The 117,517-nt window shown below is 41.5% G+C and overlaps 10 protein-coding genes and 3 pseudogenes across 15 annotated transcripts; 9 read left to right on the plus strand and 4 right to left on the minus strand.

The window, feature by feature from the left end:
* The first annotated feature begins 1,169 nt into the window (after nucleotides 1-1,169).
* Nucleotides 1,170-7,173, plus strand: LOC104598189 (putative LRR receptor-like serine/threonine-protein kinase At1g74360). The gene is made up of 2 exons (XM_088886560.1): nucleotides 1,170-2,315; nucleotides 3,825-7,173. Exons 1-2 carry the CDS (start codon nucleotides 2,255-2,257, stop codon nucleotides 7,010-7,012), a joined length of 3,249 nt encoding a protein of 1,082 aa, XP_088742686.1. The 5' UTR covers nucleotides 1,170-2,254; the 3' UTR covers nucleotides 7,013-7,173.
* A 132-nt stretch (nucleotides 7,174-7,305) lies between these two features.
* Nucleotides 7,306-14,573, plus strand: LOC148792060 (uncharacterized). 2 transcript variants are annotated; one of them, XM_088886565.1, is made up of 4 exons: nucleotides 7,306-7,850; nucleotides 8,309-8,634; nucleotides 13,338-14,011; nucleotides 14,423-14,573. In XM_088886565.1, exons 1-3 carry the CDS (start codon nucleotides 7,760-7,762, stop codon nucleotides 13,380-13,382), a joined length of 462 nt encoding a protein of 153 aa, XP_088742691.1. In that variant the 5' UTR covers nucleotides 7,306-7,759; the 3' UTR covers nucleotides 13,383-14,011; nucleotides 14,423-14,573. The 2 variants fall into 2 exon arrangements, with proteins under 2 accessions (XP_088742691.1, XP_088742690.1); XM_088886564.1 differs by having other exon boundaries at nucleotides 13,383-14,011; nucleotides 14,423-14,568.
* Nucleotides 14,574-17,132: 2,559 nt separating this feature from the next.
* LOC104598029 (xylan glycosyltransferase MUCI21-like) lies at nucleotides 17,133-20,717 on the minus strand. Of its 4 annotated transcripts, none has more exons than XM_088886563.1 (3): nucleotides 20,499-20,717; nucleotides 19,893-20,231; nucleotides 17,133-18,681 (listed from the first exon to the last, which is right to left on the minus strand). In XM_088886563.1, exons 2-3 carry the CDS (start codon nucleotides 20,020-20,022, stop codon nucleotides 17,423-17,425), a joined length of 1,389 nt encoding a protein of 462 aa, XP_088742689.1. In that variant the 5' UTR covers nucleotides 20,023-20,231; nucleotides 20,499-20,717; the 3' UTR covers nucleotides 17,133-17,422. The 4 variants fall into 4 exon arrangements, with proteins under 4 accessions (XP_088742689.1, XP_088742688.1, XP_010258201.1 ...); XM_088886562.1 differs by having other exon boundaries at nucleotides 20,339-20,717; XM_010259899.2 differs by having other exon boundaries at nucleotides 20,551-20,715.
* A 5,793-nt stretch (nucleotides 20,718-26,510) lies between these two features.
* On the plus strand, nucleotides 26,511-27,657 carry LOC104598028 (uncharacterized). Its single transcript, XM_010259898.3, has 2 exons — nucleotides 26,511-26,805; nucleotides 26,965-27,657. The coding sequence occupies exons 1-2, from the start codon at nucleotides 26,662-26,664 to the stop codon at nucleotides 27,208-27,210; spliced, it is 390 nt and encodes a 129-aa protein (XP_010258200.1). The 5' UTR covers nucleotides 26,511-26,661; the 3' UTR covers nucleotides 27,211-27,657.
* Nucleotides 27,658-50,590: 22,933 nt separating this feature from the next.
* On the plus strand, nucleotides 50,591-58,888 carry LOC104598027 (T-box transcription factor, putative (DUF863)). Its single transcript, XM_010259897.3, has 4 exons — nucleotides 50,591-51,035; nucleotides 54,192-54,427; nucleotides 54,700-55,528; nucleotides 56,503-58,888. The coding sequence occupies exons 2-4, from the start codon at nucleotides 54,194-54,196 to the stop codon at nucleotides 58,671-58,673; spliced, it is 3,234 nt and encodes a 1,077-aa protein (XP_010258199.1). The 5' UTR covers nucleotides 50,591-51,035; nucleotides 54,192-54,193; the 3' UTR covers nucleotides 58,674-58,888.
* Nucleotides 58,889-60,738: 1,850 nt separating this feature from the next.
* LOC104598026 (Pentatricopeptide repeat (PPR) superfamily protein) lies at nucleotides 60,739-63,143 on the plus strand. Its single transcript, XM_010259896.3, has one exon. It carries the CDS (start codon nucleotides 60,871-60,873, stop codon nucleotides 63,004-63,006), a length of 2,136 nt encoding a protein of 711 aa, XP_010258198.2. The 5' UTR covers nucleotides 60,739-60,870; the 3' UTR covers nucleotides 63,007-63,143.
* Nucleotides 63,144-67,380: 4,237 nt separating this feature from the next.
* On the plus strand, nucleotides 67,381-84,183 carry LOC104598187 (syntaxin-related protein KNOLLE pseudogene; annotated as a pseudogene).
* Nucleotides 84,184-85,648: 1,465 nt separating this feature from the next.
* LOC104598025 (pentatricopeptide repeat-containing protein At4g21300-like) lies at nucleotides 85,649-88,371 on the plus strand. Of its 2 annotated transcripts, XM_088902793.1 has the most exons (2): nucleotides 85,649-87,950; nucleotides 88,132-88,371. In XM_088902793.1, exons 1-2 carry the CDS (start codon nucleotides 85,949-85,951, stop codon nucleotides 88,215-88,217), a joined length of 2,088 nt encoding a protein of 695 aa, XP_088758919.1. In that variant the 5' UTR covers nucleotides 85,649-85,948; the 3' UTR covers nucleotides 88,218-88,371. The 2 variants fall into 2 exon arrangements, with proteins under 2 accessions (XP_088758919.1, XP_010258197.1); XM_010259895.3 differs by having other exon boundaries at nucleotides 85,652-88,371.
* An 85-nt stretch (nucleotides 88,372-88,456) lies between these two features.
* On the minus strand, nucleotides 88,457-91,781 carry LOC104598024 (Tetratricopeptide repeat (TPR)-like superfamily protein). The gene has a single exon (XM_010259893.3). The coding sequence runs from the start codon at nucleotides 91,098-91,100 to the stop codon at nucleotides 88,473-88,475; it is 2,628 nt and encodes an 875-aa protein (XP_010258195.1). The 5' UTR covers nucleotides 91,101-91,781; the 3' UTR covers nucleotides 88,457-88,472.
* A 3,066-nt stretch (nucleotides 91,782-94,847) lies between these two features.
* LOC104598023 (putative mitochondrial saccharopine dehydrogenase-like oxidoreductase At5g39410) lies at nucleotides 94,848-98,558 on the plus strand. The gene is made up of 2 exons (XM_088903502.1): nucleotides 94,848-95,646; nucleotides 97,711-98,558. The coding sequence occupies exons 1-2, from the start codon at nucleotides 94,975-94,977 to the stop codon at nucleotides 98,401-98,403; spliced, it is 1,365 nt and encodes a 454-aa protein (XP_088759628.1). The 5' UTR covers nucleotides 94,848-94,974; the 3' UTR covers nucleotides 98,404-98,558.
* Nucleotides 98,559-100,217: 1,659 nt separating this feature from the next.
* LOC104598186 (putative mitochondrial saccharopine dehydrogenase-like oxidoreductase At5g39410 pseudogene) lies at nucleotides 100,218-100,781 on the minus strand (annotated as a pseudogene).
* A 6,119-nt stretch (nucleotides 100,782-106,900) lies between these two features.
* Nucleotides 106,901-107,968, plus strand: LOC148792061 (pentatricopeptide repeat-containing protein At2g03380, mitochondrial pseudogene; annotated as a pseudogene).
* LOC104598185 (putative mitochondrial saccharopine dehydrogenase-like oxidoreductase At5g39410) lies at nucleotides 107,705-111,622 on the minus strand. The gene is given in 3 exon segments (XM_010260114.2): nucleotides 107,705-108,665; nucleotides 110,821-110,889; nucleotides 110,892-111,622. Coding segments are annotated over 3 exon segments (1,368 nt in total). The 5' UTR covers nucleotides 111,495-111,622; the 3' UTR covers nucleotides 107,705-107,969.
* Nucleotides 111,623-117,517: the final 5,895 nt, after the last annotated feature.

A 117,517-nucleotide genomic window follows, 5' to 3' on the forward strand; every position in this document is an offset into this window, starting at 1 on the left:
ATATTTGTGGGTGGGTGGGTAGGTGAGGGTGTGCGGTGGGGTGGGGGGGGGGGGGGGTTTCTAAATTTATATTGACAATTGACAAACAGATAAAATGCACGTGTCATGTGAACACAGCAATCCAAAAGTAGTATCATTCTAGAACTGGGTTTGATTGGAGCAGCTTCCACTTGTTATCCTGTTGCTCATTGCTTGCTTACGTGAATCTGGTAAAAGAACTCAGAAGCTACTCCATTGAACGCAAAATATTGCGGAGATGAAGTTCAAAACAAAAGATTTTTCAATGAGGATATTTCCTCAGAGAAATGATTCAAAAATGTCATGCTTATGTGGAGACAACGTGTCAATAGTTGAATTTTCTGCACCAGTTCTCTTTCTTTTCAAAGAAAGGGGAAAAAAAAATGTTGCAGAGGAGCTTGACCTCAGTCCAGAGTGTGTAGTAGAGAGGAATGCAGAATGCTGCACCAATTTTCGCTTCCCTGCTCTGGTCTTGACTCTTGAGTCTTGATCTCACCCTCACATAAGCAGATTCTGTGCTTATGTGAGGGTGATGTCATAAGATAACCATAAACAAATTCATGCACACGTGTATATAATATAGGAAACCCATCTGAGGTTAGAGAAGATAGAGGAATACTCTGGCTCATTGGACTTCTATTTACATGTTAAATTAATTAAATTGATAAACAAAATCATTAGCAAATGGATGGGCCCAGGCCAACAAATGTAGAAATCATCGTCTTTATTTGACCATTTTAAATTCATATTAAATAAACGCACGCGCACACGTATAAACTGGGAGACTTCATGCTTAAACTAAGGGACCATGAAAACATCTTGGCTTTCTTTTTCTTCCTTTTGTTTTTGCCTTTGAATATCGTTTTTCTTAGGGTTTTATTCCACAATTAGAGATCCTTCTGATTAGTCAATGAATTGAAATGAAGCCCTTTCTATATCTTTATAATATACACAATTTGGTCGGTTGATTGGTTGATGCACAATTAATACAGGGTGAGAGACCCAGGTTACTATGCTGTGCACCCTGGATCCATCCTTTTCAATGTGCGCCCTTGGATCTATTTACAGCCTATCCACCACAAAATTTTTTAGATGGGAAGTTGGGAAAGCCTCTTTTATTGGGACCCACCACTTCAAGCCGACCACCACCGTAGGTGTTTGATAAAATATGCGCACATACATTGTGCAACTGTGCTTCAATCATTAGTTCATTACCCTGCTGGGTCAGATCTTGAGTCTTGACTTGAACAGCCGCGGCGCAGGCGCTAATCACTGTTCGATTAGGTGAATCGGCGCAGCATCAGAAGCGATGAGCCCTCCCCCATTTGTTGGTTCACGCGCTCATCACTGTTCAATCACAAGTCAACACTCTTTGCGCTGGTGTTAAGCATACGCTTGACTAGAGACAGAGAGAAGACCAGAAGAGAGGACCCAGGAGTGGGCCTGGACCGTCTGGTGCCCCAATCCATACGGCCCAAACTACAGAAACCCCGTCTTGCTCATTCACACTCAAAACAGAGGTGGGCCCAAGCTCAATCACATGCTTGCGGGGGCCTCACGTTTCAACTTTCAAAGCGTTTCTATTCCTCCTCTTCTCAACCAAAATGTTTCTCTCATTCTTCTACCCGTCATCTACTGTAAACAAATCTTGCGTCCACACTATCCTTTTATTAGACCAAGACCGCTCGTTTAGCAATTTTGAGGCTCAGACCGGACGTAAAACCGGAATTCCCACCGGTTCACGGTTTTATCAGTTCATCAGTCCGATCCGTCCCGAGTCTTGTTCAGGAAGCTGTCAGCTGATTTGAATGCAAAAACCAGTCCGAGCCGAAAAAGGGTCAACATGGGCGGTTCGTCCGCAACTTCTTCTGAAACTGCGACCAAAGTATCCGGTGTTGACAATATTTTAGCACCATCAAGACATCAACAATAGAAAAACTTATTAGTAATTAAAGGCTGGAGATTAAAATTTAAAAAATTCAAAAAAAAAAAATTCAAGAAAATAAAGTTAAACGACGAACGTCGAGCGTTTCCTCCAAGCTTGGTTAGCAGCGAGCAGGCTATTCAGCCTATTCTGCTTCAACGACATTCCAAAACGTTGGAATCTCTGAAATTCGTGTAAGAATTTTGGAAGCTGATTCGATGAAAAATCTTGAGGGGTTGGAGCTGACCCGACGTTGAAGAAGGGAAGGCAGAATAAGAGAAGAAGAAAAGGAAGAAGGGGACAGGACGGATCATGAGAGAAGGAGAAACAGAGTGGCGTTTCTTATTACTATTTTCCTTAATACTGTTTACAGGCATGTATCGAAGTTTCTCTTTCTCTCTCTTTTCAATTTTTAAGTTCTTCTAGCTTGATCGGCGAAAGATTCATCCTTTGATAATAGTAATACCAGAGTTATACTACGAAGTTTGTAATATAATTTAAGAATAAATAAGCTCCATCATCATGAAGCATGCACTAACTTAACATGCTGCTTCTGGTTTAATGCCTTTTCTTCATACGTTTTCCGTTTCTTCTTATTCTGGGTATGTCCTGTATTAATTAGTAAGTTCTGATGCGAATTGCTTCCGTTTGGTCGGTGGCGGCCGGCTTTGTCATCCATCTGAGCTGGAAACCATCCACTGAAACCCCTTGCACCCGTCTGCGTTACAACAAATCACGGTTTGCGGTGGTGCAGGGGAAACTTATATACGACTTGTCAGGGAGGCGGAGAAGTTGGCGGTTCCCAACCGATATGCGAGTTCGTCTGTGTTACGATCCTCATCAGATTTAATAGCAAAAGAATCAGTCCGCACGAAAGCCGAGACCATCCGAGTCTCTGGTAATATTCGCTTCGCTTGTCGGGGGATAGAGTCAAGAGTGTCGTCTCGTGGCCATATCAATCGCTTACTATTTGATCTAATCCAAGTTATCCAACCTCTTGCCTAGATTCCCTTTGTTTATCTGGGCAGATTTCTTTTCTTTTTTCCGTTCCAGACGGTGGAATCCGAATGAAAATCTGCGTATCAAGTTTGACGCAGGGAAACAGAGTACTGCGGTGCTCAAATTTTCAGATCCGAGCTGAAACAAGATCAGACGAATGCTATTCCCTCTCTTTCCACCCGTTTCTCTCGTTGTTTTCTCCGTCCAAGTATCCCATTTCTTTTTTGTGAAGGAACCACCATAGAATTGGTATCAGATCAATCCCATCTATCTCTCCCTCAGTCCCTTGATCTGAGGCCCGTTTTGGATAATTTTCTTACTGTTGCTATACAAAAATGAAAACAATGACACGTGTCAGAATTGGATGGCAACAGGGTCGATTTGGAATTTTTTTTCTAATTCATCTCAACCTCCCAATCCATCCCTCTGTATTACAGTTTCAAAATCCAAACCCTACTCAAACATAAAAATGTAAAATCCTTCTTAATTCCATCATCCCGCATTTGAGGGTGAAACCAGTTGGGTCCAAAATCCATATATGATTCTTTTTTTGTTATTTTCTGTTATACCTATTTAATGAATAATATAAATAAATATCAAAATTTCCAATTATTCAATTAAAACTATCAATTATCTTACATATAAGATTTAAAACACTATAAAATTCAACACATAATAGTATGATACATACACCAATATGCCTTACAACAACAAATTCTATTATTAAGATATTATAAACACTAGGGGTATTTTAATAAATCCAATATTCATATCAAAGAGGGTCGGGTTATACCCAATAGACTGAAGCTTTCTAGATAGAACTTAGATTGAAAATTTTCTATTGGTTAGTGATTTGCTTATTGAGTTTAATTCCTCCAAACAGGTCGGATAGTGGCTTCTGTTTCTCTACAGACTGACAAGGAAGTTTTGCTACGGCTGAAGAAGTTTCTCATAGAAAACAATCCGGTAAATCAAGGTCCATACACTGAATGGAACAGAAGTTCATCTCCTTGTTCTTGGCCGGGAATTTCTTGCAATGGGGCACGAGTTACCGGAGTCAATCTCTCTTACTACAACATTTCTGGGGGCATCTTTCAACACTTCTCTGCTTTAACCCAACTCTCAGAGCTTGATCTCTCCAAGAACACCATTGACGGTCCAATTCCAGCTGATTTGAGTCGATGCAAAAAGCTTAGATATCTAAACCTCTCTCATAACATCCTTGAAGGAGACTTGAACTTGACTGGACTCACCAGCCTAGAGACACTGGATCTATCCGTTAATAGACTCCATGGTGAAATTCAATCAAGTTTTCCTGCAATATGCGACAGATTAGTCGTTCTCAACATCTCTGCAAATAACCTCACTGGCAGCATTAATAATTGCTTTGACAATTGTTGGAGCTTGCAGCATGTTGATCTCAGCTCGAATGGTTTCAGTGGAAATTTCTCGTTTGAGTTTTCAAGGCTGAGAAAGTTCGTGGTGTCCGAGAATAAACTAGGTGGAGAAGTTCCACCATCCATCTTCAACGAGAATTGTAGTCTAGAATATATAGACATATCAGAAAATTACTTCTCTGGCGAAGTTCCGAAAGAAATCTCCAAGTGCAAAGATTTGGTATATTTGAATTTGTGGGGAAATAATTTCACAGGAAAGCTTCCCCCAGAGATTGGACTGCTGTCAAACCTTGAAGCTCTAGTGTTAGGAAGGAACAATTTCTCAAGAGAAATTCCAGAATCATTGATAAATTGCAGCAGGTTAACATTTCTGGACCTTAGCAAAAATGGGTTTAGAGGAGATATACAGAATATATTTGGAAAACTTGAGCAGGTGCAATTTCTTTTGTTGCATGGAAATTCATATACAGGAGGAATACACTCTTCAGGAATCCTCAAATTGCCGAATCTAAGTCGATTAGACCTCAGCTACAACAATTTCTCTGGGCCGTTATTGGTTGAATTCTTTGCAATGCCGAAACTAAAGTTCTTGATCCTTGCCTTCAATCAATTCTCTGGCTGTATACCACCAGAATTGGGAAACTTACCACTTCTCCAAGCGCTTGACCTTTCATTCAATAGACTAACTGGACAGATTCCTTCTACGATTGGAAAGTTGAGTTCTCTCTTATGGTTGATGCTTGCAAACAATTCACTAACAGGAGCAATTCCTCGGGAGATCGGAAATTGCAGTAGCTTGTTATGGCTAAACCTTGCCAACAACCGATTATCTGGGTGCATCCCACCGGAATTGGCACATATTGGCCGAAATGCCACTCCAACATTCAAGTCCAACAGAGAGTCCAATGGAGTCATAGTTGGTTCCGGTGAATGTCTGGCGATGAAGAGATGGATTCCAGCAGACTATCCGCCTTTCAGCTTTGTATATACAATCCTCACTGGGAAGAGTTGTGGAAGCATTTGGAATCGATTACTCAAAGGGCATGGCCTTTTCCCAATCTGTGCTGGTAATTCAGTAGTTTGGACATTTCAGATATCAGGCTATCTCCAGTTAAGTGGAAATCAGTTTTCAGGCGGAGTTCCTCCACAAATTGGTGAGATGAAGAATTTCAGTCTCCTCCATCTCGGAATGAATGCATTTTCTGGAGAACTCCCACGGGAGATTGCAGAGTTGCCTCTTGTAGTTCTTAACATCTCCCACAACAAAATTTCTGGTGAAATTCCAATGCAAATCGGGCAAATCAAGTGCTTACAGAATCTCGATTTGTCTTACAATAATTTCTCGGGGGAGTTTCCGGCAAGCTTGAATGGTTTGAACGAGCTGAACAAATTCAATGTCTCATACAATCCATTCATCTCTGGTGAAATCCCGTCCACGGGACAATTGGCAACATTTGAAGAGGAGTCGTTCCTTGGTGACCCACTTCTACGTCTCCCAGCTTTCATAAACAAAACCATACCAGGCAAACAGGGGGATGGAAAGACCATGGAGAGGCCGAAGAAACCGATCATGAGTAAAGCAATATTTTTCGCTTTTCTAGTCTTGACCATGGCGTTCTTGATATGCGGAATCTTTTCCGTCATCGTTTACACAATGGTTAGAGATCCGATTGAGTCGTCGGGGTATTTGCTGGAGGATACAGAGCACAGGCATGACAAGGTGTCGTGTTCCTCTTGTGCACTATCATCAGGGACATCGGATTCCGTCAAGGTTATCCGATTAGATAAAACGGCATTTACATACGCCGATATACTCACGGCCACCGGCAACTTTTCTGCGGAGAGGATATTAGGTAAGGGTGGGTTTGGAACGGTGTACCGCGGCGTCTTGCCTGATGGGAGAGATGTAGCAGTGAAGAAGCTACAGAGAGAAGGTGTCGAAGGAGAGAGAGAATTCCGGGCAGAAATGGAGGTATTGAGCGGCAATGGATTTGGGTGGCCGCACCCTAATCTTGTAACGCTTTATGGGTGGTGCCTTTATGGGTCAGAGAAGCTACTGGTCTATGAGTACATGGAAGGTGGGAGCTTGGAGGATCTTGTGTCCGACAGGACAAGACTGACATGGCAGAGGCGGATTGAAGTGGCCATTGGTGTGGCTCGGGCTCTGGTATTTCTGCACCATGAGTGCTTCCCGCCGATTGTACACCGGGACGTGAAGGCCAGCAATGTGTTGCTTGATAAACATGGCAAGGCACATGTGACGGACTTCGGGCTAGCCAGGGTGGTCAGTGCTGGGGAGAGCCATGTGAGCACAATGGTGGCCGGAACAGTGGGGTATGTTGCACCGGAGTATGGGCAGACGTGGAAGGCGACGACCAAGGGCGATGTGTACAGCTTTGGAGTACTGGCCATGGAGTTGGCGACTGCAAGGCGGGCTGTTGATGGAGGGGAAGAGTGCCTGGTTGAGTGGGCCAGAAGGGTTATTGGGGACGGACGGCCAGAGGTGGACGGAACCATGGTTCCGGTGGTGGTTCTAGGATCTGGGCTTGCCGAAGGGGCACTGGAGATGTGTGAGTTGCTGAGGATTGGTTTGCGCTGCACGTCGGAGGCGCCCCACAAGAGACCGAATATGAAGCAGGTTTTAGCCACGTTGATCAAGATTTCCAGCTGCTAGCATGTAGCAAAGGCCTGGTCTGGTGCCTGAAATTATTCATTAATTCACAATATTTGAAATTTTGTACACAATTTTTTTTTTTTTTTTCCTTTCATGTAACACAGATATGATACACATGCATTCTTCATTCATTTTTGTGAAGAAGTTACAAATTTTGATCATACAGAAGACCTTTTGTTTGTGTTTTTCCATTAGTTGAGACGAAAGTTTAATTCTTTGATTCAACTGTAACTCTGTAAATAATAAATGTCAGACAGCCAAATGTAAAGGATGTAGTCTTCGATATTTCGCCACTGAGGCTTGATTGAATCCAGGATCCGGCCAAATTCAAAAAATGAATTCATTGAGTTTGCCTTCGAGTTTTTAATTCCAGAACCAGAATTTCTAGACTGGGACTCCCCACAAGACTGCCCCCACAACGTCCCACAGCACACTTCCGCCGTGTATTAGAAACATCATGTTCCCAATATACGGCGGGAATGTATGCTGTGGCACGCTGTGTCTGGCAGTTGAGTAATGGGACATTTGTCGTGGAGTATATACAAGTGCAGCGCAGTCAGATGCAGCAAATCTCGGTACAAGAGGGACTACAGTTACAGCCCGCGAAAATCTGCCTTCTCCCAAAACTTAACTATATAACAACCAACTTCGAAAATTCGAATGGTTTTTGTTTCCTCAATTCCCAACTCACGCTCGCACATTAGAGACTAGGGTTTCAGCTTCTTAAGTTTCTATCCGTGGCTCTCAATGGAGTTCAGAGCCTGTGATAAGGATAAAGGCCGTAAGTTTTCGAGCTTATTGAAGCAACAGGGTAAAACGACAGTTGAACCATCGCAAGGTAATGCCGACTCTAATTTCGAGCTTATTGAACCTTGCTCTTATTCATCGTTTCTTGGTTGTTCTTCACACCAATTTTGTAGCCCCTCGTTTCGATTATTGCTTAACCGCTGTTGTTTGTAGAAGAATCATCTCCATTTTTCTGATTATTGGTTTCAATCCCTGGCGATGGCTTCATCATTTTATTTGTGACAGTTTTGTCTTTCGTAGTTTGAACCTCTACGAGTATCACCTTTGCACTCGAATCGCGTCGCCAGACTTACATTTTCACTGCAGAAATTTGGAATTAAGCCTATGGTTTACACGGAAATACTCATGCATGCACCAATTGCTTTCTGATCTTTACATTTGGACTATATATTGTTACCTCCCATTTGAGGCATCTGTGTTTTTAGTAGGACATGAAAATTGGGGGATAACATTGCCTAGCTTCTAATCAACTTTGTTGGTTCTCTGCAGCTTCTGCTATTTCCCATATTCTACAGCTAGATTGGCACTTCTCTAGAGATGAGCCGATACTACCAAAGAATATTGCGCCCCAGCCATTGTCATGTGATTCTGGATCGTCAAGTAGAATGATGAACCTGCAATTAGTTGAGAGTCATCTTTCGCATGGGAGTTTGCGAGAAGAAACGACTATAAAGGAAGAGACTAAAGAAAGCATCAGGGAGAACATTATGCCATTGGAACTTGCAATCAAAAGAGAGCTGGCTTATCGAAGGAAGATACAGAGTTTGCGATTACATCCTTCTAATATCTCTAAAGAAGCCCCTGCAACATCCAAAGTAAGATTCCATTTCATTTTTCATCACACTTCTTAAAGAAATGAATAAAATAAATTAAATTTTTTGCATTTTGCAACTCAAGTATTTCGCTCTGCTATTTTTATTTGTGCTAATTGTTCATGAGACTGTTTTCTGTTGTATATCTGAATATCTCAAATAGTATGCGGTCAAATGTTTTTTAAATGATTTTGCAAGTTCTATTATTCACATCAAGTTCAACAGTTTTTGAAATTCAGTTTTCAATTAGCAAACAATTAGTATGTTATGAATGTGAAAAGCTGGAAGCAAGAATCTGGTAAGGCATTATTGTACATGATGACTAGAAATAACAACTAATGGTTCTTTTGTTGTTATGTTGTAAGAGAACTGTTGGGTTTAGTAAATTCAGTTGTACTTGCATTTTTTTTTTGTAAATATTTATGCTATTATGATTGTACTTTTGCAATGGTGGTAAATAGAATAATCTAATGTTTTAGTTTCTTCATTACGTATTAGCATTTATTTATCCTTTCATAGATCATACTAGGGCTGCAAGTTCTATCTGTTTCTTCGAATTTAAATATACGTGCTTATATCTATGTAAGCTTGTTTTCTATGACATAGTATTTGTTGAAACTAGAGATTATATGCAAAATTAAGTTCTTGGGTGAATGTCTTGGAAACAAGAGGTTTTAAAATAATTAGGATTAAAACAAAATGCAATGTAAATTTAATAATAATAAGAGTGGAGATCAAGGTTCGCTACTTCACTTAGCAATGGAGACCAAGAGATAGCTCAATGTAACCTTTTTCGTTACTTTGGTTCAATAATCTATAAGAAGGATAGATTTAGGAGGAGGGGAAAATTTTACCCATAAAACTAGGACAGAGTGGAGTCCTATGTGATAGGAGAATACCAATTATGCTGAAAGAAAATTTTAATGTAATGGTTACAAGGCCACCGTAGTTTTGTATGGAAGACTCCTGGAAAGTAACAAAATGTCTGAAAAATGAGTTTGAGTAATGCAAATGCTGAATTGGATGAGGGGAAAATTAGAAATGATAGGATCATAATGAACTTATTTGGAGGAACTTAATATTAGCTCCAACAGATGACAAAATGATGGAAAGCAGATTCAAATGGTTTGGTTATGTTCAGAGATCATCTTCAATATCAGTGAGAAGTGACTTGTTGCAAGTTGAAAGGTCTAGAAGGTCTTTTGGCAGAACAAACAGGGTATGATTTGAAGTAGTGAGAATGGTCAAATGGCTTCATGTAACCAACCCCATTGTGAGCTTCGGGAAACTCATGGCCGGCTCAAAGAAATGGAGTCACCACCCATTTTTTAGAGGAAATGAGCCCTCATTTTTAGATTCAAAAGTCGATTTACTTGTTTTGATAGTGATTCCGTTCTTCACTAGGAAAGGCACCTAATTGAGAGATTTTGGATCTTAAGGATTGGGAGATGGAAGGTGTTAGGCACCCCTCTCTCCAAGTTGCTGTAGCAGCCCAATACGGGAGTTGTTTAGGGTTTATTTCATGTGAAAAACAACAGAAATAGTTGTTAGAAATTTAAAATCTGGAGAAACGTGCTCTCAACTTCTCCTAAGACTGATTTTGAGGTGATGTTATCGGGTCTTAAGTACTGACTTCCCTAAAACCCTCGCCTCTTTGTCTCTATTCTCAGTCTAGAAGAAGTCGAGAACAATGGTTCTCCAATTTCTCAGAACTTCAAGCAACACAAAAAGCACAGACTCGAGCTACAGATAGGGTGAAAGGCTTACCTCTCGTATGTAACCTTGACTGTGATATTTCAACAATCAAATTGATCAAAAGAGTAGTTGAATGGACTCAATAGAGGTTTGATATGGACGAATGCTTGGGGATTTTGGGAAAATTTCAGATCTAAAACACAGATGGTGGTTTTGAAGTTTAAGGTTCAGATATCTGGGGGTTTCTCATGGATGGGAGTTTTATAGAGGTTGGGAGTGCTTCTAAGATCTCTAATCTTCAGATCCACACCCAAAGTTCTCTTAAAAGCCCCCCTCAGGATTCCTCCCTTTTTTTCAATGCTTGAGTTGGGTCTGTATTTATAGAGGAAGGGAGAAGAAGAGGTCTAAAACTTGTTTAACCACAGTGCTTGGGATTCAACGGAGATTTTTTACATAAATAGGCAAAGATTTTTCAAAGAAAATGGTGCTTGGTCAAACCTTCTTCTTTGGTGAATGGTTTTCTTCGATTTGGGGGTGGTTTTTGTGGGTTTTGTGCATCCAATGGCAGCTTGGGGTGTGCCTATCATGACAGTTTCGTATTTGGGGCTGTTAGTGGCAGAAAATGCAAGTTTCATGAACTCTTAAAAGTGGCTTTGTCTTTTCTTAGTTTTAAGCAAGGTTCAAAGTGTCGGCATTGGTTGATACGCCGGTAGGGCGTATCGGCCTGTGTCGGTGCTTTTTTTTAGTTTTACTTATTATTTTTTTTTGAAATCGGTTAAAAGGGGTCAGTTTAAGGCCTGACTACCCTCTAAACTAGTGGCTGACCCGATACAACCCCTGTAGGGGCGTATTGGGAAGCCACCGGCATGATACGTATTGGTTGATACGGGCCGATACGTATCAATACTTTGAACCTTAGTTTTAAGTGGGGGCATCTTTGGGTTTTGGGGATTTTTGGGTTTAGTTGGCTCAATTTCACTGGTCCAAGTGTTTGAACACGTCAAGAATGGGTTTGACATCAGCCATCACACTTTTGAGGTTTCAGATTGGGAAAGATGAGGTGGTGATTCAATCTGGCGTGTCAAAATGGTATTTTCCTAGTTTAATGGTCAAACGGGCGAATTAGGTCATAAAATTTGACGTGTTGGGTTTTTTTTGGGTCTCTGAACATAGTGGTGTGGTCTGATTGACCAAATAGGGTCGGGATGATGGAGATCTATGGTTGACAAATTCAGATCAATGAGATATGTTGAAATAGAATCTTTGCTTAATGAAGGGTCAAATGTGGGAATTTTGGGTGAAATTTGGTGGGTAGGCAATTTTGAGCTTCTTGAATTTGATGGAAGTGATGGATCTTTGATCAAAGGTATAGATTGATAGATTTGGTTTGGGTCAATGGCTTATCAGTTAATGAGACAGTCCGAAATGGAATCTCACTTTTTTAATGGTCAAATGGAGGAGTTTGGTCGTGAAATTTGACGCGCTAGGGTTTTTTGGGTTTCCAAACATAGTGAGGAGGTCTGATTGGTCAAATGAAGTTGGGAAGATGGATGATAAGCTCTAATCAATAAGATTTGTTGAAATAGGATTTAGGCTTGATGGCGGGTCAAATGAGGGAATTTTGAGCTAAAATTTGGTGGGTATGGACAAATTATGGTGAGGCGTCAAGTGGATGGTTCTGATATGAGAAAGAAATGGTTAATTTAGGTTTTTTAAATCTAGTTGTGCAGGGTCATCGGAATGGAATTTGGGCGCTTTTGAAGTTGATCATTGTAGACTTGTAGTGCGATTCACTAGTTGATTGTATCCTAATGATCTTGAGGCGATTGATGCGTTGGATTAGGGCTGTTAGAAAGGAAGTTGGCATGATGAACAATGAATGTATAACTAATTTATAGTTTTCTAAGTTTGTAGGCCATATTTGATTGGATGTTGATGTTGATCTCGAGGTTTTCATTTGTCCTATGGATTATGTCAAAAGAGGAATTTTTGGCTTTGTAAAGTCTCAATTTGATCTGGTTGTGATTCTAAGTTTTGTGGTCTAAAAGGAGGGTACAAAGAGGTAGGGTGAAGGGACTAAGCAAAAATTAGGTGTTGACACCCATATATATATATATTTTTTTGATAAATAACTTGACACCCATATTTACTAGCCATAATTTCAAGCCTTATTGCAAGCTATTTGTTTTATTGTTCAGTTATATTAGATGTGTTTTGGTAAGTCACCTCAAGAGGCTGATATGGTGATTGGGGGGGGGGGGCGCGAACAAGAATGCAGCAAGAGCTAAATTAAATCAATTAGAGATGGTTTTGGTGGAAATTGAGGATTTAGAGGTATTGATGGAAAACAGAGGATTCAACTGTGACAACTCTGTCAGGAAACTCTGTTGGATGTTGAAAGCTGCTGGCAATCAGCAGCAAACCCATGTCTGAAAAGTATCCTCTTTCTCTGAAAAAGTTGCAAAAATCAATCCGCTTTGATGTGAAAAGGAACTATTTATAGGGTTTTCTTGATGTATCAGTGTAAACCTTTCCCTTTTATCTTTGTTGAAACTGATTAACAAAAAGTTTGTGCAGCATAGTCCAAGGATATATTAGAGACCATGGTTCTGTACGATGAACAGGAGGGTTGAGAAGGGACAACTCAACTTTGCGCTTGGTGGTCCTATACATTAAAATGTTTTCCAAAGTGGGAACCGTGATACCTGTAATAATGATATAAAATAATACTGAAATCATTGCATAAACAGATGAAGTCAGTAAGTTAACGTTGATATTACTGAGGCTGTGCCATATAAGATTCGCTTTTGAAAACTATATCTGTGTTGGATGTTTGTTGGTTATGAATCTGTATTAGATAAAATAGACAAGTGTATGTGGATAAAATAAAATAGTATGGCTAATACCATTACAGATGTTATCTAAGATGCTGGGTCATTGAAAGGACCTCCTGTTTTCCTTTATGTTTTCTTTTCTTGTTCAATACTTAATATCATTATATTGCTGAACAGGTGTCCCTATTTCTCCTTTTCCTTATTTATTATTTCTTATTCTAGGGGCCATTTCTAAGTTCAAATCTAGTAGGAACAAAGAGGAAAGCAGCACCCGGCAACCTCCAAAACTTGTCACCTCAACAACCTCTACAATCACATAGTTGCCGAGCCCATCAAAACCAACAAGTGAATCCATCCAGCAAGCTCAAATGCTTGCCACTAAGACAACCACAGCCATCGTGTAGTCGCCATCCCATTCAAAACCAACCTGTTAACTCTTCCAGAAGCCTCAATGTTCTCCGCCACAACAATCTCAACCATCATATAGCTACCAACTCCGCAACCTATTCTGCAAGGTCTGCCAGGTGCAATTCTCAAGTGCGTTAAGTCTCAAGCAGCACCGTCAAGGCAGTGAACACAAGGCCAAACAAAAAGAGCTGGAGGAAAAACGGAAAGATGGTGGAGGGAAAGGCAGCCAGCAATTATGGTGCAAGTTGTGCAGTGTCCCATGCTCGAACGAAATATGCTTCAAGCAACACCTTAGAGGCAAGAAGCATGCTGCTCAGCTCGAAGCACTTCAGAAAGAAAAGAAAACAAGAGAAGAAGAGACAGAAGCTGCAATGGTGAAATGGAGTGCAGAACTGGAATGGGAGACATTTGGATGAAGATATAGGGGAGTGGTTTTTTGCCAGGTATGAAGGAATGGTTAAACAGTTGATAAAATTTCCACTATGGGTCCAAATAAGTAAAACTTCATCAAATGCATTATTTATTGACATTGAAATTTGATGTTTTACCTGATGAGCAATGCCCTGGGTATGGGTTGGTCAACCCCATGCTGAATACAGTGGCTGCTACTGGCTTGTGTACCATGGATCGATCCCTTGCATCCTGTGGCAATTTAATATGTACACGACTAAGGGCACTTCAACACGTGTCATGTCATGGACTTCTAACTCTTGTGCTTGAAATTTATTACTGCTTGTTGCATACAGTAAAAGCATTATGGTCTTTAATGCTTTTCACTGTTGCAACCACTGTAACTTGGCTAATAAGAGGATAAATGTTGAGGGAGGATACTGATTCTAGTTTTCTCCAATCAGGTAGTGTTTCTGCAGTTTCTCATGGATTGCCTGTAAAGTGTCAACCTTGAGCTCTGGATCTTGTGCTGTTATATGCTTTGATTCATGAGATGACTGGTTGCAGGAGGTCCGCACGCTTGGAAGGACATGAGGAGAGGCCCTAGTTGTATCTATCTGCACAGAGAGAGCCATCAATAAAGGGCCACAGCTTGTTAACCACCTATATGGTTCAAAACCAAAAGGCTGAGCAGATTGGATCTTCTTACCGTCTGATCCATGTATATTTTTAGTTAGATAAAATTCATTCTATGAAGAAAAATCTACGGAGAGAGAGACGCTTGACTTATAGCTTCATCTATTTTTCGCTTCTCATTTTGGTGCTGTATTTTGGTTGCCCCTAGAGGCTGCTCTGCTTAATGGTGCCAGCAGGTTCTCTTTTAAAAGGAGATGGAATTTGTCTCATCTATTGCATCTATCTATTCATAAAACATGATATAGTCATTCATTTGAATACGTGTCGGTGAAATACTACAGATACTAGAAAGTTATCTTTACTGGAGAGATCAGAAAATTAGAACTTAGAAATAAAAACAACAACCGAAACTATGGGGTCTGAAGGGCCAACCTATGGGCCTGTGTCTCCTTAAATTGCATGTGGAGAGGAGATTGGACTGACCTTTGAATGGGTGAGTCGTCACTTAAAAAGAGGTAGTTCAGGAATGTGTATTTACTTGGATAATGAAGAAAGAAATTCTATTAGGGTGTGTTTCATTGGTCCTACCTTTTCTTTCAATCCAAACATAACATGGAGTTAACACTCAAAGTATAATTTGCGGGACAGATGTTAAAAAGTAAATCGATCAAGCTGATGGTTTGTATAGCTTCATTGGAAATGTCTTAGGTGGTGTTTGGTAATGTGTTCATCTCGTGGATGGATCATTTAGGTTTACGTCATAAGATGAATTTTCCGTTCGGTTGGTTGTGGATGGGACCAATCCACATTATATTGTGGATCGTCTCCGATTATAGTCCAAGATCTTGGCCATTCATATATCTCGTGGATGTAGCTGATTTATAGTATTTTTACACTATTTTGATACAATACATATCTTTTACATATTTTTCTTTCTTTTTAATTTTTAAAAATTAAAATAATAATTTAAAAAAATTATTTTTTTTAATATTTTATCAGTAAAATGATGGTGTTCATTGTCCATTTTTTTATTTATTTAAATATTAATTTTTAATGTTTTTATCAATCAAATAATATTTTTTAATATTTTTAATTGTTACTATCGTTTTTATTAAAATTAATATTTATTGGTTAATATTAATTTATTGATGCCTTTTTTCAATATATTTATCATATAAAATGTAAAAATTAGACATTTATGATCGACTACGTAGGTCATGCATAAAATGTATATGAAATACATTGAATCAAAAAGTGTGGACTAGTCTAATCCACATAGTCTGAGGATTGGTCCTTGCCATAAGGTGTGGTGTGGATTAGTTGGCACCTACCAATTTCTCATCCACACCCCCTTAGTAACATGTCTTTAATTCTTTGTAGTGTCTTCACAAGGCATGTAATGAATAGCAATTAGTAAACTGTATTGCGAATTATTGGTACAAGAAGCAAGTCTTTTATCGTGCATATTGATTAGGTTGAAAATCCACTAGATCATCTCTGGATGAGACAATTATGGATGTTTTATGATATTTCTGATGAATATATTTGGCTTTATAAAAATAGGAAATTTCCCAATTAGTACCTTGTACTTTGGGCCTAGTGCCACTTTGGTTCCTGATTGGTACCTTGTACTTTGGGCTTAGTGATATTTCAATCCACAAACTTTAAAATGCGACAATTTAGTATCCAAACTTTCAAAACGTGCCAATTTAATACCTATTGTTAACCAACCATTTAATGAATCATTAAGTGGTATTTGAAAAGACATAAGTGCCCTTTGAGTGTTATCTAATTTTCTTTATAAACCATCTAAACATTGACAGAAAATGAATAGTCCCAAATCTTGCCTCTTCTATTCAAAAAAGTTGGGGTCACTAAAATATTTATTGAGACATGACCCCAACTTTCTTGAATAAAAGAGAAAATGATTTGGGACTATTCATTTTTTGTCAATGTTTGGATGATTAATAAAGAAAATTAGATGACACTCAAAGAAAATTTGTCTTTTCAAATGCCACTTAATGGTTGGTTAGCAGTTGATTAACGATAGCTATTGGATTGTCACGTTTTGAAAATTTAAGGCCCCATTTGGTTCGCAGGAATAGGGGTCTGGAATCAAAATCAGAATGAGCTATTCCAATTCCAACTGTTTGGTTGGGTGGAATCGGAATCTCATTCCCATTCCTGTTGGAATGGCATTCCCCCATTTGAGGGAATGACCATTCCCTACCCCTCCCTTGGGCATGAAATCTCATTCCTGCAGATTTTAATTCTCATTTTCATTCTTGTCTGAACCAAACAGATTATGGGAATGGATCATTTTAAAGTTATGCCCAAATTACAAGGTCCTAATCGGAAATTTTGCATATTAGTACCTACTTAACGGCAAATGATGCCCGACTTTATGCAAAGGGGACAGTTCAAGCCCAATAAAAAATGGTGTGCTTGGCTGCCATGCAAAGAGCATATTTTCCTTTTAATCTGGTAAAGCATTTGAACGCACATCTACATTATCTGAAGTAAATGGATAACATTCCAAGACAAGAAAGATCAGAAGTTTGTTTTCAAGAAAATCTCAATAACCTCATTCTGACATGTTAGTTGGTGAAGGGTTAAAAGGATATTCAAAGAATTTCCTTAATTACAACTCTTGCAAGCACAACTGCCAATCCGCTCTTTCTTTTTTCTTTTTCCTTGTCAAAACAAGACATTGTCTTCAATACCATATGGGTTTTCCTGTATGGCAATGTTTCTACTGTATTATGGTAGAAAATTTCTCATGGCTTATTGTGTACAAAAAAAAAAGAAACTTTTTCACCCCCAAAACTTTAGCCTTGTTTCTCAATGAACCTCTTAGCCTTCTTGTAAGCCTTCTTCAAGTGCACTCCAACTCTAATCAGATCCAGTTTAACATTTTGGTTCTTCAGATAGATGTTGGTATTGGACCAAGCTAGCTTAATTACAGCTTCTGGGTTCCTTAACACCAAGTCATCCTTCCCATACTCATCCACCAAGCTGCTCTCGTCCACTGTAATCTTATACTCCATGTACTCCAATCCCATATCTCTCGCCGGTTTCCCAAAACAAATTTCCCCAAGCCAGTCGATTCCTATTGGTACCACCTGCACTAACACTGACCCAGGCCGAAGGAACAAGAAATGCGTGAGCGCCGCACCGTGCACTCCCATCATCGCATGGCTCGCGTTGATCATCTTGTATGCTTCACTCAGAGACGTATAGCGAGTCGGCTTAAAAACGACGACCTCGAACCCTATCTTCTTCGCCAGCTGTACGACTTCTTTCTGGTTTAAGATCACACGGCTGACACCACCAGTGCGACCCACCAAAACAAGACGAGGACGGGCGGTTGATGGGCTGGAGACGTGGAGATGCTGGTGGTGCATGTAGGCGGTCTGGAGCAAAGCGCGGAAATCAAGGAACGTCTCTTTATTGGGTAATAATGTGGGGTCGATCGTCATAAAACCTTGTGATATGAGACCGACAGTTGCAGATGGGAAGCAATGTATAGCGGTTTCGTTGTCGAGGTTGATGACCGGGTAGGGGCTGAAGCTTCGAAGCAGTTCGGCATACTTGCTAAGCCACCAATCGCGACAATTGGCGACGATAAGGACGGGGTCCACCCCGGAAAAGAGTGAGCGGGTAGTGAGGAAAAGGGGGACGAACCCGTCGCTGAAGTCGTGAAAGAGATTACCGGTGTAGCCACCGGCACTGAAGACAAGCGCTGGCGCATGGTGCTGGATTTGGCAGGAGTCTGTGGAGGGATCGGAGGTGAAGGTGATCTCTTTGATGCCTGAGATGATGCCATTTTCCCATTTCCGAGGGTAGGGACGAACTTTCTCAAAAGTGCGTTGGGGTGGAGAGGGAGAGGTTGTGTCTTGGTGGTTGACGTTGTCGTTAACCAAGGAGAAAGTCGATAAATTTGGGTTCATGAGGGTTGGGGCGTTGAGGGTGCAGAGATCGTAGGGTTCATGAGAGCGGTCGCAAATGATGGGTGTGGCTGGGGCGGCAGGCTTTGATGGGACCGCTGCCGGCCTCGGCCTTGTTTCCACTTTGAGACGTTTTTCAGCTGCAGAGCAAGGAAGGGAAGCGCTTAGAGTCAGGAGTCAAAGAATAGAGCAGACTGCGCATCAAATAAGTTAAAAGACTCTAGGGCCTGTGACAAAACCAACGTGATTGTGACTGAAGAAGATGCGTAAATTGCAAAGCGTCTAGTCGTCTCGTCTGCTTGTAGCTCCTTTGGCATCCGTTGACCCAAGAAATTTTAATTTATTCTAATCTAACGCATTTCGTGCAGAATGATGAATGATCAATTGATAATTCTTCCAACTGACAACCCTCCTTTTGTAATCGAGTGCGTTTAACACTCTCATGACCTAGCGACCTAGATCATTGGCAAGATAATGCCTGGCCATCTGGGGTAATTTTGGTTATGTAAAATATTTAAATATAATATGTATATAGATTAATTTTGTTATGGTGAGTCTTAAACAATAAAATTTAGGCATCATAACCGAAAATTTTGTCACAAATCAAGCGGGTATCATAGATACCATAATCAATAAGATGGTATTTATCAAATTTCACAAATAGGCTTTGATTGGTCTGGCTAATATCTTTTTTGCACCATAGTCATAAATTTTTTCTAAAATTTACTATCTAAATTTTTAAAGTTTTAAAAATTCATGGTAAATTTTAAGATAATATCCAAAAAACAATAAATTGATTTTTTAAACACCAGTATTTATTGATTATGTAAACATGGCATGGTAGTTATATGATGTATCACATCATTATGGTTTTGGTCATAATGTTTCTACTTGATGATGATCGTACTTTGTACATGCAAATCATAAATTTATGGTTCAAACATATTGCATTGTGTGGTTCAAGAAAAATATATTGTCATTTTAGAAAACAAAATGATATAGTTCTCCAACCATAAAATATATTGACATTTATATATATGGATAAATCTATGATTCTCCAAAGGCATGATAATAGAAGAGTTTTTTGACCAATCAAAACTCCCTGTGAATTTTGAGGAACACCTGATTGGTTACAAATATTATAAAAGTTGATTGGTTATAAGTTTTTCCATGGTGAACACTTTTCAGAACCATGAGGCAAACACCACCTAATGTAACGGGAGTTGACCGATCATGGTATCGCAAAAGCGTGATTTATGTAATTATGTTAGAGACGGTTACGTGTGTGAAGAGAAAAGAAGGAAATGGAAAAAGGTAAGTGAAGAGAAAGAAGAAGCTTGATGGTTCGTACCTGCAGGAGTTGATCTTCTCAATGAAGATGTCGAAATAAAGGAGGAGATGGTGATTTGGTGAATGTAGAGTAAGGTGAATAAAAGGATGCATATGGACATGATCAACGGCGTCACACACCCTCTCTTCATCTCTTGCGGAGTCCAACTCAACTATCTAGATCAAAATTGAAAACTAATGCTCACAAAAATCAAGTCTTAGCCTTCAGTCCCCGGTCCTCGCCTTCGATTCCGTTGCATTAGTACTCTCTGATCGATCACGCGGATGGAAGTAGACAATCCTCCGTTTTTGCTTCTTGATCTAGGGTTTATCCGTCACCAAAACGAATCTCACTGAGGACCTGAGAAGCAACCCGCAATATTAAGCAAAGGAAAAGTCACAAGCCATGAATAGCGAGATTTGAGAGAACTAATCTCCAATTTCATCAAACGATATCATGATGAATACCTATAGCTAGCCTCTTAATTAGTTCCGTGAGACTATTTAGAAGAGAGGAATCGATAAAAAAACATCAATCAGATATGCAGAGAGGCCTTTTCATCCTGAATCTATGTAACAATCGACTGACTTTCAATCCTACTGCAATTCCCTAAAATTTTAAGCTTACCAATGAAAATATTCCAAAAAGAAAGTAAAGAAGAGAAGGAAGAAATCGAAACCTTTGGCCTCCTTTCATCCTATCATCTACATGTTGAGATAGATGGGAGTGGAGACCACGAGAGAGAGAGAGAGAATGTGGAAGGAGGAGCAATTTTCTAAGGGGCGGCGGAAAATGGAGAGAAACCAGGCGTAGAGGCCGCTTTTGGCGGGGGAGGTTTTAGCATTTGTCCGAAACCAGGAGAGGTTTAAGTATTTATGACGACGAGAACGTGTACCTACATGTGCAACTCCTCACGAGTCATTTCACAGTGAAGGAACCTCATGGAAGTCATGTTCATAGATGGAACAGTCCACCAAAAGTCGTTGGATTGAATGTTCCTTGTCATTTCCCATATATACATATATACTATATATTTTTGATAAAATATTATACTTTATATATAAGATACTTTACTTATATGGAATACAAACATATATGAAAGAAATTATACCAAATCGGTAAGATACCATGCCATACATATTATATAAGTATATACAGTTCTTAGCCGGGTTGGGTTGGATGGGCCTACGGCTTGCTGAATTGGTCTCTGCTGTTCAGAGGGTTTTTTCCAACGACCTCACATGCACATCCCACCGTGAAATGGGAATATCTCTCGTAAATAATAATACATAAGTATGAGAGATGTTCTCAATGCATGGTAGGATGTGCTTGTAAGGTCGGTGTGAGGCACCATGTGTGAGGAGTAGATCCGGTTTTGGGTTTGCTTGTAGAATTGTAAATTGGGTTGTGCCGCTTGTGGCTTGGCCCGAGTTTAGACCAACCTAGTATAGCTCGACAAGATAGCATGCGGGTCGTGTCAGGCCCGGCACGATGGTTCATGTGCCGTGCTGGGCCTAGGGTTTTAGGTCTACAGGTCATGCCACCCACGGTTCGCGTGCCGACATGGCCTATATATATAATATTTATGTATTTATATAATATATAATATATTAATAAAATAAACAATTGTTTTCAATTTTATTATACTAATTTATTTTATTATTGTATATATAAGCAATTGTATACATCAAAATTCATATAAAATTAAAATTTTAAGTTTTTTTCAAATTTTAAATAAATAGGCAAAAATAGCTTTGGCTCAGTCCATGGTCCGACTTGGGCCAAGGCTTGGCCCATGGCATGGCACGGCACGGAACGGGCCCGCACAGCCTTGGGGCTATAGGTTGTGCCAAGCCAACCCCCAAACTTTTCACTGTGTAGGGTGGCACTGCCCGTAACGGCCCACAGGGCAGCATGACACGGCCCGCACTTTGCACCTCTACTTGTTTGGCCCAAGCCTGACCTGCATTATGTGTTGGTTTGATGACTAGGCCGAGCCAGACTTGTGGGCCAGGCAGGCCAGGCTGGGTTAAAAATGATTATTTAGAAAGTTTTCAAATCCAGATCTAATAAAAAGTTCAAAATATTAGACTCGATTCACTTTATTGTCATTAAAATAAAGAAAATTGGCTTCAAAAAATAAACAAATTTTAAAAGGTTTTGAAAAATTAGTTACTTTTTAATTTAAACAAATATAATATATTTATATAATTTTTTTAAAAAATAATTTATTAATATAAACTTTATATTATTAACGGATGCTCAATTCAACCCAACCCAACCCAAGTTTTTTTTTCCCTTTTTTTAACCCGCAATGGGTGAAATCCATTCAATTTCAAATTCAAAGGGTTAACACTTTGTTGCTCTCGTTGTAAAATGAGCGAGAAAAAAACTGCAAGTGATTTATCATTCTAAATCCCGTCGGTCCATTCCCATTGTTATTTCTTATCATTTATCCTTATTCCTTTTCACGTGGAAGAGAAGAGAAACCCATACTGTTTTTTTATTTTTTTTCTTTCTTTTTTGGAAATGTTTAAGATTTTTATATTTTAAACAGGTTGAAGAAATCACAGCCCATGTGTTTAATTCTACTTGGGCGGGCCCAACCCAAGCCCAGACCAACCCAGCCCACAACTTTCATTTATCCTTGTTCCTTTTCACCTAAGCCCAAGATTTCATTTTCTTTTTTTCAGGTTGGACCTGGGCCTATATATAAATATGACACGTGTCAAATTTTAAAGTGTTCATTGACCAGGCCAAACCCAACATGTATGCATCAAATTTAAGTGTGGGCTGGTCTGGGTTGGGAGGATCGGGATTGGTCCGGTGGTCCGGGCTCAGCCCTTCGGCCCAAATCTTAAGGGCCTGGGTTGACCATAAACCCAGTCCAGCCCGCTTGAGTTGCACCCTTAAAGATAATTATGACTGTGAGTAAACTAATCTGGTTTCACGTCTGGTGGAAGTCAACTCAACCGGGTAACTTCAAGTCCATGTCACCATGTCCATATAAGCAAAGATCCGGATCCTAGTATAACCACCGGGTCTAGGTATCATTATATACTACAATGTCTATCAATTACGCACCAATCAGATGCCCTCAAATCCTATTATGTCTTAACTATGGATCCACTGTAGGAGTTGTTACATGCATTGTATCAGTCCGATCCGATTAGTCTAATGCAAACTGATACATTGTATGTGTCATGATACATATTGAATTTTTTTGTTCACAGATCACAATCTCAGTCCTTATTTAATGTGCATTACTGACTCAATTACTTCCTAATTAATTCAATAATTGGTGCAAATTACTATTTCAATGGACCAAACATTGGTTCAATCCGACCAAGTCCAATAATAATTCATTAGAAATGGATTAAGTTCAATCCACTCTAATAAAATCTTTAGACCATTAAGTCTGAACTGGTTCAATTTAATAAGTCTTATTAGTCCATCTATTCTGTTCAAGTTGATTTAGACTTGAATGGGTTTTTATCCAAACCTGGTTCATTGACACCCTAAATAGAAGACAACATATCTGATATCCAATCCTGAAAACAGTCCATCTATCCAATCCTGACAACATACATATTGACAATCTCCATAACTTTTTCGACCTGTACATTATGAATTATTCAATGACAATTTTATGGGGTGTTTGTAAATATGTATGATTCTGTTTTTAAAGAAATAATCAATTCACTTTTTATTAATATTTTTAATATGCATGTTCGGGTTATGATTGATCCGGCCCCAGATGCCACGTGTTGCCAACATGGCCTTTTATCTCCTCGGCCACATCAGCACCGCGCCACCTCCATTGCCCATCTTATCACCTTGGTCACGTTAGCGTTGCGCCACTTCCGCGGCTCATCTTCTCTCCTTCGCCACGTCGGCACCACGTCTTGTGGATAAGCGTGACCAAGACAGGAAATCATCGTATAGATGAGGACAATTCCGCTGGGGATTAGGTCTTATCCCGGAGACCTCAATGTTAACCTCATCCCGACAATCCCAGAAGCCTCATTCGATCAAGACATGGAACTTCGGCTATAAAAAGGTACCTTCTGCTCAAGGTAAAGGATCTAACTCTTGATTTCCGTACCGTTACTCTACTCAGACTAGCACCATTCTCTAATTGCTTGGCCCGACCGCCCCACTTTCCTCGACTAACTTGAGTGTAGGAGTATATACCCTAGGATAACTCCTCAGGCTTTTGACTTTTCTTGGTTTCAGATCTTGGAGTACGACTTCGTCCTTCCACTTCGGTTCCTCTTAATTGGCAAAATTATTTGACTGCGACCTCGGTTCAAGCACTACCTTAGATCGAGCAGCACCAATGGATAATTTTATTTTTTAAATGCAAGCAACTATTGTGTGAGAAGAGTCGATTATTATTTTTTCCCTGATGTTGCTGTTTTTGTTTAAAGAAATAAAGTCATACATGTGGACAAACACCCCCATAGTCATTAGGTTCAAAGTGTTATTAGTGGTTATAAGACTGAAGTGATGATCATTGATCTAGAGAAGTCACATCTGCCCTCCACAGAATGCGTCCCAAAAATGCCCTACAACACATCTCAATCGTGTATTGAGAACATCTTTATGGAAAATAATTCTCAATGCATGTTAACATATTCATGTGGGACGTTTTAGATGTGAATTCAAATCTAGATGCCATATTGGAAGGGCTCTCATGCGGCTTTTAAGTTTTATCTTTGCAGTGGAACCCACTCAAAAAGCTTATAAGCAGCAGTGATTAATAAAAAGTCTGAACTCTGGAAAGAAAATTTTGATCACATATACAACAAATAGTCTTCAAAGCAGCTATCCAAATGCACCCCTAAAAAAACAAGATATTCAAATAAAACCTGTCGTTTGTAATAATGTGATATTTATTTATTTTTTTCATAATTAGACTCATAAAGGCAGCCTTAAAAGTGAAGTGGTATAGACTATAGACAGAAAAATTTAACGACATTTGGTCTATGGTCTCCATTTTTTTAAGAGGAAGTCCCCTCAGCCATGCTTGCACCGGCACATCTCTCTATTAGGCTGGGACCCACCCTGCATGAGATATATGCACATACCATGTTGGGACAGCCTTTTGTTGGGAATAGATCCCACATCAGCTATGCGGTTCTGTTCTCCGAGTTGGGATTTGCTCTCAACAAAAAGCCATTTCAACATGTTCCATCGTGAGCTGTGCTTGGCTATTTATACATCTCAGACATGGTGGGTGTCAGTCTTGAGTTATAATGGGTCCTTAGTCTCGCGGAGAGGTGTACAGACACAGATTAAGTGGGAATGTGTTGGGAGCAGATCTGGTTTCATTTTCTTTAAGGGACACCCTACAAAACTATGGGCCCAAGGAATTTTCTTTTTCTAGAACCAACCTGTCTGTAGCCATGACCGAAGCTCCTCTCATTGCATAATTCATACCCACTTGCAGTTCATTCTCGTATTGGATTCGGATCTTTGATTCTGGAAAAGTTGCTTTATTACCGAAACTCCTCTAATTGCATAATTCATACCCACTTGCAGTTCATTCTCGTATAGGATTCGGATCTTTGATTCTGGAAAAGTTGCTTTATTCTGGTCTCGTTTCTATCCGATCAGTGTCCCCAGGGAACAGTTGTTTTCCTCCTGCATGTCACCTATTGAATGCTCAAAAGGTAAACTTAAAATTGTGTTTACATAATTCATCTATTAGACGTCTTCTCGTGTCAATGCACGCCCAAGCACTCTTCGATGTTTAGATTAGGATTAGTCTGCCCTTTCAAAACAAAACCCAGTTTTGTGGGTGGGTCATGGGTCAAACAGTCTGACATCTAGAGCGAGCCCGATTTGATTCGGGTCAGAAGATGTCCCATTTCTGATTCTGAGATTTAAAAGCTTTCATCCAATCATTCTGTTGGGAATAGGGGATAGGGCAGGACGGGACGGATATGTTGTTTCCACTTACCACTTGCAATCGATGGTGGGCCTGGCCCACTAAGAATCGTACTCTCTCTCTATTCTCTCAGACTCAGAGTCACGGTACAATTGGTTGTGTGCATCTATACTGCAAACGGATGCACGCGTGTGTGTGCCTATCAAATTTATGTGATACTTTTAGTGATTTTTGTCATCTTGGGACGTGGACAAATGTCAAGATACGGATCACAGATTTGTGACACTGCCCATTGATAAGCTTCAGACAGACCACCCCATTTATGTTGCTTTCTCCCTGGGCTGAACCGTCATTTTCCTTTTGTGTTGTTCTTGTTCATATTTTTAATTTCAATTGTAACTGGGTTATGGCATCAATTAAAAATAAAAAACCTTGGTCCTCTTTATAACAAGAGTCTAAGTATACTAGTTAGAACTAAACTAGATCCAATGGGCTTAGGTGGGCTAGGCCCAAGAAGTAGCGTTAAAGAGAGCCTAGACTCCAGAGGGTGTTTGTATGGATAGGCCAACAAATGTGAATTACAAAAAGAAATTGCATGTAGAATGTAGAGTGAGTGACATAATGTCATGGACGGAAAAATGGAGACAATCTCTCGTGATTACTATTTGGAGCAAAGTCTCCAAGTGCTCCACTACCACCAGCTCTCAATCCCTGTCCTTGAATTTAGAAAATCAGCACTACCAACCCTCAACCCTGTTTGGGATAAATGTCCCCATTCCCAGTTTCCCACCACCACACCACACCCTTCCCTTTAAATTCTGACTTTGCATGGGAAGGATTGAACATTGTATTGGATAGATAGCTAGAATATAATTATTAAAGAGTGGAGACGGCAGGATGAAGAATTCTCATGATGAGTGTATAACAACAAGCAAAAGCAAGGATGTTTCGCTTGGGGAACTGAGGGATAGGCTTGCAGAGTTCGCCAGTGTAAGGGGATGGGATCAGTTTCATAGCCCTAGGAACCTCCTCTTAGCCTTGGTAAGTACCCACCACTCCATCACTACTGTAACGTAACTGATTGGTTTCATTGCAGCATCCATCCAAATATTGCATACCTAAGGCTAACACTGATGAGGAATAATCATCACCTTTGTTTTTTAATCTGTACACCTCTCTCTCTCTCAACTGTTGTTTTAGGTGGGAGAGGTAGGAGAACTGTCCGAGATCTTTCAGTGGAAGGGAGAGGTAGCCAAAGGACTACCCAATTGGACTTCAGCTGAAAAGGAGCATTTAGAGGAGGAGCTGTCGGATGTTTTGCTCTATCTAGTTCGTCTAGCAGATGTTTGTGGACTTGATCTTGGACGAGCTGCCCTCACCAAGCTAGTCAAGAATGCTCGAAAGTATCCCGTTGTCAATTCATCGCCTTCGGCAACATCCAACTAGTTAAGTTAGGCTACGTTATTCCCCTTAGTAATCCTTCCGGTCTTAGTTTTGTGCCTCTCTCTCTCTCTACTACTACTAAGTACTAATAGGTAGATCTATGAACAAGTTGTAGCTTTTGCTTTCTAATATAAATGCGTGAAGAAGCATGTTAACTTGTTAAAAACAATTGTATAGAGATCTAGATATGCATTTTTCTCCTGTTTGCTACAACATTTTATGTAGCCATGTTGAAGTTAAAGGGCTATATAAAAATGGGTTATATGTGTTCAAGCCCAATAAACAATGGCCCAGGACGGTAAAGCCCATCGGACTACCTGCCCATGAAAGATTGGACGAATTAGGAATCAGTAGCACAAATTGATCCTTGAGATCGAACCTCAATTAATTCTTTAGTCTGGTTAGTCTAAAAATTTCTTTGTCCTTTCCATTCTAGTTTTCTGTGCTAATTGAGTATATCTTCCATAACTCTTGAGTTGTGCTTATTGTCTCCATGGAGAATCTTCTTGTTCATCGTATTCAAGTGCAATCTGAATGTCATCTTTTTTGTACAAAAGATACGCTATAATGCGTGGAAGTAGTTTATTCAATTGCCTTTGGATTCATCATACGCAATAAACTTTGGCTTCTACGTCCCAGTAGAGAAGAAGAATTATGTGGAGATATGACAGAATGAGTAATGTTGTGATAATAGTGCCCGTTTGGGAAAGCTTTCACCTAGCGGCTTCCCATTTGTTATGGTAGGCTTCTGAATTCGGATTTAGACATTTTGTCCTCACGAGACTTGCAGTTATGCATGGATGAGGAGTGTTGTGAGGACAGTGTGAAGAACAAATTTTGTGAGGACTGAATCCAATCTCCCGGCTTTTACGTCATAGGTGAGTTGCAATACTAGAGCTGTGGTGGTTGAGCACCTGCATTTGGTAGATTCTTAAGAGCAGCTCAATCAAAGCTGAAGGCCTCCCAAACAGGCTCATTGTATTTGTCTGAAGCTGTTCTCAAGTGATTAACAGACTCCGTTCATCTATCCCCAATATAATTGAACTCAGACCACATCCGAATATCCGACAGGTCCAATGGATTCAAGTTCTATGTGACCATCTAAGATTTTATAAGACTATGTATCAAACTCGGATCAGGTGACTTTTATGGGATTGAATTCGTACACCCGATCCGAATCTGATCCGATTACAACCTAGACTCTAAAGCGAATAGAAGGCCTCATGATGATGAGAAGGAGTTGGTTTAAAGCATCACTATACTAGTGGACAAAAAAATAGTGTCATTTTAAGCCATACAAAATTACAAAGGCTCAGAGAGAGAGAGATTTGTCCCAGTTTTAACTCAGATTTAGTCCTCACAAAACGGTGTTCACACTGTTTTCGCAGTCACTTCCAATCGTGTATTAAAAATATCTCCATACTTGTATGATTTCATTCATTGAAATATACTCCTAATGCATAGCTGTGGCTGTGAGTATGGTTTGAGCATGGTTTTGTGAGACTGAATCGATCTCTCTCAATTTATACTCTAATTTTTAACATCAAGAGCTTCTACTAACTAGGGGTGTCAATAGATCAGTTTTGGATTGGACCCTGTCCAGTCCAAAATCAATTTGGATGGATTGGATAAACCAACAAGACATATTGGATTAGATCAATTCAGTCCAAAATATTTATTAGATTAGATTGCACCTGGTCCGTCCGTAACAAATTTATATTGGATTGGGTTAGATTAAGCCAATATCTGATCTATTAATATAAGATAAAAATATATATCAATGGGCAGAATTTGGGTTGAAACCAATTTAAATCAAAATGAATTTAAACAGATTAGAGGGTTCAGACATTGAATTGGACTGGTCCAAATTGGTCCAAAACATTTATTGGATTTAACTGGACTTGGTCCATTTATAATAGACTCACATTGGACTGGATCGGATTGGACCAAATCCAGCCCAATTGACACCCCTACTAGTCTACCACTAGCATCCGACCATGCAACACTAGAGAAGATAACCACATAGAGAAGCGAACAGGACATGAATGGCAAAAAATTAAAGAAGCATTGAGTACTGCTATCTCAGGCCACCTCATGGAAATTAACCGATCAACTGTGTTAAGAGTGTTAGCAGTGATTCTAATTTGACCATTCCAAAGTAGTAGAGTTTCTACATTTTGTTCAATTTCATATCTTGTTTCTGTAAAAAAAAAAAACTATTTCTGCATTCTGCCAACAGAGATTATTTGGCCAAGGACTTATGGACTGAAATTTGGGCACTGATGGAATATGTAAGGAGGGGAAAAAGGTGAGGATCTTTTGACCTCCCAACTCTACTCTACTCTGCTGAGCAGCCTGAGCTGAGTTCTGCTTCTGCCATCAGAGGACTGTTGCCTCTCGGGTTGGGTCTCGTTTGGACTCTTTAAGACTTGAACGTACCTGTTCTCTGCTTGCTGCTCATGATGCCTTACAGGATGTTAATTATTGGACTGAGATTGCCTTGAAGATTCCATCCAGGTAGCTCAGATTTCCTTCCGCATTAATTGCTCTTCCTTTACACGGCTCGAAGTTTTGGATTGCGGGAGCCAAAATGGAATTTAGTCTCTTGGGAATTTCAAAATAAATCCTCAAAATTCCTCAAATGATAGCCATTTGATTTCCATGGAATGGCGCAGAATCTGAATTTCAACTCAAGTCCATGGAATAATAAATACGTGGAATTTGGATCATCGCAGCATTGGGAACCGGAAAACAACCACACCATCCAATTTATTGCTACTGTACATGAACATTGAGAGATATATAGAATGCCTTAAACAACTTAAATGCGACTGCGAGCAGTCAGTCAGTCCCCTGGGCTGACCCATCACCCATGTCTCTCTTTGTGGATCAGTGGATGTGATGCTATCAATTCAACGACGAAAGGAAGGAAATCCAAATTCCATGATGGTACACTGTCTTGAAGATCCTCTTAACATGCGCGAGCGCGAGGGACCACCCACCTTAATAAAATCAACTGGGCTACAGACTACACGCTACAGGCCCGTATAAATGGTGTGGGTCCCTTCACCGGTTCGGCAGGATTGAGACCGATCATTTCATGATCCCCTGTCAGACTGGGGCCCAAAACCACCCTGGAATTTCTTTTTCTTTTTTACCGCATATACATGGTGGCGTAAAGCTTCTATATAATTCAGGGCTTTTAATGAGTCAGGGTCTGGCCCGCCGGGTCAGTGGCAGATTTGACTCCGTTAGAAAACACATAAACCCAGACCCCAACCAAGCCATAAGGCTATGTTTGGTTTGATGAAAAAAAAATGAAGGTTTCTTCAGAATTTTCCTCAAATTTCTTAAGAACTTGACTCAATTCTTAATTAGGTTTATAGAATCTTATTTAATAAGACATGATTATACTTGACAAGAAGACAACCCTTTAGCTTAATTTTGATTTCTGACAATAAGCCTACTGATTCTCTTGCCATCGACAATATTACTAAGTTTGAGTCTTAATTAGTCAAAACTGGTAAAACTAATCCAAACCCTCCTATAATCAGAATTCCAAATGTAGGCCCAGAACCAGCTATATTGATAACGCGAACTCAAGATGCAGGGTCAGACCGGTCTTGTTTGTCGGTTTGATTGGGACCATTTACAACCCTATAATTTGTTGGACTCAGAGCAGCCCTGATTACGCTCCCTGTGGTCCAGATCCAAGACAAACTCGTCTTACCAATTTATGTTTCCAGTAAAAAGCTGCTTTCTACACATTCATGATTCACGTATAAAATGGCGATTCTGAGATTTTTTTTTTTTTTTTTCTGGAAAATAGCTGACAAATTTACCACCTGTTCTGACTCAAACCTGCATTTTGACGCTCCGAGATATTCCATTGTATCCCTTGAAACACCCAGTCTACTTGGCAAGTCTACGAGACTTGCCATGTGTCATATGGTCAACAGCCACATCATCTTTTCCACATTGGATATGATGTAACCGTTTTTTGTCACGTACCATTTTTTTTGTGATGTATCGATTTTTTTTTTTTTGGCTAAGTGCCTCGTCATTTGACCTGCTCCCAGGAGAGGATGGTGGAGCTCCCTGGTGGTGAACTGCCTGGTGGTGAGCTACTTGGTGACGAATTCCCTAGTGGTGAGCTACTCAGTGACGAACTCCTTGGTGGTGAGCTGCATGATGACGAGCTCCCTGGTGGTGAGCTGCCTGGTGACGAGCTCCCTGGTGGTGAGCTACCTAGTGACGAGCTCCCTGGTGGTGAGCAGCCTGGTGACGAGCTACTTGGTGACGAGCTCCCTAGTGACGAACTACTTGGTGACGAGCTACTTGGTGACGAATTGCCTGGTGACGAGCTCCCTGGTGGTGAGCTACCTAGTGACGAGCTCCCTGGTGGTGAGCAGCCTGGTGACGAGCTACTTGGTGACGAGCTCCCTGGTGACGAACTACTTGGTGACGAGCTCACTGGTGGTGAGCTACTTGGTGACGAGCTCCCTAGTGCCGAACTACTTGGTGATGAGCTCTCTGGTGGTGAGCTACTTGGTGACGAGCTCCCCGGTGGTGAGCTGCCTGGTGACGAGCTCCCTGGTGGTGAGTTACCTAGTGACGAGCTCCCTGGTGGTGAGCTGCCTGGTGACGAGCTACTTGGTGACGAGCTCCCTGGTGGTGAGCTACCTAGTGACGAGCTCCCTGGTGGTGAGCTACCTAGTGACGAGCTCCCTGGTGGTGAGCTGCCTGGTGACGAGCTCCCTGGTGGTGAGCTACCTTGGTGAACTCGTCATTTGACCTGCTCCTAGGCGGCATGTATCTCAGAGGATGGTGGAGCTCCCTGGTGTAGCGCAACCCAACTGCCCTCTGCATGGGGTGATCTCCTCTCCTTTGTAGGAGGTGGGAGCTAAAGAACCTGCGAGAACTGAAATAGGGGGCCCGGGGGTATTTACTCGGCAGGGACTCTCCGATGCCTAAGTTAGCACTCTGATTGTCGAGAGCTTGAAGATGATATTAGAGGAATGAGAGAGCTAGAGAGCGGGGATTACCTCCATTTTTTCCTTCTCCCCCTTGCCTTTGGGGGTCGGAGTCCTTATATAGCGGTGTCCTGTCAAATTAGGCGTGACCGCCTCTTTCAAGTCAGGTACAACCGCCTCTGTCTCTTTGCCACAGTCGTTGTTGTCAGAGCTGAGGCAGCGGGTGCAGGCGACTGTTGCAGAGTACGGCTCTGCCAGGCAAGGCGCCGTCTGGCGAGAGACGTGGGCGCAAGTCTCCAAATCTAACAGGTACGGTTGTCAGGCAGGAGATCTTCCTGCGATACGCCAAACTGCTCTTCTGTACCGAGCTACCCTACAAGTGGCGAGCTGCCCGGGGGAGCTATGCCGAGCTCCTTGGGCTATGTCGAGCTGCTTGTGGCGAGCTCTGCGGAGCTGCCTGGCTCCTTGGTGACAAGCCCCTTGGAGAGCTGCCTAGCTCCTTGGCGAGCTCTTTGGTGAGCTACCGAGCTCCTTGGCAAGCTACCGAGCTCGTGGGGTATGCATGCCGAGTTTATCGGTGGGCGTCTTATGGGTTGCCAGGTCGGCCAGGTCAGGTCGTGTGCCAGGCTGATCCAGGTCGGCTAGGTTGGATCATGTGTCGGGCTGATCCTGGTCGGCTAGGTTGGCCAGGTCGGATCATGTGCCAGGCTGATCCAGGTCGGCTAGGTCACGCAGGTCGGGCGCAGGCCGCACGCAGGTCGTGCCAGGCCGGCCAGGCCGATGCCCGGATGGGACACCAACTTGGTAAGTTGTTGTCTGGGCGTCGCCTACTTGTCACAAGGTGCCACATGTCACAATTTCACTGGAGGGCCAAATCTGTCCTCATCAGGGCAGCTTGGATCCTCCACAAAAACCATTTGTTTTCTACAAAACCAATCGGAATGTGATGGTTATGTCAATGTACACAAGTCTCCACTCTTGAGTAATTGATGTAGTTGTCGTTCCCCTTCTTTCTCCTTGTTGGCAGGTGGGAATGAGAATCAATAAAATAAAAGTTACCAAATGCTATGTTGTAGACCAACCAATTTGCATGGGAAGCTGTTCATAAACGCAATTACCCAAGATGGGTTTGATTGACCTCGACCATTTGATTCACGGAATTCCTCAGATTGTGGCCTTTTATGTATTCAGATTGGGATATGCTCAATACCCGTACGCACCTTGTCATAAGTGCATCTAATATTCATACAGGGATGGCATCAAAATTGAGCCAAAAGGCAACCTTTTCTTTCTTTATATATTGTGCTAGGTGTTGCTGCCAAATACGAAGGGCAATAAGGAGATTTCATTGGTGTTTGAGGCCGACAGGTCCAACCTATAAGTAAGAGGAGAGGTCCAATCTATAAATAAGAGGAGAGTATGCGTCAGAGGCCTCGGGTGTAGACTCCGACAGTCAAGTTAGCCGAATACTTAAGAGGCGTCATACCAGGCAAGAGACGAGGACTCAGAGCTTAGTCCTTAATAGCCAGAAATGATCTTCTTGGGGTTTTGAATATAAGTAAGTGAGTAAAGTCCCTTTACCTTGAGATGAGCACCCTCTTTTATAGCTAACCTTGCCTTGAAGTGGTTGGAAGCAGTTGGTGATGTGCGGCCAGCATTTGATCTGGTTGATGCTATGAGGCGCAATCTGAGGCCCGCCAAGTATCCCTACATCACTTTTCCCCCACTCTTGATGTCATAGTGGTCAAGGTCGGATGGTGTGTTAAGCGAAGACCTCGGCTTTGGCCGAAGAAAGTACCATGTAGCTACATGGAGGCGTCGGCCTCAGCTGTCGAGGACGCTTCCTGGCGACTGCTTCCCTGTTCGCTCCCCGCCTCAATGGATAATTGCAATGGACCGATAACAGGTGTGGGACATTTGCATTCGTTGGTCATGCCCCGTACAGATGTCAATGCCATCTAGTGCAAGCTTGTACTCGGGATGGGCATCGGTGCTAACCGGTCGAGGCCATGTGCAAAATGGTGTAGAGGGGCATCCGGTTTAGGTCGCTCTTGACTTGGGTTGTCGGATTGGCTAGTCCATGGCTGTTGGATCAAAGAGATCTGAACCGTACATTTTCCTTTAAATAAGGACGCTGGTTGAGTGAGTCTTCACCGTTTGCTCGAACCTTGAGTCTTCTCTTGTGATATCAAAGACCTCGGCCACCAACCAGTCGATTCCCTAAATCTTCCTTCATTGAACAATCAAAAGGTAAAGGACTCCCATCTTTAACATGCCAGCCTCATACTTTGGAGTTGAGTGCTATGAACTTCCTAATTGGAGTGACCCTAGCAGCTCCTCCTCCACCTCGACTAGTAGTGGAAGTTACAGTAGTGACTCCAAGAGCACCCCTCGGGTGCTTAGTATCTAGGTATAGAGGGAGAGGACAGTCCCACAAGGAGATGAGTATGATTGACAAGGTGTAGATTCTCTCGACGAAAGTACTGGCTATATGAGGCTGAGAGTCGATGCCACGGGGAATGCCCATGTTCTTCTTGAGATGGTGGAGCTGGAGGAAGCTAAAGAACCTACACTCAAGGTGTGACATTGATGCGTTATCCCTGCTCCAATTTTGATAGTGAGCTCAGTTAAGAGCTAGTGAGAGTGTTGTCCTATGTGTACCATATCCCAGGGGGCTATAGGGTTAGAATCCCCTGCGTAGGTGATCGGCTATGGAAACCAACTAAGAAGGAGGTGTCTCTACATGAGTACTACCTCCACTTCAGCCTTTGTTTTCCCTTGCCTCCTCTCGTCCCTGAAATCCTAAACCATTACAACATTTCCCTTAGTCAGCTCATTTTCAACGCCATTAGGACTATAATGGCCATGTTGGTGATGGCTCGCCTCTGAGATGTGTCTGTGACTTTGAAAGTCTTTTGAGGTCTGCTTGCATTGAGGAAAAATCTCGGCAGGGAAGGTCTGTGGTACTTCTAAGACCGATGGGATAGGGTAGTGAACAACCCGTTGTTCCTCCACAACTGAAAGAAGAGTTTTTCTTCATTTGTTGTCCATAGGGATGGTCCTTTCGATCTGATTAGGGGACGCTAGACTCGTTGGCCGAGAGGATTAGACCATACAACAACGAGGAGGAGTCGGTTGTGATGAATCAAATTTGGCTGACTATGATGATTCATGTCGGACCCTTAATAACGGAGGAAGCCTTGGTGTGGGCTGGCCTCAGTCCTACCCCCTCAGTATGGGCACTCCTGCTATCAACTAGTTGTGTCATTTGCAAAACGTTCATTACCTTCCTTTTAATGTTGATTCTCTTCCTTGATTGCTGAAATGAACAATGGCTTGAAGGAGAGGCTCCTTAAGGCGACAATGGCCAAATCTAGGAAGGGCTCGACCAATGGCCCTTCAAGGAGGCCGAGTGAGAGGGAACCGCCTCAGGAAAAGGGGATGGGCGAGGCCAAGAAGAGGAAAACAACCACTCCCAAGAGGTCGGCCGACGTCCCTCAAGATCCAAGGGCGAAGAAGGTGGCGGTAAGGGACCGCCGAACCGAGGATGCTGTGGGAGAATCTTGGCAGTCGGGACCACACTCCTCAGACTTGCGGGATGGCATTCTATTAGTGGCATGTCGGGTGTTCCACCTGATCTGGAACGTGAGGGAGGGTGACTCGTTAAGAAATGTAGGCGTTGGCCACACCTTAATCACACAAGGGGCATATGCCTCCCCTAAAGAGGCATATTTTTCAAAGAAACTTGTAACTCCTGGCTTAGCTACTTGCGAAGGCGTTTCTCCTTAAGATTTTTAAGCCGAGGTCGATTCTTGTCATTGAGGTCTTGGGATTGTCTTCCTTAGTGAAAAGGAAGGGAGGCGATTGCTTTAGCTTGCCTGGCGTATTTTTCCTTAGGAACTCAGAGACCGGACTCAAGCGTGGCTGAGGCCTAGCAAGTGGTGTGTGACTGAAGTCATAAAGTGCCTTTGCCTTGATGGAGTAGTGTCACACTTTATTCATAGAATTTCCACTAGCCATATTTACATCATTGATGATACACCAGGATGTCCATTGAGTTCTAGGTGTGAGGTACTGGTCTTCCACTCACGAACAGAGTCTAGGTAGGCCGAGGTTTCTCATCCTCTCTAGGTCCTTGCCGAAGGCGTGACTGAAGGTGCATTCGATCAGGGAGTTTGTTGATGTTGGTGTTTTCATTATGTGCTCAACCCGACTTGTACCGTCTTCTTTGGCTCGGCCTCGACTCACTAGTTGGTCCCTGAGGTCGAGCCCCTCCCTGCGGTAAGGCTTCTCAGTTCTTGCCTTTTAGTGTTGCAGCGTAACACTGTTTGGCAACTTGTTGGTCCCCCCTGACTACTCCCACGCCATGCTTAGTGGGAAACTTCATGGTGAGGTGATAGGATGAGACAGCCACCTTGAGTGCATGAAGGGTTGGCCTCCTTATGATGCAATTATATGGAGAAACTATCTTCACGGCCAAGAACTCAATCATTTGGGTGACTTGCTGAGGCTCAGCCCCTATTGTGACTGGTAGGGTTAATGACAGACTTTCCTTTGGGCTTAATGACTGCTCTAGAGAATCCTACTAGTGGCATGTTCGCAAGTTGCAACCAATATGGCGTCAGTTGCATCTTCTCGTATGTGTTCTAGAACAAGATGTCAGTCGAGGAGCCGCTGTCTATGAGGACTCTATTCACCATGTAGTTGGCGATGATGACAGACACCACCAATGCATCCTCATGGGGAAATGAGACCCCTTGCAAGTCGTTGTTGGTGAAGGAGATTGTGTGTTCTAGCCTCAGCCTTTTCGGGCGTCGGGCTCTGGACGTTGTATTACCTATCATATGCCTTGTAGGTCGAGCTCCCGGAGATGACTTCAATAATTCCATCTAAGGGGTGATGGTTCTGTTGCTGTCACTACGAGGATGAGGCGCCAACGTCGTCCCCGACATACTCTTTCAAGTGTCCGCAGCGGATGGGGGATTCAATCTCATCCTAGAGTTCATAGCAGTCCTCGATGTCATGGTGGTACTTGTAGTACTTTTTGGGGTTGCCTCTCTTTGGGTTCTTTCTCATCATGGCCGGCCACCTCATGTATTCCTCATTCCCTACTTGCATGGTTATATGTATTCGGGTGGAGTTTAGTAGCATATATTTGTTGAAGGAAGGAGTCAGCGGCTTCTTCTCACCATCTTTGTTAGTGTGGTCGTGGCCGCGGCCTTCCCTTTCCTTTCTCTTCTTATCTGTGGCCCCTTGGCTAGTCTTGGCCTCTATTTCTTGGAGAAGTTCGTTGGTTTCGGCCTCCTTGACGGCGATGTATTTTTGTGTCTTTACAAGAACTCGGCCATGTTCTTGGGTAGAGTCTTGGAGATGAACCATTTGAGGGGTCCGGGCCGAAGGCCATTAATGGCCACATGCATGGAGACCGAGGGGTCAAGATCCCTTACTTCGAGCTCTTCCTGCTTGAATCGGTCTATGTACGCCCAAAGGCTTTCCTTGTGCTTCTGCTTGATGGACATTAGGGAGACAATGGTCTTCTGACACCGTTGACAACTAATGAAGTGGGAGAGGAAGGGATCTGCAAACTGGTCCCATAAGTTGACAAACTGAGGGGGTGCATTGAGAACTATCTACGTGTTGCTCCCTTGAAGGTGGCTTGGAAGGCTCAACACATCAGGGCGTCGGAGTACCCATAGAGGAGTATGAGTGCTTTGAAGATTTCCAAGTGGTCATCTTGATTTGTGCTCCCATTGTAGGTCTCCAGAGTGGGAGCCTTGAAGTGAGGTTGGAGTGGCTTCGTGGTGATGGAGTTGGTGAAGGCATCCATCCTGGAAGATGAGGGGTTCTCACTGGTGGAGGCATCACCTCGGACCTCCTTCACTTACTGAATTTGATCTTGGATGGCGCCTATCTACGTTTGAAGGTTGCCAATACGTCAGTCAATGGGGGGCTGGACCTTGTCCTGGTCCTCTTTCATGTGGGACAGGTTGTCCCCTGTTCACGGAGTTCTCGGGTGTCGACACATCTTGAGCCTTACGAGCTCGGCGATTGTTGAGGAGATCGCAAAGATTAGATACTGGTGGGGGAGAGGCGTAGTGTTGGCCTTTAGCCCTTAAAGGAGGACTGTAGTGGCCAGAGCGCCCACCATTGTTCCGGTTACTCTTCGTGTGGCAATTATGGAGATCATGGTCCTTGTGATTGTCGTAGGACCCTATTGGTTCGCCTCTCCAACTGAGAAGCCAATATGTCTTCGACGGGGGCTTTCTGGCTCCTCGACTGCTGCTATTGGATGTTGAGGGGTCAGCCTTCCCTTAGCCAGTTAGGTGGTGGCCTGGTGGTTCATGGGTGGATTGTCTGTTTTATTGCCCCTAGCTTTCGACGGGGCGGCCTCCTATCGAACGCCCTACCTTGTCCAACCTTTGGGCTAGGTTTTCTAGCTTGTCAAGGACCAATTTGAATTGGTCCATTATGACTAGGTTTTGAGCACTATGGGTGTGGTCTTGTGTATCGTCCATGTTGGAAACTTGATTGATTAAGTTAAGTTCTTTTTTAAAGGGAAGTCTTGAAAACATTCCCACAAACGATGTCAATTGTTGCTACAAAATATGAGGACGAGGGCAACAAGGGGACTTCACTGGTGTACGAGGCCGACAGGTCCAACCTGTAAACAAGTGGAGAGTATGCATCAGAGGCCCCACGTGTTATCCCAAGGGCAGAGATTATGATGATCAAGTTAGCCAAATACTTAAGAGGGGTCGGACCAGACACGAGACAAGGGCTCAAAGTTTAGTCCTTAATAGCTAGAAATGATCTTCTTGGGATTTTGAAAGTAAGTGAGTAATGTCCCTTTACCTTGAGATGAGCACCCCTTTTATAGATGACATTGCCTTGGAGTGGTTGGAAGCGATTGGTGATGTACGGCCAAGATTTGATTTGGCCGATGCCACGTGACGTGATTTGAAGCCTGCCAAGTATCCCTACATCACTAGGTTTTTTTTATATATGGCATCTAATACCCAACGTTGACCTGGTCAGCTGTGAAAAGTAAAAACCAATGAACCGATCACAATTCCAATACAGTCAATGACATATAGACCCTGATTTTTGAGTCGTTCACTTGTTCAACCCGTTTACTAGGTCATCAAGTTTCGAATTATTTTCCTTTTTTGGAAGTTCTTTTATTTCCATGATTCCATGGATGGGCCCATTAACCTAGACGGTTGAAACCGGTTGCCTGCCCTCTCAGAGGAAAAAAGTGGTCAAACTTTTGGGCCAGTGCACTGGGTTTAAAAAACATTTATTTGGATGTAGATGAAATGGCTTGAAATGTAAATTACTTGGCAGTGTTGAATAAGTTTGTACGTCAACATTTACATTTAATCAAAAAAATTGAAGAATGATAATATATTAGGCCACGTTTGTTTGAGGTGGAAAATCGAACCGGGGTAAACTTTACACCTCGGTTCGGATTTGCACATGTTTGGAAAGAGTATAATTTTATTCCGTAAATTGGTGTAAAATATACATCGAATTTAAGGACGTAAAATAAAGCTCATCGATTTCTATCGTACTCTTCTCACCCTAACGTCTCTTTCTTCCTCTTTGTTTTATCCATCGTTTTTTCTCTTGCTAGCACCGATGCGTCTCCGTCAAACATCTTGTATGAGATTTTGGCACCAACGAAGCTCTGATCAACACCGACGATTTTGGCAACTGGGTGGGAGTCATCTCCACCATTGACCCTTCAACCTTCCCAATAACAAAAACCCTCTTCGTCCCCAGTGACGAAGACCTCTCTTGCCTCTCCAGCTCTCTCCCTCCCAACTTCTACACATGAATGAAGTTGGCCTCAAATCGGATGCTGCAACTTGTTACAACGGTGGATCTGAATCAAAGGCGGCAGTGGCAAAACCTAATCAGATCTTCCACAACCAGATTTCTCTCTCTCTCTCTCTTCTTCTTCTTCTTCTTCTTGCCCCTTTTTTTCTTTCTCTATTCCATCACCACCGCTACAACTAGTTGCAGCGGCAGATCTGAACCCAGCTCCGACCTTTCTCTCTCCATATGTCTTTCTTTCGTTCTCTCTTTCTCTTTTCTCCTCCTTTTGCTTTTTTTTTCTTTCTCGACTTCCCTCCTCCTCTATTCTATTTTTTTTGAATCACTGAAATCACTCGAAGATATTGTAGATTGTTTTCTCCTTCGAGACAACCGGAGAACAACAATCCTTCCTCTTTCTTCACTTTGATCTTCGCCTCCCTAAAACCATCACTTAAAATCTGTTTCGTCTACTGAGCAAGTAGAATCAACTGTAGTAGTGACCACATGAAACTTCTCCTAATAGCATGATCCCTTATTGCTGCAATGAACTCAGGCCTATATTCATGCAAAACCGACCACGGCATGGTGACGCTCTTAGCACTCCCTATTCTGTGTTGACAGCAGTAGCTTCCATCTCAGGTTTCGTCTTCAACCTATTTTGTGTCAACACTCTCACTGATTACAATGTAGTACCATCTTTAACTATTGTATCGATTACAATAGCTCCCATCTCACCAAATTTACAATTTGACAATTAAATATGATCAGTGTAAATTTTCAAAATCTACCGGTCCCATTTTCCATTGACAATTAAACCGATTCACATTTCCCTTTGGTGTAAAACTAAATTTACACCTAAAACAAATGCAGCCTTAAGAGCATATGTTGTTGATAGTGTTTAAAATGCAACAGCCAATGAACACCACAATTCTTGCAAATAGAATCAGGCCCCGATTAGAGAAATTATTTAACCTTTTCATGTAGCTTTTGTTCTTGGGAAACATATGAGTGAAATCATAAACATAATAATTGCTCATAAGTCATAAAGCTATTCATTTGTATGGAGAAGAAAAAAGGCAAAATGGGTCTAATGGGGCTTAGATTGGACATTCAAAAGTATATAATAAAGTTGAATTAAAACATCTTATGAAAGTAATAAGATGTTTAAGGTTCTTTGAAAATTGGTGTTAATTAATCTTTTAATGTGCTTCTACAATTAATTTCTCAATTTTGGCTAATGGGAATTAGGAGGAATATTTCAACTCTAGTTAGGGATCCTTTTATCTCCTTCTTTATTCATTACTACAATGAAAGGATTGTCTTGATTACTCATTAAATGCTGAAGGTGTATGCATAATTCATGGTATAGAAATTGCTAACATTGCTAAAATTGCACCTCCAACCCTTCATCGTCTATCTTCTGATGATTAATATTTTTCTTTTATAAATTTTCAAGATCTAAAGCTGCTATATTTTGAATTATATGATTTTTTTTTTCTGAAGTATATCTAGCCAATGTTTTGATTTTCAGTCTTATTTATTTTGTAGTAAGAATGTGCTGATAAAGGAGCTAAAATCAACGAATGAATGTCACATATGAGAAGACTAAGAGTAAATCTAAGTATTTGGGGTTGCCTTTCTTTTAGAGTAGGGTTGTGTCTCTGTTGTTCATTTTATTTTGAAAAAAAAAAAGGATTATTTTTTCTCAAGCCAAGAGACTAATTTTGTTAGGCTGTGTTTGGTTTGAAGGAAAAAAATGGGAAAAAGTAAAGAATCCTATACAAGATTTGTCTCCCTACCTTTTCCTTCAAACCAAACATAACCTGAGTGGATGGAGAAGATAATATATTTTCTCAAGCCAAGAGACTAGTTTTGTTAAAAAAAACTTGGAATTGAAGTATTTTATCTGGTAGTTGCCTAACTGACATGACATGCACTTGAATACCAATAAAGTAGATTTTAACAAATAGTTAATTTTTGCTACGACGTGGTATTAGCCTTGGGCTAAACCCATAAATCACAGCCTTCCATTTATTGATGTGGCCCCGCTTTAAATTAGATGTAGTATGTCATATCATATGATAATTTGGTAATTTTAATCATTTTATATTTATATATTAATAATTGATTTGACATTTTCTCCTGCAAATTATCAAGTAAAAAAAAATACAGATTGAATTTAACTCTCCTTTTTTTTAGAAAAAACAAATCATTACTGTACCAAAAACAAGAACAGATTACAAAGACCAAACAGACCACAAATCAAACAAAAAAAGACCCACCACATATCTCTCTCTCTGATCCGTGCCTTCATTTATGGACGGAGATGCAAAATGACCAACCTAAAATGAGAAATGACATTTTGCCTACCGAAAAGAGAAAGTATGAGAAGTGACATCTCAAGCATTGAATATCAGGGCCCAAACATTAAAATGGTCCCACCTTAGATGTTACTTATGCAAAAAATAATAATAATAATAATAATAATAATAATAATAATAATAATAATAATAATAATAATAATAATAATAATAGTAATAAGAAGAAGAAGAAGAAAAGAAGAAAAAAAGAAAAGAAGAAAGAAGCTGGAGATAAGATTGAGAAAGGTCACATTATGATTCCCATCATTCTGGTTTTTGTTATATTTTGCTTTTAATCAATGTGGGAAGAGTAAACAGGGCTTGGGCCTATTTCTTTGAATCTTGAATAAGCCCAAACCCATGGAGGGCCCAAACTAGTTCAATTAAAATTCATGGAAATTCCAACTTTAGACTATTTGTCTGCACAGGCTTGACCTTTCTGTACGTGATACACGTGTCAACAGCTTACTGTGATAGATAGGTTCAAAAACAACTCTGACTTTGACACTGGCGGGGTCGTTCGTGTATCTCAAGATAATCTGGGTACTTGGAAACGACAAATATGAGTGTTAAGGTGATGGATCGTCGTGGGTCTGCCTTTTTTGATTAAAATCAAATCAAAAGCATTCCGTACGTTGCACCTTATTTTACATGCTCCTTTTATTGTTCTATTCTACACCACAAGTTTGTGGTTCATTTGCATGGGAAAATCTATCATGCGGAAAAGATATGATATAAAAAGAGTTTTTACCAATTAAAACCTACCATGAATTCTGATAAATAACTTGATTGGCTACCGATTTATGATTCTAATTGACTGGTCAAAAAATTTTCAAAAATTATATCTTTTTTATATCATAGTCAAACCCATTTGCATTATTAATCTAAGTGACAAAGTTCCAACATTTTGTCCACGTCAGCTCCGTGGTTCAGTACCCTACCTTCAAATTTGTTGTCACCCGGCAACTGCCAAGGTCTTAGTTTCAGATCTCAGACGTCGTCATCACCGTCCATAATGTTCATCACATGGGGCTCACTTTTCTAATATTTTCCCATCAATGATTACGGTGGTGTTGGCGTGTTCTAATTTTCCCACGTGGCATCATGTAGATCGAAAGACCCATAGACAATGCGGCAGAAAGACCATAAAAGCTAAAAATCGAAAAACTTCAAATGAAGCTTTTCATCTTTCTATATTGAAAATAACCATATCAGCTGTTTTGATCTTTAAAAACAAAACCCTAAAAGCTTATAGTATCTTCTTGTCTATTAGTCTATTGAAAGATCTACTTATGAATAAAATTTGTGCCCACTTCATATATCATCCAAAATTTTAGTTTTGAACATTGATTCATTTTAAGAGGAAGGAATGCTCTTTATCGATGATATGGATGCTGTTTGGCAAGTCTTTTTTAAAAGACTTTTTGAAAGTTCTGACAGCCAAAAGATGCAGTGCGTTTTTACGTAAGGATCTTGGCAGCCAATAGCCCATTTAGTTGGAATCGGGTCTTTTTACGAAGACGAAATGAAATAAGTCAAAAAGCTCTATTTGGAGCTTTCAAAAAATAGCCTGAAATGGGCTTTCCATCTCTTTTTTGGGCTACATCTTTTGGTGGCTGAATCTTTTTCTATCCAAACAAGAAAAAACAAAAATGCAAGCCAATGGACGTCTAAAAATCCAACAACCCATGCAAAAAAACACACCAAACAGAACAATGGTTTTAATATCCACTATTAAAATAATAATTTCTGTTTTTTTTTAATAAATTGGAAAAATTGGGGGCTAAACAAGACAAAGGGTAATCTGACCACAAGCATCATTAAAGCAAATATAACCTAATCTCCTCTTAAGGAGCCAAGAACTAGAAAGCTGGTGAATATGAATTTGCCTCTCTAAACATATGCACTTAAAGATAACATGGTAAGACCATGTAGACAATGCACCTTGTAGGTAGGAGCTCGGATCTCCTACCTAAAAACTCTTCCCACATCCCTATCCATTGGACATTACCGGTGTATTTAGAAGAGACGTGGGTAAGAGATGTAGTATCCTTTGGGCAGGGATGTGTGAAGAGTTTGTGGGTAGGAAATCAGAATGACCTCGTTGCACTCTTTGAATAGTAACCTTTATATTTGAGGGTGGGTCCTCTAATCCATCAAGCACATTCACAACAATTTTTGAATTTCCTTCTGTTATATTCCTGTTATTTTGAACTGCCCAAGCTTCTTCATTGATGGAACAAATGCCAACATCCTTGCTGACCACAAAAAGAATTTTTAGGCAGGTGATTGTTGATGTTGGCATCCATTCTCATCATCTCATGCAACAGATCATGGGCAAGGATTAAAATTTATCAACATGACCCGTATCAGTATCAATATGGCCGGTGCCCCTAGTTTTTATTTTAGTGTCTCACCCATTATTTTAAAATTTTAAATATATATTTTTTAAATGTATTATTGTATTTATACATATTTGAATGCACTGATACCGATACGATATTGCCATATCATCAATATTTTAATATTGTTTAATAATGGGTTTAATACAAGGGAATGATCTCGTTGTTAATATTGCATTATGATGCGATCTTCCTGGTTCACAACGTCTTCATGTTTGAGTTGGTCTTGTATACATAATCTCCTTTCATATAAACCCAGGGTTGAATTAATGAACAGGTGAGGTGATGAAATGATCAGATCTCTTTTTTTTTTTTAATGGTTTTGATACTTAAACCTTGTTTATTTTTCAAAATGTTTCTTATTCACCCGAGAGATGGGTATGACTATTGAGAGCCCCAAATTTATTGAAAAAATAATACTGTAAAGTTGGTTAATAAAAATTACTTTTCCATTAACCAACTTCCCCTCTCCTATTTCTCAAAAAAGATCGGGACCTTTAATATTTCCTTGAATGATCGAGATTAAATCAATCCCCACAAAATTATCCCATACGTCCCACAGCACATCCCCACCATATATTAAGAACATTTCCCGATAATGATATCTTCATTTTTTATATTATCATGGAGAAATGTTCCCAACACACATCCATCCTACACGTCCAAAATCAATCCATGTATAATTTAACTAGTGTAATAAGATCACATCATTTTCTAAACCACTAAACAACAAAAACAACAAAGTTATTATCCAATGCTGGTCCCAACCATATAGACCTAACCTCCGACACTTGAGGCAAGTGGCCGGTCTAAGATTCAACAGGCACAGTTTTTATGCCTGTCAGCACCAGATTTTTATCTTAGTCCGTACATGCATATATATATATGTATTTATAGAATTGTCCACATCGCAGCTTTTTAAAATTTTCTTTCATTTTTTTTCTTAAATTTTGTTTTTCTGAATATAAAAGAAAAGATAAAAACATCACATACGGAATTATTAAGGGGATGTTGCATGATGTGATTCACAACCAATTTAGTTATCATATAAATCTAATCTTTTTTTTTTTTTTAAAAGGGGCCTATTATACAAAAACGTGACTTCCAACTTTTTGAGTTTAATTGTGATATACATGGTTTTTAAAACCGACCCAGAGACCGAACCAGTCAGGAGTTCTATTACCGGGTCAAACAGTCCAATTTTTCGAATTGAACGGTCGGCCCGTTCTGACAAAAAAATATAAAAATAAAAAGAATAAAAAATGGTAAAAACAGTTCGAACAGTTAACCGCTCGGGTCAGCGGTTGCTGACCAAAATCAACGGTTTTTTAAGAAATTCTGGTTTTGGGGAAAACCGAAACCGATCACCTGACCGGTTCCCGATTTTTCCGGTTTGACCGTCCAATCCAATATGATTTTGAAAACCATGGTGCTATACAACTAAGGGTGAGCATGAGCCGGTTTAATTCGACTCCAATGTAGAACTTAGAATCTAACTTGTAAGGATTGGTTTCAAGTTTTTTGTAAATTTTGTAAATATTCCATTTTAGATTATTTATTATATACATATTAAATTGAAGAAAAATGATTAAATCACTTAATTCACTCAACCAAGTGAGACTAGTCTTGTAATCATGTTTGGTTCAAATTTTCACATCCTTAAAGCATTTTGAGATTTACTTCAAGGCAAGCTTGGTTGCACTGAGGTCAATTAAGGCCAACCAAAGTAGATTCTTCAAGTCACTAGAACCAGCCTACGTGGGGTCAGTTCCAAGAATTTGGGATTGGACCCTACCCACTAATAGATTGGGTAGGGTTGATTCAAGGGAATCAAGGCTGATTTGAGGTTACTTCCATTCAATTTTGGGTAGAATCTACCCATTTCCGTAGAATAAGGATCTCTTGCCAACAAAGCATGTTCCAACAACATACCAACATCATCTGGCACCACACATTTTATCATGAGACTATAATTAACTATAAAACTGGGACCCATCATGTATGAGATGTATGTTGTTGGATGATGTTAGTAGGGTGTTGGAGAACACATTTTATTGGAAGGAGATCCCAACTCATTTGCTCATCCCTATACACAGTGGGAATAGCCTATCCCCCATCAGGCATGATTTAGGCCTTGTTTGTTTGTAATAGTGCAGTTTACTTGAATAAGTGCACTTACCCATGTTCTTTTGATTTTCAAGATTCCTAGGTAAAATAATAAAATGATATTTTTACCCACAAAAGTAACTATTAAAATGGGTAAAATAGTCTCATCATGTTTTATAAAAATTTCTCCTCACTAGGAAATTCATTTACCCACCTAGGAGATGTGAGTTTTACCCAAGAAAGTAAGGGTAACTTTACTATGGGACCCATTACTTAATGCAAAAAGAACATAGGAAAGTTGGTCAATGGGAAAATGTTACCCATTAACCAACTTTCCCATACATATTTACCTGCAAATGAACTAGGCCTTAATGGTAAGTCTTCGCTACAAGTATGAGATCCTACCAACTAGCCACCATTAGATGGTAAATCTTCTAATCACCAATATTTACATCATACATCCTATAATCTAGTAATTCGAATTAGTTGAACATGATAGCTGTTCAGTAAGCTGTGGAATCAATGATTAGATTCCATACTAGTATTTAAATACATGGGTCCACACCTCTTACAGTGGGCCAATGAAATTTATTACTGGTGTGGAACCTCATCATTGATTCCACAACCTGCTGAACAACCATTGCGCTCAGCCAAACCTTGGTCATAATCTAATAATCACCAATTTATTGATTAATTTAAGACATGATTAAAATTAATTTAACCAAGAATGGTAAAATGGTTTGGTTTTCTAAAATAAAAACAATTGCCATGTGAATAAAGAAAATATATTTTTGCTCATGTGGCAATTGCCTTTTGTTTTAGAAAATAAAAGTTTATATATTAGCGAATACCTCCTAAAAAACTAGAGTTGTAAATCGGGCCGTGTTAGGCCCGGCTCATCATTATAGCATGCGGGTCATGCTAGGCTTGGATTTTTAGGTTTGTGGGTTAGCACAACATGACACAACAAGGCGGGTCGTGTTGGCACAAATTGCAGCATGGCTCGACACCAATAGCACGGTCTGACACAACCCATATATAATTATATATATATTTATATTATTCTCTCTATCTCTATATATAATTATATGCATATTTATATATATATGTATATTAAATATTAATTATAATATATATATATATATATGTATGAATTTTTATTTTCAATTTTATTATACTATTAACTATTTTGTTCTAATTGTATTGTAATTTTTTAATTTCATTTTATTATTTCATGTATAAACAATTGTATACATCAAATTTCATTTTAAGATTTTTTTCAATTTTTTGTTTATTTTATTAATTTATTTTAAAAATTTCATTTTTTTTAAAATTTTTTAAAAAATATGCCGCTCATGGCCTAGCCCATGGCTCGGCTTGCAGCCTAACCCAACACAGCACGACCGGCCCGATCCTACTTAGGCTTGTGCCATAGGCCATACCGAACCCGATCTTTGAAGTATCCCAAAGGAAACCAGCACAGCCCGGCATAGCCCAGCAAAGCATGGGCAGCCTGCAAAGTCGTGCCGTAATGACATATCATGGCCCAATATTCATCTCTATAAAAACTAATTGATATGTTTTTTTATTTAAACGAGTTTAAAAAACAAATTAATATGATTTACTTCAGCAATTTCACCTGTTGTCCTGCGGTCCATACCTCGTGTCACTACAAGTCTACAATCATCGTGTTGGCACCTACAAGCCACAACAGGCAAAAAGAAACATAAAGATCACTTGAAAAGAATTATTTCTTTACCACGTGTCACTGTATCAGGGCCTTTCTGTTCGAAAATGCCACGTTGTTTGAGGTTTGTGTTGTTCCATATACACGATCTATACACAACCGGACATTATAGCTTTTCTAGGTGGCCGTCTAGTAAATACGTACTTAAATTCGTTTTTGTTTTTTTTTTATTATTTTAACTTTTTCTCCGAGTTAGGGAAGGGAGGGCGGATCTTTGGAAGACGTGACAGACAATGAAAGTGACTGAGGGCAATCCTGTCATTGTAGTACTTACAATGGCAAATTAGTTATTTTAAGCAAAACGAGATCCCTTTGTAGAGGAGCCAAAGTCGTTTAGAAGCCCAAGATTCATGGACGCAGATCGACATCGGGATTGGAGAGAGAGTGTGTGAGAGACGCGAAGGGTGGGTTGGGGGTGGGGGGTACGCAGGAGGAATTTCCGCCGCAAGGCTTCGACGTGTGAAGGTAGTACGGACGATCTGAGTGCTCTCTTGTATTATTTGAATTTACAAAAAGACCCTTACGACCCCCCCCCCCAAAAAAAAACACCTCAGCTTTATCCACTCTGTCCACGTACCCAACTGTGGAGTTCAACACTTTCCACCTGGCAAGTTTTGTGAAAGTCATGATGTTCGGTTTGCTTGACTAGATTCCAATCCAACGTTACAAGGTAAAAAAACATCATTGAACCCTAAAGAACCCCTGTTTTTTTTTTTTTTTATTATAAAACTGAGAGAGATGAGGCGAGAAATTATAATATACAAGTATTGATTAAAGAGGTTGGAACTTGGAAGTAGAAGTAGTGATTTTAGGGGACCGCACATCAGAAACATTTCTTTCTAAAATGAACATACTTAGCTATAAAGAACGATATATTACTCCTATTTTTAAACAAATTGTGTGCAGAATCTGAAGTGCATGAATTTTGAATATGGACCACATCAAGAAAATAGAAGCCATTACTCCTATTAGGGACTTTTAACAGATTTGGATGTTTAAATTACAATGGGCATCATCATGGATGTAAACCCAATTTTTAACCAAAGGGGAGAGAGAGAGAGATGAAGTCTATGGGACTCTGGTAACCACAGGCAGAGGTCCAATCTGGAGTCTTGACTAAAACTAAACCATGGGCCATTGGGATCTGGTTGGCGAAGTCTTTTCAAACACCTGGAGGGCTTCAACATTTGAGTGATGGTGACAGAGGGAGGGAATTGAGGGAGTACCACTAATTACTAAACTCTCTTGATCACCCAGTTGTCTCAACTTTACTGTGTTGCATGCTCAGCAGAGAGATAAAACCCCAAACCCACTTTGTTGCACTTGAAAATATCTTATTAATTTATGAGATCTTAATGGTAATGTTAGGTGATCTATTTCATTAGATAATTGATTAGCAGATCAAAGAAGAGAGGCTTTGTCTTAATCCTAATCAATCTGGATAAAACTTTAAACTAATCCCTGTTGCAAAGGGAATTTGTGGGGATTGTAGGGCGATAGACAACCAAATAAAGCAACAAGACAAACAAAAAGCTCCAAAGTAAGTCCTTTTTCCCGTAAATATGCTAAGAAGTAAGGGTGCTAATGAAGTTAAACTAAAACCTCAAGAAATCCCATCTTTCCACAGTAAAAAGGGTCCCCACTACTGTCTACTGGTTTTAAGTTGCAGCCAATCTTGTAAAGAATTTCGTAAGATAGGCTCCGAAAAATACTTTACAAGGAATTCCAAAGCGGTAATATGATTAATTAATGTAAAAAAGATTACTGTTTTTAGAGATGGTTGATGTTTGAGTTTGCTGTTGCAGTAAAGCAAGTGTGTCTAGATTTTTATTTTTGTTTTTTTGAGTTTTTAAGTTTTGTACCCAAAAGCAAGGAAGGTGGAGAGAATCTAGAAATGCCCATTTCTTCTTTCACTTCCTCAAAAACCCAGAAATAAATAAACAAATATATATATTAATTAAGAAATCAGAAAGAAGAAGGGAAGAAAAAGTAGAGAATAAAAAGAGACCGGATGTTGACAAATTTCTTGTCACTGTTCTTGGAAGGTCGTTTGTTCGTGTGAAGATTTCTTATCTGGGATCTCTCTCTCTCTATCCCCTTCTTCTTTCAGGGACTGGCCCCAGCAGATCGAAATCTCCATCTTTTCGTCGACCTGATGACGATCTAAGCTCCTTCAATGGCGTTACAGACATACCCACTTCGTTCCCTTCACCCGTTGGGGTCCTCTGCTTTGCGTTCTGGTTCAGGGGATTCTTCTGGTTTCTCCGGTTCATGTTTTGCGTCGTTTATGTCGGGAGTGCGAGTCCAAGGCTGTCAATTTTCATGCAGCGATTTTGGTATCTGCCAGGTTGTCGGGTAATCGAGATTTTGCTGAATCTGTGGCGGATTTTTGAAGAGGGCTGATAGAGGATGTTGGTCTGAGGTATATTTGTTCTTCAAAAAAAAAAAAAATCCCTTCTAGTTCTAAGTCGAGACTTTTGTGGTGGGTTTTGTATTTGTCGGCTGATCAAAATCGTTTATTTTAAAGTTCCTGTTTCTGGGTCAAAAAATTAAAAGTTCTTCGGTTGATTTGGGTAATTCGGCCTATGTATTTTTTTTAGTACTCCTGTTTATTGCTATTGCTATTGTTTTTTTTTTTCCCATTTTCCTTTGATGAATTTTGATGGATGATTTGAGTGTTTTGGCTTAGACTGGGTTCTTTTGTTTGGATTTGCATTCTTTTATTGTTCACGGGGAATGTGTTTTTCGCTATTTCCTTTTTTTTTTCCCAATCTGGGTTTTCCTTCTTGAAATTAAGAAGTAAAATGATTACAACTTTCCCCTTTCTGATGAAACGATTTATGAGGTTATAGCATATCGTCATCTTGTTTGTGATGCTTAATATGCTTTCATCGATGTGAGCCTCCTCCTTCTCTTTTATCTGGAGCTATTTTGAGATTTAAAATATCTGAGAACATTCTTAAACAGAGTTCCTATTCGAAATTTCTGGTCACTGTTGAGAATGGGTTTTTTTAATTTTTATTATTCCTTACTGCTTTTACTATTAAAGTAGTTCTTTGACTTCCTTTTTATGTATATGATCGGCATGGGAGATTGAAGAAATTGCCTTTCGTTTTTGCTTTCTCATTAATCATTAATGCTTCATTTGGTTTTTGAGCGACTGGTTTTGATTGATTACTTCGTGGCCCTAATTCTCACTTGCTATCCACAATAGAAATGCTCTTGTGGCTTCTTTTATTTTTTCATCAGGAAATCCTTTCGTGTTATTCTCAAAGTGTTGGACTAGTTTAACGAGTTTACTACTGGTTCTTTTTCTAGTATTGTGGCTTCATGGTGGCAATGCATGAACTTTAGTCAAATGAATTATACTAATCAAACACTAAGTTTGTGCTTACTTTAACAATCCACAGAGCAGTACAACAGATAAATTTTCTTTAACCATGTTCTCCATGGGCAGAGTAGCCATTACAGTTGAAGTTCACCTTATTCTATGTATTGGCTTGTATTTCATGGTTTGGGCCTTTAGGCTGGCCGTAAGCACTTCAATTCTTGCCTATCTACAAAACTCTCTACTAGACCACCTGTGTAGGGATGAAATTCACCATGATTAAATCAGTGTTGAATGGTAGTGGACACAATAGCCAGAATCCAACATGTAGTAGGACCTTGAAGTTAGACTCAACAAAATGGAAAAAAAGATGGTCTTAGGGGCATGTCCAAATTCGTTAATTTCTATTAAAGAATTTCCATATTCTGTCAATGCATCATCAGATATAGAAGATGCATAAGGAAATCTAAAAGTTTCTGTCACCTAGAAATATTCTATGAGGAAACATGGAACTTCATCTTAGCTCAGTGTTTTGATCTTGTCCAAAATGAGAATTTTGGGTATTTTTAACAGCCGTGAGCCTGTGACATCTTATGCTATTGTTAGTAGGATATGATATTAGTTTTTTTGAAGATAAGGCTGTGTTTGGTTGCAGTGCAAATTTATTTGCACTAGTACAAATGCATGGGAGTGCAAATGTAAAAAATGCAATTTGTTTAATTTTGTTTTGGGTTTTACTTTATTCTGCTTTATGTCTTAATTTACTTCATTTGTACTGCAATCAAACAAAATAAGCTAAAATTTGAAACAAAAATAGGTCAGAATTTACACTCAAATCATTTGCACTGCCATGGTTTTGCATCAGTGCAAATTTATTTGCATTTCAACCAAACACAACCTAAGGATCAATTTGGAAAGAGTACAAATACAAATATGTATGGTATAAATACATACAGAATAATACAAAATATAAGGTTTTGCAGTCTACATATTTGTATTTGTACTCCTTCCAAACTGAGCCTAAGTGTGATTTTTCAAGGTTTATGTCTTGGCAAATTTAATTAAATTTCCAAAATGATACATATTTTTTATAGTATGATTTGTTAGAAAATATCATCCTTCATATTTTTAAAAGTCTTAATTCTATAGAATATATTTAAAAGTGATCATAGAGTATCAGGCGTTGTATCCGATATATATATATATATCATATTTGATACCAGTACACTAAGCATGTATAATTATCTAGGTATCATAGCTCCACACAGCTGCTCCACTTTAAAATATGGTGACTCAGGTTCAAACTCTAGAATTCTAGATTTCATTTTAAAGTATAGATGATTTGGATATCACATAGGACTGCAATAACTAGAAGTGGAATAGCGTAATCTTTCTTATAATATATGCCGTTTTTGTGGGCCTTTAAGGTGTTCAAGAACTGTTGATTTTGATATTGTTTTATGTCCAATGAAGAAGGTTGTAGCCTGATATTGAACTTTTCCTTGCTTATTATTGGTAGGCAAACAAAATGAAGTAAAAAAAGGAAACAAATTTAGGATTCAATAATTCCAATAAAAGAGTACAATATAGGAAATTTGGGAGGCATGAAACATGCTTAGTTCATCTAGAGCAAGAAGAATTAGGAAAATACGACATAACATGCTGTGTCTGTGGTCATTCAAAATGCTACATTTTTTTGATAACTAACTAGTCAACACTACATTGAAAATTAATAAAATTCATCTGGTCAAAAATAATTTTGCAACTGAAATACATCTATACCTACTTGGCTGTATTGAGAACCATTTATTATAAATGACTTGTCAAAAAAAAAAAAGAACCATTTGTTATAAAGGGTTCCAAAATGGAGCCAAATCTTTTATTTTAGACAACTTAGAAAGCCATGTAATGTTATCTTATATTGTTGTTGTTGTTGTTGTTATTCATGCATAAATTTTGTGGATTTTCATGTCCACAAAATTGGACTGCTGTTATACTGGTTTGTCTTCATCATTTTCCCCTTAATGTTGCTATACCTTCTGCATTTGCATATTAGACAAAGATTTTTCTGTAGTGTGTTCTGTCGCTCTCTCTTCTTTACATTGTGAAAGGCAAACCATCTGTTGTCATTCAATTCAGTTCCTCTGTTATTTTCTTAATAAAGCTGAAAATGTAGTTCTGTAACTTTTAGTTCTATGGTTAATTGTTTCATTCATTTTCTAAGTCATTTTTTTTTTGAGTATGTGGCAGGTATGGGAACAAAAGTACAGTGTAAAAGCTACTTGCCAGGATATTACTCCATGAGGGATCTTAACGAGGATGCTAACAGTGGTAGCTGGCCCCTATATTATGAGGATAAAAATTTGAGAAGTGGGCAGCACTACAATAGTTTCTTGCCAAGACCTACTACAGATGGATATTTGGGCTATGACAAGGAAGTACTAAAGCAGACAATGCTTATGCATGAATCTATATTCAGGAAGCAGGTATGCTCTGGACTAGGAAATCTGGTCACCTCTTACATTCTAGATGTGTGATGTAACATGATATTTCAAAATTTCTTGGGTACCTGTTAGAATATGCAACTTATGTTTTAATGAATAGAGTTCCTTGAGTAAGTGGTATAGCTTTTCTTGGTTTTAAAATGAAAAGACCCTTCATTTGGCATCAGCTATTACTATCTGAGTTGAAAGTATCAGTTTTCTTGAGTACTCAATTTAATAGTTAAATCTATTCAAATGTGAATTGTACTATTCAGGTCCATGAACTTCATCGTCTTTATAGAATACAAAGAGACTTGATGGATGAACTTAAAATGAAAACATTGCATAAGTATATATTACCAGCGGAGACCACACAGTCATGTCTCTTTTCATCTCAAATGTCATCTGAAGATTCTCAGAAGATGTGGCACATCTCCAGCTTGCCTTTGGTGAATTCTGCCTGTAGTAGAGCATCAGTGTCTGGTACTGACAAAATGCAACCGCCTTTTAGTTTTTGTAAAGACAACAACATGCAAGTTGATCTTGCTCCAACCCAAAATGGGGATAGTTCAAAAGATTGCAAGTTGTTGGAGTCTAAATCCAAGAAATTTCCAAGAAAGGTGTTTGACCTTCAACTTCCAGCTGATGAATACATTGACAGTGAAGGAGAGACACTGGAAGAAGAAAAGGTTTCTGAAATTTCTGTGGTGGCAAATTATACTCAGAGAAACTCTGGCATTGCACCTGACCGTGATGTAAATCTGTCTCTTGGAAGCAGTAGGAACCATAGTAGTCAAGGGGAGTCTTCAAGATCTGAATCAAGCTTACGAAGCAAACACCATGGTTTGGCAGATTTGAATGAACCCATCCAGGTTGAGGAAGTAACAGATTCAGCTCCTGTTGATTTTCTGCACCCTGTCAACTGCCACAAGGAGATTAAAGGTCAGAATTTGCCCACTGTGCCAAATTCAGGCTTGAAAGGTTCACCTAGGGATTTTTTCAAAGATACACAGAAGGGAAGGAGCAATGAAACTTCTTCAAACATTCAAAATCAAGAAAATGAGGGAAGAAAACGGGAATGGCTATCTTACAACCTTGAAGCTGGTAAGGGCACTTCATATAATTGCCTAAATTTCAGATCACTTTTGTCTTTTATTTATGTTTATCTCCTTTTTCAGAAAAAATACTTCATACACAATCAATTTTAGCAGTTATTCTGCAAATATCCTGATTCCCTTGTTTGGTCTTAGGAGCAAAAGTTCAAGAACGATGGAATTAATTCTCAGTTTAAGTTGGTTTGAAGTCCATTTATGTATGTGCATGTTTTGGCTGCAAGAGGGGGGAAGGGAAGCCAATAAGTTTAATAGAATTGAAAGGTTTGAAGTCCATTTTGAGTTGTGTTTTTATTATCCCAAAAGGTGCCGAAATCTGACTTTTCATCCAAATTTTGTTTATTGGAAGGGAGCATCTAGAAGAAAATGACAATGGTTACCGAAGTGGTAGAGGAACAGGGATTCCTAGGTAGTAGTTGGGTGGATAAATTCACAAGACATAAGGCCCTTGGGCACTTTGGCATGTAATTAGATCATTGACTGCTGGGTTCAGTGTGCTTGTTTTATTGGGTTCCTAGATCTGTAAACTTTATGGCAGATGGATTATAATTAGAGATGGGGTTGGGATGGCTAAATTGCATTAGGAACCATTATAATGGGCTAACCTGTTAAAATCTAAGGCCTTTGTATCTCTCTTTTTCATTGTTCTTATTTGTTCTGTGATATAGACATATGGTAATCGTTATCTACACCATGTTCCCCTTGTCTAAAGAAAAGTAAGTATTTGATATAGGAAAACAATCTTGATTTGTCTAGAAAACCTGGAAGATTAAGTGAATGTCTTGAGTACCAAATGTATTGATTTGTTGACAGATGGTGATACACTCTTATTTGCACCTCAACGCTCTATTTTGTGAAATTCCACAATATGTACTTAGTAACAAGTTGTCTTCAGCTTCTTGTTGATTTGGATTGTTCTTTTATAACTGATTTATTATGTGGAATTGTGGCTGTTTCCTTTTACAGGGCAAAGTAATAGCAACCTGAAGCCTTTACCTCAAGGTGTCCATTCAGAAAATTTACTGGCATCATCCGCACCAATTCAAGTTGAGCTTAAGAAAGCTCATGAATTTCCACGGTTTCTTATATCGGATCACGATAAGAAAGAACCATGGAGAGAAAAAGCAATTTGTAGTTTAGGAATCTCTGATAAAGATCAAAATCTACCCAATTTTAACAATCCATATCCAGTTGTTTCTCAGTCTGATATGGCCAATTTTGGAGTACCTTCAGCTTCATCTTGGAGAAGACCAATGTGTAGCTTGAGTCAGAAGAATCCGATAGCAGTTGAAGCACTCCCATGTGTCAACCCATTTGCTCCTTTGAGTAACAATTCCAAATCGTCACTTGAAGGCTCTGGGGTTATTGAAGACAAATGGCATCTTAATGGCAATTTGAGATTGAACCCAAATTTTGGAAGTGAGATATCCCATAAAAGAAATGGCTTTTGCCATGGATCCCAGTTGGAGTCCAAGCCATTACAGGTTTGTTCCCCTTCAGTTGGCTTTGATTATCTGAACTGCAGTAATGAGAAGGCATTAACTTCTGAAAACTTTGAAGACCATGGTTCTGTGAAGCGTTACAAGGGTTCAGACTTCGTTGATGTTAAGACTGCAAAGGATAGGAATTTGAATATGGTGCTTCCAAGTGGCTTCAACGATACAGTGGTTCCCCAGCGAGATCTTGTGATTATAGATGGAGAAAGGAAGCATGAAGATCCTTCAGCTGTCTTGCCTTGGCTTAGAGGAAAACCAGCTTGCAATGACATGACCCCCAAAGCAAGGGGAAATTCAGAGAGAATGGGATTGGATTTCTTACAAGTCAATCATCAACACTTTTCTGACAAAGTTGAAGCAGGAAATGGTCCCAGTCTGCATTATGTACATGATACTGAGCCTAAGAGTGTTAAGGTGGCTGACAGACTCGGTGATAAAAAGATACTTGGTGTTCCCATTTTTGAAAAGCCATGTGCTTCCAACAACCATTCTTCTTTTCAGTTGTCCCCTGCCAGGATTAACCATTACCCATCTAGAGTTGAAGACGTTGAGAATAATGGAAAAGCAACGGTACTTCATATTGACTTGTCTTGTGATCCTATATTGCCTAATTTAGGGGATCATTTTGCCACACAGAATCTGATGGTAGAGAAGGGATCTAATAACACCCTGGCTGCTTCTAGAAATCACATTAATTTGAACTCATGTGCAGATGAGGATGACAGTTCATCAGTAGTCTATTTCCAAAGTGAAGCGAAGAAAAATACAACTGGGATAGATTTAGAGGTTCCGGCAGTTCCTGAAACTGAGGAAGGTATTCCTACTGGGGACGAGTTTCTGGAAAACCAACTTGAGAAACCTGTTCAATCATCAGAACATGAGGATGGAGACCCACATGGGGAGCTTATCAGGACTGCTGCAGAAGTTTTAGTTGCCATCTCATCATCCAGCGTTAATAAGCATTTAGAGAATGACAATTGTCATCCATCAGGAACTTCAATGATGGAGACACTCCACTGGTTTGCAGATATAGTTTCTTCTAACATGGATGATCTCCAGAATGAGGTTGACTTAGCCTTGAGGTCTAAGGATAGGTCTAACCAGGAGTCATCTTCCTCAGATGAGAGTGATTACTTTGAAACCATGACATTACAATTGACGGAGCTCAAGGTGGAAGAACGCTGGTGTAAGCCACCAGAGATTCTAAAAGTGGAAGAAACAGGTTCTGCCACTTCATTGCTAAGTCGGCCTAGGAAGGGCCAAGGAAGAAGGGGAAGGCAGCGGAGGGACTTTCAAAGGGATATCCTACCAGGTCTTGCTTCTTTGTCAAGACATGAGGTCACTGAAGACCTTCAGACTATTGGAGGGCTGATGAAAGCTACAGGCTGTCCCTGGGAGACGGGGCTGGCAAAGAGGAATGCTGGTAGAGGTGGATGGCCAAGGGGAAGGAGGCGGTCAAGGGGCCCTACTCCAACCATGGCAGCAAGCATACCCTGCTCTCCGCCAGAGCAACAACCCAGTAATAGTGAACTCGGACTAGAGGACAGAAGCCTAACAGGATGGGGAAAGACAACTAGACGGCCCCGGCGCCAGAGATGTCCAGCTGGTAACCTTCCTCCTCTTCCTGTTGCCTTAGTATAGAGAGGCACTGTATAATGATTTGAAAATGTCATGGGGAAGGGAGGGTATTGAGGAAACAGAAGTTGTTTCAATGGCTTAGGAGTGAGTGAATTGTGAGTTCCAGGAATTGCCTTTGTACATGTCTTAACCTGAAATTCGGGTGCCTTTGATTTTCTGTGTTTGAGGTTTACCAACTTTGTATAATTCATAAATAATGTTGCATTGCTTCTGAGATATACAGCATTCTCAATCTCGTTGGTTTGGGTATTGGGTGTTAACGTTTAGGATCATTACTGTCTTTATGGAGCACCCTGGGAGTCAAACTTATTCTAATCTCTTCTGGTTTTAGCTCAAGGTAATGGCGCTTAAGTCAATAATTTGAGAGGCTTTGAGTAAAATGTAGAGATTGAGAAGACTTGAAATCTATTTTTTTTGGGTTACAAAAAGAGGGATGGCTACTTCACACAGGGTGTTGCTCTCCCCCAATAATCTGGGGATGATGCTAAGTTAAGGTCTTGTTCATTCAGCTTGTTCTTTGTCTATTATGTCGGCTGAATCCCTTTCTCATAGCCCATCGTATTCTAAGAATCAAGATATTTTGGGTGATCCAATTGAACAAGAAATGTAATATAGTTAATCTGCAGTTGTTAAGATGCCAACTTAATACAGAATTCATTAATTGGACAATTGGGTTTGGTGGATGTTTATCTTCCACACAGGACTCTGATCCCATCACAATCACACAAGACAATTAATTGGTTTCTAACTTTGAAGGAGTCAAAAGCTAAACAGCAAGTTACTCCTCACTGGACTAACCTAAGCTCAGAATAGTCTTGCCCCCGTCACCAAACGATCCTGAAAGAACACGGAAAAAAAAAACATTATTTCCCGAAAAAAATAAAAAAATAAAGGAAGGTTGAAGAATAAAAAGCAGAGTGCAGAGATAAGGCTGATAAGCTCTTGGCTGTACGATCTCTTTTCTGAGTGTGTTGTGTACAAAGATGTCATCATGTTCATGTTCATGTTCATGGATAGATACTGATGTGATGACGAATGGACTAATCAGAAAATCTCCACTTTCCAGTTTACATCATGCCAAGTAGAAGAAGACCCAATGCACTTGATGCCCATGTTTCCCTTTCTTGACCGTCTCCATCCATCTCCCATGTATCTTTTGACCATTTGCCTTCCTCTTTTTCGCTACTTTGGTTTGGGCAATGTTATCAATCTGTTTGGTATTTAGTCTTTACATACAACAGTCAGCATTATATATTCTAATTCTAATATTCTATGCAAGTAGGAGGGGTGTCGATGGTATTCCAAAATTCGATTTGGAATTTAGCATTCGATAATTTGAATTTGAATCGAATCAGATAATTCAAATATTATAATTGGTTGAATTTGGATATCCCATTCATACCATTTAAGTAATTAAGTTAAATTTAGATATGATTTGATAAATATCAGAATTTGATTGATTATTTAATTTATATATAATATAAAATATTTATTAATTATCTAAAATAATTAATTGGTCGAATTTAAATTAAATAGAATATTCAAATATTTAATTGAATTTAAATTTAAACGTTGATTTTCAATATCTGTCGGATATCGCGTCCAATTTGGATATTGAACTATTTAATTTAAATCAAATTCATATATTGCCTCGTTTGGTTTGATCTGTTTACACCCATCACCCAGCAAAAAAGGGTTCCAGTTGAACTAAGTATTGTCCACGTGGCATCTTCTTCATGTGCTGCCACTTGTCAAAATAAATCCCTTTTCTGGTGGCTATTTCTTATTTGTGCATAAACAGATATTCTTTATGGTCATTGATAATATAGACATTAGGTCAGCAACTCAGGCTAGTGTGTTACCTTATACCATACCAAACCAAGCTAGACTCCTAGCCGGTGGGCCTTATGGGGCTTCAGTCCACACTGGTGATAGGTCAAGTGTCCCGTGGGCCGGACCCAAAATTTTGAGATCCACTCACTTGTCGAACGCTTGCGAGTTGTGAACGGGCTATAGAATTAGAGAGTAGAAAGAAATTCAAACTCAAAACAGCCATTAGGCTATTTAAGCCTGTTATTATGTTACCCAATAACTGTAGGAGGAAATGGCGGGAATTATTGCTGCTCTGGATCAGTGGATCTTCCGAGTTCTGATCATCAAAATGGAACGCAGGATTAGGTGATTAAAAGGGGAAAAGAAAATGAATGCGATCTCGTTGTCGTTGTTGCGCAGACGTGCGCTTTGCCTCAAGAAGTCTCCTCATCGTTTTGGGTCTTTTACCGAAACTGGCCCCGAACAGCGGCTAGAGCCTCTTGAAGTCGATCGGACAATAGCTTCTATTGATTCCATCAATTCGAATCCCTGGTTTTCCCTGTTGAATCTCTGCCACAGTATAAATTTTCTCAAGAAAATACACGGCTTGCTGCTAGTCCATGGATTAGCGGGTGACCTTCTCTGCCAAACAAAATTGGTTAGTTTGTATGGTTCCTTCGGGGATGTCGAGTGCGCTCGCTTGGTTTTTGATAGGATAAGAAACCCAGATCTATATTCATGGAAGGTGATGATCAGATGGTACTTCCTTAATGATTGTTATTCGGAAATAATCCCGTTTTATACCTGTATGAGACAATGTCTAAGAGAGTTGGATAACATTGTTTTCTCTATTGTGTTGAAGACGTGCACTGAACTGCATGATATAGACGAAGGGAGGAAACTCCACTCCCATGTTGTAAAAGTAGGGAATCCTGACAGTTTCGTATTAACGGGTCTCATAGACATGTATGCCAAATGCGGAGAAGTTGAATGTTCTCGTAGTGTGTTCGAGGAAATTCCTGATAGGAATGTGGTCTCTTGGACATCTATGATCATGGGATATGTTCAGAATGATTTCTCAATAGAAGGGTTGGTTTTATTCAATCAGATGAGACGTGAACTGATTGAAGCTAACCAATTTACAGTGGGGGGCTTACTCACAGCATGCATCAAGTTAGGTGCCTTACATCAAGGCAAATGGGTCCATGGGTACATAATTAAGCAAGGCATAGAATTCAATTCATTTGTGGTAACCACCCTCCTAGACATGTATACCAAGTGTGGGGTTGTCAAGGATGCTCGTTCTGTATTTGATGAACTGTCCACCATCGATCTTGTCTCATGGACAGCTATGATTGTTGGTTATACCCAGAGAAGCTACCCTCATGAAGCATTGAAACTATTTACAGACAAGAAATGGGAAGATCTCTTGCCCAATTCCATTACCATTGCAAGTGTTCTTTCTGCATGTGCACAGATGGGCAATTCAATTATTGGTAGGTCAGTTCACAGTCTTGGGATTAAACTAGGATTACTTGATGGTACAGTAAAGAATGCCCTCGTGGATATGTATGCAAAATGTCATATGATTGGAGGCGCACGTTCTATATTCCAGACAATATTGGACAAGGACGTGGTTGCATGGAATTCAATGATCAGCGGTTATTCCCAAAATGGGTCTTATTGTGAAGCACTGTCACTTTTTCGTCAGATGAGAGATATTGTCTCGCCAGATGCCGTTACAGTGGTGAGTGTCCTGTCTGCTTGTGTGTGCTTAGGTGCTCTGCGTGTTGGTTGTTCAATTCATGCTTACGCAGTGAAGCAAGGCCTTCTATTGTCCAATGTCTATGTTGGAACTTCCCTTGTCAATTTTTATGCTAAATGTGGGGATACAGGATCTGCCCGCAGAGCTTTTGATGAGATGGCATTGAAGAATACAGTGACATGGAGTGCCATGGTGGCTGGGTATGGCATGCATGGGGATGCTAGGGAGTCCCTTTCACTTTTTAGTGAGATGTTGAGTGAAAGTTTGGAACCCAATGAAGTGATCTTCACAAGCATTTTATCAGCTTGTAGCCACACGGGGATGGTTGGAGAAGGGTGGAGGTACTTCGATTCCATGTGTCAGGAGTATAATTTCACTCCTTCCATGAAGCATTATGCTTGTATGGTTGATCTACTATCTCGTGCTGGGAAGTTGGAAGAAGCCTTGGCATTTATAGAGAGGATGCCGGTTCAACCAGATGTAAGTGTCTTTGGAGCCTTGCTCCATGGATGTAGACTCCATTCAAGGTTGGATATTGGAGAGGTGGCAATTAGGAGGATGTTAGAGCTACAGCCTAATGGTGCAGGGTACTATGTACTCATATCTAATTTGTATGCGTCAGATGGAAGATGGGAAAAAGCCAATGAATTGAGGGAGTTGATGAAAGAACGTGGCTTGAGCAAGTCCCCTGGGTGTAGCCTAGTGGAGGTGGACTACAGCAACAAGTTCACTGACTTGAGGGTGGCATCTTTCGTTTAACTGCATCAATGGTTGTGTATGTTTTTTCTAGCCAAAGAGAGTCTTTATCACAAAGTTGGGAGGAAACAAGAATGGTAACATGCTATGCATGAGTACTCACCCTGAGCATGCTCAAAGATATTCAGGAGGATGATCTTCCAAATATTGGATCTCAGTTTGGTCGGAGACATGCTTTAGAGTTCAGATCAAGCACATACTCTATAATATCATGCTGAGGAATCAATACAGTCTATTTATGGGTGCAGCATGAAAATCGGAATGTATATTTGGAAATCGTCAATTTACATGCCTTCTAAACATTACAGAGAAGAACAATTTCGAATTCTTCCAATGAGCAGGGCCATTTCCACCTGAAACACGCATGGAGAAATTAAATACAGCTGTTTAAGGGTGTACCTCCATCTGCAACTACCATGCACATGAGCTCATTCATAGTCACAGGGTAGAAAGCATCACCACTTAGCTTCTTTTCAATCCTCATATTACAATTTTGATGAATTTCTTTTCCTTTCCCGTTACATTACCATTGTTTCTTATTTTCCTTTTCTTCTTAGGATGTTGTTTGGGGATGAGATGAGTTCGCAAGAACCACTGCTTTGACTGTCCCGAGGATGTATATTACTGTATATTCAAAAATGAGCATGATAATGTGTGTTCTGTTACAACTTACAAGATTAACAATGACATACTGGCATGTAAACCCTACTAAATTATCTGATCTTTGATGACATAAATATTTGGAACTGAAACGATGTCTTCCACAAGTTTCCTAATGTTTCAATGGTGTGCAGCTAGGGGTGTCAGTTGGACCGGATTTGATCCAATCTGATCCAATCCAATATGAGTCCATTACAGATGGATCAGGTCCAATCCAATCTGATGAATACCTGGATCATTTTGGACCAGTCCAATTCAATGTTTGGACCGGCCAATTTGTTCAAATTGGCTTTAATTAGATTGGTTCCAACCCAAACCTGGTCTATTGACACCTGCATTCTTATCTTCTAGCAATGGATTGGATATTGGTTCAATCTGACCCAATCCAATATAAATCCATTACGGATGGACTGAGTCCAATAAAATCCAATAAATACCTTGGACCATTAAGTCTGGACAGATCCAATCCAATCTGTCCAAATCAATTTTGATTTGGACGGGTCCAACCCAAAACCAGTCCACTGACACCCCTATCTGCAGCTCTACTCATGATACCAGGCCAATCATGGTGCATGTCAATTCTGTATAATCCAATATTTCAAATTTAGAAAGGGTAAGTTACTTATACTACCTCTGGATTTCAGTCAAATATTGATGATTTAGCTGAATGCGATAGCTGTTTGGCAGGTTGTGGAACCAATAACGGGCGTGGGGTGTTATCATTGATTCCACAACCTGCTACATAGTAATGCGTTCAAAAAATCCGAATTCAGATATAGGATGATGTGGTCCCCACTTTATATGAGAATTGAGATAGGAGGAAGGTGGTGCAAATTCTGCATCAGTTTTTCGGATGACAAAATTTACACTACTAGTGAATGCAAAACTTAGAAAAAAGTACAAATTTTGTATGATAAGAATGCAAACCATAGGCTCAGTTGGAGAAGAGTATAAACACCAATATGTACAGTGAATGCAAAGTTTACAAATATAGTATACAAGGTCTTGCACTATACATATTTGTATTTATAGTTTTATACTCCTCCCAAACTGAGTCTGGAAGGAGTACAAATGCAGATACATAGAGTACAAAACCTTGTATTTTGTATGTGTACATATTTGTATTTGTACTCTTTCTAAATCGAGCCAATTGCAAAGCGCAAAAGCAAATTCTATGTTACCCAAGTTGGCATCTGGTCTTGGGAAGGTATCAAAGACAAATTGAGCAGATTTTATGTTACCTAACTTGGCATAAGATTCGATAAGTTTGGTGGAAGGAAGTGCATCTCTTTCCCACTCTTCAACCTTCTTTCTCTCCTACTTCCTCTACCTTCCTCGGCCCGGACCAACTCACCCTTAACAGCTCGGCCTGGCTGACCTTTACTCACAGTTTACTAACTTGAGCATCAGAGTGCCTTCCTTGGGGATCTCATCCTCAGGACCTTTGACCATGCTTTGGTTGTAGGCTCTACTCGGTGCACCACCTTGTCCTTTCACCTTGGTTCGTCCAAGTTGGTAAGATTTATCTATTGCACGTTCACCTCAATCCGGACAGCATTAGATTTGGATTGACTCACCTTTAACAGCTCGGCCTGGCTGACCTTTATTTACAGCTTACTGACTTGAGTGTCAAAGTGCCATCCCCAGGGACCCCTGACCATGCTTTGGTTGTAGGTTCTACTTAGTGCACCACCTCGTCCTTCCACCTCAGCTTGTCCAAATTGATAGGATTTATCTGTTGCGGGTCTACCTCGGTTCAAATAGCAGAGGCTATGGTTGTTCCCACCAACTGCTCGAGCTGTTAGAGACTCCTAGCAGGTTCTTTGACGACCCAAATTCCTAGATATTAGGCTATCTCAAATGCCTCACAAACTAAAGTACCCACCATCAACCCATTAATACATTGTTAGAAACCTTGAGTTAAAGAGGGCTCCTTTGTAATTCTCCCTTGATGTAGGCGTACATGGTGAGAATCGTAGTGCCTGCCCCGACAAAGACCTGTCAATGGGCCGGGTCTGAGTCATCTGACCCAATGCATCCATCAGTACTGAACCGTCAACCCTCCAAAGATGTGAATGTATGATCGACATATTAAGGGTGGATTCGAGCTAAGCCAAGCTGAACATCTATTTATTCGAGTTTGACTTACCAAAAGACCATGAGGCTCAAGCTCGATTTGAGCTTGATTTGATTCAATTCAAAAGCTCGTACATTCGAGCTCAACGTGGCTTAAGCTATATATATTATATATATATATGGCTCGATCTCGACTCAAAACTCAGTTTAGACTTTAGATTAAGCCAAGCTTGAATAATAGCTCGTGAAAAAAGCGTATCCACTCCTATACCTTGTATTGGTGGGAAGAAAATGTTTATTCATAACTCAGTCAGTGATCTTGTAACGATTCGAGTTTTGGAACTCTGTAAGTCATAAAAGGCCCATTTGAGAGGGCTTTTGTTGATTGAGCTGTGTTGATTGAATCGCTTGAAAGAACCTACCAAATCATCACCCAAACAGAACTTATCATGCACTTGCATTCTGTTATGAACATGAAAGTTGAAATCCGTATGCAAGAGGCGTTTTTCTTTTGGGAAGCCTCTATGCAGCTGATTGGTTAACTAAGTTGGGTCACTTGGTAGGGATCTTCGATGTTAGGGGTGTCAATTGGACTGGATTTGGTCCAATCCGATCCAGTCCAATGTGAGTCCATTACAAATGGACCTGGTCCAATTCAGTCCAATGAATATTTTGGATCGGTCCAGTGACTGTCCAGTCTGTTCAAATTTCTGTTAATTTAGATTGGTTTCAACTCAAACCAGGTCCATTGACACCTATATTCTTATTTTTTATCAATGGACCAGATATTGACTCAATCCAATATAAATTCATTATGGATGGACCAGGTCCAATCCAATATGTCATATTGGTTCGTCCAGTCCATCCAAATTTAATATATCTTATTAGTCCGTCCAATCCATCCAAATGGATTTTAATTTGGACGGAGTCCAACTCAAAACCGATCCATTGACACCCCTATTTGATGTTGCTCTCTGTTAAGTGGTTTTCTTTGGCAGTGTTTGGAATCAATGTTGTTTCTGAGAGGTGGGTTTTTTTTTTTTTTTCATAAAATGGTGTTGTATAAATATGTTGTTTTCTCTGATTTTTTTTTTTTATTTGGTATCATTAGTGTTACTGTTACATAGTAATTTTTTAATGGTGTGTCAGCATAATGTTGCTAGCAACAGTAGAAAAAACACCACGAAAACATTGAAAAGGGCATTCTCTTGGATCACACCTTTCCTGATTTCCAATATGAGAAAATGGCATTGATGCCAAACACCTACTTTATATTTGTTTGTGCGATCGATGCATGAGAAAGAAGACAATCCCACGTTCTTTCATTGTAACTCTTTCCGATCTACCAGGAAAGGAAAAAAAAAATACAGAGAGAGATGGTGAGGACTAATGTAACTCTTTTCGTTCTAACTTAAAACTTATCTCTTCAAACACTAATGGAAACACGAAAGCAATCCAATTAAACCTCTCGATCGGTTCCAATAATTCTCAATCCACCAACTATAGTCTACATTTAGTGTTGTGGCAGAGGTTTAATTTTACGGTAATGAGTAGTGGTAGGGGTTTGATTTCTTTTTGAACGTACGTTGAAGCCAATTTACTATTGTTCATCAATGGCATCGCTGTTGTTGGTGATTAGAGATGGTGAGGACTGAGGAGAGCCCCACCCATTTTTCAGTCTTTCTGTTGCAAAATTTCTGCCTTGGTAAGTGGCCTAATGGATGGGTTCTTATTGAGTGAGTAAACCATCTTGATACCTTTTGAGAAGCCACATATGACATACCCTCTTACAGGTTCAACAATGTTTTAAAATTTGATGTCCCAAAAACACTTGCCACTGAAAAAAACATACTGATTCTCGAATGTGATGAGTTGCTTATGCCAAACTTGGAACTATGTATTTGCCTTAATTGAGGAGCAAATCTTTGTTTGTGTTCAACAAAGAACAATGGTTCGTGGTGAGCTGTTGTGTTAATTGTGTATCTCTACAAATTAACCCGGCCATTACTCAATCCAGTTGATTCATTTCTGTTTCAAATGTTTTTTACTTTAAGCCTTTGAAAATCTTCTGCAACTGATGAAACTGATGAAGGTATGCTTGGTTTTATTGGTATATGCAGCCCCAGAAAGGAAAGGGCCATGACATGTGAAACTTGAAGAGGAGAGCCCCGCCAATTTTGTAACCAACTTGTGGCAGTAAGCCAATCTTTCAAAGAATTGAATAGAATCATGATAATGAAAATCTCTCATATAAAATCATAAAAAAACCCAAATAGCCGATTAGGCTTGTTCATCAAATCGATGAAACTGATCAAATCGACCAATCCAAATCGATTTTCTAATAATTTGATTAAATTCGGCGGGCTTTGATTTAGTTATTATGTTAACATGAAAGGTCGGGTTGGTTTCGGTTTAGTTATCATGTTAATATTTTATATTTTAAATTAAATTTTTTAATATATGAAAGTGGAAAATGTCTCATATTTCTTAGTTTAAAATATTTTGTATTGTAAATTTTATTTTTTAAAATTTAAATTTTTTGAACCAATATGATCCAAGTTTTCACCAATGATTAATTGATTTTGGGTGACCAACTCTCCAACTCGATCAAATCAATTTAACTGATCAAATAGACTGATCTTATGGAACTGAATGGACCTACGAACACCCCTATAGCCCGATGGTGGAACTTAAGACTTGATTAATCAATAAAAGGAGATGTCCTTTTCGTTTAATTTTCCCTGAATTTGACTAGAAACCAAAATAACAAAAATATACAGTATAACAAATAATGCACTGTAGACAAGAAGATCCTAAAAGAACAGTTCTCACATACCGAGTAGTAACACTAGAAGAGATGATCGGTGGGGTGTGAAGTGGGGGTTTGGTACCTGATTTATTTTTGTTTGCAAAAAGATGGTTGTGTTTGGTTCAAATGCAAATAAATTTATAATGATGCAAAGTTATAGTAATGCAAATGATTTCCGTGCAAATTTTGATTTATTTCAAAATTTGTAATCCCACGTTCTTCCTTAATCCTCCTCTCCCCTTTTAAGGATTTCAATGTGAAATTATAAATTTGATAGAGAAGAGAAAAATATACATCTGTATGCAGGTTTGATGCATTTGAGATTCTTTTACCTTCCTGTAACTTGTTTTGTACATCATTCAATATTATTTACAATTTGGAGGCCTATTCAGATGGGCATTCTCTGCTTGGGTGTTTTCCTTCACCGCCACCACCTCCGACGAGGTTTGATTGGAGGAACTTGGAGGCCGATTCAGATGGGCATTCTTTGCTTCTAGGCGTTTTGCTCTTCCATGGCTGCAGCATCTCGTCGTTCCTAGGCACTTTGCTCCCATTGATGGTTCTGTCTTTTTGCCCCTTTTCTCTTCTGAGTTTCTAAGAAGGGAGATCTTTCCCTGCCGGCTCCGCCCTTCTTTCTCTCTCTCCCTCCCTCTCTGATAAATCTCCCGCTGCAATAAGATATAACCAAACGGATACAATGGCCGGTCCATATTTTACACTCTCACTAAACCATCATTTCTCAACCCCATCGGTGTAAAAGTGCATGTACACCTGAAACAAATGCTGCCTTAATGAAGAATTTTTTACCAAAAAAATAAAGGAAATTGGAAGGTGGCTTCTTGAAATATTCCTCGATTTTCAGCTTAGGAAGAAAGGACCCACCGAAGAAGAGGTTAATTGGACATGGTTATAGCGATGTTAATCTCGCATCCCAGCTGGGAAACAGAAAACCAGATGCTGAGATAATTACCAGAGTCATGGGGCCTGAGATGGGATATTTAACAACCCCAATTGTATCGCTTCAATGCGCGCTTCTACTGTTAAGTGGGCGAGGTAGTCTACCCAAGGGAGGTGTTTTGCCACCTGGCATTGTTTTCGGGCCCACCGATCTCCAAGAAAGACTCAACAGAATGGCGTAACGTTTGATATCATCTCGAGGAATGCACTTTAATTTCTGCCTTGTAGTTGCTCCTTTTTCTCAAGACCAAGGCTAATTTAAAAGAAATTATAAGTGGCGGTTTGAGATCAAAGTAAGACAGAATGAATAAATTCTAAGCACTGCTTTTGTTTTTGGATGACATACAAAAACATTTCCTGAAGTAGTTTCTGACAATCATCAAAACCTTCCTTATATTTTTACTTTAGTAAAAATTTCCCTTAAATTTTTAAAAAATTTAACATAAACCTTACTTCCATCAATGATCCAAATAGAAAATGTTATATCGATTCATCAATTTTGCTTCAAATACCCATTTTGCCCTTTTATAAATTATTAATTTGCATATATTTATACTGAAATATCCTTGTCAACCTGGTATTCTCTTTTCCTCTCCGACAACCTCTTTTTTCCTCTTTCCTATCCCTGGGATTCCACCATGTAAGAGGAGGAAGGCGGCAGCTCTTTCAATCTTTCAATCCAAATCCAAAAAGAACACAGCTCTTTCAGTTTTCTCCCCGCCAATAGGAGGCTCTCCGGCTATAGAGAAGGGACGCCTCACGCCGGTGGACCGCACAAGAACTTCGGTCACCAACGGGCTGCGGAAGAAGCTGAAGGATCTGATGATGGACTTCCAAGAGCTGAGGCAGCAGACGATGGCAGATTATAAGGAGATGGAGAGCCGCCAATAGTTCACAGTAAAAAGGGAGTAACCGGTGGAAGAGGTGATAGAGAAGATTATATCGAGTGGGGGAGGAACAGGAGCGGAGGAGCTGCTGCAAAGGGCAGTGCAGGAGCACAGAAGGGGGAAGGTTCTTGAGATGGTGTTGGAGATACAAAACAGGCACAATGCGGTGAAGGAGATTGAGAAGAGCCTTCTTAAGCTGCACTTGAACATGAAGGTGATGGTGGAACCTCAGGGGGAGCAGTTGGACAACATCCAACACTATGTCATGAATGCTACCGAGTATGTGAAGGACGGGATGCGCGACCTCAAGGACTACTAAGAACTATCAGAAAAGCAGCAAGAAGTGGATGTGTATGGGGTTTGACGATGCGCAATCTGGCCGGTCTTAGTTGTCAATGACCTTGCCTCTGAATCGAGTAGCAGGGACTTGAAACGTAGGAGACGAAGAAGCTCCGGGGAGAATCCGGTGTAAAGGCTCCGAAGCTTAAGTTAGGATCTTTCAAAGGCAAGATAAACCAGATAGCGCAAGGTTTTTGCATACATCCTCTTTGGGGGTGGAGCGCCTTTTATAACCACCTCGCGCACTCACTCCTAGACTCTTGTCAGGTCGGGAATGAGTATTTCCGCGCTTCTGCCAGTCCGGGCGCCATCGCCTCTGCTGAGGCAGAACCGTCGCTGCTCCTTTTGTCGGAGCCGTCTCTGTAACTGGAGGCAGTGGTGACAGGTGACGGTGGCAGGTGGCCGTTGGGAATGCGGCCGTCAAGCGTCAGATCCCAAGTCAGTCAGTGCGCCGCCCCTGGATACGGACTCCCTCGGTGTCAGGTACGGCGTGGTTCGTCCAGTTCAATGCTCCGGAAGCGACGTACCTGGAGTGATGCGTAAGGCGAAGTCTCAAGTTTGGAGAAGGGGAGGCCCCGAATTGTCATAAGACGGGCCCGTTCGGGTCTTTGCTTTGTGTGACGGGGTCAAAAGGGGGAGTTCGGGCTCCTCGTAGGGAGTCCGATCACTAAGTAGGGAGTTCGAGCCTCTTGCTAGGGAGTTCGAACTCTAGGTAGGGAGCTCGGGCACTAAGTAAGGAGCTCGGGCCTCTTGCTAGGGAGTTCGAGCTCTAAGTACGGAGCTCGGGCCTCGGGCCTCTCGCTAGGGAGTTTGAGCTCTAAGTAGGGAGCTCGGGCCTGCTGGTCCCTTCCCTTTGGTGTTTGTACCCTCGGTATGGTCTTGAGTTCCGAGCTGCTTGCCTTTATTGCCACGTGCCGTGATTTGCGAGGTCGGGCCAAATCTTCCTTCATCAATTGCCCCCCACTCCTTGTGCTAAGGTCTTGCCCTGGCGCGGGGAATTCGCAAGGTGGCAGGTAGATTTGTTCTACACTCTGAACCTTGGTTCTGCTGGCACGAGGTGCGTTTGTCAAGGTTTCTTGGGTTTCCTCGAGCGTCCATTTATGTGGGAAGCGTGTTGGCCTGCCTGAATGTTGCTAGATGTGGCGGTGCGCGCGCTTTGCTTTGAATTTTGAAAAAAAAGGGGGGTGCGGAAGCGGGCGCTTTTTTAAATTTGAAAAATACGTGCCACTGCCGTCTTTTCTGAGACGTGCGCTGACGTTCCGTCAGTTTCGAAAAGGTGCGTGCTGTCACTGTCAGTTTCAGAAAGACGTGCGCCAATCACGTCTCAGTTTCGGGCGACGTGCGGTTAGGGCGGTCGTAGGCCGTCAGATTGGCTTTGATCTGAGCCGTTGCCTTTTGGTCACTGTGTGCATAAATAGCGAGGGGGGGACCCCGTTTCGTTGTCGCTTTTGTATCTCTCGAGCTCGCGTCTGAGTTTTAGCTCGCATCCAATTCCCGTCCAAGGTCTTCCGTTCGTCCGAGCTCCTATAGTCTACAACTTTCGTCCGGGTGAGTACTTTCCTGGTCTACTCCCAATGTCTAGCTCGGATGGCTCAGATAGTCATTTCAGCGGGTCTGATGCAGGTTCTACGAACCAAGTTGCATCCCCCGATAGCCTTAGCGAGCCAGAGGTAGAGCTCGAGGAAGAGTTCGAGCCTGTAGGCCGTGGTGCTTCGGGTAGTTTGGCGTCCACCTCTCGCCGGGGTCGGATGTTAGACAAGTTCGGCCCTTCGACCATGACGCCCGAGGGGCTCCAATCCCTCATTACTTACTATAACTTGCCCGAGGAGTATGCTTATTTCATACCATCGGGTAGCTTTCCTTGGGAACATGGTCCTGATGAGATCATAATATTCTGGGAGTAGCTCACCGCGGGGCTGCAATTGCCTTTCCACCCCCTCTTCGTCGAAGTCTTGAACCACTTCGGCGTGACAGTCGGCCAGCTTCACCCGAACTCTATTCGGAACTTGGTGGGGACAATCTCCCTTTTCTGTGACGAGAGCTTTCCGTTGGACTTGGAGATTTTTTCTTCAATCTTGATGCTCAAGAAGCAAGCGGGTCCTCTCCCCAGGCGCAGGCGGGCTTTCTACCTGTCTCCTCGCCCGGGTTTTAAGCTTTTACACGAGCTCCCCAACAAGGTCCCAGCATGGAAGCGGGACTATTTCGGGGTGCGAAATGTGCTGGGGTGGCCTTTTTAGACCGGGTGGGGAATAGTCGCTCCCGACTTCAGGGTTACGCTTGACAAGGAGACGAGGAAGGGCCTCCGGCAATGGGCGCGGCTTGGGCTGAAGTGTGAACAGTATCTGACGGAGGCCAAGCTTATTGCGGCCGGCCTGAGCTCGGGTAGGTCCTTCACTTAGAGACTCTTATCTTGCTGCCTTTCTTGCTTTTTACTGATGGCGAACCTCTTTTCGCAGGTGTGATGGATTCGCGAGGGACTCGAGGTGGACACTTGTTTCAAGGTATGAAGAGGAGAAAGCGGGTTGCCAAGCGAACTCGCGCCGAGGTGCCTCAGGATGCGGAGCCCGAGGTGCCGGGCTACCAGCCAGAAGATCCGCACAGGGGGCCCGAGATGGTCCCTCCGATGCAGGAGCCAGTGGGGGGCCCTTATGCTGAAACTACATACACAGGGGCTCCTACATACTCGGGTGCTCCTGCTTCCTCCGGGTCTGCTCATACGCGAGCTGGTCCTTCGGGCTCGGGGGCCCCGGGGGATTTCAGGAGCGTGCTGACGCCGACCTACGCTCTTCAAAAGAGTAAAGAGGCCATCTTCCCCGAGGAGGTCGCGGCATGGACTGATCTCCCTCTGCACCAAGTGGCCTGCCGTGCCGTTACCCACGCTATGGTGGTAAGTGTTCTCCTTTTTTAGCTCTTTGGCTTTTGTTTTGTTGGTTCTTTTGATCATTCGGTCTCTCTTTTGGCAGGTAAATTCTTCCATTCATGCCTTGGCGGCTCAGGTGGAGAGGAGCTCGAGGCAGGCGCGAGCTGTCGAAGAGGCTCGTCGTGCGGCTGAGGAAGCCGCTCGTGCTGCTGAAGCTAATGCTCTTGCTGCTGAAGAGACTGCTCGTGCTGCTGAAGAGACTGCACGTGCTGCCGAAGAGACTGCTCGATTTTCCCGGATTAGGCAGGCGAGGTCTCAGAGAGATGCCAAGGCCATGGGAGTGGTGGTGAAGCACATGGCGGACTTGAGGCTGGATCTGCAGCATCAGGTTGAGTACCTTCAGGAGGACATCAGGGAGAGGACGCAGATCTTCTCCCAAGGTATTGAAGATGCCAAGAAGAAGGCCGTCGAAGAGTACATCGCTTCGCCGGGTTTTGACGATCTGATGGTGGATTCATATAGGAGGGGTTTTAAGCTAAGCCGGTGGATGATCCGGAATACATACCCCGAGCTCGATGTTAGCGCCATATCCACTTCACGCATAACTCAGGAGATGGCTAATGCTACTGACGCCGAGCCAGACTCCGATGGTGAGGCGGGGCCTTCGGGTCTTGTCGAAGTGCCTTCAGACGATGATGAAATAGCTCCTGGCTTGTAATTTTTTTTTTTTTTTGTATTACCCTACTTTTGGAATAGAATGATTTGTTTAAGTGCTTGTTGTTCCCTCCCGAACTGAGCATATTTTCCAAACTGAATGTATTTGCCGAACTGACTATACGTCCGGTCTGTTTTCTTTGGTGGTGATTTTACCCATTTCGCTTGGCGTTCTATAGGTAGTATCGCCTTAGGTTGACAATGTTCCATGCTCGGGGTACTTGTTTTTCCTCTAGGGTTTTGAGCTCGTATGCCCCCCCAAGTGCTTTCTTTACTCTATAGGGTCCTTCCCAATTTGGCCCAAGTTTCCCTACGCCAGGTTCGGGCACCATGACCTTACGGAGAACTAGGTCGCCGACGCGGAAGTTCCTCTTCTTTACTCGGGCGTTATAATACCGAGCTACCTTTTGCTGGTAGGCCGCAGCTCGGATGTGCGCGAGGTCTCTCACCTCGTCCAGTAGGTCGAGGTTGGTGTGTAACTCGCCTTTGTTTGTCTGTTCGTCGTATGCTTCTAGTCGCAGCGTAGGTACTTCGATTTCCGCCGGGATTACCGCCTCGGTGAGCCCATAGGTGAGGTTAAAGGGGGTCTCTCCTGTGGCGGTTTTTTCTGTGGTTCGGTGAGCCCATAGAACACTTGGTAGCTCGTCTGCCCACAACCCTTTAGCTCGGTCTAGTCATGCTTTCAGTCTGCAGAGGATGGCTCTGTTCATTACTTCTGTATGACTGTTTGCCTGCGGGTGTGCGACCGACGTGAAGTTCTGACGAATTCCCATATTTTGGCACCATTCTTGGAACTTGATATCCTCGAATTGTTTGCTTTGTCGGAGATCAGTACCAGAGGTAGCCCGAAGCGACATACTATGTTCTTCCAAAAGAAGTTCTGTACGTTTCGGGCTGTAACCATTGCCAGAGGTTCAGCTTCTATCCACTTTGTGAAGTAATCTACTGCCACCACTAGGAATTTTCTCCCGCCTGTCGCTGGTGGGAATGGTCCCAGAAGGTCGATGCCCCATTGGGCGAAGGGCCATGGACTGGTGAGGTATTTGAGGTCGGCAGTGGGCTGGTGGTGGATATTGGCGTGCTTCTGATACTTGTCGCATTTTCTGACGAGCTCGATGGCCTCTGTCTTCATCGTTGGCCAGTAGTATCCTTGTCGAAGTGCCTTTTGGGCGAGGGCTCTGCCCCCCAGGTGTCCGCCTCACAAGCCTCCATGAGTGTCGCGGAGTACCAGCTCGGCTTCGGCTGGGCGCAAGCATCGCAGGTAGGGGAGCATGTAGGATCGTCGGTACAACCGTTCGTCTATCATGACGTATTTGGCTGCCTGGCGCTGCACCCTCTTGGCTGCGTTGCGGTCCGCGGGGAGCGTTCCGTCTAACAGGAAGCTCGCGAGTGGGTCGATCCAGCTCGGCTTTGCTTCAATGACGGGAGCGACCTCTTCTGCCCCACCAAGCGTGTAGGATCGTCGGTACAACCGTTCGTCTATCATGACGTATTTGGCTGCCTGGCGTTGCACCCTCTTGGCTGCGTTGCGGTCCGCGGGGAGGCTTCCGTCTAATAGGAAGCTCGCGAGTGGGTCGATCCAGCTCGGCTCTGCTTCAGTGACGGGAGCGACCTCTTCTGCCCCACCGAGAATGTTGGGCCGAGGTAAGTTCTCTACATACACGGTCCTCATGGCGTTGTGGCTCGTGCTGGCTAGTCGGGACAGGGCGTCGGCCTCAGTGTTCTTCGACCTCGGGATTTGCTTGATGAAGTGTGACTGGAAGTTGAGCAGAGCCTCCTTTACCTTTGCCAAGTATGCAATCATTGTGAGCTCGCGCGCTTCGTATTCGCCTGTAACTTGGTTGACCACGAGCTGGGAATCACTGCAGATAACTACGTGCTTTGCTCCAACCTTGTGCGATAGGTTCAGCCCGGCTATCAGTGCCTCGTACTCCGCCTCGTTGTTGGATGCCGTGAACTCAAAGTGTAGTGCGTATTCCAACTTTGTTCCGCTCGGGCCGTGTAGCATTATTCCAGCCCCGCTGCCTTGCTGGTTCGAGGAGCCATCTACGTGAAGGATCCAGGGCTCCTCATCCCAGTTCGCGCTTGGTCTAACCAGGAGGGATGCTACACTGGCTGCTACTTCATGGGGTTCGGACTCGATTGGCTTGGGAGCTCCGAGCTCGCCCAAACTGGGGATCTCGGCTCGATCGGCTCAGGGGCTTCGAGGCTAAACGTGCATTCTGCGATAAAATCTGCCAAGGTTTAGGCCTTAATGGCAGTTCTTGGCTTGTACTGGAGATCGTACTCGCTGAGTTCGATGGTCCATTTCGTCAGTTGACCGGAAACCTCGGGTTTGAGTAAAACTTGTCTCAGAGGTTTGTTGGTCAGGACAATGACGGTGTGAGCCTGGAAGTACGGGCGGAGTTTCCGAGCTGCTATCACCAATGCATGGGCTAGCTTTTCTATCTGCGGGTATCTTGTCTCTACTCCCTTTAAAATTTTACTAACATAATATATGTGTCGCTGGACCCGGTCTGTTTCCTTTATTAGTACCGAACTGACCACCTCGTCATTTGCCGAGAGGTACAGTTCTAAGACCTCGCCCTCCTCGGGCCGAGCTAAGGTTGGCACACTGGCGAGGTAACCTTTTAGCTTGTCAAACGCGAGCTGGCAGTCTTGGGTCCACTCGAACCCTTTGCCTTTGATTGCTTTGGAGAAAGGTAGGCAGCGGTCTGCCGATTTGGACATGAAGCGGCTTAGGGCGGCTATGCGGCCGTTTAGCCTCTGAACTTCTTTTACTTTCCGAGGTGGTCTCATATCTAGGATGGCTTTTATCTTGTCCGGGTTGGCCTCAATACCGCGCCGATTGACAATGTAGCCTAGGAATTTGCCCAAGGTGACACCGAAGACACATTTGTTAGGGTTCAGTTTCATGCTAAATTGACGCAGGATTTGGAAGACAGAATCTAAGTCTTGTATTAATTCTTGTGAAAACTGCGTCTTGACGACCATGTCGTCTACATAACACTCTATCTTCGTGCCAATCAGGGGCCGAAATAGCCTATTTACAAGTCTTTGGAAGGTCGCCCCAGCATTTTTTAATCCGAAGGGCATGACCTTGTAACAGTACAGACCGAACACGGTTATGACGCTGGTTTTTTCCTCATCGGACTGGTCCATCCGGATTTGGTTGTAGCCTGAGTAGGCGTCTAGGAAGCTCAGCAACTCATGTCCCGAGGTTGCGTCCACTAGGCGGTCAATTCTAGGGAGGGGGAAGCAATCTTTTGGGCAGTCTCGGTTCAGGTCGGTGTAATTGACGCACATGCGCCACTTGCCGTTTGCCTTTTTTACCAGCACAGGGTTGGCCACCCAGCTCGGGTAATGGACTTCCCTTATGAAGTCTACTGCGAGGAGATTCTCGACCTCCTCGTCGGCCGCCCTCCAGCGTTCTGGAGCTAAGTTGCGTTTCTTCTGTCTAACGGGTCTGACTACAGGGTCAGTGTTAAGCTTGTGAGTTATAAGGTCAGGGTCAATACCGGGCATATCGGCCGCGGACCATGCAAAAATATCTAAATTTTGAAGTAAAAAACTCACCAGTTCGGTCCGTAGGGGTTCTTCGACGGAAGAACCGATCTGGAGTTTGCGGGCCGGGTCCACAGGCGAAGTCGGGATTGCGACTGTTTCTTCTGTGGGCGAAGATTGTTCCTCGCCTTGCTCCGCAGGCCGCTCCAGATCGAGGTCGCCGGCTGCCTTGGTTTTTCCCTTCAGGGCAGCAACATAACACTTGCGGGACTCGAGCTGGTCGCCCCGCGCTACCCCCACACTGAAGTCTGTAGGGAACTTCATGGCCAAATAGTAGGTGGAGACCACCGCCCGTAGAATATGCGTAATCGGCCGCCCTATTATGGCATTGTATGGGGAGGGGGTCGCGACCACCGGGAAGTCATGGTTGAGTCTAACTGCACAAGGCCATGTGCCGACTTCCACAGGTACTGTTATTTTTCCGAGGGGCCTGACTTCCTCTCCGCTGAAACCCACCAGGGGAGTGTTCGCAGGCTTCAGTTCGCTCCTCTGTAGCTGTAGCTGGTCAAACGCTGATTTGAAGAGGATGTCCGCCGAGCTGCCCGAATCTACGAGTACGCGTCTGACCTCGAAGTTGCTGATCCTTAGTTTAATGACAAGTGCGTCATCGTGGGGGTAGCGGACTCCTCACGCGTCGTCCTCTGTGAAGAAGATTGGTTCTTCGGTCTTTGGTCTCTTTGGAGGGTTCCGCTCCTCGAGGGCCGCTTCGCGAACTGAAGTTCGAGCTGCTGCAGAGGTACACCCTGCTACCACCGAACCTCCCACAATTACATGGATGGTTCCCCAAACTGGCCTCTCCACCGGAGGCTGTCGCTGTAATGGTTCGGTAGGCCTGCTGCTAGATTCGGGGGCATCCTTTTCGTGCTCCCCTGGCTGATCTGCCTTATTGCTATTATTCTTGTGCTGTACATAGTTTCTCAAGTATCCGCGACGGATGAGCCCCTCTATCTCGTCTCGGAGATTATTACACTGCTCGGTACTGTGACCATGGTCTCTATGGAAACTACAGTACAAATTCTTATTTCTTTCGTTCGGATTTCCCTTTAGGCGAGGCGGCCACTTCACGTATGGGGCGTCCTTGATCGTCATTAAGATCTCGGTCTGCCTTGTGTTCAGTGGCGTGTAATCCGTCCGAACTGCTAGGGGAGCTCGGAACGACTAGTTCGACTTCGGCTCTCGGGCCGGGTTTTTCCGGTCGACTGAGTTAGAGGACTCGCCTTCCCTCTTTCTTTTCTCGTTTCCGCCCTCAGTTCGTTGGTTGATTTCTTCCTCCGTCCTCATGAACTTGTCCGCGAGCTTGAGGAATTCGGCCACGGTTACGGGTTGGTTAGCTACCATGTGCCATTTGAATTCTTTGTGTGTTACCCCTCTTTTTGCCGCCGCGAGCTGTACCGCGGGGTCTAACCGCGATATCTGCAAGCATCCTTCGTTGAATCGCTTGATGTAGCCCCGTATGGATTCTCCTTCCCTTTGGACTACTCCGAAGATGCTTTCCTCTGCTCTTGGGCACCATTTGCTGGTGACAAAGTGTGCGGTGAAGACCTGCACGAACTGGGCCCAGCACTTTATCGACCCGGGGGCTAGGTTCCTGTACCAAGTGCGGGCTACCCCCCGGAGGGTGGTGGTGAAGGCCACGCACATGCACGATTCACTGGCTCTGGCGAGGTGCATTTGGGACTGGAAGGCGTCAACGTGGTCGTTGGGGTCGAAGGACCCATCATACTTGTCCAGAGGTGGGAGCTTGAAATCTCTGGGCAAGGGGACCGCTAAGAGTTCTGGTGCGAGGGGGGAAGGAACTGGGAGAATCATGGCAACTCCTATCTCGTCCGAGCTCGTCTCTTCTTTGCCTCTGATCTCTGACAGGACACGGGTGGCGGTTCGGCGACTTGGCCGGCGCCTCCGCTGTTGAGTGGGCCTTGTACTGGCGCTACTGGCCTCCGTGTTGCCGAGCTCGATGGGCCCATAATGCTGGTAGTCTGTTGCTGCCAGTGCGCCGAATCGGTTTTCCGTAAGGGGGAACTCGGGCTTGGAGCGCCGAGGTGCCGACCTCGCGGGCGAGGTTCCTGACCCACCTGTGAGTTGTGAGGCGGGGATGACATTTTTCTCTCTTCGGCCTGGGGACGAGGCCTGGCTGTTAGGGGGGTTCTGGGGCCCGGAGGCCTTTCCTTTGTGGGGGCGCCCATCCTGCGGGGAGGCCTTGACCGGTCTCGGAGCAGGGTGGCGAGGTGGAAGCAGTGATTGGTTCAGTGGCAGTTGGGGGAACTGCTGTTGATAATGATACTGGGAGATGTTGTGCAGCACTTGGTGCTGGTGAAGCTGGTGTTGTTGGAACTGTTGCATTTGGGCTTGCATTGCCCGCATGCACTGCATCAGGTCGTCCAACCGGTTTTGGCTGGCTGCCAGGGGGACGGCAGTCGGTTCAGTGAAGGTTGTCTCAATAGGGGGAAGGAAGGGGATGCTTGTGGCAAGAAGGTTTACGGGCGCCACCGCTTGTGGCGCATTCAAACTGGGGATTCAATCCACCGAAAGGGGGATGGTGAACTGTCCAACGCACACCACGGGAACTTGAAGCTGTTCCCCGGTGGTGTTTGTCTCTGTGCCGCATCCGGCGTTGCTGGAAGAGGCCATGAGTGTTGGGTTTTTCGAAGGAAAAAAAGGGGGTATGAGAATTTGGAGGGAGGCTTTTTGAAGCGTTCCCACAGACGGCGCCAATTGATGATGCGCAATCCGGCCGGTCTTAGCTGTCAATGACCTTGCCTCTAAATCGAGTAGCGGGGACCTGAAACGTAGAAGATGAAGAAGCTCCGGGGAGAACCCGGTGTGAAGGTTTTTGCATACCTCCTCTTTGGGGGTGGAGCGCCTTTTATAACCACCTCGCGCACTCACTCCTAGACTCCTGTCAGGTCGGGAATGAGTATTTCCATGCTTCTACCAGTCCGGGCGCCATCGCCTCTGCTGAGGCAGAACCGTCGCTGCTTCTTTTGTCGGAGTCGTTTCTGTAACTGGAGGCAGTGGTGACAGGTGACGGTGGCAGGTGGCCGTTGGGAATGCGGCCGTCAAGCGTCAGATCCCAAGTCAGTCAGTGCGCCACCCTTGGATACGGACTCCCTCGGTGTCAGGTACGGCGTGGTTCGTCCAGTTCAATGCTCTGGAAGCGACGTACCTGGAGTGATGCGTAAGGCGAAGTCTCGAGTTTGGAGAAGGGGAGGCCCCGAATTGTCATAAGACGGGCCCGTTCGGGTCTCTGCTTTGTGTGACGAGGTAAAAAAGGGGAGTTTGGGCTCCTCGCAGGGAGTCCGATCACTAAGTAGGGAGTTCGGGCCTCTTGCTAGGGAGTTCGAACTCTAGGTAGGGAGCTCGGGCACTAAGTAGGGAGCTCGGGCCTCTTGCTAGGGAGTTCGAGCTCTAAGTAGGGAGCTCGGGCCTCTTGCTAGGGAGTCCGAGCTCTAAGTAGGGAGCTCGGGTCTCGGGTCTCGGGCCTCTCGCTAGGGAGTTCGAGCTCTAAGTAGGGATCTCGGGCCTCGGGCCTCTCGCTAGGGAGTTTGAGCTCTAAGTAGGGAGCTCGGGCCTTCTGGTCTCTTCCCTTTGGCGTTTGTACCCTCGGTATGGTCTTGAGTTCCGAGCTGCTTGCCTTTTTCGCCACGTGCCGTGATTTGCGAGGTCGGGCCAAATCTTCCTTCATCAGGGTTTATTCTAGTCCTGATTCTCATCGTATTGGTCGTCATTCCCATCACCACCAATTTCAGTCATTCCTAAAATGCTAAAATCTTTATTTTAAGGCTGTTGTTTCTTTTGATTTATTGACTTGTATTTCTTTTTGAGGTGCGGGATGGGGGAGGAAGGCTCTAGTGAAGAACAGTTGCCGGAAAAACAAAAGGAATATTCTGAAAAAAAGGGAATAGCGCCGCTACAACCGTAAAAGGTTTACATTCTTTTTATTTTTTTGCTCTCACAAAAAAACAACAAATGTGAATACATGGGCCAAAGCTGTCTGGTGCTCGACCCCGACGCTAAGTGGAGGCTAACTTGCCAGAGGCCTCGCATTCTTGTCGAGGTGAGTCCGATTCGGACGGGTTGGAGTCCACATCCTGTGCTGAGATATCCACCTCGGCAGGGTGGGACTCCGCGGCCTGCGTCGAAGTGCCCACCTCGGCCCCAGCGGACTCGCCACTTTCATCAAGAAGGCTATCTAAACTAACACTAGACATGCCAAGCTAAAGGGATAGGACAACGAAAATTGGAAACAAGGGAAGGCAAACTCACCAAGAAGATCGAAGAAAGCGGGATGACCTCGGACACAGGGATAGTTGACACCGAGCTGGGAGACTTAAATGCGATCTCATGGAACTCAATCACACGGTTTGTGGCGAGAAAAATGGGCCCTTCGGCCCCTATTTATAGCCGCCCTAATCGAGGTTCAACGGCCAAGATCTGCATGATCCAACGACTCCTATGAAAACTGGCTGCACGCCACCCGAAGTTGAAATCAGTTGAGCGCGTGTTTTGACGTCCACAAAGTTTATAAACGGCGTGACGTCCGTGCGTACCCAATACGCGATCTGGGTCATTTCCTGGTCGAGCCAAGCGGTCATATAGGTCCGACCGAAGAACCGCCTTTCGTACCATCTAGACATTGTGCTAAATCCACCTGGCCTCGTCTTGAACTCCCCGCACAGGGTCAGGACCCCCAACACGAGGAGTGGGGGGCAATTCGGAAGCTCGGGTAGGCCTATAAACGGTATTCAAAAATCTGAATTTGAATCCGAGATTCGACACAATCGAATCGAATTTGGATAATTCGAATCGGATATTTGGTCGTATTCGAATATTAATTTCTTACCGATTAAATTATCGGATCGAATTCGGATATGCATTGATCTGATCCGATAAATATCCGGACCAATATATAATAAATAAAATCTCTTAGGGGTAAATGAGGAAATTTGTTCCTCAAATCCCAGTCAGTCAACCCTAAACCCTAAATCACTCGACATTTTTTCTCAGCACAGGTTTTCTTCTCTCTTCCATTTCCTTGCAAACCCTAACCCTAATCCTCCCTTTGCCATTGTCGTCACCCAAGCAACCACACCGGCCACACCAACAACTCGATGCCACTTGAGCAACCACCATCACCTATGTCTTCTATCTTCTCCTCCATCTCTTCTCTTTCAATTTTCAAATCTTGATTCATTACCGCAACCGCTCGAGAAACCGCCATCACCAACAGGCAAGAGGCAACAACAACGTCTGTGGCAACAATTAAGTGATAGTAGTCTCAACGGAAACCACCATCACTGGCAATAGCCATTATCTTCTATATCTCTCCTTCGTCGCACTGCCATTGTTAGTGAAAGTAGTCTCGACAGCAACCACCATCATTGACGACAACCATCATCTTCTCTATCTCTCCTTCTCCATCGCCGCACTGCCATCACCGCTCACCGGCCACCACTACCATCGGAAGAATTCGAATCGAATCGAATATTCGATTTGATAATCGAAACCAAATTCGAACTCAAAGATTTGATATCCATAGGATATCAAATCAAATTCGAATATTAGTGTTCATAATTGGTTTTGAATTTGAATGTATCCTGATTCTATTCGAATTCAATCCGTTTACAAGCCTAAGCTCGAGTGTCCAGGCACTTCAATACCAAATCCACTTCGGCACTCGAATACCGAATTGACACGTAATCGACTCCAGAAGCTTCTCAGCGGACTTCGAATCTCTCAGGATCACGCCGCGTAACAACATGCCTTATCCTCTCCCTGCCCGAATCGGAAGGTAACGATAAACTTCATTGATTGATACGTTATTCTCCTTCTAAAGCGGAACGGATCCCAACTACGTGGGTTGAGGATCCCGGAACCGTTACGTGAGACTCACGGTAGGTTAACTATATAAGGGCCTCGACCCCCAAGACCCAGGTACACGCGATTAAGTGCATCTCTAGCTCTCCTATTTCTTAAACTCTCAACTCACATATCACAGTTACTGACTTAAGCATCGGAGCGACATCGCTGGGTTAACCACCCGGGTTCTCTGATCCCCTTTTTCTTTGCAGTTCTAGTGATCTATTTGTCAACAGACGTCTGAACTGCCCTACAGCTAGGAGCATCCAGATCGCACATCATGATACGGGATGCGCGACCTCAGGACTGCTAAGAACTATTAGAAGAGCAGCAAGAAGTGGATGTGTGTGGGGTTGATTCTAGTCATGATTCTCATCGTATTGGTCGTCATTCCCATCGCCATCAGTTTTAGTCATTCCCAAAATGCTAAAATGTTGTTGTTTCTTTTGATTTATTGACTTGTATTCCATTTTGAGGTGCGGGATGGGGGAGGAAGGCTGTAACCGTAAAGGTTTACATTCTTTGATTTATTGACTTGTATTTCATTCCCAATAGAAGGAATATTCTAAAAAAATGGGAATAGCGCCACTGCAACCATAAAGGTTTACATTCTTTTGATTTTTTTGCTCCGATAAAAAACAACGAATGTGAATAAGATGCTGACAAAAAAAACAACAAAAGCCTGGTCGTCATCATAAATGGTCGAAAGCTGTCCGGTGCCCAACCCCGACGCAAAGTGGAGGCTGACCTACCAGAGGCCTCGGGTTCTTGTCGAGGTGAGTTCACCTCGGACGGGTTAGACTCTACATCCTGTACCGAGGTATCCACCTCGGTAGGGCGGGACTCCGCGCCGGCGCCGAGGTGCCCACCTCGGCCCCAACGGACTCACCACTTTCATCAAGAAGGCCATCTAAACTAACACTAGGCATGCCGAGCTAAAGGAATAGGACAACGGAAATTGGAAACAAGGGAAGGCAAACTCACCAAGAAGACTGAAGAAAGCGGGACAACCTCGGACACGGGGATAGTTGACACCGAGCTGGGAAACTTGAATGTGATCACAAGGAACTCAATCACGCGGTTTGTGGCGAAAAAAATGGGCCCTTCGACCCCTATTTATAGCCGCCCTAACCGAGGTTCAACGGCCAAGATCTGCATGATCCAATGGCTCCTATGAAAACCGGCTACATGCCACCCAAGGTTGAAATCAGTTGAATGCGCGTTTTGATGTCTGTGAAGTTTATAAACGGCGTGACGTCCATGCACACCCGATACACGATCTAGGTCATTTCCTGGTCGAGCCAAGCGGTCATACAGGTCCGACCGAAGAACCACCCTCCGTACCATTTAGACATTGTGCCAAATCCACCTGGGCTCGTCATGAACTCCTCGCATCGAGTCAGGACCCCCGGCACGAGGAGTGGGGGGCAATTGATGAGGGATGATTTGGCCCGACCTAGTAAGTGAATGACACATGGACACGACCTGCTAGTAGGATGACAACTCAGCAATGAGAGCCTTGCCAACAGTTCAGGAGCTCAGGTAGGCCTATAAACAGTATTCGAAAATCCAGATTCGAATTCGAGATTCGATTGTCAATTCGGATAATTCGAATCGCAAAACTAAACTAGTTATAAATTTTGCTTATTTGTATTTGTCCATGTAATGTAGGAAAATGATGCCATAAAGGTTGTGTTTGGTTTGATAGAAAATAAGTGAAAGAACATAAACTTGAAGGAAAGTTATTCAAGGAATTTAAAACTTTATCTCTGTTACTTTCAATCAAACCAAACATGAACCAAAGGGTAAAGTGTTTAACAAAAACATAAGGGTAAAATGGGCTTGAACAGTTTTGATGAGCTCTGCTCTGGGCCCATGAATTGAATTGGAGTTTCCGCTCAAGACTCTGTCATGATTCATGTATAACGGTATAACTGTATAAGCATTATTAGGTTCCTCGAGAATTAGTGAATTATACAGTTAGGAATAATGAGTTAGAGACTTAGAGTTCTTCGACAAAAACTCAATCTTCACAAATGCTTCCGCTTGTATTAAAGTCAGATTGGATAATACTAGTCTACTGTAATCTAATGGTTGTGTTTCCATCTGCTTCCTTCGAGAGCTACAATCATGGAGAAGAGTAGCTCTTCAACTAGAAATTCGATCTTCATAAATGCTTTCGTTCATATGAAAGTCGGATGAATACTAATATACTGTAATCTAATGATTGTGTTCCCATCTTCGTTTCGTTCATCAACAAAGAAAACGTTTCAAGGACCATCTATTAGAACTCGGCTTCGGTTTTACTGTATTTCCGTCAGGAAAGGGCCAATCTGTTCAGAGTTGCCCATTTCAGATAGATTAGTTTCTTATTTGGAAAGCTGCCCAGATGCCAGTTGTCTGAGAAAGCTTCATGCTCGCATTTTCGCCTACGGACTTGGAACCGACATTCTGTTGGCCTCAAAACTTCTGAATTGCTATGCTAGCTTTGGTTGCTTAACTGAATCTAGATTGGTCTTTGATAGAATTATTAACAGAAATCTGTCTCTTTGGAATTCAATCCTTGTTGGGTATTTCAGGACTGGGCATTTTGAAGAAGTTTTAAGGCGATATTTGAATCTGAGACAGCAAAACATCGGTCTGGGTGGTACGATAATTACATTTAGTTTGAAGAGCTGTGTAGAGCTGGGGAATGTAGAATTGGGAAGAGGAGTTCACGTAGATGCCTTCAAGTTTAGGTTAAATGCGGATCGATTTGTGTGTGCTTCACTAATTGGATTATATTCCATCCATGGAGATATTGAAGATGCAAGGAGAGTGTTTGAGGAAATATCGGAGAGAGATGTTGTTGTGTATACAGCCATGATTACTGGTTATGCACAGATGGCTGATCGACGTGCTTATGAATCTTTTAGAATTATTGCCCATATGCGGAAGGAAGGATTAGAACCTAATAGGGTGACTCTGGTGAGCTTACTCAAGGCAGCGGCCCAGTTAGAAGCACTAGAGGAGGGTCGATCTATCCATGGTTACGCTGTAAGAAGGGGCTTTGATAGTAATGGTATTCTTGAGACTAGTCTCATGGACATGTACATCAAATGTGGAGCCCGAGACATGATAGCATCCCTATTTCGTAGAATAAGCATGAGAAATGTTTCTTCTTGGAATGCATTGATTGCCAGCCATATTCAAAAGGGGCAGCCTGTGGAAGCTCTGAATCTTCTCCATCTCATGTTGCGGGAAAACCTAATACCAGATTTGACCACCTTAGCCAATGGACTTTTGGGTTGTGCTGATTTGAAATATCTGGCCCAAGGCAAAAGCATCCATGGTTACATAATCCGAGCTGGAGTTCATCTGGATATAGTAGCAACCACTGCTCTTATTGATATGTATTCTAAATGCAACCGAATAAACCAGGCCAGGAAATTGTTTGATAAGGCAAGGATAAGGGATGTTATCTTGTTTAACGTGATAATAGCTGGGTATCTCCGGGATGGGTCTCCTTCTGAGGCTATAGGGACATTTCGTGCTATGGTTGAAGCAGGTATCAGACCAAATCTTGCAACCATACTGAATATTCTCTCTGCTTCTGCTGATCTGACAGATACAAGAAAAGGAAGGTGCCTCCATGCATATATAGTTAGACAAGGACTTGAAGTGAACATTGAGATTGCCAATAAATTACTGCATATGTATGCCAAATGTGGGCGCATTGATATTGCAAGGCAGGTCTTCAACAGGATGACATACAGAGACTTGGTAACTTGGACGTCAATGATGATGAGTTGTGTTGCCATTAGGCATGCTGATGAAGTGCTAACACTACTGCGAACGATGCAACAGGAAAAGGTGCACCCTGATTCTATCACTCTCATAACTTTGCTTCAGGCCTTTTCTCAGCTAGGAAGGTTAAAATTAGCACAGGAGGTCCACGGTTACATGTATAAAACTCACTTAGAGAGGGATCTCCCCATCATTAATTCACTGGTAACAACATATGCAAAATGTGGAAGGTTGGACATTGCTAAATATCTCTTCGAGAACACAAGTAGATGTGACTTGACCTCATGGAACACAATGATTGCTGCATATGGGATGCATGGGAATTCTGCAAAGGCACTTCAACTCTTTGATCAAATGCAAAAGGAAAAGATTGTTCCTGATGAGATAACCTTCACTTTATTACTGTCTGCTTGTAGCCATGCAGGGCTGGTTGAAGAGGGTAAGCAAGCCTTCCATTCTATGACAGCACGGTACCTAATGGTTCCATGTGAAGAACATTATAATTGCATGGTTGATTTATTAGGTCGAGCTGGTCATCTAGTTGAAGCTTATGATCTTGTCAAGTATTTGCCATCTGGACAAAGTGCTTCTGCGCTGAAGTCCTTGCTTTCTGCTTGCAGAGTTTATAAAAATTTTGAGATGGGGGAAGCTATTGGCAGACAGCTTTTGGATTTGGAGCCTGAGAACCCGGGTGCTTATACTTTAGTATCAAACATATTTGCTGAAGCTGGCAAATGGGATGAAGTGGCCAGAATAAGAGCAATAGCTAATGAGAAAGGTTTGAAAAAGATAACTGGTTATAGTGTACTTGAGTGAACATCAATTTTAAAATCCATTTTCATTGTTTGGAATCAGCTAAAGTAATCCACATCTTGTTCAGCAGATTTTTGTTCATTGAATAAGACAATATGCTGTTGTAAATAAGATGGGATGGTATACTGTCAAGTTGTTATCAAGCACATTACCAATAATCTCCACAAGAGCAACTCCCATGCATGAAATGATGGAAACGATTCAAATCTCTCATGATGATCTCTCTGCCTGTGATTTTAGAGATAAATTTTGAGAAAGTATGACAGTCCTTACAAATACGAAGGTTCTTTGATATGTGTAGTATCGTCCCTGGACTAGAGTTAATAAGTCCAAATGCAATTGCAAGAAGTTCACTGTGTCTCTTAACATTGTTTTCTCGAAGACCTTTGTGCTCATCAAGCATTTGAGTATCTCTTCCAAATGAATAGCCTTGTTCCTCTGCTAAACTTTCGAGATCTTTCAGAAAGCTGTAAATTTCCTTTGTTTGTGGATGTGAAGTATCTCCTACTCCAAATATAAAGATCCTTCTATGCATCTCAATCATACTGTAACCAGGAACCTTTTTCACACCTTTATCTTTCATCGTTGATCTGACTTTTCCGAAATCATCCCACTTCCCTCCTTCAGCATATACATTTGATAATAAAGCATAATATCCTGAATTATCTGTCTCAATACTTAAAATGTTTCTTTCAATGCTTTTGATCATGTCCATCCTTTTGTGGACACGGCATCCATTAAGAAGAGCACCCCAGATGCTAGCATTTGCAGGGACTGGCATGGATCTGATAAATCTGTATGCTCTATCCAGGTCACCAGCTCGACTGAGAAGGTCAACCATACAAGTGAAATGTCCTAAACTGGGCACAATTCCAAAGTCTTTCATCAAGTTAAAATAGAACTTGCCTTCTTCCATACGCCCTGCATGACTGCATGCTGATAAAATATTCATGAAGGTTATTTCATTTGGTTTTATGCCTGATCCTATCATTTGACAAAAGAGGGATATAGCAGAATCAATGTTACCATGCATACCATAGCCACCTATCATTACACTCCATGATACCACACTCCTTTCTAACATGCTGTTGAAAATTTTCCGAGCTATCTGAAGATCTCCACACTTGGAATACATATCCATGAGAGCTGTATTTACATATGAATCTTTATGTAAACCACATACTATGAGCTTATGGTGGATCCATTTCCCCTTCTCTAGATAACCCAAATGAGAGAAGGCTTGAATAGCACTTAGAAAGGTTACCTTATCCATCTTGAGGCCTGTAGACAGCATGACATCAAATAGACCGATTGCTTCTATTGAAAAGCCACTCTGAGCAAATCCACCAATCATGGAGTTCCATGTTATAATGCTTTTCCATTGAATTCTACTGAATATCCTATATGCAGTATCCACAAACCCACACTTGGAAAACATGTCTATAAGGGAGTTCTGGACATATTCATTAGATTCAAAACCCGTTTTAACAATTTGACCATGCATTTGACTCCCAAGCTGAGAGCAACCAATACCAGCGCAGGCTGAGATGGAGCTTGCCAGGGTGAATGAATCTGGAAACAGCCCCTGCATTCTCAGCTCCACAAAGAGTCTCAGTGCTTCCTTTGGTAAACCTTTCTGAACGTAGACAGCTATAAGCGCATTCCACGAGACAATATCTTTATCTTGTATTGCATCAAATACTTTCTGACAATATCCAGTTTTCCCACAGCTAGCATACATGTCTATTACTGCTGGTCCCACAAGATGAAAATCAGGGTCTATACCTCTTTTAATTACGAAACCATGCACCGACATCCCCTCTCTGAGCCAACCCAATCGCGAACAAGAAGACAGAACTGCCACCATAGTTACTGAATTGGGTTCAACTTTGGATTCTTGCATTCTAAAATAAATGTCCAACGCTTCTAGATAGCAAGCTCGCTGATTGTAGCAGGAAATCATTGCAGTATATGAAACAGTATTCCTGTGAGCTGCATTCTCAAAGAGTATCTCTGCACTATTAAAGTCGCAACATTTACTGTACATAACAATAAGAGAATTCTCCAACGATTCATCTTTCTCCATCCCCCTCCTAACTACATAACCATGAACAGACCTTGCCAGTATTGGGAAACCCAGGTCAGTACAAGCTTGGGTCACACTGAGCATTGTCACGGTATCAGGCTGCAAGCCTTCAGAGATCATCCTCTTGAACATTTCTAGCCCTTCTTGGGCCTGGTCACACTGTACATAGCAGGATATAATTGAACTCCAGGAAACTACATCTCTCATTGGCATGCCATCAAATATCATGCGTGCAGCATCTAGATTGCCCCTTTCTCCATACATACTAAGCAATGCAGTCCCAACAATCCCATCAGACTCAAACCCACTTTTAATTATCCTCCCATGGACCTTCCCACCCAAACCCGCATTACCGAGACTAGAACAAGCTCTAAGAAGAGATGGGAATATAAAACTAATCATATTGATATTCTGATGCAGCATTTCATGATAGAGTAAAATGGCCTCTTTGAAGAAATGATTCCTGACATAATTCTTTATCAGTACACCCCACATGAAAGCATCTGGTCTCGGGAAGGCATCAAAGACAAGTTTAGCAGATTCTGTGTCACCCAACTTGGCATAAGATTCAATAAGTTTGGTGGAAGCAAGTGCATCTCTGTGAAGCCCGGTGACTAAAAGATGGGCATGGAGTTGTACTAGTGTTCTTTGGTTGGTGCAGGATCTAAATATGGGCATATAAAGTGTCATTTTAATTCTCAAAGATTGTTTTCGTTACTTAAAGCTAAGCAACCTGTTGGTAAAAGGAAAACGAAATGTCTTCTCAGTCATTGGACCAATGGAGCTTGAGAGAGAGAGAGAGAGGAGCCATGGTCGTTCCGCCAACTGCTCGAGCTGTCAGAGACTCCGAGCAGGTTCTTTGACGATCCAAATTCCTAAGTCCCCAGCCACCAATTGTTTTGCTTTTGCATGTTTCACAGGCAGTCAAAGAGATGTGCAGATTGCAAGGTGGGTTACAATAAATCAACCCATGAATTCAGGGTTAGAAATGATGAGTTAAAGAGGACCCCTCCTTTGAGATTCTCTCCGTCGATGAAGGCGTACATGGTGAGAATCGATCTCCCCAACAAAGACGTGAATGAATTATTTACCGCCTATTGGTGGGAAGAAAAAGTTTCTTAATGACTCGGTGGTCCAGTAACGATTCTAGATAAATCAGACACTCACACTATTCGTTTGAGAGATCTGAGCCAAAGTTCAAAATACGCTCGATATATCTATCTATTGATTCTCGATCCACTCTGTGGGGTCAGTGTAGAAGACCTGGATGCCTATCATGACATCACATTGGCCTACCCAATTGAATGATTTCTAAGTTCTAACCAAGAAAATTTATTTCATGGGAGGTGTCGAATGGTCTTCTACACTAGCCCTTGGTTGCATTTGTTATCCAGCGGCCTCCAATGAAAACATGAATCGTACTTTTGTTTTTGCTCTCACTCATAGAATAGAAGTCACCGATTCAATTAACGAGTGCAAGGTTTAGAAATGAAATCCCCTACAATTAATCTTTAGGCTCTGATTGGAAAGAGTACGAATATGAACAGTGTAAATACATATAAAATGATATAAAATACAAGGCTTTGCACTCTACATATTTGTATTTGTACTTTTTTCAAATCGAGCCTACCAAAAATTTTGGATTTTGCTTATAAAAGAATACTCAAGAAAAACAATAGACGATGCCACAAATCCATCTTAGTTGGCATCGTTGTTCCTAATTAGTAGAATACTATTATATTAAAAAGAGTAAATTTCTTAAACTACCCCTACTATTTAGTTTATTGACTAACACTGCCTTTATTGTTTAATTATTGTCTTAGAGTATCCTTAAATTTTCTAACAATTGACTAAAACCTCTCCTACCATTAACTTTCCGTCACACTCAATCACATATGACATCACGTGATCAATATCTTTTCAAAAATACCCTTTCAAATCTCTATGTCTCTCCTCACCTCTTTCCCTACATAGTGGACTGTCAACCAAGGCATTGCCGCCACTGCAACTTCATCCCTTCTAATGGCCCTCACAGTCCTAGAAGCATATCTAAAGATATGAAAGTTCAAATCTCAGATCTTGTATGCACACTTGTCAGCTTTCTCCCCCAACCTCATATCCCAATTGCAACAATGATATGGAGAAGCTAAGCTAAGAGAAACGAAGGAAAGGAAAAAAACCAAGACTTCTCGTTTATACATTCAACTGAACCGTGGGGCAATTTTTTGGACCGAATCGACTTGTTCGGTTTATACATTCAACCAAACCGATGCAACCAGTTAACCGCAGTTTGGTTTTTCGGTTTTTTTTATGCCTTCAAAATAAAAAAAAGGGTAATTGAAGACAGGGAGAGCAGGAGTTTGAGAGAGTGGGAGAAACATAGAGAGCTAAGAGATTGGGGAAGAACGAAGAAGAAAATTGATTTTTGGGAGCACCGAAGGCCGTCACCCGTTGGTCAATTGAAGCTATTGCAGTTGGGAGCACTGAAGACCGTCGCCCATTGGTCCATTGATTTTTGGGAGTGCCGAAGGTCGTCTATGAAACTATTGCAGTTCATTTTGGGAGCGCCGAAGGCCGTCGCCCGTTGGTTTGTTGGGGAAGAACGAAGAAGAAAACTGGCTAGGAGAGTGGGAGTCTGAGAGTTTGAGAGAGTGAGAATGAGAGAGAGAGAGAGAGAGAGAGAGAGGGAAAGAAAGAGAAAGGGAGAAGCAAAGGTTTTACTTTTAGGTTGAAAAGTCTAGTTGTCCGCAGTCTAGCAGACTAGCAAACTGAAAAGTCTCAGTTTGGCAAACTGGCGAACACTCTAGAGCCTAGACAGTCGAACCGAAATGTCTAAATTCAGCATTTATTAGATTTTCAAAAAACAATGAAAAATAATATATAATATATATAATATTATATAAATATATATTATTGTGTATATATCGGTTGATTTGGTTAACCGCTAATTTTTTTAAATGGTTAACCAAAACCGAACCGACTGGCTCGGTTAATTGATTTTTTGGTTCGGTTCGGTTTTTCGGTTTTTTTGCTCACCCCTAGCCATAAATGGCATGGATGAGGAAGGGGAGAGGGATGATGAACAAAGAAACTGGAATCGTATTTTCCTTACATTAATGAGACTTCTCCTTGTTTGTCTGAACAAGAACAGTGAAGTTGGAATAAGAAAGAAGAGAAGATATACGCCTATGGATGTCGGTCTCTCTAAGAAAGAGAGGTACTTTGCTTGGGCTTTTGCTTTTCTTCTTTTTCCCCAAACCTTGAGTTAAACAGTGCTGCCCCACCGTTGTGTTTAGATCCGCCGCTGCAAGCGACGGCTATTGAAATAGGGAAAGGGAGAGAGAGGGAAAGAGAACGAAGGGGAAAAGAAAAATCTAACAATGGAAGAAAGGGGAGAGAGAGAGATGGGAGAATAGAGAGAGGGAACAATGGTTTCAAAGGGGAAGAAGGTAAAGAGAGAGAGGGAGCGGTAGTTTCACAGGGGAAGTAGGTCATTCCTTATGTATTTCGCAAGGCAGTTCCTTTTGTATTTCACAAGGAGTAGCAATTGTCCATCTTTGTAAAGAGAAAAAGGAAATGTCAGGAAAATATGATTCCGGCTTCTCTTCTCCCTTTCTCACTCCCCATCGAACAGAAACAATGACCCAACATCAATTTTTCACCTTCGCCTCGAACCTCTTGACACAATCGACACAATAGCGGTAATCAGAAGTGACAAAACTTGATTCCTCTCTTAATGTCTTAACGGAATCAAGGGCGAAGGGATATGAGAATGACTTAATTGAATGAGGACATGCTAAGAAAAAGGTTAGAAAAGTGGTTTCATCATTGTCGGATGTTCCTTATTCTTTGTCTGAGAAGATGATGAATAGAGCGGCTACAGATGTGGAAAGATTGAGATGAGGGGGGAGAAACGAGCAATGAGGTGAGAATAATTAATGAAGCGGGACTCAGAAAATGGGTGCAAACTTAGGTGTTTTAAAGAGGGCAAAATGGACATTTCAGCCATTCCATTAATATTTTAACGGTAATGATAATTTTCCAAAACAATTGGGGTAGCATTAGACAATAGTCAAACAATAAGGGTGTACTTAGTCAGTTAATTAAACCATAAGGGTAATTTAAAAAATTTACCCTATTAAAAGTTGGTGAATAGTGTATTATTTTTTGAGGAGTAGTTTTAACATTTTCAATAGATAAATATTGGTCCAATAACGATAGCCATAGGGACCAATTTGACACTTTTTGAAAGTTCAGAAGTGACATGTTGAAATTATCCCAAAGTTCAGGGTATTAAAGTAAAATTTTCCCTTATTATTAAAATAAAAATGGGAGGTTTTTTATGCAATGACATGTTGAAATTATTCCAAAGTTCAGGGTATTAAAGTAAAATTTTCCCTTATTATTAAAATAAAAATGGGAGGTTTTCTATGATTGTCAGAATAGCAGAGATTATTAATGGCAAAATTTTGGATACAAATTTGGAGCAAAGCTTTCTACTTTTCTCACTTCTCAATCGATTGACTCCATTTCCAAAGAATCGTCGATCGTCAGTCGATTCCATATGGAACAAAGTCAACACAACTCCGAGAAGCACTATGATCTGATAATCCTAGGAGCTTCTGGTTTCACTGGAAAATACGTGATAAGAGAAGCTCTCAAGTTCCTCAATACCCCTTCATCTCCCCTCAAAACCATCGCTCTAGCAGGCCGGAATCCTGCCAAATTGATCGAATCCCTGAAATGGGCATCTCACCCTGCAACCCCTCCTTCCCTTCCCATCATCAGAGCCGATGTCTCCGGCCCATCATCTCTGCGGGATCTCTGCACCAAAACCAAACTTATCTTGAATTGCATCGGACCCTTTCGCCTTTACGGCGAGCCAGTTATCTCAGCCTGTGTCGAAGCGGGCTGCGATTACTTAGATATCTGTGGTGAACCTGAATTCATGGAGAAAATGGAGGCAATTTACCACGAGAAGGCAGTGGAGAAGGGGTCCTTGGTGGTCTCCGCTTGTGGGTTCGATTCGATTCCTGCGGAACTTGGATTGATGTTCAATTCTAGGCAGTGGGTGTCGCCGGCGGCACCAAACAGCGTTGAGGCGTACTTGAGCTTAGAGTCGGATAAGAGGATTGTCGGGAATTTCGGGACGTTTGAGTCCGCTGTTTTGGGCGTGGCGAATGCGCATAAGTTGCAGGAGCTGAGGAAGTCTAGACCCAGGAGACCTAGACCAGTAGTAAGAAGCTTTTTTTTTCTTATCTTCCTTCATCCTTCTGTTTGCAGGTTGATGCATTTGGGATTCTTTCTGTCTTGTAATTTTTTTTGTACATCATTCATTCTTTATTATGTGTTCAGTTTTCGTTTTTTTTTTTTTTTTTTTTTTGAAGGCAGTGTTCAGTTTTCATATTGGATCGGCCCTTGTGGTCTAATCGAATTGGGCCGGTATAACATGTATAGAAAAATAATCAATCTTGAGTTTGATTTTCTATTCTTCATAGTTTGGGTTTGTTCTCTATATGGAGCCTAGATTGCTTTTGCAGTTGCAAATTTGCTGATAGAAAATAAGTTATCGACCTGTGGAATTCAATTGCCATATCTCTTGATATATACAAAGAAAAAGAGTTTTTCCCCTACACTCAGGTGTCCTGGCTCATTATTTTCAGATTTCATTTCATAATGTGCCGAATTTTTTTATTCATAATGTTCCCTGCTATTTACATTACTTTTGTCTCAGACCTTATCTGAAGGCTGAGTACCCTGCAGTATTCCCCCTTTTGTGGGGTTGTTGCCTTTTTATCTAATGAAGAATTTTCTACCAAAAAAAAAAACAAAAGAAAAAAGAAAAAGGAAATTTGCGTCATTGTTGATCAAAGTTCCAGTCGGATTCTTCCTCATTGTTTCATTTGTCTTTTAGCTATTGTTTTCAAAGCTTTTGCTTTCTGCTTTCTGTTCTTCCCCCTCTTTTTTTTTTAATTTTTTTTTATTTTGTAATTGGGGGTTCCCGTTTGATCCAAGTAATGCCGTGTTTTGTTCTTAAATCTAACTTTTATCTGCATCATTATTTAATTGATGCTCCATGAGTTGCATGCAAAGGGGAGAAATGTGCAGCACTGCACTGCCTTCACCATGTTTGGATTGTTAAATTGGAGCCTTGCCCACAAGTACTCATCCCATAGACGACAAAAGGAAGGGAAAATTACTTAGGTGGTGTTCTACAAAATGAATGTTTTTTGTTTTCATTTGTTTTTGAAATTGTCACATCAGTCAAAAAATAAAAACATGTTCTTGAGTTCTGTTATTGTTTTGACAGGCAAAACAAGTTGGTTTTGTTTCAAAAAATAAAAAACAATACATGTTTTGGAACCATATAAAAAATGGTTCTTTAAAACGAAAACAAATTTTGCAGTGTAGAAATTATATGGTTTATATAACATATTATTAAATAACCATATGAAAATATTTTCTTTAAACTAGAAATTCAAGAACATATTTTTAGTTTCAGTTTTGAAACAAAAAAAAAAGACATATATAACCAAGAACATGTCTTCTTTGTTTTTTGTTTTAAGAATCAATTTGTTTCAAACCAGCTGGTTTTGTTTTGTTTTGTTTTGTTTTGATGTTGGAACTGATAACAAGAAAAATCAATTCACACTGGAGAACACCCCCTTAAACTTCCTCTGTATTTTCTGTCAAATACTTAAACCTCCCATATATTTTGACCTCCACAAAATCCTAACTTCATGTCTCAGACAAATATGCAAACACACCCTTCCAACATCTCCATTACAAGTTAGTTAGTGAAGTGTGTGTTTGCATATTTATTTGAAACCTGAAGGGAGGTTTTTGCATAGGCCAAAGTACAAGGGAAGCTTAAGTATTTGTCAGAAAACATAAGGAAGTTTAAGCGATTTCCCCAAGAGGAATTGAATGCTTTTGTGAGGTTGGGAAGAAAACATTTGCTCCATTTGATAGCATACAATCTAGCCAGATCTGTTAGGGAAGGAATGTGAACAAGGCTCATAGTTGCATTGATAGTTTTTAGGTTTGTGCATCTGTATCCTTTTCATTAGCTTTCCAACTTGTTGGTGTTACCCTCCTCCCCCCATCTCTCCGGATTTTCTTTTCGCCAATATATATTGGTCATTGAATACTGTAGAGTGTAAATCTTAGGCTTGATTTAACCATCCCCTTAATGCTTCATGAGATTTTTCATGCAAGGATGTATATTTCATGATTGAGTCTTTGTTGATTTATCGGACATGGTCTATATAGACTAATGAAGCATCCATCTATTTTGCAGATAGCAGGGCCCCCACCTTCCAAAGGACCCATGGTAGAACACCAGAAGGCAATTGGCCTTTGGGCAGTAAAGCTACCTTCAGCAGATTCCACTGTTGTCCGTAGAACACTCTCAGCTCTAACAGAGAACCCGCATGGCCTTCCTGGGGTTGATGAGAATGATGGACAGATTGAAAGGAGAAAAAATTTCTGGTCAACGGTGAAGCCAGCCCATTTTGGGGTTAAGATAGGATCTAAGTCTCTATTGGGCACCATTCGGTTCATCACAGTTGGACTGTTCATTGGTCTCTTTGGATCAACTGCGTTTGGAAGGTGGCTTCTCTTGAAATATCCCTCGATTTTCAGTCTTGGGTGGTTTAAGAAGCAAGGGCCCACCGAAGAAGAGGTTAGGAGTGGTTCCTTCAAAATGTGGTTTATTGGACATGGTTATAGCGATGCTAATCTCGCATCCCAAGGAAATAGAAAACCAGATACTGAGATAATTACCAGAGTCATGGGGCCTGAGATTGGATATATAACCACCCCAATTGTTCTGCTTCAATGCGCGCTTGTACTGTTAAGTGGGCGAGGTAATCTACCCAAAGGAGGTGTTTTGCCACCTGGCATTGTTTTTGGCCCCACCGATCTCCAAGAACGTCTCCAACAGAATGGCATAACGTTTGATATCATCTCGAAGAATGTGCTTTCTGCCTAGTTAGTTGCTGCTTTTTCTTTTTTATTTTTTTGCTCAGAAGTTGCTCTAGGTTCTATGTTTTCTCAAGGCTCAAGCTGCTTTAAAAGAAAGTGGCGGCTTGAGATCAAAGTAAGACAGAAATGAATAAAATTCCAAGCACTGCTTTTGTTTTCTAACTATTAAGAATTAAGAGTGTTGTTTCCACTTTCCATCAGATCACTAGCCAGATGGTGAGGCTTCTTCTTTATGGGTGTGCCTGTGCCAGTGCCCACAAGAATTCTTCTTGTTAAAGGACCAGAGATGATTTCAGGTTGTGGGGCACGGTTGCAAAATGGTTGTTGGCCGGCCTGAATTTGCAATTTTTTTTTTGTGATGAGTGAGATGACTGATGAATCCTCCCTCTTTGGGGGCGGTGGTGGTCTGGCAACTGGCATTGGTAAGGCAGTGGACCACTAGGTTGTTAGTGCCTTAGGGCCGTCCATGGACCGGTTTTGGATTGGATGCTGTTCAAAGCAAAGTCAATGTGAACAAATGGGACGGTTATATTAGACAATGAATTGGACCAGTCCAAACTTAATGGTCTAAAGTAATTTATTGGATTCTTACCTGCTCTTGATCTTGTGAATAATTTTAAGGTACATTAGGTGATCCATCAGGGGTGAAGTGTTTACGAGAATTGGCAAGCTCACGCTTAATGGCCTTTTCAGTTATGCGGAAGCTGTGGCCCGGACGAAGAAGTATGGACAGGTACAATGCAGATTTTTTATTTTCACTGCAGAGTTATAAAACATTCAAAAGGTTAAAAATTTACATTCTATGCACTCATATTCGCCCGTGAATTGGCATTAAATCCGATCTGACACCTGCCCCAAATGTACTTTGAGCCTATAAATTCTGACCCTATGCTGAACCGTCATTCTTCCTAAAAAATACTATCAATACATTTTTGAAAAAGATTAAAAACAACTTTTATTGCTTTTTATCACTTTGTTAGAACATTCATCAAGTGCTCACTGAATGTACTTACAATATTGTGCCTACTAAACCTTGACCATGAGCCTATTTGTATCACTATTCCAAATCAACTTTTCCCTCATAAAATGATCCTCACACCAACTTCACAGCACTTGCAGCCACACGTTGAGAACCTCACATAATGGCTACAAGCCTACAATTGGTTCAGATCTCCTACCCACAATTTCTTTGCACAACACTATATGATCGTATTGAAAATCTCCATTATCATTCATAGAGAGATGTTTTCAATTCATGTGGGTGGGAATGTGGGAAGAGTTTGTGAGTAGGAGATATGGAGTGAGAAATAACATGCTCTGAGGAACAAATGCAGATTCAACACTTTCCACCTCATGAATTAGGGCTGTTCACGGGTCGGGTTGGGTCAGTTTATTGGTTTTTTCCAACCGACCCAACCTAGTCAGTTTACCTAGAAATGAAACTGAAACCAACTCAGTACTAAGTAAAATCAACCTAGTCGGTTTAATTTGGTTTGGGTCGGTTTTATGAATGATTCTCTCGGTGTGAGCGGTAAAGGATTCAAGTCTAAGAAGCGAAAGCTGGATGCCTAGAAATTAAAAATGATTTGATGGATTAAAGCTGAAATTTTAAATATAATATGTATATTTCCAAAATAAAGTTGAAATATATATATATATATATATATATATATATATAATATATCTAAGTCGGTTCGGTTTCGGTTTTCACACATGAAAATCGAAACCGAACTGAACCATTGGTTTTTTTTGTAACCCGAAACCGACCAGTGCTGAAGAAAAACCGGCCGACTCAAGTTGGATCGGACCGGGTTGGTCGGTTTAGGTCTTGTTATGAACAACCCTATCATCAACGCTGTTTGGTGCCGCTGGCGACACCCACTGCCTAGAATTGAACATCAATCCAAGTTCCGCAGGAATCGAATCGAACCCACAAGCGGAGACCACCAAGGACCCCTTCTCCACTGCCTTCTCGTGGTAAATTGCCTCCATTTTCTCCATGAATTCAGGTTCACCACAGATATCCAAGTAATCGCAGCCCGCTTCGACACAGGCTGAGACAACTGGCTCGCCGTAGAGGCGAAAGGGTCCGATGCAATTCAAGATAAGTTTGGTTTTGGTGCAAAGATCCCGCAGAGATGATGGGTCGGAAACATCGGCTCTGATGATGGGAAGGGAAGGAGGGGTTGCAGGGTGAGATGCCCATTTCAGGGATTGGACCAATTTCGCAGGATTCCGGCCTGCTAGAGCGATGGTTTTGAGGGGAGATGAAGGGGTATTGAGGAACTTGAGAGCTTCTCTTATCACGTATTTTCCAGTGAAACCAGAAGCTCCTAGGATTATCAGATCATAGTGCTTCTCGGAGTTGTGTTGACTTTGTTCCATATGGAATCGACTGACGATCGACGATTCTTTGGAAATGGAGTCAATCGATTGAGAAGTATGAAAAGTAGAAATCTTTCCTCCAAATTTGTATCCAAAATTTTGCCATTAATAATCTCCGCTATTCTGACATTATAGAAAACCTCCCACTTTTATTTTAATTATAAGGGAAAATTTTACTTTAATACCCTGAACTTTGGAATAATTTCAATATGTCACTGCATAAAAAACCTCCCATTTTTATTTTGATAATAAGGGATAATTTTACTTTAATACCCTAAATTTTGGGATAATTTCAAGAGTACCTGAACTTTCAAAAAGTGTCAAATTGGTCCCTATCGTTTACCAACCGGTATTTATCTATTGAAAATGTCATAAGTACTCTTCAAAGAATACATTATTGGCCAATTTTTTGGTAAATTTCTTAGATTATTCTTATTGTTTAATTTACTAAGTACACACCCTTATTGTTTGACTATTGTCTAATGCTACTCCTATTGTTTTGGAAAATTACCATTATCGTTAAAATATTAACGGAATAGCTGAAATGTCCATTTTACCCTCTTTAAAACACCTAAGTTTGCACCCATTTTCTAAGTCCCGATTCATTAATTATTCTCACCTCATTTCTCGTTTCTCCCCCCTCATCTCAATCTTTCCACATCTGTAGCGCTTTGTTTATCATTTCTCAGACAAAGAACAAGGGAACACCCAATAGTGATGAAACCACTTTTCTAACCTTTTTCTTAGCATGTCCTCATTCAGTTAAGTCATTTTCATATCCCTTCGCCCTTGATTCTGTTAAATCATTAAGAGAGGAATCAGGTTTTGTCACCTCTGATTACCGCTACTGTGTCGATTGTGTTAAGAGGTTCGAGACGAAGATGAAAAATTGATATTGGGTCATTGTTTCTGTTGTTCGATGGAGAGTGAGAAAGGGAGAAGAGAAGCCGAAATCGTATTTTCCTGACATTTCCTTTTTCTCTTTACAAAGATGGACAATTGCTACTCCTTGTGAAATACAAAAGGAACTGCCTTGCGGAGTACATAAGGAATGACCTTCGTCCCCTATGAAACTATCGCTCCCTCTCTCTCTTTGCCATCTTCCCCTTTGAAACTACTGCTCCCTCTCTCTATTCTCCCATCTCTCTCCCCCCCTTTCTTCCATTGTTAGATTTTTTCCCCTTCGTTCTCTTTCCCTCTCTCTCCCTTTCCCTATTTCAATAGCCGTCGCTTGCAGCGGCGGATCTAAACACAACGGCGGAGCAGCGCTGTTTAACTCAAGGTTTGGAGAAAAAGAAGAAAAGCAAAAGCCCAAGCAAGGTGCCTCTCTTTCTTAGATAGACCGACATCCAAATCGTATATCTTCTCTTCTTTCTTATTCCGACTTCTCTGTTCTTGTTTAGACAAACAAGGAGAAGTCTCATTAATGTAAGGAAAATACGATTCTAGTTTCTCTGTTCTGGTTTCTTTGTTCATCATCCCTCTCCCCTTCCTCATCTATGCCATTTACGGCTAGGGGCAAGCAAAAAAAAACCAAAAAACCGAACCGACCGAAACCGAACCAAATTTTCTTTTATTTTTCGTTATCTTCTTTAACCTCTTTTGAGTTTTGAGTATTTCAACGTGAAATTATATTTTTGCTGAAGAGAAAAATATACATCTGTATGCAGGTTTGATGCATTTGGGATTCTTTTGTCTTCTTGTAATTTGTAAAACCTCTCCTGTGATTGCAAATTTGCAATCACCTCCTTAAACTTTCTGAAATAGTCGCAAGTACACCAATTTCTTGGAATCTTGGAAATGTCTAAAATATCCTTTTGAGTCTAGACCCAAATGTTTATTTTTTAAATTTTTTCCTCATGTGAATTACTAGTCCAAACCCTCTTCATCTCTTTTCTGAAATTGAATTATTTTTTATATTTCTTCATCATATGAATTGCTTAAAGGTGAATCTGTAACTTTAAATTTTCTATTATAAAATTTATATTGTTTTTTTTTTCTTATAGAAATTAGTTTCAATAGTAATTATATTATATGGGTATTTTAGATATTTTCATGTCTAGAGGATGGCGTTCTTATAACTGTGTCAAAATAGTTTAAAGGAGGTGATCAAGGTTCAAAGTATGGACACGTATCAGCCCGTAACAGCCGGTACTTATTGTTCTGGGACCTCCCTGATATGCCCTACAGTGTGTGTATCGGGGTTCTAACCAGTTCAGGGGGTGGAGGAGCTTTAAACCGGTCCCTATGAACTGATTTTGAAAAAAAAAATTAAAAAAAATAAAAAAGTCAAGTATTGATATCGCCCAATGCGCCCCTACCGGTATATCAAACATATTGATATTTTGAACCTTAGAGGTGATTACAATTACTAAACTTGAGGAGAAGTTTCAACAATTTATGTGTTCAATTTTGGTAGAGACCTGCCCTTCTAGCGTAATGGAATTGCCTAATATAACATGTATAGGAAAATACAAAATAGTCAATCTTGATTCTTGACTTTGATTTTCGATTCTTCTTAGTTTGGATATTTTCTCAATATGGGGCCTACATTGCTTTTGCTTGTGCAAATTTTCTGATAGAAAAACAACTATCTACTTACAGAAGTCATTTGACTTCTTTTGGTCTTGCTTGTTTATTTTCAATCTTCATTTTTTCTTTGTTCAATATGCTGAAATTTATTTATAAATAAGTCCAACAAACAGGTTTTATCTTGTATTTGGGGGTTCCCGTTTGATCGAAGTAATGCCATGTTGTTTTATCTGCGCCTTTATGGGCTTTCCCTTCAAACCAAACATAGCTTTATTTAACTGATTATGTCGTTTTTACGAGTTCTATGTTTTTTCTTCTTATTTTCTTTTCTACAATTTACGGTTTTGATTTTGTTTATTAGATTTTATAAGTCAAACCAAACAGTTTACATGTAATATATAATTATGTATGTAATTATATAATTGTATTATGTATAAATATAATAAATTCTTTAATTTTATAATAAAATAAAAGTTTTAACTTTTAACTTTTTAGAGGTGTTATATGGGCTTTCTAATTGTATTAGGCCCAATAGAATCATAGAATGGCCTAAAGTCCCCAAACCATATTAGCAACCACACCAAACTGTAATAAAACGGTTTGGTCTGAGGTCTTTTCCACACCGCACCAAACTGGACCGTGAACACCCCTTTACCATGTTTGGATTGTTGAATTGAGGTTTTGTGCCACAAGTACTCTTCCCATAGATGACAAAAAGAAGGGAAAATTAAGAGGCGTTCTACAACATGATTTTTTTTTCATTTGTTTTTGAAATCGCCACATCAACAAAAACCAAAAACACATTCTTGAACTCTTTTTTGGCTTAAAAGGCAAAAACACGTTAATTTTGTATATAAAAAAAATGATACATGTTCTTGGAACCATAAAAAAATGGTTTTTTTAACCAAAACACATTTTGTAGCGTATAAATTATATGATGATTTATGGAATATGATATTAAATAACGATATGAAAATATTTTCTTTAAACTAGAAATTTAAAAACACATTTTTTGTTTCACTTGTGGAAACATAAAAAAAAAAGCACATATATACCAAGAACATGTCTTCTTTATTTTTTTTAAAGAATCAATTTATTTTCAAATCAGTTGGTTTTGTTTTTTTTCTTTTTTGATGAATAACATAAACTGATTGATTAAATTAATAAAGAAGATGTACAAGATGATTACAAGACAGCTCAAAAGAAATTATCCCTTCCCACCCCTGCTTTGCTAATGTATCAATGAAAGTGTTAGCATTCCTTTTCACCCATTGCACATTGATTTCCACTCCTTGAGACAGCCATTTACTCCTTTTCTCATTAATATAACTCCATCATCTTCCTTTTTCAGCCACTCAATAACTAATTTTGAATCCCCCTCAATTACTAGCTTATGAATATTCAGTTCTTTAACCTTTTGAAAACATTCCAACACAACCATGATTAGATGGCAATAATTCTTCCTTCATTTTTGAAATCTCCCCCTCTATAATTCTCTCCTTTTCAAGAAAAATCTTTAGAAATTTTTTCTTCCCAAGCTGTCCAACACACAACTGCCCTTAAGCTTCCTTTGTGTTTTCTGTCAAATACTTAAACCTCTCATGTAGTTTGATCTCCACGAAAACCTACCTTTATGACTCCGATGAATATCCAAATACATCCTTTCAACATCTCTATATTACCACATCTTCTTACAAGTTAATTAACAGAAGGGTGTGTTTGCATATTTATTTGAATCCCGAAAGGAGGTTTTTGTAGAGGCCAAAGTACAAGGAAGGTTTGAATATTTGTCAAAAATCACAGGGGAAGTTTAAGTAATTTCCCCAAAGGAATTGAATACCTTTGTGTGGTTGGGAAGAAATTAAAACCTGTGCTGCATTTGATAGCATAAAATCTAGCCAGATCTGTTAGGGAAGGTATGTATTTTGACAAGGCTCATAGTTGCCTCAAATGATTTTTGGGTTTGTGCATTTCTGTATCCTTTTCATTAGCTTTCTAACATGAACGATTCTTGTTTATTATTACCCCCCAGTTTTTCTGAACTGAAAAACTTTTTGCTTTGTCTATTTAGTGGATAAAATAATAATCTACCCAATTTCAATTTCAGCTTCTGCAATTAAGGACAAAACAATAAGCTTTATAGTTCAGCCACTTTTATGGCTGTTATCAAATGTCACCCTAACTGATGCAGAATGTGGAAATCTTGGGCCTGATATAACCATCCCTCTTAATGCTTCATGAGATTTGTTTATGGGGAGGATGTAAATTTCATTGCTTTGTGAGACATGGTCTATATAGACTGATGATGAAGCATCCATTTATTTTGCAGATACCAGGGCCCCCACCTTCCAAAGGACTGATGGTAGAACACCAGAAGGCGAAGGCAATTGACCTTTGGGCAGTAAAGCTACCTTCAGCAGATTCCACTGTCGTCCGTAGAACACTCTCGGCTCTAACGGAGAACCCGCATGGTCTTCCAGGGGTTAATGAGAATGATGGACAGATTGAGAAGAGAAAGAACTTTTGGTCGACGGTGAAGCCAGCCCACTTTGGGGTTAAGCTAGGATCTAAATCTCTATTGGGCATCATTCGATTCATCATATTTGGACTGTTCCTTGGTCTATTTGGATCAACTGCGTTTGGAAGGTGGCTTCTCTTGAAATTTCCCTCGATTTTCAGCCTTGGGTGATTTAGGAAGCAAGGACCCACTGAAGAAGAGTTTAGGAGTGCTTCCTTCAAAATGTGGTTTATTGGACATGGTTATAGCGGTGCTAATCTCGCATCCCAGCAGGGAAACAGAAAACCAGATACAGAGATAATTACCAGAGTCATGGGGCCTGAGGTTGAATATTTAACAACCCCAATTATTTTGCTTCAATGCGCGATTGTACTGTCAAGTGGGCGAGGTAATCTACCCAAAGGAGGTGTTTTGCCACCTGGCATTGTTTTCGGCCCCACCGATCTCCAAGAACGTCTCCAACAGATATTTCTTATTTATGGTCATTGATAATATAGACATTAGGTCAGCAACTCAGGCTAGTGTGTTTACCTAATAAGTTGTACCAAGCTAGACTCCTAGCGGGTGGGCCTTGTGGGGCTCCAGTCCACACCGGTTATAGCCTATAGGTCAAGTGTCCCGTGGGCCGGGCCCAAAATTTTGAGATCCACTCACTTGTCGAACGCTTGTGAGTTGTGAACGGGCTATAGAATTAGAGAGTAGAAAGAAATTCAAACTCAAAACAGCTATTAGGCCATTTAAGCCTGTTATGTTACCCAATGACTGTAGGAGGAAATGGCGGGAATTATTGCTGCTCTGGATCAGTGGATCTTCCGAGTTCTGATCATCAAAATGGTGATTAAAAGGGGAAAAGAAAATGAATGCGATCTCGTTGTCGTTGCTGCGCAGACGTGCGCTTTGCCTCAAGAAGTCTCCTCATCGTTTTTGGGTCTTTTACCGAAACTGCCCCCGAACAGCGGCTAGAGCCTCTTGAAGTTGATCGGACAATAGCTTCCATTGATTCCATCAATTCGAATCCCTGGTTTTCCCTGTTGAATCTCTGCCACAGTATAAATTTTCTCAAGAAAATACACGGCTTGCTGCTACTCCATGGATTAGCAGGTGACCTTCTCTGCCAAACAAAATTGGTTAGTTTGTATGGTTCCTTCGGGGATGTCGAGTGCGCTCGCTTGGTTTTTGATAGGATATGAAACCCAGATCTATATTCATGGAAGGTGATGATCAGATGGTACTTCCTTAATGATTGTTATTCGGAAATAATCCCGTTTTATACCTGTATGAGACAATGTCTAAGAGAGTTGGATAACATTGTTTTCTCTATTGTGTTGAAGAGGTGCACTGAACTGCATGATATAGACGAAGGCAGGAAACTCCACTCCCATGTTGTAAAATTAGGGAATCCTGACAGTTTCGCATTGACGGGTCTCATAGACATGTATGCCAAATGAGGAGAAGTTGAATGTTCTCGTAGTGTGTTCGAGGAAATTCCTGATACGTGACCTCTTGGACATCTATGATCATGGGATATGTTCAGAATGATTTCTCAATAGAAGGGTTGGTTTTATTCAATCAGATGAGACGTGAACCGATTGAAGCTAACCAATTTACAGTGGGGGGCTTACTCACAGCATGCATCAAGTTAGGTGCTTTACATCAAGGCAAATGGGTCCATGGGTACATAATTAAGCAAGGCATAGAATTCAATTCATATGTGGTAACCACCCTCCTAGAAATGTATACCAAGTGTGGGGTTGTCAAGGATGCTCGTTCTGTATTTGATGAACTGTCTACCATCGATCTTGTCTCATGGACAGCTATGATTGTTGGTTATACCCAGAGAAGCTACCCTCATGAAGCATTGAAACTATTTACAGACAAGAAAAGGGAAGATCTCTTGCCCAATTCCATTACCATTGCAAGTGTTCTTTCTGCATGTGCACAGATGGGCAATTCAAATATTGGTAGGCCAGTTCACAGTCTTGGGATTAAACTAGGATTACTTGATGGTACAGTAAAGAATGCCCTCGTGGATATGTATGCAAAATGTCATATGATTGGAGGCGCACGTTCTATATGCCAGACAGAGAACCTAGAGCAACTTCTGAGCAAAAAAATAAAAAAGAAAAAGGAGCAACTAACTAGGCAGAAAGCACATTCTTCGAGATGATATCAAACGTTATGCCATTCTGTTGGAGACGTTCTTGGAGATCGGTGGGGCCGAAAACAATGCCAGGTGGCAAAACACCTCCTTTGGGTAGATTACCTCGCCCACTTAGCAGTACAATCGCGCATTGAAGCAAAATAATTGGGGTTGTTAAATATCCAACCTCAGGCCCCATGACTCTGGTAATTATCTCTGTATCTGGTTTTCTGTTTCCCAGCTGGGATGCGAGATTAGCACCGCTATAACCATGTCCAATAAACCACATTTTGAAGGAAGCACTCCTAACCTCTTCTTCAGTGGGTCCTTGCTTCCTAAACCACCCAAGGCTGAAAATCGAGGGATATTTCAAGAGAAGCCACCTTCCAAACGCAGTTGAACCAAATAGACCAAGGAACAGTCCAAATATGATGAATCGAATGATGCCCAGTAGAGACTTAGATCTTATCTTAACCCCAAAATGGGCTGGCTTCACCGTTGACCAGAAATTTTTTCTCCTCTCAATCTGTCCATCATTCTCATCAACCCCAGGAAGGCCATGCGGGTTCTCTGTTAGAGCTGAGAGTGTTCTACGGACAACAGTGGAATCTGCTGAAGGTAGCTTTACTGCCCAAAGGCCAATTGCCTTCTGGTGTTCTACCATGGGTCCTTTGGAAGGTGGGGGCCCTGCTATCTGCAAAATAGATGGATGCTTCATTAGTCTATATAGACCATGTCCGATAAATCAACAAAGACTCAATCATGAAATATACATCCTTGCATGACAAATCTCATGAAGCATGAAGGGGATGGTTAAATCAAGCCTAAGATTTACACTCTACAGTATTCAATGACCAATATATATTGACGAAAAGAAAATCCGGAGAGATGGGGGAGGAGGGTAACACCAACAAGTTAGAAAGCTAATGAAAAGGATACAGATGCACAAACCTAAAAACTATCAATGCAACTATGAGCCTTGTTCACATTCCTTCCCTAACAGATCTGGCTAGATTGTATGCTATCAAATGGAGCAAATGTTTTCTTCCCAACCTCACAAAAGCATTCAATTCCTCTTGGGAAAATCGCTTAAACTTCCTTATATTTTCTGACAAATACTTAAGCTTCACTTGTACTTTGGCCTATGCAAAAACCTCCCTTCAGGTTTCAAATAAATATGAAAACACACACTTCACTAACTAACTTGTAATGGAGATGTTGGAAGGGTGTGTTTGCATATTTGTCTGAGACATAAAGTTAGGATTTTGTGGAGGTCAAAATATATGGGAGGTTTAAGTATTTGACAGAAAATACAGAGGAAGTTTAAGGGGGTGTTCTCCAGTGTGAATTGTTTTTTTCTTGTTATCAGTTCCAACAACAAAACAAAACAAAACAAAACCAGCTGGTTTGAAAACAAATTGATTCTTAAAACAAAAAACAAAGAAGACATGTTCTTGGTTATATATGTGTCTTTTTTTTTGTTTCAAAACTGAAACATTCATTTCTACAATAACAGAACTCAAGAACTCAAGAACTCAAGAACATTTCTACATTTCTACAATAACAAAACTGAAACATATATGTGTCTTTTTCATATGGTTATTTAGTAATATGTTCTATAAACCATATAATTTCTACACCGCAAAATTTGTTTTCGTTTTAAAGAACCATTTTTTATATGGTTCCAAAACATGTATTTATTTTTTTTTTTTGTAGCAAAACCAAGTAGTTGTTTTGCCTGTCAAAACAATAACAGAACTCAAGAACATGTTTTTATTTTTTGACTGATGTGACAATTTCAAAAACAAATGAAAACAAGAAACATTCATTTTGTGGAACACCCCCTAAGTAATTTTCCCTTCCTTTTGTGGTCTATGGGAAGAGTACTTGTGGGCAAGGCTCCAATTTAACAATCCAAACATGGTGAAGGCAGTGCAGTGCTGCACATTTCTCCCCTATGCATGCAACTCATGGAGCATCAATTAAATAATGATGCAGATAAAAGTTAGATTTAAGAACAAAACACGGCATTACTTGGATCAAACGGGAACCCCCAATTACAAAATAAAAAATAAAATAAAAAAAAGAGGGGGAAGAACAGAAAGCAGAAAGCAAAAGCTTTGAGCACAATAGCTAAAAGACAAATGAAACAATGAGGAAGAATCCGACTGGAACTTTGATCAACAATGGACACAAATTTCCTTTTTCTTTTTTATTTGTTTTTGTTTTGGTAGAAAATTCTTCATTAGATAAAAAGGCAACAACCCCACAAAAGGGGGAATACAGCAGGGTACTCAGCCTTCAGATAAGGTCTGATCCACCAACAATCCGAGACAAAAGTAATGTAAATAGCAGGGAACATTATGAATAAAAAAATTCGGCACATTATGAAATGAAATCTGAAAATAATGAGCCAGGACACCTGAGTATAGGGGAAAAACTCTTTTTCTTTGTATATATCAAGAGATATGGCAATTGAATTCCACAGGTTGATAACTTATTTTCTATCAGAAAATTTGCAACTGCAAAAGCAATCTAGGCCCCATATAGAGAACAAACCCAAACTACGAAGAATCGAAAATCAAACTCAAGATTGATTATTTTTCTATACATGTTATACCGGCCCAATTCGATTAGACCAGAAGGGCAGATCCAATATGAAAACTGAAAACTGCCTTAAAAAAAAAATGAATGAATGATGTACAAAACAAATTACAAGACAGAAAGAATCCCAAAGACATCAACCTGCAAACAGATGTATACTTTTCTCTTCTTCAGAAAAAATATAATCACATTAAAATCCTCAAAACAGAAGGATGAAGGAAGATAAGAAAAAAAAAGCTTCTTACTACTGGTCTAGGTCTCTTGGGTCTAGACTTCCTCAGCTCCGGCAACTTATGCGCATTCGCCACGCCCAAAAAACAGCCGACTCAAACGTCCCGAAATTCAAGACAATCCTCTTGTCCGACTCCAAGCTCAAGTACGCCTCAACGCTGTTTGGTGCCGCTGGCGACACCCACTGCCTAGAATTGAACATCAATCCAAGTTCCGCAGGAATCGAATCGAACCCACAAGCGGAGACCACCAAGGACCCCTTCTCCACTGCCTTCTCGTGGTAAATTGCCTCCATTTTCTCCATGAATTCAGGTTCACCACAGATATCCAAGTAATCGCAGCCCGCTTCGACACAGGCTGAGAAAACTGGCTCGCCGTAGAGGCGAAAGGGTCCAATGCAATTCAAGATAAGTTTGGTTTTGGTGCAGAGATCCCGCAGAGATGATGGGTCGGAGACATCGGCTCTGATGATGGGAAGGGAAGGAGGGGTTGCAGGGTGAGATGCCCATTTCAGGGATTCGACCAATTTGGCAGGATTCCGGCCTGCTAGAGCGATGGTTTTGAGGGGAGATGAAGGGGTATTGAGGAACTTGAGAGCTTCTCTTATCACGTATTTTCCAGTGAAACCAGAAGCTCCTAGGATTATCAGATCATAGTGCTTCTCGGAGTTGTGTTGACTTTGTTCCATATGGAATCGACTGACGATCGACGATTCTTTGGAAATGGAGTCAATCGATTGAGAAGTGAGAAAAGTAGAAAGCTTTGCTCCAAATTTGTATCCAAAATTTTGCCATTAATAATCTCTGCTATTTTGACAATCATAGAAAACCTCCCATTTTTATTTTAATAATAAGGGAGAATTTTACTTTAATACCCTGAACTTTAGAATAATTTCAATATGTCACTGCATAAAAAACCTCCCATTTTTATTTTGATAATAAGGGAAAATTTTACTTTAATACCCTGAATTTTGGGATAATTTTTCAAAAAGTGTCAAATTCGTCCCTATAGGCTATCGTTAATGTCAAAACTACTCTTAAAAAAAGAATACATTATTGACCATTTTTTGGGTAAATTTCTTAAATAATCCTTATGGTTTAATTAACTAACTAAGTACATCCTTATTATTGTTTGACTATTGTCTAATGCTACACCTATTGTTTTGAAAAATTACCATTACCGTTAAAATATTAACGGAATGGCTGAAATGTCTATTTTGCCCTCTTTAAAACATTCTGGTTTGCACCCATTTTCTTAATTATTCTCAGCTCATTTCTGTTCCCCCCCCCCCCCCCCCCCCCCCCCCCCATCTCAATCTTTCCACATCTGTAGCCGCTTTGTTCATCATCTTCTCGGACAAAGAACAAGGAACACCCGACAGTGATGAAACCACTTTTCTAACCTTTTTCTTAGCATGTCCTCGTTCAATTAAGTCATTCTCATATCCCTTCGCTCTTGATTCCGTTAAAACAATAAGAGAGGAATTAGGTTTTGTCACCTCTGATTACCACTACTATGTCGATTGTGTCAAGAGGTTCGAGATGAAGGTGAACAATTGATATTGGGTCATTGTTTCTGTTCGATGGGGAGTGAGAAAGGGAGAAGAGAAGTCGAAATCGTATTTTCCTGACATTTCCTTTTTCTCTTTACAAAGATGGACAATTGCTACTCCTTGTGAAATACAAAAGGAACTGTCTTGCGAAATACATAAGGAATGACCTTCTTCCCCTATGAAACTACTGCTCCCTCTCTCTCTTTACCTTCTTCCCCTTTGAAACTGCTGCTCCCTCTCTCTATTCTCCCATCTGTCTCTCCCCCCTTTCTTCCATTGTTAGATTTTTCTTTTCCCCTTCATTCTCTTTCCCTCTCTCTCCCTTTTCCTATTTCAATAGTCGTCGCTTGCAGCAGTCGATCTAAATACAACGGCGGAGCAACGCTGTTTAACTCAAGGTTTGGAGAAAAAGAAGAAAAGCAAAAGCCCAAGCAAGGTAGCTCTCTTTCTTAGAGAGACCGACATCCATAGGCGTATATCTTCTCTTCTCTTCTCTTCTTTCTGATTCTGACTTCTCTGTTCTTGTTCAAACAAACAAGGAGAAGTCTCATTAATGTAAGGAAAATATGATTCTAGTTTCTCTGTTTTGGTTTCTGTGTTCATCATCCCTCTCCCCTTCCTCTTCCATGCCATTTACGGCTAGGGGTGAGCAAAAAAAAATTAAAAAACCAAACCGACCGAAACCGAACCAGTCGGTTCAGTTTCGGTTAACCATTTAAAAAAACCGGCGGTTAACCGAATCGACCGATATATACACAATAATATATATTTATATAATATTATATTTATTATATTAATATTATATATTATTTTTCATTCTTTTTGAAAATCTAATAAATGTTGAACTCAGACATTTCAGTTCGGCAGTCTAGGCTCTAGAGTGCTCGCTAGTTTGCCGAACTAAGACTTAGTTTTCCAGTCTATCAGACTGTGGACAGTTAGACTTTTCAACCTAAAAGTAAAACCTTTGTTTTTCCCTCTCTCTCTCTCTCTCTCTCGAATTCTCACTCTCTCAAACTCTCAGACTCCCACTCTCTCAAACTCCTGCTCTCCCTGTCTCCAATTACCTTTTTTTTTTTTAATTTTGAAGGCATAAAAAAAACCAAAAAAGCAAACTGCGGTTAACCGATTGCATCGGTTCGGTTGAATGTCTAAACCGAACAAGTCGGTTCGGTCCAGAAAATTGCCCCACAGTTCGGTTGAATGTATAAACGAGAAGTCTTGGTTTTTTTCCTTTCCTTTGTTTCTCTTAGCTTAGCTTCTCCATATCATTGTTGCAATTGGGATATGAGGTTGGGGGAGAAAGCTGACAGGTGTGTATACAAGATCTGAGATTTGGACTTTTATATCTTTAGATATGCTTCTAGGACTGTGAGGGCCATTAGAAGGGATGAGGTTGCAGTGGCAGCAAAGCCTTGGTTGATAGTCCACTATGTAGGGAAAGAGGTGAGGAGAGACATAGAGATTTGAAAGGGTATTTTTGAAAAAATATTGGTCACGTGATGTCATATGTGATTGAATGTGACAAAAAGTTAACGGTAGGAGAGGTTTTAGTCAATTGTTAGAAAACTTAAGGATACTCCAAGACAATAATTAAATAATAAAGGTAGAGTTAGTCAATAAACTAAACAGTAGGGATAGTTTTGTGGCATCGTCTATTGTTTTTCTTGAGTATTTTTTTTCTAAGCAAAATCCAAAATTTTTTATAGGCTTAGTTTGAAAGGAATACAAATACAAATATGTAGAGTGCAAAACCTTGTATTTTGTATCATTTTATATGTATTTACACTGTTCATATTCGTACTCTTTCCAATATGTGCCTAAAGATTGGTTGTAGGGGGTTTCATTTCTAAACCTTGCACTCGTTAATTGAATTGGTGACTTCTATTCTATGAGTGAGAGCAAAAACAAAAGTACGATTCATGTTCAGCTTCATTGGAGGCCGCTGGATAACATATGCAAGCAAGGGCTATTGTAGAAGAACATTCGACACCTCCCCATGAAACAAATTTTCTTGGTTAGAAATCATTCAATTCGGTAGGCCAATTAGGGTTGTTCATAAGAAGGCCCAACCCAACCAAACCGACCAACCTGGACCGACCCAACCCGAGTCGGCCGGGTTTTCATCCGCACCGATCGGTTTGGGGTTGTACAAATTCATAAACCGATATGAAAACCGAAACCGACCTGAACCAAACCGACTTAGTTCCTACTTAACCAAAAACTGAAATATCTGAAAATATATATTCCAATATCTATATCTAAAAAATATATATTATGAAATATGTCAGATATATATTTCCAGAAAATATATATTCCGATGTATTTGTATGTATATTTTTGTTTATATATATATTTCTAAAATACATATTTCAGTTTTAAATATATTTCCAGAAAACTTGGTGGCCATGGGGGGTGATGGAGGGTGATTTGCCCCGACCTCATCTTAGGGGGACACGTGGGCATGACTTAGCATAAGTGACAGCTCAGTGCGACCAGTCCGCCAAGGTCCAGCATGGCAACTCGGCACCGGATGACACTCCGATTATCCCGAGCTCCTCCCAAGTAAAGGAACCCTCGAGCTCCCCCCAAGTAAAGGAGTCCCCGAGCTCCTCCCGAGTAATGGAGCCCCAGAGCTCCTCCAAAGAAAGGAGCCACGAGCTCCTCCTCAAGAAGGGAACACCCCGAGCTAAGATTCTTCCACAGGCATCCCAAGCCAGGGTACTGCAAGACAGGGATCTCCCGAGCTCAAGGCACTTCAGAGTGAGCTCGGGAACCTCCTAATAAATTTGCTCCGACAGGCTTAAGTAGGTCGCCTCGATGTGGCACCTCCAGCTCGACACAGGGTAGCTCGGTGCAAGGTAGCTCGCAGGAAGACAACTCGGCGTATCACAAGAAGATCCCCCTAACAACCGTACCTGCCAAACCTGGGGCCCTGCACCCACATCTCTCACCAGGCGGCGTTGTGCCTGCCAAACCTGAGAGGTGTCCCCCGCTTGACAGAGTCGTACCCTACAACAGTGACCTGCGCAGCCCTGACAAGTAACGGTTGCGGCAGAGAACCAGAGGCGGTTATGCCAGATTTGACAGAGCACCATTATATAAGAACTCCAACCCGTAGAGGGCAAAGGTAATTTTTGGCATTCACGCTATCTGCACTCCAGCTTTCTTCATCTTCTCTGTAATCTTCTCTCTCAGAGTTCTAACTTAAGCATCAGAGTGTTCCCACCGAGAGAGCTCCCCATGAATACTTCATTCTCTTCTTCTTCTCAGGTACCGTCCGTCACGAGCTTGGAGTGTGGCCCCTTGCCAGTTAGGAGTGACCAGATTGCGCACCATCATTTGGCGCCGTCTTTGGGAAACGCTTCAAAAGGCCTTCTTCCACTAAACTTACAGACTTCAGTTTTCATGGCTTCCTCCAGCAATGCCGGACGTAGAGCAGAAATGAACGCCGCCAGGGAGCAACTCCAGGTCCCAGTGGTGTGTATTGGACAGTTCACCGTTCCACTCTCTACGGATGGGGTTCCCATTCTGAACGTGCCTCAGACAATGGCACCCGTGAACGCTCCACTCCCTATCACGGTTGGAACAACCTTCACCGAACCCTCCCTTGTTCCTCCCGTGACCGCCCAAAATCAACTTGAAGACCCGGTGCAGTGCATGCGAGCCATGCAAGCTCAGATGCAATAGGTTCAACAATTCCAACTATATCAGTAGCAAGTGTTGCACCAAGTTTCTCAGCATCACTATCAGTAGTAGTTTCCTCCGTTGCCTCAGACCCAGCAGCCCTTTCCTCCTCGACATCCGGTCGCAACAAGTCTGGCCTCGCCGTCAGAATGAGCGTCCTTCTCACCAGGGAGAGACCTCTTAGACCCAAAATCCTCTCAAGAGTCAAGTTTCATCCCACGGGAGGAAGGAAAGACCAGTCACCCCTACCTCACCGCGTGCAATCAGGTCGGGAGGGTCCCAGCCAACCAGGCCCGCATCACCTCATCTTTCCGAGTTCGTGGCCCCGCTTGTGGAGAACCGGTTCGAGGTCTTGGCTGTAGACTCCAGGCAAGATCCCTCTATCCGCAGCCATCACCAGCAGTCCATCCCCCTCCCTGCAAAAACTGTGCCCGACAATACCGAGGCCAGCAGCACCAATGCAAAGCCCACTAAAAGGCAGCGGAGACGTCGCCGAGCTCGCCGAAATGCAACACACAACCTGCCCGAGCTCAAGGGTAAGGAAGAGGTAAACTCGGGTGAAATAAAAGCTACTCCGCTCCTCTCTGTACCATCCCCTCTGTCTCCTGAACTCTTGACCGTCCCAATGCCCAAGGACTTCAAACTACCTCCCCTGGATAAATATGACGGATCGTTCGACCCGAATGATCACATAGACGCCTTTCAATCACAGATGCACTTGGCAAGGGCCAGTGAGTCCTGCATGTGCGTGGTTTTCTCCACCACTTTCAACGGAGTGGCCCGCACATGGTACATGAACCTTGCGCCCGGATCAATAAAAAGCTGGGCGCAATTTGTGCAAGTCTTCATTTCTCACATCGTCACCAGAAAGCGGTGCCCGGGGACCCAGGAGAGCCTCCTTGGCATAGTCCAGAGGGAAGGAGAATCATTCCGAAGTTACATGAAGCGGTTCAATGACGCTTGTCTACAGATACCCGACCTAGACTCTGCAGTTCGGCTCACAGCGGCCAAGAGAGGCATCACGCACAAAGAGTTCAAGTGGCATGTGGTGGTCAATCGGCCCAAGACTGTAATTGAGTTCCTCAATCTCGCGGACTAGTTTATAGGGACGGAGGACGAAATCAACCAGAAGGGTGAGCAGGTCGCTGAAAAAAATAAAAAGGGAAGCCGAGTCATTGACCCAGGGGGACAACAAGAAGAAAAAAGACCCAGCTCGAGGGGCACGGCCAGGTCAGCCTTTCTGAGCTCCACCAGCAGAGAGGACAAACCACACGCCCCTGAACGCAAAACCGGTCGAGATCCTTATGGCGATCAAGGATGCCCCGTACGTGAAGTGGCCACCCCAACTGAGAGGGGACCCTAATGTAAGGAATAAGAACTTGTATTGTAGCTTCCATAAAGATCACATCATAGTACCGGGACTTGTAAAACCTCCGCGGCGAGATAGAGGAGCTCATCCGTCGCAAATACTT

Source organism: Nelumbo nucifera, chromosome 4 (assembly GCF_055504915.1).
Source record: "Nelumbo nucifera cultivar China Antique chromosome 4, China Antique-T2T, whole genome shotgun sequence".
NCBI classification, from domain to species: Eukaryota; Viridiplantae; Streptophyta; class Magnoliopsida; order Proteales; family Nelumbonaceae; genus Nelumbo; species Nelumbo nucifera.

Excerpts from the sequence above, each read along its gene's own strand:
- LOC104598023 (XM_088903502.1), top strand. The coding sequence starts at position 94,975 with ATGGAACAAAGTCAACACAACTCCGAGAAGCACTATGATCTGATAATC. Across the intron at positions 95,647-97,710 it reads CCAGGAGACCTAGACCAGTA|ATAGCAGGGCCCCCACCTTC; the intron begins GTAAGAAGCTTT and ends TCTATTTTGCAG.
- LOC104598026 (XM_010259896.3), top strand. The coding sequence starts at position 60,871 with ATGAATGCGATCTCGTTGTCGTTGTTGCGCAGACGTGCGCTTTGCCTC.
- LOC104598025 (XM_010259895.3), top strand. The coding sequence starts at position 85,949 with ATGATTGTGTTCCCATCTTCGTTTCGTTCATCAACAAAGAAAACGTTT.
- LOC104598189 (XM_088886560.1), top strand. The coding sequence starts at position 2,255 with ATGAGAGAAGGAGAAACAGAGTGGCGTTTCTTATTACTATTTTCCTTA. Across the intron at positions 2,316-3,824 it reads TTCCTTAATACTGTTTACAG|GTCGGATAGTGGCTTCTGTT; the intron begins GCATGTATCGAA and ends TCCTCCAAACAG.
- LOC104598029 (XM_088886563.1), bottom strand. The coding sequence starts at position 20,022 with ATGAAGAGAGGGTGTGTGACGCCGTTGATCATGTCCATATGCATCCTT. Across the intron at positions 18,682-19,892 it reads GAGAAGATCAACTCCTGCAG|CTGAAAAACGTCTCAAAGTG; the intron begins GTACGAACCATC and ends CTTGCTCTGCAG.
- LOC148792060 (XM_088886564.1), top strand. The coding sequence starts at position 7,760 with ATGGAGTTCAGAGCCTGTGATAAGGATAAAGGCCGTAAGTTTTCGAGC. Across the intron at positions 7,851-8,308 it reads GACAGTTGAACCATCGCAAG|CTTCTGCTATTTCCCATATT; the intron begins GTAATGCCGACT and ends GGTTCTCTGCAG. Across the intron at positions 8,635-13,382 it reads AAGCCCCTGCAACATCCAAA|GGGCCATTTCTAAGTTCAAA; the intron begins GTAAGATTCCAT and ends TTCTTATTCTAG.
- LOC104598027 (XM_010259897.3), top strand. The coding sequence starts at position 54,194 with ATGGGAACAAAAGTACAGTGTAAAAGCTACTTGCCAGGATATTACTCC. Across the intron at positions 54,428-54,699 it reads AATCTATATTCAGGAAGCAG|GTCCATGAACTTCATCGTCT; the intron begins GTATGCTCTGGA and ends TGTACTATTCAG. Across the intron at positions 55,529-56,502 it reads ATCTTACAACCTTGAAGCTG|GGCAAAGTAATAGCAACCTG; the intron begins GTAAGGGCACTT and ends TTCCTTTTACAG.
- LOC104598024 (XM_010259893.3), bottom strand. The coding sequence starts at position 91,100 with ATGACACTTTATATGCCCATATTTAGATCCTGCACCAACCAAAGAACA.
- LOC104598028 (XM_010259898.3), top strand. The coding sequence starts at position 26,662 with ATGAAGAATTCTCATGATGAGTGTATAACAACAAGCAAAAGCAAGGAT. Across the intron at positions 26,806-26,964 it reads GGAACCTCCTCTTAGCCTTG|GTGGGAGAGGTAGGAGAACT; the intron begins GTAAGTACCCAC and ends CTGTTGTTTTAG.